At 44.2% G+C, this 144,179-nt stretch overlaps 3 protein-coding genes across 6 annotated transcripts; 2 read left to right on the top strand and 1 right to left on the bottom strand.

Moving 5' to 3' along the window:
• The first annotated feature begins 23,521 nt into the window (after positions 1 to 23,521).
• Positions 23,522 to 111,323, top strand: CAB39 (calcium binding protein 39). 3 transcript variants are annotated; one of them, XM_054722729.1, is made up of 10 exons: positions 23,522 to 23,867; positions 62,617 to 62,731; positions 65,196 to 65,354; positions 90,721 to 90,885; positions 93,013 to 93,131; positions 98,070 to 98,238; positions 105,287 to 105,346; positions 106,581 to 106,646; positions 108,073 to 108,216; positions 108,799 to 111,323. In XM_054722729.1, exons 3-10 carry the CDS (start codon positions 65,241 to 65,243, stop codon positions 108,985 to 108,987), a joined length of 1,026 nt encoding a protein of 341 aa, XP_054578704.1. In that variant the 5' UTR covers positions 23,522 to 23,867; positions 62,617 to 62,731; positions 65,196 to 65,240; the 3' UTR covers positions 108,988 to 111,323. The 3 variants fall into 3 exon arrangements, with proteins under 3 accessions (XP_054578704.1, XP_008158425.1, XP_054578705.1); XM_008160203.3 differs by lacking the exon at positions 62,617 to 62,731; XM_054722730.1 differs by lacking the exons at positions 62,617 to 62,731; positions 65,196 to 65,354.
• Positions 111,324 to 123,775: 12,452 nt separating this feature from the next.
• On the bottom strand, positions 123,776 to 124,837 carry LOC114229212 (transmembrane protein 230-like). The gene has a single exon (XM_054723455.1). It carries the CDS (start codon positions 124,809 to 124,811, stop codon positions 124,437 to 124,439), a length of 375 nt encoding a protein of 124 aa, XP_054579430.1. The 5' UTR covers positions 124,812 to 124,837; the 3' UTR covers positions 123,776 to 124,436.
• Positions 124,838 to 129,898: 5,061 nt separating this feature from the next.
• ITM2C (integral membrane protein 2C) lies at positions 129,899 to 143,196 on the top strand. 2 transcript variants are annotated; one of them, XM_008160204.3, is made up of 6 exons: positions 129,899 to 130,109; positions 137,440 to 137,580; positions 139,825 to 140,013; positions 140,825 to 140,935; positions 141,395 to 141,545; positions 142,010 to 143,196. In XM_008160204.3, the coding sequence occupies exons 1-6, from the start codon at positions 129,984 to 129,986 to the stop codon at positions 142,099 to 142,101; spliced, it is 810 nt and encodes a 269-aa protein (XP_008158426.1). In that variant the 5' UTR covers positions 129,899 to 129,983; the 3' UTR covers positions 142,102 to 143,196. The 2 variants fall into 2 exon arrangements, with proteins under 2 accessions (XP_008158426.1, XP_027993076.1); XM_028137275.2 differs by lacking the exon at positions 137,440 to 137,580.
• Positions 143,197 to 144,179: the final 983 nt, after the last annotated feature.

Genomic DNA, 144,179 nt, shown 5'->3' with positions numbered 1-144,179 from the left:
TTTAAATGTTGGCAACTAATTCAACAAATTTAAAATCCTGCAGAGCCCCAAGTGAATGTGACATAGCCAGCATATGGCCAGCTTGCCACTCGCTGAAGTTTTGGGAGATGGGCCATGCTAGACTCCACCAATTCCCAAGGCCAAGTCACACAAAGCATGGTGCTGCGCTGAAAAGGGGGTGAAGGCAGGTGTTTAAAAGAGCAACCCCAAATTAACATTTCAATAAATGATGCTGCCTGGCATTTGAGGTGCTTTGCCGGGCACAGGGGAGGTGATGAAGAATCTAAAGAATGGCTGTAGCTGCTGTTAGCTCAGAGCGAGGGATTCACAAGAGGGCTTGAGAGGCTTGCTCTCATCCCACCTCCTTCAGAAGCCATCCTGGCCCCTCCTGCCCATGCTCAGTAGCACTTCATTCTCCAGAAACTTCTATAACAGCTGGTGGAGTTTAGCATGGCCCGTCTCCAACACTTCAAAGGGTGGCAAGCTGGCCAGATAAGGAGCCTTCACGACCAGGGGTGGCATTTGCACATTTACAGCCATGTGAAAGCTGGAGTTGGTCACCCAGGAGAAAAGACCCTGGACTGAAGAGAGATGAGAGACAGAGGGCACCAGGCAGGCAATCTGATAAGAGGGACTGTGCTAGTTGGCCAGGGCCACCATAACAACACCACAGGCTGGTTCACTTTATTTTCTCACAGTCCTGGAGGCTACAAGTCCAAGGTCAAGTCAGCAGGGTAGGTTTCTTCTGAGGCCTCACCCCTTGGCTTACAGATGGTGTCTTCCCCTGTGTTCTCACATGCTTATCCTCTGCGTGTCTGTGTCCTAATCTCCTCTTCTTATGAGGACACCAGTCCTATTGGGTTAGGGCCCACCCTCATTTTTGCATAATTACCTTTTTATTTTTTACTTTTTATTGATTTTGGAGAGAGGAAGGGGTGGGGGGAGAGAGAGAGAGAGAGAGAAAGATTGAGAGAGAGAGAGAGAAACATCCATGTGAGAGAGAAACATCGATTGGTTGCCTCCCTCATGCTCTCTGACCACCACCTTTTGGTGTCCAGGATGAGGCCCAACCAACTGAGCCACACCAGCCGAGGGAACATAATTACCTTTCTTTTCTTTTTTTTCTTTTTTTTTTTTTTCATAACTAAAGACCTTATCTCCAAATACAGGCACTTTCATAGGTACTGGGGGTTAGGACTTGAACAAATGAATTGGGGAGGGATATGATTTAGCCCATAACAGGAGCCACATTGTGGGTGTCTCATGTGGGGTGGGGCACTTCATGGGAAAGCGATGAAAAGGTTGCCCAGCTCCCCAGTTCCCACTTATGCCACCACCACCAGACTGGGCCATCAACTTCCCACCCCCACTCACGCCATGCCACTCGCTTCTCCTTATCTGCCCAGATCAACTCTAGCACCTTCCAAGGCAAGATTAGCCTCTCAAACAACAGCACCCCCTCTCTGCTGGTGGTGACTAATAGAGGGAATTGCAGACAAGGTCAGAAAGGAGATTGGCACAGGGCACAATGGGTGAGGATGAGATGTCCTTGTTCCTTCCTCAGGGCCCCAGAAAGGTGCCTGTCCAGGCCTCTGCCCCCTGGTTGGGCTGGCCCCCTGCAGCCTCTGGTTTGCTGGCCCAGACAGCGCTCTGGTCTGCTCCTGGCCACACAGCAGAGCCTGCAGATCTGGAAGGGGAATGAGGAAATGAAAGAGGAAGCGTTGTTGAAAAGAGGGGAAAGGCAGGGACTCCCCCTTTCCCTCTTGCCAGACCCTGAAGCACTGGGGAGGCCCCCCGCATGGGAGACCACCTTCTTCCAGCTGGGAGCTGCACCCTTGCTTGGCCTGGCCCCGGGTGACCTGTCCTGCCTGCTGTGACCTGGGCAAAACACGCTGTCCCTGTGCACACTCGTGCTTTCTGAAACCTGAGGAGGCCAGGGGGATAAGGAGTCCCGCACAGCCCAGGCCCAGCTGGTGGGGCTAATTTTAGGTTTTTCCCAGCTTAACTGAGGCCCACTAATCTCTATCCACCCAGAAAATGCACACTGATCAGATGGTGCCTTCACTCATGGTATCCCCCACACCTATGCCCTAAGAAAGGCTGTCTAATTTCAACCCCTTTTACCTGCGCATTCCCACCCCCCTGAGGAAACTTGCCCTTTCCACTACTTCCTGCAGAGAGCTTTTCTCCCTCAGTGTCTGGGGCAACTGTAGTCTGAAGGCATAGTGGAGCCCTGTGTCCCCAGCACAGCGTCTAAAATTAGCACTCTGTCAGGGTGGGTGGAATGAATGAATGAATGAAGGAGCACTTAATTACATAGTGCCATCACATGTCACACGGAAGTTAGGTCTAAAGTTAGCACATAAGGTCGAAAGAGTGAAGTTTAAGTCACCCTTGAAACTCCATCAACAAGGCATAAATTTCTCATTAAGTCCAGTGCAACCATATTTCCTCCACAAGACCTGCTCCTCAACCTCCCCACCTCCTTAGCCCCCTCCCCCCACCCAGCCACCAACAACAATGACCAAGGAGAGGGACCCCGTCTTCTGCCCTGTTCCCCAGCTCTCTGCCCAAGACTTGGGACTAACAGGTGCTGGCTCAGGAATTCTCAAGTTTATGCAACATGTCCCTACAAGAACCCACATCTAGAAACTTTAAAGGTAAGAGGCTCTTTCTCCATCCCGGCTCAGCCTCCTCTGGGGGCGGCCTCTCTGTGGCCACAACAGTCAGGGCAGGGTCCTCAGGAAGTCCAGCAGGCTGAGGACAAAGCCAGCCAGAGGCAGGGAGGTGGCCCCAGGCCGCGAGCAGAAAGAGGAGGCCTGTGGTGAGCAGTGGAATGCCCAGTTTTGAAGAACTCTGAAGTGTGGCCAGGAAAACTCTCCGGCTCCCACCATGAAAAGGGAAGTGCCCCAGGCTAGAGCTGAAACCCACCAGCCAGGAGGGAGGGCTGTTCTTACCTCATTTTTTCTCTTGAGTGGCTCAATGAGTTTTCCTCACCTTTTCACTTGAGAATTTCCAAATATAGAGGAAAATGAAAAGAATAGGACAACAGTCATGAACCCTCCTTCTAGGACCTAACTCTACACTCTAGGTTCCACAGATTGTTAGCTTTCTGCCTTATTCTCTATCTCTCTGTATTTGAAACATTTGATAGTGAGTCCAGACATCATGACACATCAGCCCTAAAGGCTCCAGCTCTATCTCTTGGAATTATCTATTCTCCCACATAACCATAAAACCAGCTTTCATGGGTATTTTAATTAAAAAAAAAAAAAAGTTGTACCTAATACTTTTTTCTAAATAAAGAAGCTGTGCAAGACTAGAAAAATAAGGGAGGGTCAGGGGTTACAGAGGACAGCCATACCAAACCAAGCCTAGATTTGTTCTGAGAAACTTCTAAATTGGGTTCTCATCACAGGAAAACAAGAGAGCTTTTCAGCTCCGCTAAACACCTCCCCAGGAAGCCTCCAGGTATATATTTAACAGCAAGTCTCCAAGTTATATATTTATACTTCCCAAAATGATGTCTTGTGAAGCTGGAGCTGTCCTGTAAATGTATGTTTAGCACATAGTAGGTTTAGCACTTCATAAATCCAAGTGCAAACTGCCTTGGGGCAGTGGAAAGTGTTCAGAGCCCACCTTCTGGGCCTGCAATGGGGCTCAGCATGAATCGGTCCTAACTTGGCCTCGAAAGAATGGCCTTTACTTAATCAAAGGAGATCCCTCTGGGCTATTGGTCACCAGCTCCAGCTGCTCTGAGACCAGACCTCCTTAGCCATCCAAGTCCTCCCAGCTTTTCTTCTTATATAAATTCCTAATATATTTGTGGCAAGTATCCCAATTTGGCTCTTAATTTGTCCTCTATTTTCTCCCGGTGGGTTAATCTTATTCTTTAACCAGAGTCCCAAATCCTCCCCATCTTTACCTTACAGTTCAGAGCTCACAGCCAAAGTCTGTTTCAGACTCGGGGCAGGTAAAGATCAGAATCACCACAGAATCTCTGACTCCTAGGGTGCCAGGTACTGAGCTAAGCCCCTCCAAACACAATCTCACCTAATCTTCACAAAACCTTATGATGTGAGTACTAGTATAATCCCCAATTTATAGATAAGGAAATTGAGGCATGGAGAGATGCACAGAAGTGGCACAACTAGTAAGTAAAACAGTGCAGGATCTGAACCGGTCACTAAGGAACCAAGTCCCAGATTTTTTAGCACTAGATGCCAAAGACAGCAAGGGGGCTATATGGGTTCCCACCACGCTGGAGAGGGTGGTGGATGGAACTGCTGTATCAGCATTGCTATGGTTCTACTCTAGGTGCAAGCTTTGCCTCCCCCTACACAGGCCATCCCACAGAGCAAGGGACCCAATTGTCTCTCTTAGCCTTCTCTCTGGATGTCACACAACAGGTGCTCCATAAATACTCAGTGAGCACAGCAGGTATGCAGAAATGTAGCTTATTTCACCTTTATTATCCTCTTCCCCCTCCCCCCATGCAAATGTCCAGAAGGCAGAGTGCAGGGGAGTATCCGGACCCACCCATTTGTGTCCCCTTGACAACTGCAGGGAGTCTGCTTTCTGCTGTTCAGGCTGTGTCTGAGGTCCTGACATCGTCTCCCAGGGAACGGATTTTCCACAGCAGACAACCGGAGGTAGACACCCCACATTCTTCTGTATTATGTAGGACAGCTGTGTGGGATACAAGGGAGGCCAGAAATGGAACTGGGAGGATGGAACTGGAGATGAGCAAACAAAGGGCTGCCCCCAACAGATTCCTTCATTATCTGACTCATTCATTATCCAGAAATATGATGAAGGAAATAAAGAGGAGAGCTCAGTTCTTCCTCAGACAAACATAACTTCTTTTTTTAGAGCGAGAACTTTGAACATGAGAAATGAATGAGTAGGAAAGTGTGCAATGGATTTGAACAATATTAATGAGACCTTGAATCTCCACCTTAGTCTGTGCTCCATTGATCTGCCTGGGGAAAATTTAGGATTTTTTACAGAAGTTAAATTAAGAAGAAAAAGGAAAGTTAAAGGAAAAAAACAAAAAACCTTGAAAGTCAGACTATTGCTTTATAAAAAGATATTCTAAATTACTCTTTCTCTCCCTCCCAAGTTAACTTTTAACAAACTGTTTTCTCCCTGTCCTTTTATATATATATATATATATATATTTCAGAGAGAAAAGGAGAGGGAGAGATAGAAACATCAATGATGAGAGAGAATCATTGATCGGCTGCCTCCTGCATGCCCCACCCTTGGGATATAGCTTGCAACCCGGACATGTGCCCTGACCGGGAATTGAACCCTGATCTCCAGGTTCATAGGTCGATGCTCAACCACTGAGCCACACCGGCTAGGCTCTCCCCATTCTTTTGGAAGCCAGGGGAGAGCTGGCCCCTCCAGCCCAGGAAATAGCAGAGGCAGAGAGAGGAAAAGGGGTCAAAGCAGTCCAGAGTCATCCCAATTAGTGGAAGGTGGATAGGCTACAAACAAGAGCAGGCAGAGAGTAGAGGGACCCCTTCTCCTCCTCTCCACACCCTACCTCACCCCTCGTCCATACACAGGCCTCTGGGGGAAGCTATCTGTACCTGCCTGGGATGCAGTCACATCTGCACCAATCTGAGGGTGTATCTTGGTTAGGGGAGGCCCACTCCACATCTGGGCTCTGCCTGAGCCACCCTTTGGTTCCTGGAATCATGGGCTAGACCTTGAAGGTCTAGATTGGGAGCTTCTTAGAAAAAAAGGTGGGAGGGGTATAAGCAAAGCACTAAGGGTGGAACCAAGTGCAGGCTCCACGCCTACCTCAGAGGGGCCTTCTGCCCCAGTAGGAGCTGGGTGGGGCGAGCCAGGGGTGCATTGGTCTCTAGGGATGCAGGGGCCATGATGTTCAAGGTCACCACTCTGTCCCCTGACTCTACTGAGCTGGCCTGGAATAAGTGGGCACATTTGTATAGAGGTCAGGAAGCCTCCCAGAACAAAAGCAACCCACACCCTGGCCCTGAGCGTTTGAACTTCACCATAAAAGCATCTCTGATGAAATGAAAATGCCCCAAATGAGGATTGGTGGCAGGAAGGGCCTCAAGGGGAAACTTACCCATGAGAACAGGTAGTGGCAGGACTCAGGGTCCAGGTTCAACAGGAAAGCTTAGGATGTGGGGCTCAGCCTGCGGACTGGCCCAGGAGCTCCCAGAGTGGCTTTTAGAGACCACGGCTTAGCAAGGCATTCAGACCTTGGGAGGCCGAGGGTGGGGCTCCTCTGCTGCCTGGGCTGAAAGCGGAGCAGTGGCACCATCCCCAGTGAGAACAAGGAAACCTTCTTCTGTGCAGGGCCCTTTCCCGGTAGCAATGGCAGCCAAAGCCAGGAGTTGGATTGAAGTCTCCACCCATTCACTGACACTTGGAATCCTGTGCCATCTCTGGCACTTGTTACCAGGTCCTGGCCCCTCTGTCCCTCTGCTGACCAAGATCCTAAGCCTCTCACATGTCCCAAAGTGTCCCCAGCTCTGTGGTCCAGTGTGATTGACAGCAGAGGGGCTTGGCTGTTTGGTTCCTGGGAGAGGCCATCAGACACCACGGTCCCCCTCTTAGTCCTACACTGAATCCCAACACTGGGCACCTGGAACTTCAGCTCTACTTCATCTGATCAGTACCCAGCTGCCTGGGCCCCGCCCACAGCTACACCCAGCAGCCTTTCTGCAGGGAGGGCAGCCAGTCCAAGCATATTCCAGGCTGGTCCTTCCTTTTCAGTCTTTGCTTGTGGTGCCTTCTTTCCTCTTCCTACTTGGGTTCACCTGGTTGATGCTTAGAGATTCAGGTTAGGCACGCTCGCTGCAGAAAGCCATCTCCGAATTTCTAGTTTGGACTTCTCTGGCACCCTGCACAGACCTGACTCCTATATTTCATCCATTCTTTCCACAAATACTTATGTCTCTACTATGCATCTGTTCTAGGTCCAGGGATGCAGCAATGAACAAAAGAAACAAAAGAATCCCTGCCGTTATGGAATCTGCTTTCTAGAGCATGCGGAAGGGGGACAGAAAATAAATAAAATAAACTACATGGCATGTCAGACTCGAAGTTCTATGAGGATTAAACAAAGCAGCAAACGTGAGGAGACAGGGGGAGGTCATTTATGGGTGTGTCTCTTTCACTGCATGGTCCTGAAAGACAGGCATTTGGTTGTGTTTCTCTTTGGACCTCAGGTCTAACAGGGCACCTACTGAGTGGTCCTCTCCACCAGGCCTGCCACATGCACAGCCACTTGCCCCTTAAGACCCCAGAGATCCCTTGGGTGGCTGAACCCATGCCTCCCTGCTCCAGATCATCCGACCAGTCTCCAAGGAGTGAGGGCCCAAGAAAGTCAAGGCAGGGCTTCCACGGGATTCCAGACCACCCAAGCAACCTGCATAGCCCTTCTTGAAAGCAATTTGGGGATCGAGCCAATATTGTTTCTGCCAGCCCTTAAAGGGGACTTTGGGCAAAGAACTAATGAACGGGTTTTTTTATGAAGGTCTGAATCCCAATTCGGCATCAACAGCCAGATGTACTAGAAGACAACCCTGCCCAGATAGCCTCATAAGAACCATAATCCACTCAAAGAGGCTGGCTCTGGACCGGGGGAAAGAGGTCAGCTTTAGTGATGTTTTCTAGAAGTTTCTTTTCGTGATTTATTTTTTAATCAGTTATACTAGAAATTAGAATCATTTCCTTCCAGGCCACAGCTCAGATAGGCACCCTGTGTTCTAAGAAATTCCTCTCCTGCTCCTAACCCCCATTTTCCCACAGATAATCCCTCATCCAAGATGGCCCAATCACTTTCTTCCGGGATGTGGAAGTGAGTCCCAGAGTCCCAGAGGTGTTGCTGCTGCTTGGAAGCTGCCTCATGAGCACTGCAGCTGGGGGAGGACATAAAGCTGGAGTCAGTGCCACACGCAAGGCAGAGCTCCCTGGCTGCCAAGAGAGGGTAAAGCAAGTGTGCAAAGACAGAGGGATGGAGGCTATGAGAGACAGAGACAGAGATACGGAAAGGTGCGGTGGGGCAGGGAGGAGAGAGCAAGAAAAAGAGAGAGAGAACAGGAGAGACAGAGAGACAGGCTGGCTGGATCTGGCCGTTTGAGAGAATACTGAGATACATGTGGTAGTGGAGGCATGCCTGGGAGAGGGGCATGTGGCTCTGCCTGAGGACACCAGACAGGTGAAGAATGATGATGCAAAGAATGATGATGCCTAAGGTGAGCACCAAGGATGAGTAAGATGAAGCTGAGAAGCAAGGAGCGGAAGGGAGTTCCAGGCTGCACATATCACAGGTAGAGGTATGAGGCATCGTGGCATGCCCTGGGACATCCTGCGAGTTGGGGATGACTATACAGTGAGTAAGACTGAAGAAAGATCAGGAGCCAAGACCCAAGGGCACATATTTCATACTGAGGAACTTGGACTTGGTGGTTGGTCAGCCATGTGGCAATGTTCATGGAGCAGCGAAAGATGCATTCCATGGGTAAAAGAAAACATTTTATTGATTTTTTACAGAGAGGAAGGGAGAGGGATAGAGAGTTAGAAACATCGATGAGAGAGAAGCTTTGATCAGCTGCCTCCTGCACACCTCCTACTGGGGATGTGCCTGCAACCAACGTACATGCCCTTGGCCAGAATCAAACCTGGGACCCTTCAGTCCCCAGGCCGATGCTCTATCCACTGAGCCAAACCGGCTAGGGCTAAAAGAAAACATTTTAAACCTTAGATGCCATATCAGGGCTGAAGATATCTATCAGAGCATTGGCAGCATAGAAGTGATAGAAATTCTAAGGTGGATGAGAAGTGAGACAGTATGAGAGAGAACAGCACCGCACTGAGTATAGAACTCCAAAGAGCAAGCCTGGGATCTTCAGATCCCAGCCTCCATCAAGGAGTCTCTGAGGAATGGTTGATTAATAGAAAGAACCAAGAAGTGGGAAGTCTCAAGAATGAGAGTATCAGATCAATAAAGCAGTCCAGAAAGATAAGGACTGAAATGTATCCAGTTGGCTTGATAATCTGGAAGTCACTGGAGACTAAAGTAGTTACAGTGGAGCTGTAGGGACAGAATGCTGTGGGGTGGGGAGCAATGCAGTGGGGAGGGATAGAATGTCCTAGTGAAGATGGCTCTTTTATCAAGCTCAGGGCAAAGGAAAGGGAAGAGAACAGGGTCCAAGGAAGGTGCTTTGGAGGAGGGGGAAGCTTGAGTATGTTTCTGGGGGAAGGGGAGAGAGGTTGAAGACATCAGGGGGAGAAAGAAGTAGGTGGAGTAAGTCCTGGAGGCGTCAGAGGGAACACAATCCAGTGCACTTGGGAGGGGCTGACTTGAACCTGAGGAAGGATGCCTCCTCCTGGAGACCAGGGAAGGTGGGCAGGTCTGTGGAAAGCAGGATGATAGGAGCAGTAGCAGTGCTCAGCGCAGGATGAACACTGAGAAGAAATATTAATGAGAGCTTACCTGTGGATCCTGACCCTTTCCAAAGAGTCCAGAATAACTCGCCAATTCTAAATGAGTAGCTTTCTTCTACAGTCAACCCAGGAACAAGGAAAGATCTGAGTTTGGGTCAGAAAATTAGCAGTTTTATCAGGTATTTCGGGCACCAGGTGACAACAGGTCTAGGATCAAAATGTAAGATGGTGCTGAAATGGAGCAGAGGTAAGAGTCACTGGAATTGAGGAAAGCAAAGAAACCTGAGGCTAGGCTCCTGGGTAGGTGTCTCAGGTCAAAATGACATTCAGCTGCAAGCAACAGAAAATGACTACAGTGGTTTACATGAGCAAGGGGTATAGAGTGGACAGATGTTGCTAATAGTTCAATCGCTTTGAAGACAGGATGGCCACTGTCATCTATTTTTCCTCATGGTTCAAAGATAACTGCCCCTGCTCCAGCCATCACATCTACAGTCAAGGAAGGAAGTTGATACCAGCCATGTATGTCCTGGGGTATCAAGAAAGCAAATGCTTTTCCAGAAAACATTTCCTCACTCCCAGCAGATTCCCACTTAGGTCTCCTTGAGAGAACTAAGACATGTGGCCTTTCCTGAATGCAGGAGAAGTGAGGACAAGGCTGCCATGATAGAGTTAAACCCTGAGCCTGGACTCACGGCTGATTGGAACCAGATTCAGGGAAGAAGGGGGAACTGGATTGGTCAGGCAAAGATGAGATCTGCTGCAATAGGTCCTCTGAGCTGTGAAAGCAATCTTGCCCTGTCCCCAAGGATTAAGATTCAGGTTTTGTCTCCCAGCAATGCTGGGTAAGAGCTTCCTAGGACTCCTGCCCCCACCCCCTCCTCAGGGCCTTCTGGTCCACTGAGCAGAACAGACTAAGGCAACACAGAGGCAAACCATGGGCAAGACACTGCCCAAGAGGCTACTAACTGGCTGTGAGGGCCAAGGAGATGGGAGGGTAAAGTTGATCCCATTTCAAACCTAGGTGACCCGTTCCGCAGCCCATGGCAGTCCAGAGGACCTGGGCAGCAGTGGTGTCCCGGTGTGTGGCCAGGATGTCAGGCTTTGTCTCAGATCAGCCAGAGTGTGGGTGACTGAGCTCCTCCTGTCCCTCTGCCCTTTGTCCACTCCTTCAAACACACCCTCTAACCACAGGGCCTTCACATGAGCTGTCAGTCTAGAATGCTCCTCCCCATACTGTTCTCCAGGCTAACTCCCACTCTTACTTTGGACTCTGGCCTAAGCATCACTTTCCTAAGGATGAGGATGCCTCCCCTGGCCCTTTGCCTGGTCAGTTCTTTTCGTTTTCCCTCGCAGGAAATAATTCTGTATTAGTTAAGGTAATTGCAGCTGCTACCAGGTCAAACCTGAGACCTCTGTGAGCAAGCACAACAGTGGTTTATTTCCCTTAACTGTTAAGTTCAATGTGACTTGGGTAGCCCTCCTTCATCTCATAGCTACACCATCTCCACGGTGCCCAAGGTCATCAAGGCAGAGCTGAGAAGGTTGAAAGAGAGACGCCATCGTTTAAAGTCTTTCTCTGGAGGTGACCCACATCACATCCACTCAAGGTCCTTGGCCAAAATTAATCACATGACCCCAACCCAAACTCTAAGGAGGGAAGATGGGAAATGTAAGGAAGCACACAGAATATTTGGTGAGTGCTGCCCGTCTCTGCCACAGCTCTTCCTAAAACCTCTTATCACAATTGTCACTTTACATTTGTTTACAAGCTTCTTTTTTTTAAATATATTTCATTTATTTTTCTACAGAGAGGAAGGGAGAGGGATAGAGAGCTAGAAACATCAATCAGCTGCCTCCTGCAGACCCCCTACTGGGGATGTGCCCGCAACCAAGGTACATGCCCTTGACTGGAATTGAACCTGGGACCCTTTAGTCCGCAGGCCATTGCTCTATCCACTGAGCCTAACCGGTTAGGGCTGTTTACAAGCTTCTTTGATGACATGTGTCCTTTTCCTTAGGCTATGAGCCCCATTAGGGCAGAAACTGTGTGTGTGTGTGTGTGTGTGTGTGTGTGTGTGTGTGTGTGTGTTGGTTTATCAGTCACCTTCAGATTACCTGTGTGTAGTAGGTGTTCACTAAATACTGAATGACTGAACCGAGTAAGCGGGCAAGTGGGCTCAGCAATTGGATTCACTTCCGGAGACAGAGCATCAATTCAGAGGTGAAAGAGGTGAAATTGACTTAGCAATCGGAGGGGCAGCTCATTTGACAGAAAAGAGCAAGATCTGATAGGAGAAGGTGTTTGGGTGGAGGAGTGCCCTCCATTAATAAACCAGCTTTTATTAATTCACTTGCAAGCCCTGTGGCCCTCCCTCAGCTGCCTTGGGGCAAGAAGTAGGGAAGCCAGGAGCTGTGGGGGAGAAGGCGAAGGTCGCCTAGCTATCACCAACACCCACTCCTAACCCCCTGACCCTACCACCGCCAAAAATAACGTAGCAGCAGCAGCAGAATCTGCAGTCTCTATAATTAGGCCCCATGAAGAGGGGAAGTGATCTTAAAAAGGCAGTTGTTTTAGCTCTGTTAGCTGTCTGGTAAATGAAGGGAGCCTGTTTTCCAGGACAGAGGGCTTAGACACTGTTGCCTGAGAACAGGCAGGCAAAGGAAAAAGGCACTACTCAGGAACAAAGGCTTCGAACCTCTAGGAAGGTGGTGGACTCTGGACGCATCTAAAACCCAGCTCTGCCTCTCACCAGCTCTAAGGTTGTGGCCACAGCACCCCGCTTCTCTAAACTTCAGCTTCCTTGTCTGTGAAATTAATTCTTCATCATCAATTCTAAGATGCACTTTCTTTTCACATTTTAACATCTCTGAAATGAGGGTGCAATTTGCAATCAATGGCAGGTTACAGTATTGTTTACAGAGTGCTTTTTTCTTAACGTTGTAACATGTAGCTATGAGTACTACAACCCACGTGTCCTATATTTGATAAAATACAGTATTTCCCTTTTGTTTTAGTATCAGCTATTAACGTAGGTAATGTCTCTGGCATAGGACCTGGGCACAGTAGAGTCTCAAAATAATTGCTATTTTAAACTTATTACTTCATGATATAAAAAGAAAAACAGTCTTCAGACTCTTCGTGAATTGCTTGATTTCTATCCTCAGACTCTGTACAACTGTCATTATGGGCTTTAGGAAGTGCCCTTGTATGACCTGTTGGGTGAAATGAGCTAATTTTGCAGGTGGAACTGGAATAAAAGCTAAATGAGGGGGCGCAGAGGAGCGGGGGAGAGAGAGAACACCGAGAGAAGAGAAGTTAAAGCCGTAATATTAACTGATGACTTCATTGGAACTGTACAATCACAATTGAACTGTAGGAGATGCTGGCTCCAAGCCTGGGAAAGGCAGCGAGCCCGAATGCAAGATCAGGCCTCATGAATGACTCAGCAAGGAGCAAAGAACATCCAGGATGACAAATAATCCTTAGCCTCAGAGAACCAGAGACTGGAAGAGTCGAGAAGCCATGAACTTTGATTATTGTAAAATTGGAAGTTGAAAATATAAAACTTTTCTTTTTCATTGAAAAGATAGAGACCTTTGTTTGGTGCAAAGCTCCCCACTGATTTGTAAAGAAATGAAGGAACCCTGTTAGGTACATGGGAAAGAATGCCCAAATTTATCCCTGGTTTAGATCCAGCTCCTCCCCCTTGCTGTCCATCCTCACCCCCAACTCCACCCCCAGTCCACCCCACCCCCACCACAGTGATTTGCTCTATTTGAATTGTATTAATTTGAATTGTTGAAGTTGTCTTAGTGTGTGACTATCTGGATATTTGTACTTGAGTTTAACACTTGAAAGTTTAGTTCAGTTTTTGAAGTGCTTTTTATAAAAGGATTTCTTTTTTTCCTACCACCATTTATGCCCCCTAAGGATTTAATTTCTTAATGGAGTGGGATAATATTTAAAGGCAAATCAGGGTTTGATTTGTATTGATCTGGAGAAACAGGATGTCAAATGTTTATGGTTTTTCAGATCAAAATGATAAGAATCAGGTAAGGACATTAAAAAATAAGCTTACAAAGAAACTTGGGTAAGTATCAACTCAGGACATTTTTTATTTCAAGGAAAGGGAATTATTAATGAACTAGAGGCCCAGAGCATGAAAATTCATGCACTGGAGGGGGCAGCCCTCAGCCCGGCCTGTCCCCTCTCACAGTCTGGGAGTCCTCAGGGGCGGGAGGCAACCCAGCTATCAGGAGAAGGTGATGCCCCATCATACCTCTGCTGCTGCCACTGCTGTCAGCGTAAGCCTCGGCCGGCCCTGGTTACCTGAACCTTGGGTGGCCCTGGGCAGCTGGGAAGCCGCCATCTGAGGCTTGCCTGTGCCTCGGGCCAGACCTGGGCAGCTGGGGGGCTGAGAGGATTGGGGGACTCTGGAGGCAGGTGCACAGAGTGGCCGGACCCACCTGCAGGTGGACCCAAGCGTGCCGTGTGCCTGCCACCCTGACGGGGCTGAGGGGACTGGACGCCACCGTCTTGTGGCTGTGAGCACCACCATCTTTGAGGGCGTGGCAGTCAATTAGCATAGTCCCTCCTTATTGGCTGTGGGCATTGCCATCTTTGTGAGGGTGTGACAGTCAATTAGCATATTCCCTCTTTATTAGATAGGATTGTTTTGGGAATAGAATGGACAATTGTTATGTTACCTCTATGGCAGAAGAGAGCAAATGTGAAGGTGCTCAGTTTTTTGTATAATTCAGTGCACGATTAGGTAAGTGTGTCCAGTTCTGCTAAGTGAAGGTATAAAGTTGTATAGCAAATTTACATTAAAAAAATAAAGATCCTATAGAAATGCAGAACTGAGTTTTTTATCATAAGATAGCTTGGCAAATAGCAACATGTTTATAAATATTTTCCATGATGTAATTTGTCCTTTAATTTAATCAAGATGACTTCTTTAGAGATAATTTTTGTTAAAGCAGTCCGTGGTGAAAATTATATTTGAAAGCTGAGATAGAAATTGGGCTGGTTTTAAGGTAATTTTTATTTAAAAACTTTCCATAGTGTTAGGGTTAATTTGCTTGGTAATTTTAATCAGGGACATACAATAATTATTGGAGAATGGGATGGGATTTTGTTTTTAGAGGTATCTCATCTACCCATAACCTAGCCTGTGCTCTGGGGTGGTTTGTGGTATGATCATCATAAAATAGGTTTGGTCCACTGAACACCTCTGATCCACTCATATCTACAAACTATAAACACTTCTAATAAAAATGTTACATTGTTTGTATTTTATACATTTTGAAAGTGATTTTATATCTTTTAATTTGAAACTTTGTTTACAGCATAGTCAGTCCCTATCCCTGGGGTTGTTGGAAAAGTGGCTGGAAATTTATGTGAATGGTCTCAGAGGTGGCTAGTAGAGCGTGCTGTGAATGTGGAATCAACATGGCTGGATGCATTAGGGTTTGCAGAAGCTGCACTGAAATTGTGACTAAACACATGGATCCTTAGTCTAGAGGAAATCAAGTTTCAGCTTGATGGATTTGATCTGGGTCATCTCCAACACACTTTGGGTACCTCATGTACTGTTCCTCAGACACTGTGGCAATAGAAATAATATCTTCTGCATCGATCCTAAGATAGCCAGAGATATTGCAGCTCCTTCTTGGGGTCCCTGCTGGCAAGCGGCGGCCAGGTACCAAGTCCATCCCCTACATCCTAACTACACCAGTCCGGGCATATGCCAGGTCATGCTGTCATCTGGACCACACCTGGACTGGAGAGAGCCTGTCTTCTGTCCCATTCTAGGTGTGAACAATCCTTTCTGGAAGCAGTGGGTGGCAGCTTCCCTGGGCTCTCTTCCAACTGTAGCAGAATCTTGAGAAGGTTGGATTCCAGCCAAGGCCACTGCTTGAGTGTGTCTCTGGTGCCTCATCCCATTCCCCTGACTCCTAAATCCTTCTTCTTCCAGAAAGTAAGCAAGTGCTTATGCTGCCAGAGGTTCCTAGTCACCCTTCAGTCAGCTATGCCTGTATTGAAGCCTGTGGAGCATGAAGTTGCAGATTCCTGGTGAAATTGCCTAGAGGAAATCAAGTTTCAGCTTGATGGATTTGATCTGGGTCATCTTCAACTCACTTTGTGTACCTCATGTACTGTTCCTCAGACACTGTGGCAATGCTTTATAATGTCTTTTAATGTCTGGCCTTCCCTTTGCTCTCTTCCTATTTTAATATTAGCTAGCGAGTTATGACAGTAACAATACTAGAAGCATAACTGAATGGGTATATTCATCTTTTGAAGCTCAGGTCTTTCAACCATGACAATCTAGAAGAAACTTTACTACAGGGAGTCGTGAGCATGTTTTTGACCACACCCACCAGGACTGTTGTCTTTTTTTTAATATATATTTTTATTGATTTCAGAGAGGAAGGGAAAGGGTGAAATAGAAACATCAAAATGAGAGAGAATCATTGATTGGCTGCCTCCTGCCCTCCCCTCACTGGGGATCAACTTCACAACCTGGGCATGTGTCCTGACTGGGAACCGAACCGAGACTTACTGGTTCATAGGCCTGTGCTCAACCACTGAGCCATGCAGGCTGGCAGGACTGTTGTCTTTGTAATGAAGGAAAACTGGGAGCTCCAGCTAAAATAGGACTTCCCAGAATCAGATCTGGGGCCAGGTTGCCAGTTTACTCATGTCTTGAGCTGTTAAGATGGTGGTTGTCCACAGGGGTAAGTCACTGGACAGCTGAACAGAGCCTCAGGGCACAGATGCTTGTCAGGACAAGTCGGGGTGACTTGCTGGGTGCCATCCAGGGGAGGTCCTCACTGGAGCACAAATTTCACCAGGTTACTAAGGAGATGATTTTATTCAAGCTACTGCAATAAGGAGAACATCTATTAGTGAGGAACATCTCACAGAAAAGGAAGAGAGCCTGGGGTTTTATAGAGGAAGGTAAACAAGGGAGTCATCTTAGAGTCGAATGGTTGTCATGAGGAAGGATGGAGATGAGACTTACTTACAGAACTTCCTTGAATTCCTTGAAGCTAAGATGTCTATGCTCTTGGTGATGTTGTGCATAGTCTTGTTATATCTCATCAAAAGGATGCATAACCCATCTTGTTGGACTTCCTTAGTGGTCCAGTAGCAGCTTGTCCAGGGAGAATTCCAACCCTGTGCATGGTCTGCTGTGGTGTTGGTTTCTTCAAGGTCAATGCCAAATCACCAGCCTTCAGCTCACTGTGCTTCTTAAATTCGAAGGGAAAGGCAAAGCAACCTGGAGTCTGGTAAGTATCTGAGCAATCAAGTTTTAGTTCTTGGTGATGCTGAGTCAGGTGAGTGGGGGAAAAAATTGAAATATTAGATTGGAGGATTGTAGTTGTATATTGAAGAAAACTAGAAGAATTGAAAATTTGGTAAGGATTGACCATTGGACAAGGCAAGAAATATAATTCAAATTTTTCTTTTTTTTTTTTTTTTCTGAGAGAGGAAAGAAGAGGGAGATAGAGGTAGAAACATCAATTGGATGTGCCTCCTGCACACCCCCTACTGGGGATTGAGCCCGAAACCCAGGCATGTTCCCTGACCAGGAATGGAACCATAACCTCCTGGTTCATGGGTTGGTGCTCAACCACTGAGCAACATCGGCCAGACCCCATCGGTATCTAAACATGCCCAAGTCTCAGCTATCTTCTAGACCCTCTCTTCACCAGGCATTCCTTTCCACTTTCCTGTCTTGAAAATACAATCTCTGCACATTATTTCCAAATCTCTCATTCACACCTAAACCCACTGCCATCCCAATGTTTCTTTACCCATTACTCCATTGGTACAGCTCTTTCCAAGGTCACTAAAATGCTCCCGTTGCCACATCTAACTTATAACTTCAAACCTTGGTATTACTTGATCCTATTGCAGCACTAAACTACTCTTTCTCTTGAAATGTGCCTGTGGGACATAACCCTCTCCTGTTTTTCCCCCTATCTTCTGATTGCTCCTAGATGATGTTCATCTATCTAACTAACTAGCCATACTCTCCAAAAGCCTGGTTTCCATCCCATATTCTTCATTCTCTCTTACCATATATATGCATCAAATCACCAATACTGCCTTCTAAATACTTTCTTTCTACTTATTTCATTCTTGCCCATGCCCCTGCCATAGTCCTAGCTCAGGCCCCATTATCTCTTACCAGGATGGCATTGCCTCCTACTGACCCCACTACCACTTATCAGGCCTTCTTCTCATCCATGTGGCACACAGGATCAGAATGGCGTTTCTAAATCTAAAGTACACATCTGAGCTTGTCATTCCATGGCTTAAAGTTTCAATGTCCACTTCATCCAACCTCTTTTCATTGTCTTCAGGTTGAAACTCAGTCTTCTCAACGTGGATGAAATGGCTTTTCATTATTGGACTTTTGCTCATCTCTCCAACCGTACCTGTGCCAACTCCCCTCCTCAATCCTGCTATTAGTGACAGTATGGATGGACCTTGAGGGCATTCTGCTAAGTGAAATAAGATCTACAGAGAAAGACATATACTATATGTTCTCATTTATATATAGAATCTAAAAGAGCTGAGCTCATAGAAATAGAAGAATGGTGGTTGCCAAGGTCCGTGGGTAGAGAAAATGAGGAGATGTCTGATCAAAAGGTACAAATTCCCAGCTATAAGATAAATAAGGTCAGGGGATCTAATATTCAGCATGATGACTATATTTTATACTAGAGGCCTAGTGCATGAAATTTGTGCACTGGTAGTGGTGGGGAATCCCTCAGCCCGGCCTGCCCTCTCACAGTCTGGGACCCCTCAAGGGATGTCTGCCTGCCAACTTAGGCCCAATCCCCAACCTCGGATCCCTCACTCCTTACCACCCACCTGATCACTCCTTACCACTCAGCTTTTTACGGCTCACTTCTCCTTAGGGGCAGGCTCCTTAGCACTCAGCTTGCTGCTCCTTAGCACTGCTGAAGAGGCAAGAAATGCTCCTGCCACTGCTGCTGCACTCGCCAGCTGTGAGCCCAACTTCTGGCTGAACGGCTGCCCCCCTGTGGGAGTGCACTGACCACCAGTGCTCATCATAGTGACCAGTCATTTGGTTGTTCCGCCGTAATGGTCACTTAGGCTTTTATTATATAGACTAGAGGCCCAGAAATCATGCACAGGTAGGGTCCCTAGGCCTAGCCTGCAATCAGGGTCATCTTCTGCTTGCTTGCCAGTCCCCAGTCCTGCCCCATTACCACCACCCACCCCGGTTCCCCGTGGTTCTCTGTTTGCCATCTGGGTGAACGGAGCCTGTGAGCTGGTGGGGAGGACCAAGAGGTCTGCCTTCTGCCCGCTCGCCAGTCCCGCCCCACAGCCACCCACCCCAGTTCCCCATGGTTCCCCATTGGCCATCCAGCAATCGGAGCCTGCGGGCTGGGGGGAGGGTCCAAGAGGTGGTCAATGCACCTCATAGAGACTGGTTGATTGGTCATTCTGGTCATTACACCGTTATGGTTGCTGGCCTTTTATTATATAGGATAATTGAAAGTTATTGAGAGTAGATCTTAAATGATATCACCATACACATACACACAAAATCAAAATTATGTGAGGAGATGAAAGTATTAACTAACCTCACTGTGGTAACCATTTAGCAGTATAAACATGTATCTAGCCCTAGCAGGGTAGCTCAGTTGTCCTGATACACCAAGGTTGCAGGTTTGATCCATGGTCAGGGCACATACAAGAATCAACCAATGAATGCATTAATTAGTGGAAAAACAAATCTATGTTTCTCTCTCTCTCTATCTCTCTCCCCCTTCCTCTCTCTAAAACCAGTAAATAAATTTTTTAAAACATGTATCTAATCATCATATTGTACACCTTAAACTTATATATGTTATATGTTAATAATATCTCAATAAAGCTGGGGGGAGGGGTAATAGCAATAAAAAATTCTCCTCCTCTAAGCTCTACAGATTGGGGAAAATGTGCACTTCCCCAAATTCACTGTGCTTTCTGGCTTTTGGTGCTATTTGAATGGTTTTGCTTGAGCATTTCTCTTCATCTCCAACTGGCTAAATCTTATTCTTGCTTCATGTCTCACTCTTTCATATTGCCCGGACTACAAGCTCATTGAGTTTCTCAATGTCTCATTCCCACTGCTTGAGCTCAGTAATTATGTGCTCTCAGAAAGTATTTGTTGAGTAAACAAAGTTTCAATGAGCTTTAGAGCAGGTTTGGTGGGTATGAGGCTATGGGAAGGGTGGGTAGATGGGAGGAACAATTAAACAGAAGAGTTATAAAGTTCAAGCTTCAAAGGTACAGTGGTGGTGACCCGAGAGACCCTGGGTGGGGCTACCCGAGTGATTGTTGAAGGGGAGTGGAAGTGAAGGTCACTGGAGCAGAGAATAGGAGGGAACTATGATCCAACACATGAGATGAGTGGTACTTATGTTGCCAAGGAGAAGTTAGGTATGGAGTCGGGTAGAAGGGAAGCTGTGAGTCAGGCTCCAAAGTCTTTTCACAGGTGGTGTGATTAAGGAAGGGAGGTGCCTTCATCTCAAGACCCAGCTTCAGTGGAGGAGAGGAAGGAAAATGATAATGATGGAAGAGTTATACAAGACCAACCATGACTCCGGAGAATGGCGACCCTGCCTTCTGACCCGGAGATCTATGGACTCGGCACAGGAGAGTTGAGGGGCCTCTGTGAAGAGGGTTTCAAGGTAAAGGGGTGGAGGAATTTCCCAGAAAGAGGTTGTGCCTACAAATATATATATGTTAATCGAATGGGCTTTCCAGAGAGCCCAGTGGAAGGAAGAACTGTGTAAATTTAAGTGGTCAAATGACAGGGCTCCTTCTGCTTTGGCTTCAGAATTTGTTCCTGCTGCAGAAATTTCTGCTGTCTTGCTGGAAACCTGCTCTGACCCTTTCAGTAAAGGGATAAAAAACTTGCATATGGGGTTATCCACCCCTGTGTAGTCACTCGTTCTGTGAGAAATTGGGTCTTGACTTGTTTTTGTGGGAAGTCAGCACAATCAAGGCCTCCCTTTGGGATTACAATAAAAGAGGACTCCTATCTTAAAAAAAAAAAAAAATGGAAAGAAAAAAAGATGTAGGGATAAAGTCCTTATTGAACAAAGTCTCAAAATTATATAAAACTTCCAGTCTGCCTCTCAGGAGGGCCTGGCACCTCCCTGCCATGGTTACTGGAAAGAAGCAAAGAGCAGGTCGGGGACCAGCCTGCTCAGGACTTTTTGTCAGCTGACTTCTCTCTGGTCTACGCGACTTCGGCTTTTCTAACAGCTTCTAATATGCTTGAGATAATTGTCTGTGGTTGGGATGGACTTTACTTTTAACATGTTGATATTTTACTTATATTTCAAACTTTTAAATTAGGTTTTCCCTATATATTTACTAGCAATATAGTGTAGTTTTCTTTCTGTGTCAGTTGCTTTATTGAGGTTTTGTATCAAGATTATAACGAGAAGAATAATCGGCACCCTCCCACCCTCTTCCCAGACCAATGGAATCACTATCTGCATTTCAACAGGAGGCCCCAGTAATTAAGCTAATTATGTGGACATTATAGTTTGAGAAGCTGCCCCAGGCCTTGTCATTTACTGAAAACTGCTCCTTCCCTAACATCAGTGTAAGCAACCTGGCTCTCCAGCCAGCACTTCCTTCATTCCAGCTCACTCCCCGAACTGTGCTGGTTCCAACAATCCTTTCACCTACCCTCTCATGGGTCCTCCAACTCCTACAGGATGTCTCCCTCCTACTGCCTGCACCTCCACCCCCATTTCCTCTCTGCCTCCTATCTGGCTTGGATTCAACAGTCGGCCATTACTATTATTACTTTCTTGTATACACTCTCTCCTTCTTTTGCTTTTTCTCTCTCCGTGGAGTTCCCTAACAAAAATAACTCTGGTTGAATACAACGCCTTTCCAGTAACCTGTGGCTGGTGAAAAACACAGAATAACCCTGCTGACCGGTCCTGCTTCACTCCTCCTCTTCCCTCAAACTTCCAACAGCTCCTCCCCTCCAGGCTCTGAGCTGATGATGTTGTTTCCCATCCTAAAATAAAAAACACACAAACAAAAAGAAAGAAAACAAGCAAACAAAAATTCCTTTGACCCTGTATTCTTTTCCAGCTACCACCTCATTTCTCTGCTCCTCTTTAGAATAAAACTTCATGAAAAAGTTCTCTACACTCATGTTCTCTCTTTCTAGAGCCCCATTCTCTCTAGAGACCACGCCAGTCAGGCTTTTCCACCCACCTCTGCTGAAACAGCTCCTGCCAAGGCCACTAGTTACCTCTATGGTCTTGACGCCAATGGCCAATCACCAATACCAACCTTGATTGAACTATTAGCCAGAATCAGTGTCATTGATCCATCCTCCATCCCTTGATCTCCTGTGTCTTTTCCTGCCCCTCTGGCTCTTCTCCTCAGCAACTTTTGCTGGTTCCTTGTCATCTCCCTGAACTCTCAAGTATTGGGGGCTTCCTGCTCTTCCTTGGCTTTGCCCTTTATTAACACTCACTCCCTAAATTCTCCCATTGAGTCTTGAGATTTTACTTGCCCTGAGGACTCCCAAAATTCTATCTCCAGCCCAGACCTCTCCTCTAAACCCCAGCTTCTATACCCATCTTCCAGCGTGGGTGTCTAACAGGCAGTTCAAAGTTAATATGCCCCCAAATGTATTCCCGATTTCTTCTCTTCACATCTGCTTCTGTTTGTCTTCCCCATTTTACCAAATTGTAATTTCCAGATGCTTAATAAAATAATAACAAACAAACAAACCCTTAGAAATAAAATTCTGTCCACTCTACCTTTTAAATGCCTTTAGAACCCAACCACTCTTTACTCCTCCTGGATGGCGCCTGTCTTCTGTCGACTGGATTATTTCAAAAGTTTTCTAACAGGTTTCCCAGCTGAAGCCTCATGCCCTTCAGACTGGTCTTCACAGCACAACCAGAGTGGTCCTTTTGAAATGTCAGACCACATCCTTTCTTTGCTCAAAACCCTCCAAAGAGCTTTCCATCTCATTCAGAGTACAAACAACAGAGGTCTCATTTCAGCCTATATGGTTCCCGTTCTCTGCTCATCTCTGCTCTCTTCCCACCCTCAGGGATCTCACCTGGCTGGAGTCTATGGCATCCCACCTCAGGGCCTTGGTCTTTGCTGTTCCCTCTGCCTTTCCATGCACATAGGGCACAACATGCTCTTTATTCATGTAGCAGCTACCTGTACAGGAGAGCTATAAATAATAATACCCTGTACTCTCTCCCTCCCTTGGCCTGTGTTGCTTTTCTCCATAGCACTGAAAACCATCCAATGTCATGTATGTGCTGTTTATTGTTTGTCTCAGGAGCAGGGAATGTTTTGTTTACTGTCCCACCACCTGGAACAGTGCCTGTCACATAGTAGATGCTCAAAACCCCTGTCCAACTACAAAAAAAAAAAACAAAAAACCCAGAAAGAAACAAAAGTAAACATATACAACATTTCTATGTTCCAGACTCTGCTGTCTGCAATGCCTTTTCTCCTTCATCCTCATAAGCCTATGTTCCTGTATTCTTATACGTGTATGTGAAAAACCCAGACATAGGGACAGGAAATAGCCATGGAGACTAATGGTAGAGCTGGGCTTTAAATCCAGGCTGTTGAATCCTATTAATCTGGATCATTCTATCACTGTCCACACTCTCTCTCAGAGGACGCTAAAATGAGAATTACCTGTCCCTCACAAGGATGACAGTTTCAATCTACACAAAGTCGGCTCTTGGTCTTTAGCAGAAATAAAGCTTTGTTAAGAGTTGAGGAAGTAGTTGTGGAAAGTGAGCGTGAGATTCCTCCAAGAACCGTCCTTACACAGAAAAGGGGCTGAGCACCAATATTTAAGTGGCAGATAAAAGAAGTCCCTATTCTCAGCTTCTGCATTTCTCTACGTTCACTCCCTATTCACGCTGGCCAGGGACTCCGGCGCCGAGTCCGCCCGGTCGCCAGGGGGCGTCGGAGGCCGGAGGGGGCGTTGCGGCGCCGCCCGACGTCGCGCCCTCGGCGGCTGCGCAGTGCGCACGTCAAAGCCGGGCTCTGTCGGGGAACGGGGAGCGGCGCGGCCTGGGAGAGACCGAGTCTCCGGGAGCCGGGCGAAGGCAAAGGCGGCGCCGGCTCTGCAGCTGCAGCCGCAGGCCAGGCGATCGAGCACAGCAGTGAGGCGGCCGCCGCGGGAGCCCCAGGGCCGACATCTGCCCGCGCAGCCGCCGCCGCGGGAGCCCGTCGCTGGGAGCAGGAGCAGGCGGAAGACAACGGAGGGGCCGAGCGCCCGAGCCGTGTCGCGGGGACCGAGCGAGCAGCCCGAGGCGGCGGCGGCCGAGGACGGGGACGGCGACGACGCGGAGGCTGAGAGGGAGCCGCCCGGCCCAACCCCGTGAGTGACCCCGGGCCCTGCCCTGCTTGCGGCGCGGACGCCGGCTCGGCTTCCGCCTGCCCTGCCCGGCCCGTCACCGGCCCCGGGGCTGCCTCCATTTTCTCGGGCCGCTGCGGCCCGGCCTCTCGCGGAGCCTTCCCTCCTGCTCTCGCCGACGCCGCGCCCAGGGGCTTGCGGCGGGGTCTGGGCACCCGGGCTCTCCCGCCGCCCTTCCGCGGGTCTCTGGCCGGGCAGGCGGCGTGGGGACGTCCCGACCGGAGGGCAGGGAAGTGCGGACCGGGCCAGCTGTCACTCCCTTCAAACACGGGCCCCCGGTAAACTTTCTGTTATCCCGAGGCGGGTACTGTCGCCGTGCTGTTCCTTTCGGGAAAATGCCTAACTGACTTCTGGTTAGGAATTGTGCGGCCGGAGCGTTCCCGAGTTCGGTTGAACCCGCCCGAGCGCTGACTGCGTGCAGGCGCCCTGGTCGTCCGCTCTGGAGGGATTCAAAGGTGAACCCAGGCCCGCGGTCTCCTCCCGCGAGGAGCTTACGCCCTGGTGTGGGTGATAAGAGCAGTACACAGATAATCCGATACCAGGAAGGAGGCGATAGAAGTCTTGTGAAAGAACTGCAAGGTGCTAGAGAGGAATCCGGGGAAGACGGGACCCATCAGTCACTTCCGCCTAGCAGAAATCTGGAAGGCTTCCTGGGCGAGGCTGTGCCTACGGGAGTGTCTTCAAGGCTTAATGGGATTTGGGAATGAGGGTTGCAGAATAGACACTATGTAGAGAGGGATATAGCAAAGCTAGAGGGCAAAGGTAAAAAGGCATTGTGTAGAAATAGTGGATAATTCATTTTGTTGCCCAGGACCTTGGTAGGAAGTGGGGGGGGGGGGGGGGGGGGGGGGGTGCTAAAGAGGTATTTGGGGACCTGATCCTTGAATGCTGGAGAGGAGCTGTTTGAATGGCATGCTACAGGAAACTTAGAGCTCATTTCTCAGTGACTCATGAGCCCGGAAATGTAAGTTAGGGGGTATTAAAGGCGCTCTTGTGAAAGAAAGGGGAGAAGGAGGCCCAGTAAAGAGTTGGCATTCTGTGACTTGACTGTAATACAGTTTGAGATCGATTTTGACAGCTTCCCAGTTTAAAATAAACTCATCTCCACACAAGGTGTTTCTGTTGGTGCAGTTCACTAAAATGCATCAAAACTTCTTGCATTGTGTATTAGGTGACTGCACTTTGGAATTACTGATCTGAACATAACTTCTTTGAGATGACATTTGTGCAAAGCAATCTAAATTGATTATTTTAAAAATCAAATTGTTGCTAATATTCTGGGGTAGAAAGTTGGACATGGAACCTTTTTTATAGAAAGGTAAAATTTCTTTATTTTTGGTTCTGAAAATCTTTATAGGAGAGCCAGAAACAAAATTCTCTAGCTTTATTTTGTACATTTAAAAAACATTACTAGCAAGTAATTAGCTGTATTTGAAGTCTAGAATCTATAGAAACAGTTTAGAACCTGTGTTAGTTTTGTAAGTAGGTATTTGTTGTTTGCTTATATGACAAGTGAACGTCAACTTTTTTCAATTAAAAAAAAGTTGTTAAATGCAGGAAATACTGGAAAATTTTTAAAATTTATATAATCTTATCACTTAGATTTGGTTACTGTTAACATTTTTTGCATATTTGCTTTTAAGTCTTTTATGTTTATTTTTTCTTTACATAATGAAATAAGCTGTATATATGTAACACTTTTAAGCTTTTTTTTTGCCATTAAATATCTTCATGTAAAAATATTTTTACCCAAGTAAGAGAAGTCTTCTTAAATGTATTATTTTCTTTCGGACAAGGTTGCATTATTTATGTCACATAAAATGCAGTAGTCATGCATTTTATTTAATAACTGCTATTGTGGACAGAATTTTTTGTAAAGGTTTCTTGTTTGAAGTATATTTATTAACTTCTCTGTATAATTTAGATCCTATTGCTTGTTGAATAAATATTACTTAGGACACATCTTGTCTTCAGGTATGGAAAAAATCACACATCTCTGACAAATGAGAGGATGTACTTTTTTAAAAGGCATTATAAAAAGATTACTTTCATAGCTGGTATCTCTCCCACACAATGTAATGTGCCTCCCATTTCTACACCCCGCTCTCACAAATAGTCTTTATAGGGCCATCTATATAGGCTAACTACTTTTGATCGTGACATTACAGAGGTTCAGGCTAGATGTAGTTTTCCGTTGACATTTCTAAAGTAAATATAGAATTTGTCATGAAATAATTTGCTGCTGTAACAAAAGGGACTTCTTGTTTTATTTCAGGCACTTCACTTTAGTTCATTATCATTTCAGACTGCAGGTTCTTGTTTAAACCAGTTTTTACCGCCCCCCCCCCCCCATGTGCTTTTCATTCTAAAATGTATTAATGAGGTCTCTGTTTCTAATGACATAAAAAGTGAGCTGCTGAGCTAGATTGTATACATTTTCATAAAGTCAATATAAAAGAATAGCCGAGAAAGTCCAGCTTAAAAATGGGGTTTAGTTTTATAATTTGGTTTTATTTGAATCTTTATTTGTATATTGCAAATGTGTATGCCACAGGCATCCTTTATTACTTTTGAATATTTACTAAAGTTTTTCTTTTGATCATCTTTTGTAGGTTATATATTTCTGTTACTTTGCCCTACTTGCCCAAGAGCCTTTTTTCCAAGAGGAGTTGATCACTGATCATTCAGGTTCACCATTTGCCATTAAAATACAGATTCAAATCCAAATTGTCCCCCTACCTGACCTCCACAGCACACAAAAATAAAACTCAATATAGGGTAGAATTTCATTTCAGGTAGTGTGTTCTGGTTACATTTCTGGTGGTGTTTTTATTTTTAAAATCTATTTTTTCTCTTGTCAATGGCTCCTTTTAATTAGGAATTTGATTTTATGAATGTTGTCTTGTGTTATAAAAATAGGAGTGTCATAGATGGGTTAGTATGGATAATGGCAAAATGTTGGTAAAACTTTGGTATGTGATGAAATTGTGGGGAAAACGGTCAGATATCTGACCTTCTAGCATGGATTGCTTGTCACTTGTTTTGTTGTTCAGTTATTGAGGTGTAAAGATCCTGTGTTTGTGTGGATGCATATCAAGCCAAGTAGCCTAAAAATTGCATAATAATTTAGTTTTCAGTCTATATTTTGGTGTTTTATTGGAGAGACGATTGGTATTGGATCCATCTCAAATTTAAGAAGGAATTGAGCTGTATGAGAGTTCTTCCTTTGAGTGTCTCACCACTCTAATGCCTATCCAACTGGGCCCTAATCATTACCATATAGTATGGGGTAGGTAAAGTGAGGCAAATATCTCTACCACCAGCATTTGTAAAGTAGACCAGTCTGGGAGGAAATAAATGTTCTGTTTGTTTCTCAGACCTTCCAAGTTTGTGAAACGAGTTATTGAAGGACTGAGTGACATATAATGGTGATGAAATTAAGGTTAACAGCTTGTTACCATCAGCATTTTGTTTCAGAGTGTGCATATGTGTGCATCGTCCTCCAGTGTGTTATTTCTACCTCACTGAGTTTCCTGGCCCCACTGTGCTTTTATCTTTCTCTAGAGATAGAAGAAGTCTGATGAAGGCAGAATTGTGGTTTGTTAGTAACTGGTGTTAAGCTGGCAGAGGAAGGAGGAATGATATGCAGAGAATTGTAAGAGGTCATTCAGGTGTTAAGTGGCCCCAAAGGAGGGAGGTAAAGCCTCCCCTCCCATTTATGTTGGCAGTGTCTAGCACATACCAGTTTGCATAATCCTTAATACAGTAGATGGTGTCTAACTTGAGATTGTGTTTGCTTGTTTATATGTATACATGCATTTTCATATGCATAGTTACAAAGGTGAGAAAATCTAATTAACCAAAGTTTAGTGGCTGACTGGTTTTATGGTAATTATTCCTTGGGAGCATTATCCAGCAGATAACTTGTTGATGACCAAGAAAATACCATGCAAAACATCACAACACTGATTCTTTTGATAAAATGTTCATTGGAGAAGCAACATACACATTTTGTACTTGATCTTAATTAAGTGGCTACTTTATAACTTTGTCTGATGAATTGTAGCTTGCTCTTTTACAGGGTGCTATTAACACGTTGGTCACTGTTCTCTCCCTCCACAGATTATATATCAGCTGTATTTAGGCCCAAGGAAGAAACAGCATGAACAGATTTTTGTTTACATGTCTCTAGTTAAGGCTTACTCCGCAATTTACAGAATTCTGAGACTCAGTGGTTAAAAGCACAGATGCAGCCAGACCCCCTCGATCAGTGGTTCTCAACCTTTCTAATGCTGCGACCCTTTAAATCAGTTCCTCATGTTGTGGTGACCCCCAACCATAAAATTATTTTCATTGCTACTTCATAACTGTAATTTTGCTACTGACCCTGCTAGCTGTTCTCAACCTGTGGGTCGCAACCCACAGGTTGAGAACCACTGCTGTAGAGCCTAAGACCATTGGAAAACACAGATATTTACATTATGATTCATAACAGTAACAAAATTACAGTTATGAAGTAGCAACGAAAATAATTTTATGGTTGGAGGTCACCACAACATGAGGAACTGTATTAAAGGGTCGCTGCATTAGAAAGGTTGAGAACCACTGCCCTCGATGGTTGAACCCTCAACCTGCTTTGGGCTCTGTCATTTTAGGCACGTTCCTTCACTTCTCTCTAGCTCCGGTTCCTTGGATAGGAGTGGTATAGAGTCATAGACCATATCTGCAAAGATTATAAGAGGACTTAAATGAGTTACTACATCTAATGTGCTTATAACAGGGCCAGGCACATACCAAGTGGGGGACAAGTTCTGTGATGGTACTGATGCTACACTGTTCAGATGGAAGAAACGTGAGAACTTTAGAAACCCTCTAGTCAGAAAGTTTTTTTCTGTAGTTGAGAACACTGAGGCCCACTGTAACTTGAGCAGTGTGTGGCTTTGAGCTGTAACTGGTGCTTTCTGTGAAGTGGAGTCACTTGCTTAGGGTCATGCAGTTTATTAGCCACAGGACTGAACTAGATAGAGCCTGGTTCTCCTATATTCTTTATCCAGTTGGCTTGAAAAAAATTGCTTTATACTTAATTCAGTAATGTCTTTCAACCTTTTCACTAACATTTACGAAGATTATATTCACATCCTAAATGTTCTTTGTTTCATAAATCTTGTTTTAAGGTGTTGAATATACGTCTATAATTATGATTGTAGCTGGAAAGTGGTGTGGGGGGTGGTTGTATGAAGTTAAAAGTTGAAATAGTCAAGGGAGATGGACAAAAATAGATTGAGGGAGAAAATTACCATTTCAGTACCGTTAATTGTAGGGCAGACCTCTGAAGTAGGTAGTCTTGTCTCCCAGCATCATTACAGATGGGAAATGAAAGTGAGAAATTGTTCAGGGTCGCACAGACATTGCACAGGTGAGCTAGGATTTGAACCCAGATCTGCCTCACTCCAAAATGTGTTTTATTTTCCTCCATATGTTCCTTGTTTCTTGTTGGTAATTTTTTATTTAGTACTTTAGAGTGAAGGTTTGTAAATATAGCCTAATGAGGATTTTAATAGGTTTCTAGATAGTAACCACGTGTCATAATACAAAATAAGATGGTTTATTCTAAGTACTCTAGTTGTATAGAGTCATAATTTGATTTGTGGTTTATAGTTTTAGTTAGTCCAGTAGTGTTTATTTTCCATGTTAGTCTTGTAGAGGAGATGGGAGGCCTTGAGCTATATAGTGGGAAATGCAGAAGACTGGGAATTGGAAGAGCTGGCCTGGGTCCTGACTCAATGACTAATCATGTCACTCTGGGCAAGTCACTCCACCTTTCTGGGCATCATCAGCCATCCCATTATTCTACTAGGGGGACCAGATTGAAAGCCCTTCAGGTTTCTTGCTCTTATTTTCAGTGATCCTATGTGTAGGCTTTCTGACTGCCTTTTTTTTCCCCCTGTACTAAGTACTGCTCCTTTTTGTCTGTGGTCTTGAAATCAGTTTCTTTATGAGAACTTTTTGGCACGTAACCATACTTTAACATTTTTTTCTCCTGGTTGGTCAGGTGCCTGGTGTGATATACCATAGTAGGGTAGTTCTCTGCTTCAGGGAATGTAATATCAAAATGTGTATCCTTAAATGTTTTACTTTCATACTTATGAATAAATGGTTAACAGCTAAATGTTATATAGTTGTAAAGTACAAGCTTTTAGTAAGTTAATGATTAACAAAATCCTCAAGCCTCACATCAAGTTTTACTGTCAACTTTTAAGTACCATAAGCTATGAAGTTCTGTGAGTTCTTTGTTGTGAGGAAAGGAAAAACTTTAACCAAGGCAATGGAAATGGAAAAGAAAGGACCAAAAAGGTAGAATCGAATTTAGGATTTGAAGAACATGCATAAGATAGTATGTATGGCCATAATTGGTACTAAGCCTCTACCTACATAAAGGTGGTACGCTAGCCTTGATCATAGGATTGTTTCTAGCCCAGGGTTCTATCAGTGATAACAGATGACGGTGATGTTCACCACCCCTGAGCATTCATAACTCCTCAAATATATATTATAGGTTAATTTGTTCCACAAGCAATTTTTATTGCCCATTAAGCTGGATTCTGTCCTATATGCCCGTCCCAAAGGGCTCCTAGTCTAGGTAAACAACTGTTCCCTTCTTTGATGGCCTGTTATCGGCCAGTTCATTTACTTCTGGATTCTCCACCAAGGAGACAGAAACTCACTAACATGATCTTTGCAGATCTTTAGACTCTGTTTACTGTGTGGTTTTTTCTCTGTTCAGCCTTTGTTCCAGTGCGAGTTATAAGTTTTTCCTCTGTATGTAAGTTTCATCTCAATCGACTTCCTATGTATGTAAGTTTTGTACAGTAGATTGTAATTTATTTGAATTGCAGGTTTCTTTTTACCTTTCTTCAGATCTTTTCTCTAGTCTTATTCCTGTTTCATGTTTTCGAAGTATAATACATTGTTTCTGTACATATTTATTAAATGATACAACTCTGTAATGTTCTGATAAAACTGCTCAGCAGAGGTGAAATACTTAACCAAATTACAATTTTCTGTTAATTTTATTTATCTTTGCTGTGTTTATGCTTATTTGCTTAATAGCTGAAGCTTGTGAAGACCCTTTTCCCAATAAGTTTACATAAAGCAGTGTTTCCCACATTGTGTTTTGCAGAACACTAGTTTTATGAGAAATTAGGAGCTGTTGGTGGGAGAGGTTACAGAATGAAATATGTGTTTAGGAAAATACTGAGTTAAAAACAGTTAATCAGATTTGAAATTTGATGGTAGTTGTGTAATAGTGTTTCTATAGAGTTTGTCAGGGTATTTATTCATTCATTCATTATTTATTTATTTATTTTCACAGTGTAAGAAGTTTATTTAGCCTTTAAGAGAGAAAGTCACAGAGGCAGAAGAAGTGAGCCAGCTGGGCTGCATGAACTCACAAAACATGTTACAAAGGCAAAAGAAGGTCCCTGGGAGCTTAGGAGAAAGAAAGCAAAGGATACGTGCCTAAGGAAAGAAGTGGGGGAAAGGTGTGGGCATACTTGAGAGAAAGCGTGCCAGGGTTTTTAATAATGTGCATTGTGACTGTCTAGGAAGTAAATATTGTGTACAGTATTTCCCAATTTGCCAAGATTATTTGGTCACAAGAATATCCACTCCTCTAGAAAATACACTCAAAACATCTTGAAGGAAGGTTTTATTGCAAAACAATTTGGAAATCCCCTTATTTACATACTTATCCTATATAATAAAAGGGTAATATGCAAATTGACCCTAATGGCAGAACGACTGGTCGCTATGACACGTACTGAACACCAGGGGACAGACGTGCAATGCAGGAGCTGCCCCCTGGTGGTCAGTGCACTTCCACAGAGGGAGCACCGCTCAGTCAGAAGCTGGTTCATGGCTGGCCAGCGCACTGGCAGTGGCGGGAGCCTCTCCCACCACCATGGCAGTGTTAAGGATGTCTGACTAACAGCTTAGGCCCTTGCGGAGAGCGGGCCTAAGCCATTAGTCGGACATCCCCCAAGGGCTCCCGGGCTGCCAAAGGGATGTCTGACTGCCAGCTTAGGCCCAGTCCCCGGGGAAGCGGGCCTAATCTGTCATTCGGACATCCCCCGAGGAGTCCCAGACTGCAAGAGGGCACAGGCTGGGCTGAGGGACCACCCCGCCCCCCAGTGCATGAATTTTCGTGCACCAGGCCTCTAGTTAGTATATAATTCAAAAACTTTTTAAAAGATTTGTTGATTTGAGGGAGAAAGAGGTAAGGTGAGAGAGAAAGAGAAACATTGATTTGTTGTTCCACTTATTTTATGCATTCATTGTTTGCTTCTTGTATGTGCCCTGGCCAGGGATTAAACCTGCAACCTTTGCATATTGGAATGATGCTCTAACCATTGAGTATCCGGCCAGGGTTCAAGTAATTTACTTTGTGATTAGAATAATTACTTCCATCAGGTCTGGAATCCAACTAAGGTTGGAATAATATATTTTCAATTTAGAATGAACATCTTAAATGAGTGGCTTTTCAATCCTTTTTTTTTTTTTTTATAGATTTCAACCCACCCTGAGAAATTATATTTTGCTCATACATTATTAGCACACTGTCCAAACTGGAAAAGAGGTTTCATGAAACAATACCTAGACCTTACTAGAGTAAGTGAGAAAACTAAAGCTCAGCCTAAAGATAAGAGGAAAAACTCTAACCTTAGAATTTCCAGATTTTGTTTCTGCTTGTGTTTTCTTGGCCCGTTGTGAAAAGCCAGTTTTGCCTCAAGTAGAGCCTACACATAAAGTAGTTGTGAGGATTCAGTAAGATATACTTTGCACAATGTGTCTGATATGCTAAGTGCCCAATACATTTTAGCTTTTATGATAACTGAAGCTCTAGAGCTCTTTCTGCTGCACCATACACACACACTTTCAAAAGTATTTTAAGACTTTGAAAGTGTTGAAGCAGCCTTCAAGTGAACTTGGACTCTAATATGTAGCTAGATGTATCATTGGTTGTGATCTTAGTTGCTGAGCTTTATGCTGTATTATTGTATGTAATTTACTCTTTTTTCTAAATAGCACCTTAAATTTAGAAGAATATTCATAGCATGTATTTAAATACTAATATGTACATATCTATACCAGTTACTAAATTAGCATGCTTATAGTTTCAATTCACTAGAAGAACAAGGTAAAAATTGCTATTCCATGTTTTATCCCTGTTTCTGCAGTTTTTTAATTCCCTCATTGTCAGTATTTTATATTTCTATTGGGTGTTTAATTTTGTAGAAAAGGGACAGTTAGAGGAAATTAACAATGGTGGGAGCCAAATCCAGTTTGTAGACTATTCCCTGTTGTCTTGAACATAATTGGGGCCTCTTACACTTATGTCACCTACTGAGGTATTTTGTATTGTTTAGCCTTGGTTAAATGTTTTTCTGTTTGCTTCTTTTATTGCCCATTTGTCCTCATTATGTCCTGAAGTTGCTAAAATGAGAGGTTCTAGTCAGCATCACTGAGGCATGCCAATTCAGTATGAAGGTAGCATAAAGATTCTCTACTTTTGTAAACAAAAGGAATGAAGTAAAAAGGATAAATACAGGGATGGGCAAAAGTTGTATGTGAAACACAGAGTTTGTTCTTGTATTATTATTTATTAACTAGGGGCCCAGTGCACGAATTTGTGCACCTTGAAAGGAACTGTGGGCTGCGAGGCTGCAGTGGGTACAGGGGCGGGTCTCGCCCCATCCTCCGTGCCCCTGCCCGGCCCCTCCCACCGTGGCTCTGGTCCACTGTCTGCTGGCAGCCCCGCACCTGCCACCACTTCTCCCACGCACTGACGGCGCCGGCCCTGCTTGCACCCGCTGACGGCAGAGCAATTGGGACCAGCGCCAGCAGCGGGTGCAAGCAGTGGCTGTTGCCCCTGATCACCCTTCAGGAGCAGGGGAAGGTGGAGAAGCCCCCAGGGACGATCAGGGCTGGCAGCCGCTCACACCCGCTGACAGCGCCGAGCGATCGGGGCCAGCGCCGGGCACCGGCAGCAGGTGCGAGTGGCGGCTCTGGTGCTGGCAGTGGGTGCGAGCAGGGCCAGCGCTAGCAGCAAATGCAAGGGGTATCTCTGGTGCTGGCAGCAGGTGTGAGTGGTGGCTCTGGTACCAGCTGTAGGTGCAAGCAGGGCCAGCACCGGCAGCAAATGCAAGCGGCAGCTCTGGCACCGGCAGCAGGTGTGAGTGGGGCTGGCACTGGGCAGGACCATGGCGTGCGGGAGCAAAGAATTTTCAGTAACCACCAGAAGCTTGCCCCAATGACAGCGACCAGTGCCCCACCTTGGTCTGGTGCCCCCGCTCACCTGCTCCGCCATCCCACCGTGGCCGACACCCGCCATGTTCCGCTCACGCCCGCTGGTGGTCAGCGCACGTCATAGCAACTAGTTTTTCGGTTGTTCCGCTGTTCGGTCTTTCCACTGTTCGGTCTATTTGCATATTAGCCTTTTATTATATAGGACTAGAGGCCCGGTGCATGAATTCGTGCACGAGTGGGGGCCGGGCCTGCCAGCCCCACCCCCCAGTTGAACTCCCTGTCAAACTCCCATTGAGGGGATAATTTGCATATTTGGCTTTTATTATAAGACTATTGTATTATTATTGTTATTATTAACCTACTTTTGCTCACCTTGGGAGTTGCTAACATAGCACATATAGGTTACCTGCTGGTATAAAGTTTAAGACCTTCCTATATATTTACCTCATTTAATCCTATGGTAACCCTGTTTTCATCCCCATATTTTCAAGTGAGTAAACGAAAAAAAAGAAGCTAAATAATTGGTCTGAAGTCATACACACCTAGGAAGGGGCCTGAGATTTAAAACCTTGGTCCCAGAGTGTACACTTGTAACACACCATACTCTGTTGCCTCTCCCACATGGTACTAGAATATAGAATCATCCTGGGACATAGGAAATTTCTGTTATAGAAACAGACGAGGTCCAGTCTTCTGATCAGAATGTTGATCAGGATGTATGATATCTAGGACACAGAGAACTCTCAGAGAACTGAGTTACTGTCATTGGTCTTTGAGGAGATATGAAGAGAGGGAGCTGTGCAGGAAGATTAAAGAAGCTAATGTACTGTTTTTCAAAAAAGGGGAAGGGTGAGATCTATAAACCATAGAGACTAGACCTGATATTGATTACTGGACAAATCCCAGAAGGAAGTCCTTAAAAAAGTGTTAGTTTTTGGAAGCTACCATCCATTACTATTTTCTTTCCTTGTAGGTTTTTGTTAAATGTCTTGGATAAGGGTGTAGACAGGATATGGATATCTGCAAGGATTCATAGTTTCATATTTGAAATCTGAAAAATGTTAAATTGTATAATTTAAGTTGAAATATCTAGGATTTTAAAAGTCATTTTGATATTTTTGTAAGGTAATTTTACTTACATTCATTGTATTAGAATATAGCTATGCAAGAGACTTTTCCTAAGCTGTATATGGCAACATTAGTCACAGACACTGACCCACATTCCTATGCCTTGCCTTCTCAAGTAGGCAAGAAGGAACTAGAACTGGTAACATTTTCCTGTATGTGCACATGGCAAAGTAAGTACTTCCTAGTTTTATATCTTAAAAAATCATGCATCCCTGTTCTTTAAGATTGATTATAACCCATTTATTTACTCAAGAGCTAGTCTTGCTCTTGTTCCTGAAGACCGCATAGTGAGTTAATGGGAAGAAGGTTAGACAATAGGAGAGTGCATTCCTTCCTCACAGAAGCTAAAAACTTACAGAAGAGGGGTGAAGATGGAGAATGTTAGCTTTTTCTTTTTTATCTTATGAAAGCCCTTCTTCCCCTTTTTTAAAATTTGCATGAGTTTGAGTCAAACTGACAACATAGGCTGGGGAACAAGATCTCAAATGCTCCTCGAAAGTTTTGCCATTTTAAAAATTAAATGTAGTAAAAGGAAAACAGAGGAATGAGTGTGCTTAGTATAGGATATTATATACAAGTAACTTGGAAATTTTCCCAAATTAAATTATTGCCATAGGTGTTTGCAAAGGGCAAAACTATCTTTTACAGAGGCTTTTATTATTGGGAGGAGGAAGAAATAAGAAAAATGGAGGAGAAACAAGTCATAGGAGTACATCTAGGAGGGAGTGGCCAGAAAAGACACTAGGCCAAAAAGTTAAATAAGCTGCCCAAGGTTAAACTGATGGTAAGTCACAGAGCCTTGGCTGTGAACCTTTATTGTACGGCATCACTATACTGTATATTGAAGACTCATGCTACTTCATCCCAATATGTGCCAAGATAATGATGTTAATTCAGCAGTTCTCGATTCTGAACTCTATAAAAGTTGAAGAAGATAAAAGAATATCTGCCTTAAACCAACAGCAAACAACCTACTAATGGGAAAACTGACAGAATTCCCCTTGGAATCAGAAAATGAAATAAGAATGCCCAATAACACTTCGGGTATTACCCTGGGCAGTGCAAGAATATTAGGGGAAAAATAGTGGAAAATAGCAGTATTTGCAAAACCAATAAAATCAATTGGAAAACTAAATAAGAGTTCAGTAAAATAGCTGTATACCACATAAAGATATTTTAAATTTGGTAGCATTTTTCTTTTTTTTTTTTTTTTTTTTTTAATATTTTTATTGAGGTATTATATGTGTACATATCTTACTATTACCCCCCCCCACCCCACACCCACACATGCCCTCCCCCCCCAGAGTTTTGCGTCCATTGTTTATGCTTATATGCATGCATACAAGTCCTTCGTTTGATTTCATAACTCCCCCACCTTTCCCAAACTTTCCCCCTGTACTTTGAAAGTCTGTTTGATGCTTTACTGTCTCTGTATCTATCTTTTTGTTCACCACTTTATAATGTTCTTTACTATCCCTAAATGAGTGAGATCATGTGGTATTTTTCTTTCATTGACTGGCTTATTTCACTTAGCATAATGTTCTCCAATTCCATCCAGGTTGCTGCAAATGATGAGAGTTCCTTCTTTTTTATGGCAGCATAGTATTCCATTGTGTAGATGTACCACAGTTTTCCGATCCAGTCATCCGCTGATGGGCACCTAGGCTGTTTCCAAATCTTAGCTATTGTAAATTGTGCTGCTATGAACATAGTGGTGCATATATCCTTTCTGATTGGTGTTTCTAGTTTCTTCGGATATATTCCCAGGAGTGGGATTACTGGGTCAAATGGGAGTTCCATTTTCAGTTTTTTGAGGAAACTCCATACTGTTCTCCACAGTGGCTGCACCAGTCTGCATTCCCACCAGCAGTGCACGAGGGTTCCTTTTTCTCCGCATCCTCGCCAACACTTGTCGTTTGTTGATTTGTTGATGATAGCCATTCTGACAGGTGTGAGATGGTACCTCATTGTTGTTTTGATTTGCATCTCTCGGATAATAAGTGACTTTGAACATGTTTTCATGTGTCTCTTGGCCTTCCTTCTGTCTTCTTTTGAAAATATTCTGTTTAGGTCTGTTGCCCATTTTTTTATTGGATCATTTATCTTCCTCTTATTGAGTTGCATAAGCTGCCTGTAGATGTTGGAGATTAAACCTTTATCAGTGATAGCATTTGCAAATATGTTTTCCCATGCAGTGGGCTTTCTTGTTGTTTTGTTGATGGTTTCTTTTGCTGTAAAAAAGCTTTTTATTTTGATGTAGTCCCATTTGTTAATTTTCTCTTTAGCTTCCATTGCCCTAGGGGCAGTGTCAGTGAAGAAGTTCTTGTGGCATATGTCTGAGATTTTGTTGCCTGTGGATTCCTCTAGTATTTTTATGGTTTCCCGTCTTATGTTAAGTCCTGTATCCATTTTGAGTTTATTTTTGTGTATGGTGTAAGTTGGTGATCTAGTTTCATTTTTTTGCATGTATCTGTCCAGTTTTCCCAACACCATTTATTGAAGAGACTGTCTTGACTCCATTGTATGTTCATGCCTCCTTTGTCAAATATTAATTGAGCATAGTGGTTTGGGTCGATATCTGGGTTCTCTATTCTGTTCCATTGATCAATATGTCTGTTCTTGTGCCAGTACCAGGCTGTATTGAGAACAGTGGCTTTGTAATACAGCTTGAAATCTGGTATTGAGATCCCACCTACTTTATTCTTCTTTCTGAGGATTGCTGAGGCTAGTCGGGGTCTTTTTTTATTCCAGATGAATTTTTGGAGAGTTCTTTCTAGGTCTGTGAAATATGCTGTTGGTATTTTGATGGGGAGTGCATTGAATCTGTAGATTGCTTTGGGTAGTATGGACATTTTAATGATGTTGATTCTACCAATCCAGGAACATGGTATGTTCTTCCATCTGTTTACGTCTTCCTCTATCTCTTTTTTCAGTGTCCTGTAGTTTTCTGCATATAGGTCTTTTACCTCCTTAGTTAAGTTTATTCCTAGGTATCTTAATTTTTTTGGTGCGATGGTAAATGGGATTGCTTTTTTAGTCTCTCTTTCTGTAAGTTCATTATTGGTGTATAGAAAAGCCATAGATTTCTTGGCGTTAATTTTGTATCCCGCTACATTGCCGAATTCATTTATTAAGTCTATTAGTTTTTTGATGGAATCTTTTGGGTTTTTTATGTACAATATCATGTCATCTGCAAATAAGGACAGCTTCACTTCTTCTTTTCCAATTTGGATGCCTCTTATTTCTTCTTCTTGCCTAATTGCGATAGCTAATACTTCCAGTACTATGTCAAATAGAAGTGGTGAGAGTGGGCATCCCTGTCTTGTTCCTGTTCTTAGGGGAAATGGTTTTAGTTTTTGCCCATTGAGTATGATGTTTGCTGTGGGTTTATCATAAATAGCTTTTATTATGTTGAGGTATGAGCCTTCTATTCCCACCTTGTTGAGAGTTTTTATCAAGAAAGGGTGTTGGATTTTGTCAAATGCTTTTTCTGCATCTATTGATATGACTATGTGATTTTTATCTCTCAATTTGTTTATGTGATGTATCACGTTTATTGATTTGCGGATATTGTACCATCCTTGCATTCCTGGAATAAATCCTACTTGGTCATGGTGTATGATCTTTCTGATGTACTGCTGGAGCCGATTTGCTAGAATTTTGTTGAGGATTTTGGCATCAATGTTCATGAGGGATATTGGCCTGTAATTCTCTTTCATTGAGTTGTCTTTATCTGGTTTTGGTATTAGGGTGATGCTGGCTTCATAGAAGGAGCCTGGAAGTGTTCCTTCCTCTTGAATTTTTTGGAATAGTCTGAGGAGGATAGGTTTTAGTTCTTCCTTGAAAGTTTGATAAAACTCTCCTGTGAAGCCATCTGGCCCCGGGCTTTTGTTTGCCGGAAGCTTTTTGATGACTGCTTCAATTTCTTCCATAGTTACTGGCATGTTGAGCTGTTTAGAATCTTCCTGATTGAGTTTTGGAAGGTTGTATTTTTCTAGGAATATGTCGATTTCCTCTAGGTTGTCCAGTTTGTTGGAATAGAGTTGTTCGTAGTATTTTGTAACAATCCTTTGTATTTCGTCGGGGTCTGTTGTTATTTCACCTCTTTCATTTCTGATTTTGTTTATTTGGGTCCTCTCTCTTTGCTTCTTGGTGAGCCTGGCTAGAGGTCCATCAATCTTGTTTATCCTTTCAAAGAACCAGCTCTTGGTTTTGTTGATCTTTTGTATTGTTTCTTTGGTCTCTATGTCGTTTATCTCCGCTCTGATCTTTATTATTTCTTTCCTTCTGCTTACACTGGGCTTATCTTGTTGCTCTCTCTCTAACTCTTTGAGTTGTTGGGATAGGTAATTTATTACCATTGTTTCTTGTTTTTTGAAGTAGGCTTGTAGAGCTATGAACTTCCCTCTCAGGACTGCTTTCATTGTGTCCCATAGATTTTGGATTGTTGTGTTTTCATTGTCGTTTGTTGCCATGATGTTTTTTATTTCTTCCTTGATGTCTTTGGTAACCCAGTCATGGTTTAATAACATGCTGTTTAGTCTCCAAGTGTTTGATTTCTTTGGGTTGTTTTTATTGTAGTTGATTTCCAGTTTTATGCCCCTGTGATCTGAGAAGATACTTGATATGATTTCTATCTTCTTGAATTTGGAGAGACTTTGCCTATGTCCTAACATATGGTCTATCTTTGAAAATGACCCATGTGCACTTGAGAAGAATGTATATTCTGTGGCTTTGGGGTGAAATGTTCTGAAGATGTCGATGAATTCCATCTGTTCTAGTGAGTCATTTAGGATTGATGTTTCTTTGCTGATTTTTTGTTTAGAGGATTTGTCCAATGGTGATAGTGGGGTATTGAAGTCTCCTACTATGATTGTATTACTGTCCATCTCTCCTTTGATATCTTCCAGGAGTTTTTTAATGTATCTTGGTGCTCCTGTATTGGGTGCATATATGTTTACCAGAGTTATTTCTTCTTGTTGGATTTCTCCCTTTAGTATTATGAAGTGGCCTTCATTATCTCTTGTTATGTCCTTCACTTTGAGATCTAATTTGTCAGATATAAGTATTGCAACCCCAGCTTTTTTTTCATTTCCATTTGCCTGGAAAACCTTTTTCCATCCCTTTACTCTCAGTCTGTATGCATCCTTTTTTTTGAGGTGGGTTTCCTGTAGACAGCAGATATCTGGGTTTTGTTTTCTTATCCAGTCTGTTACCCTGTGTCTTTTGATTGGGGCATTCAATCCATTTACATTTAAAGTTATTATTGATAGGTACTTATTTGACGCCATTTTTATTCTATACCCCTGTGTACCTTCTTTGCTTCCTATTTCTTTCTTTTTTTTACAGCAGACCCTTTAGCATTTCTTTCATTGCTGGTTTGGTGGTGATAAACTCCCTTAGTCCTTTTTTGTCTCTGAAGCTCCTGATTTCACCTTCAATTTTGATTGATAGCCTTGCTGGGTACAGTATTCTTGGATTTAGACCCTTCCTTTGCATGACTTGGTATATTTCATTCCATTCCCTTCTGGCCTGATGAGTTTCTGTTGAGAAATCAGTTGCTAGTCTGATGGGGGTTCCTTTGTATGTAACTGTCTGTCTCTCTCTGGCCGCTTGTAAGATTCTTACTTTGTCGTTGGTGTTTGCCAACTTAACTATAATGTGCCTTGGCGTCGGTCTTTTGGGGTTCATTTTGCTTGGAACTCTGTGAGCTTCTTGGATTTGTGTGGGTTTTTTCTTCCCTATATCAGGGAAGTTTTCTGTTATTATTTCTTCAAACAGGTTTTCTATTCCTTGCTCAGTTTCCTTTCCTTCTGGCACCCCTATTATCCTGATGTTGTTTTGTTTTGTATTGTCCTGAAGTTCCCTTACGCTCTCCTCAATCTTTCTAATTTTTGTTTCTAGAAGCTGTTGTAATTGGGTATTTTTTTCCATCTTGTCTTCTAGCTCACTTATGCGGTCCTCTGCTTCATCTAGTCTACTCTTGATGCTTTCTATTGAGTTCTTTACAGCAGCGATGTCACTTTTCATTTCTTCTTGGTTCTTCTTCATTTCTTCTTGGTTCTTACTCATATTGTCGAATTTGTCTTCCATCCTTTTCAGCCACTTTATGACCATTTCTCTGAATTCTTTCTCTGATAGGTTGTTTGCCTCTAAATCGTTTACTTCCTTTTCTGGTGATGCCTGCTTCTCTTTCCTGTGGGGGCTGTTTCTTTGTCTCCCCATGGTCTCTCTTCTCCGGATGTCTGGTTATATAGATTTCTCTCTCTGGCGTTGATTTAAAGGTATAAAATACAACACAACCAGGCACAACAGACAAGGCACTGAACAGAATTGTATTCACGATATTAATAACCTCCAATAGAGGTAACCACCAGAGAAAGACAAATTAGGGAATAGGAGTGGAAGAGGGAGAGTAAAAAGAAAGAACAACAACGAAGAAAAAAACAACAACAAAGAGTGTGAATCTGAACTTGGGAAAAGAGCAGAAAGAAAGAAAAGAAATAACAGAAAAGAAAAAGAAAAGAAAAAAAAAGTAAGAGAGACAAGAATGATACTAAGAGAGAAAAGGGGAACAAACTATATATATGGGGAGTAAACTCCACTAGAACAACCACTATTCCCAGCAAATTCCAGCAACACGAGCCTGGAGATTAATACAAACTGCAACAGCAGCTAATATCAAGTGAGGCAAGGGAAAACAAAAGTAAAAAACAAACAAAAACAAAGCAAACAAAAGAACCAACCAAACCAACAAAAAGAATAATCTAAACAATCTCATAAAAAAGCATAAAAATTCAATCTAATCAACATTCAAGCAAACAACAACAAAAGGCCCGAGAGAAAAATAATTTTTTAAAGGTAGCGTAGAGAGAGGTTTGTATGGATTTGGAGCAGGGGGTTGGGAATTAGATATATAAGTAGGGTGAAGTTTTAGCAGGGAGTAAACTGAAAAAGTAGGGAAAATCTAAAGCCAGAAAGGGTTAAGATAAACTGGGAGCAAAAGGGGAAAGGTTAGGAGAGTGATGGCATAATGTTAGCTTTGAGATAGGGTAAAGCGATTGTAAGGGAAAGATGCAAATCGAATGTAGGACACTAATCCAAAAATAAAAGAAAGAGAAAATCAAATGACATTAAAAAAAAAAAAAAGTAAAATAATAGTAATAATAGTGCTGATTGAAAATAAAAATGTAATAATTAAAAAGGTGAAAATCAAGTGAGGAAAAAGAAAAAAATATTAGTTTCTTAAGTAAAAGATGCAAAAAATGAAAATAAAAAAATATGAGAATAAAAAATTTAAAAAATTGAAAAAAGAATTGAAAATTAAAAAATAGGAAGACTAAAATGTGCAGTAGCGGCTGTCATTCACTTCCTCTATTATTCTGTTTGGTACGCGTTTTTCCCAGTCTGGGCGGTATTTCAGTTCAGCTTCATTCCAGGGCTCCTCAGTGTTGGAAGCCAGTCCTGCTTTTTAAGCCAGCCCTATCTTAATTTCTCGTATTTATTTTTGATTACACCAGAGACAATTAGCGTTTCAGCCCCTGGGTGGCAGTGTTTCTGAATTGACTTCCGGGCCTCTCTAGCTCTTTTTTCTTTTTTTTTTTTCCCTCTATGGCACTCACTACTGGTTTATGGAGATGTGCGCCTCAGAGCTGCCTCTCTGATGGTCACACGCAGCTCTGGCCCCAGGTTCCGAAAAAACACCTTCCCCCTGCAGTCTTTCAGGGTTTCCACCTGGGTTTACCTCTGTATTGGGCTTAGCAATCAGAGTCGGAAAGAGCCCAGGTGTGCGGACCGTGGGTCTGTGCCCCAGACTAAGGAGCCTGCACTCCTTTGAAAATTCTTAGTCTGACCCTCCTCGTCAGATTAAAATGAGTTGCTTTCAAGAGGTCACTTCTGTTAGCAGCTCAGAAGACCCCCCTCCTCATTCACGGATCACGGCAGTTCCAACTGCCGCTGATTTTTCTAGGCACAGACCTCCCGGTTCCTGCCGGTCCTGCGGCTGCCGCGCTTCCCTCACCCAGCGCCTCCCTCACCCACCGCGGGGATTAGAAACCGCAGCTTATTTCAGACAAAATCTGACCTTTCCGTGGTGCAGTGAAGAGTTTCTTTGAATCCAAATGTTTGCACTGATAGGGGACCGGTGGTCTGGTGCTCCCAGCAGTTCAGTGTTTGCAGTTGTCGCAGAAAGTCAGGTTTCCACTAAAATCCTCCTTTCCTTGCAAGATGGCGAGGCGCCCGGCGAGCCCGCAGCTCCAGGAGGGGACCCAGCCCCTGTGGGTGCTGCGCGGTCAGAGGAACACTGCCCAGCACTCCCCCGCCTTCTCCTGGAGTTTAGCTGTCCCTTGGCTTGCCCACATACACTCCCTCTGCGAGCCTCTGCTGCTCCGACTCTCCGCCCCAGGAACAGACTCCAAACCCGACTCTATTCCGTCGCCATTTTTCCGGTAGCATTTTTCTTGCTAGAAATAACCCAATTATAAAAATGTTGGGAGAAAAATATTAAAGGGACAAAATGTGAAATGCCTCAGGTGGGAATATCTATATGAAATGTTTGAGATCTCTATGAAGAAAATTGTAAACATAATTGAGTAAAGAAAGACTTAAGAATAGAGGGTTACCATATTCTTGAATATGAAGCTAGGCAAGAAAATTTCCCAAGTTAAATTATTGTCCAGAAAGTATAGTTCGATTTTTTAAAAAGTCACTAGGGAGCTCACTAAATGGTATATATGCACCTACTACATGAGCGAAATCACACATCAGTGGGGAAAGAGAAAGGATTTGTTTTTTAATTGAGGTAACATCCTATATAATAAAAGGCTAATATGCAAATTGTCCCCTTGACCTGGAGTTCGACCAGGGGGTGGGGACCGGCCGGCCAACCACTCGCAGCCCCTCCCCCCGGTGGCCCTGCCCCTGATCAACCCCCCACCCCAATTGGGGCCCGCCGGCCAACCACCTGCAGCCCCTCTCCCCCCGGCCAGCCTTGCCCGGTTGCCCCCCCCCCCCCCGCCTTACCCTGATCAGGGGCGGGGCTGGCCCCTATCAGGCCTCCCCACCCCGATTGGGGATAGGGCCAGCCAGACCCCACTGTGCACGAATTCGTGCACCGTGCCTCTATTTAGTTTATAACATTATATAAGTTTAAGCGGATGTGCATTATAATTGAATATCTGTATATACTACATTGTGCACACCACCAAAAGTTAAGTTTCCATTTGTCATCATACAGTTGATCGCCTTTATCCATTTCACCCTCCCTTCACCCTCTGCTCCTCTGTTATCTGCCTGTAAGAGTTTGTTTTTTGTGTTTTGTTGTTTGTTTTTTCTAATTCCACATATGAGTGAAATCATGTGGTATTTGTCTTTTTCTGTCTGACTTCTTTCACTTAGCCCAGTGATGGGCAACCTTTTGAGCTTGGTGTGTCAAACTTCGCCAAAAAACTGAGCATAACTCGGGAAGTGTGTCACTTTGAGGAAAAAACATTATTTCGCAAATGTTTCATCCTCAGGAGCAGCAAATGTTTCATCCTCGGCATGCGGCTGCCTCAGCGGCCACGTGTCATCAGAAATGGCTATGCGTGTCAGTGCTGACACGCGTGTCATAGGTTCGCCATCACTGACTTAGCCTAATACCCTCAAGGTCTATGCATGCTGTTTCAAATGGCAGGATTTCATCTTTTCTGTTGCTGAGTAGATTCTATCTAATAAAGAGTGAATATGCTAATTGACCATCACTCTGTCACAAAGATGGCTGCACCCACAGCTGAGGCCAAGTTCCCATAAGGAGCCTTAACTAGCAATCAGCAGGGACCCGAGGCTACGCCCTCCCCTCCCCCCATGGGGCTTGACAGGGGAACTCAGGCCGCAGCCCCCACCCAGCAAGCCTTGACAGGGCAACTCAAGGTGCGCTTCCCGTCCTGGTGCTGGGCTAGGGGACCTCAGGCCGCACCCCCCCACACCAGGTGGGGCTTGACAGGGGACTTCAGGCCACGCCCCCCACCACGGCACCAGGCCGGGGGACCTCAGACCGCACCCCCCCCCCCAGCCCGGTGGGGCTTGACTGGGGACCTCAGGCCATGCCTCCCACCCAGCGGGGCTTGACAGGACCTCAAGGTGTACCCCCAGTGCTGGGTCGGGGGAACTCAGGCCATGACCCCACCCAGCGGGGCTTGATGGGGGACCTGAGGCTGTGCCCCCCTGCTGGTGGGGCTTGACGGGGGACCTGAGGCTACACCCCCCTCCTGGTAGGGCTTGACAGGGGACCTCAAGGCCACGCCCCCCATCCTGGCGCTGGGCCGGGGGACCTGAAAGTATGCCCCCTGCCCGGCAGGGCTTGACAAGGGTGGGTCTGGTTGGGTCTGGATCTAGCCCAGTGGGGAATGGGGCAGCCAGGTCTGGGTCTCACGCGATTTTGAGGTGCATGTGGGTGGGCGGGGACTTGACTCTGGGTCCCGTGGTGAGCCCCAGACTCTGACAGGAGGAAGGTTTTCATGTACATTTTACTAATTTTCTTTCATCTCTGACACTTCTATTATAGATAAAGGGCAAATAGCAATATTAAATTATTTCCTCTAATTAATCCCCTTTTAATATGCATGAATTTCATGCACCGCATCACTAGTCTATATATATAAAAGGCTAATATGCAAAGTGTCCCCACAGGAATTCGACCGAGAGTGCTATTGCTCGCTATGACATGTGCTGACCACCAGGGAGCGGCATGGAACGAAGGGAGGCCCGGCCAGCAACAGGGAAGGGGGATGCCAAAAGGTCCCAATTGACCCTGATCACCAGCTAGGCCTAGGGACCCTACCCATTCACGAATTTCATGCACTGGGTCTCTAGTATAACACATATTCTTTATTTACCTGTAAGTGGACATTTAGGTTATTTTCATGTCTTGGCTGTTGTGAATAATGCTGCAGTGAACATAGGTGTGCAGTTATCTTTTTGAATTAGTGATTTTGTATTCTTTGGATAAATACCCAGAAGTAGAATAGCTGGGTCATAATTTTTGAGAAATCTCTACTGTTTTGCCATAGTGGCTGCACTAATGTACTTTCCCATCAACAGTGTACGAGGGTACCCTTTTCTCCACATCCTCTCCAGTTCTTGATAGCCATTCTCATTGCGGTTTTGATGTGCATTTATTTCTCTAATAATTAGTGATGTTGGGCATCTTTTCATGTGCCTTTTTACCATCTGTATGCCTTCTTTGGAAGGAGGAAGGATTATTTAGCCAGACATGATAGACAATTGGTTATTCTTTGGGAAAATCAATTTTTATAATTAAGCTACCCTTTATGTAAAGAAATCAGTTGCAAGAATGAGTTTTAAAAAACATAAAGTAGAAATAAGAAATTTATATGAATATTTTTCAGACCTTTGGATAAGGAAGCAAGTGACTGAAAGGAAAAATACTAAAATATATCTATGAAAAATTTTACATGATGATAGACAAAGGGTTAATTTTTACCTCAGAATAGTAACAACTCACACAAACTGATAACTGTTGAGTGTGTGTGTTTTTTAAATTTTTTCTTAAATGCCACCCTGGGCATATTAGGCAAGTTAAAATTTTAACAGTATTCCTATCATTTTATAAATAATTGAGACACAGAAAGTAAATGTTTTACCCAAGGGTTTTGGCACACACCTGAACTAAACAGCAGAACTGGAATTCAAACATGGGTCTGAAGAGATGTTATGCTCTTAACCCCTAAGGCATCCTTGTTTTTCAAACAAATTGAAGGCTAAAACACTAGGCAATCAATTCTGATAGTGGCCAAATAAAAGAAATGCAGAGAAGGAGAGATTCTAAATGTAAACATCTTATTTTCACCTGAATTCACTCTTCCTCCTCTTATATGTAGCTTCTCAGGAACTATTGAAGAAAGAGAAGCTGGGAAGTTCTAATTTTTGAACAGTTGTTATTGGATGCCATGTAACTCAGAAAGGACTCTTTAGGGAGATGATATACCAGAATTTGACTAGCCAGAACAAAGAAGATAGCAAGATCAATTCCAATACTGTATACCTGAGTTAAAAAAACAAACCAGCCACTTAGGAGTAGCATAATTTTTCCAGGAATTGGAACCCTCTGGATCCTTTGTAATGCAGGCTCTGGTCCTTAGTACACTTGTCTCTTCATTTCTCTGTAGAGTGTAAAAGTTAAGGTATCTTACTTAGTACAAGACATGAAGAATAGCCCAGCTGATATGGCTCAGCGATTAAACATCCACCCAGGAACCGTCGGGCAAATGCCCAGGTTGTGGGCTCAATCCCCAGTGGGGGGCATGTAGGAGGCAGCCAATTGATGATGTTCCTCTTGATGTTTCCATCTCTCTATCCCTCTCCCTTCTCTCTTTAAATAAAATAATAATAATAATAATAATACAAGGCTGGAGTGCAATTAAGTCATTACTTTTCTGATGCTCTATACTTATATCACTGAACTTTTTATTAAAATTGATACCAGAGAAGTCCAATTAACCACTCTACTTTAACGATTAGCTGAGCTGGTGGGTAGCACTATAATATTTGCCTTTGAAAATTGAAGAACTTAACCAGGACTTCATTTTTTTGTTGTTAATCTTCACCTGAGGATATTTTTTCCATTGCTTTTTAAAGAGAGTGGAAGGAGCGTGGAGAGACAGAAACATCGATGTGAGAGAGACACACCGATGGGTTGCCTCCCTCACCCGTCCGGACCAGAGCCAGGGATCCAGCCTACAACCAAGATATGTGCCCTTGACTGGAATCAAACCCATAACCCTTCAGTCCGAGGGTTGATGCTCTCATCACTGAGCCAAACCAGGTAGGACTAGGACTTCATTTTAAATCTAGTTGTATAAATTGACTTGAAGGCTAGGTCAGTGTTTTCCTCAGAAAATAATACTGTTTAACCTGCAGACATATTTAATGGACAGTATATTATATAATAAAGTATAGTTTTTAAATTTCTGACATAGAAGCCCAAATAAAAAATAAATTAAAAACTGATAGAAGTGAGGTACATGGGCTGGATCGAAGATGGATGCTCACCTGCTCCGGACCTTATGGGAAGGTTTAAAAACCACTGTGCGATTCATGGCTAATTTCATTTTAGTTTGAGAAAATTTCAAAGCCTGGATCACCAATCTCCTACTTTTAAGGAACAAGCTCAATCTATGCACTCCACTATCCCTAACAACACCTATAGAAAACAGATTTTAATTAGCATTAACTTATTGTTTGAACTAAGATTTTGACAGGATGGTAATATCGTTATCAATAACCTCAACATTTGGGAAATCAAGTTAAAAACCAAGAAGGTAGATTTTTGAGGCCTGCACAGAAATGGTAATGTCTATTCGTGTTTTGTTTTTGATTTTGTGTGTGTGTTTTAATTTATCTTTATTGTTGAAAGTATTACAGCTGTCTGCTTTATTTTTTGTTGTTCTTTTCCCCTTTGACCCCCTCCTCCCTATACCCCCCCCCCCGCCCCCAAGCCTTTGCCACAGTATTGTCTGTGTCAATGGGCTATGCATATATGCATATAAATTCCCTGGTTAATCTCTCCCGTCCCCAACTCCACCTTCCCTCTGAAATTCATCAGTCTGTTCCTGGTTCTATGTCTCTGAATCTGTTTTATTCATCAACTTATTTTGTTCATTAGATTCCACATATGAGTGAGATCATGTGATACTTATCTTTCTAGGACTGGCTTATTTCACTTAGCATAATAATCTCCAGGTCCATCTGTGCTGTTGCAAATGGTAAGAGTTCCTTCTTTTTTACTGCCGCATAGTAATTTCACAGATCTAGAACAAACACTCCAAAAATTTATATGGAATCGAAAAAGACCCCACATAACTGCCACAATCTTCAGAAAGAACAAAGTTGGAAGAATCACAATACTAAATATGAAGTTATATTACAAAGCCACTGTAATCAAAACAGCCTGGTCCTGGCACAAGAACAGACATATAGATCAATGGAACAGAACAGAAACCCCAGAAATCAACCCAAACCATTACACTCAATTTTTAACAAGGAGGCAAGAGCATACAGTGGAGTAAAGACAGTCTCTTCAACAAATGGTGTTGTTGAAACTGAACGGGTACATGCAAAAAAAAAAACTAGACCACCAACCTACACCATACACAAGAATACACTAAAAATGGATAAGAGACCTAAATGTAAGTTGTGAAACCATAAAAATCTTAGACGAAACCAGAGGCAGAAAAATCTCAGATATCTCTCATAGCAATATGTTTACCGATACATCTCCTAGGGTAGTGGTCGGCAAACTCATTAGTCAACAGAGCCAAATATCAACAGTACAATGATTGAAATTTCTTTTGAGAGCCAAATTTTTTAAACTTAAACTTCTTCTAACTCCACTTCTTCAAAATAGACTCGCCCAGGCCGTGGTATTTTGTGGAAGAGCCACACTCAAGGGGCCAAAGAGCCGCATGTGGCTCATGAGCTGCCGTTTGCCAACCACAGTCCTAGGGCAAAGGAAACTAAGGAGACAATAAACAAATGTGACTACATCAAAATAAAAAGCTTCTGCACAGCAAAAGAAATCAACAAAGTGAAAAGAGAGCCCACTGCGTGGGAGAATATATTTGCCAATGATACATTCAATAAGCAGTTAATTTCCAAAATATATAAGAAACTCATACAACTTAACAAAAGGAAGAGGGATAATTCAATTTAAAAATGTGCAAATGACCTAAATAGACAATTCTCCGAAGTGGACATACAGAAGGCCAAGAAACATGAACAGATGCTCAAAGTAACTGATTATCCAAGAGATGCAAATTAAAACAACAGTGTGGTATATCATCTCACACCTATCAGAATAGCTATCTTCAACAAAAGTGTTGGGGAGGATGTGGAGAAAAGGCGACCCTAGTGCACTGCTAGAGGGGATGCAGACTGGTGCAGCCACTATGGAAAACAGTATGGAATTTCCTCAAAAATTTAAAAATGGAACTCCCATTTGACCCAGTGATCCTACTTCTAGGAATCTATAATAATCTATAATAATAAAAGTGTAATGTGCTAATTAGACTGGGAGTCCTTTCGGGAGGAAGCCGGGGCTGTAGCCCCGGGATCGAGGCAGACGCCTCAGCTGCAACAGAGGGATCCAGGCAGCCACAGCTGTGAAGGCCTAATCTTGCATGAATTTCGTGCATTGGGCCTCTAGTATATCCTAAGAAACCTGAAACACCAATCAGAATATATACACCCCTAGCTAAGATTTGGAAACAGCCCAAGTGCCCTCAGCAGATAAGTAGATAAAAAACCAGCAATAATGTCTATGTGTATGCTTTTTTGCAGATTTCAGAACACTTTTATAAATACTTGGTTTAGTCACCACATTCACTTGAGTTAGCATTCTGCTGAAATAGTAAAGGAAAAAAATCAAATGTCATGTTCAAAATTTTTGTACAAGGACATAGCTTTTTAATGTAAGTGAATGTATCTATTGTTGCTCTTCTGAATGTTTTGGGACCTATACCTAAAACTTAACTTTTTATGCTCCCTTGGATATAAGATGTGTTTGCTGTGCATTTTAGATACAGCTTTCAGATAAAAAAGCAAGTTTTCCCTAGTGACTATGTTGTGATATCAACACTCACCTGGAAAGTACCACTCCATAAAGTTGTGGAATGTTCTTTGAGCAATAAATGAAGGCATGTGGTTATTCTGTAAACAGAACTTGGGTTTATGGTGAGTTTTTCGCCACCTTCTGCCTTCCTTTTTGCTCAATACTTTATTACCCACCAGAGATTCATGAAATAAAAAAATAATTTTTGTTTCCTTATGATTGTTTAGATTGTTACATAAAGCTCTCTCATTAATTGTAATACATTTTCTTACTCTTATCCAAATTTACTTTTTGTACAAAACACAGTTAAAGAAGCATCTCCTCTGTTGAAGTTTGAGACCTTTAGCACAGAGTGTCCACTATATTCTCTGAATTTGCTACCCAGGTTATTTTATGGGTTCTTTTCATACAGTCAGGTGGCATGTATTAATCTTCTCTCTCTCTCTCTCTCTCTCTCTCTCTCTCTCTCTCTCTCTCTCTCTCTATCTCTCTATCTCTATCTCTATCTCTATCTCTATCTCTATCTCTATCTCTATCTCTATATCTGTCTATCTGGTTAATTCTCACCTGAGGATATTTTTCCCATTGCTTTTTCAGAGAGAGTGGAAGGGAGGAAGAGAAAGTTGGGGATGAGGAGAAAGAGAGAAACATCGATGTGAGAGAGACACATCAACTGATTGCCTCCCACACACACCCCAAAAGGGTGCAGGGAATGAACCCACAACCCAGGTACGTTCCCTTCACCGGGAATCAAACACACTACTGTTCGATATGCCGGCTGATGCTCTAACCACTGGCCGGACAGGGCAGTCTTATATAGATTTCAGTCTTCCTGTGTGTATGCCTCATCTCATAGCTGTATTCTAAGTCCTGGAACAACTCCTAGTGAATGTGTGCCATAAGATGAGGCATGACCACATCTTTTGGTCCGCAAGCTAAGTTTTGGCAATGGCATTGGGAACTTTTCTCCAAAAGTTCAAGCAAGAGCTTTTATATTTGTTCATGTCAGTCATTTGACACCTGAATTTCAGTTACTTCCTCTAAAATGAAATGTTTTATAGCCTTATTATTTCATCTTGAATTTTTCTCAACCCAGGTCAAGACTCCATATACTAGTTAGTGTGTTGACATGGAGGGGTGGAAAGGATATATTGACTGTTTAGAAGTCTCAGAGAAATCATCCCTGGGTAAAATGTTCCACATGATCTCTACAGGGCCATGTCATTGTTTATTCTGTGACTCTAAATATACTTCTGTTGGAAAAAGTCTATTTACAATAAATACCACCACAAGGTGGCCTTTGAGCATTTTAAAAAGAAAACAGACCTTCAAATCTCCAACTATGGTGCTTTAGCTAAGGCTGGTTTTGTGGCATGTCGGTGCTTTTGTGGGCGTTGGGCCAGAACAGAAATAGCAGCTGGGACCTTGAAGGAGAGTGATTTTCCAGGTTTACATCTGATCCTCTAGAAATAAGTTTTAAGGTTGTAAATTTTAAAAAGGAAATTGTTTTTTTCAGAATACTGTATCTTCATCAAAATGACTAAAAGGAAAAAATAAAAATCATTTCATCCTTTTCAGGTGTAACTTTTTAGAACCACAGCAATTTCTTTTTTAATCTGTCTTGCTTGACAAACAAAATATTTTTTAAAAGCTTTTTTTTTTTTGTATTTTAACTTTGTTTCAAATTTTTCATTTGTTTACGGTTCAAGTTTGAACTATGCCTTCTTTTTAAGGAGTTATCTTTTTTAAAGAGCAGAATTGGCTATTTGCTTTTCTTATTTACCAAAATGCTGGTGAGGCCATGATGTTTACCAATGATCGTATGGGCAATGTTTATACATCCTGTGGCAAAGTGAGTAGTAAATATAACAAAGAAAAATGGATTTATAATTTCATCCTTGAAGATTGACAGTTTCACATTTTAAAATGTGGACATTGATTAACTTTAATATTGTTAAAATACAGTGCTAATTTGTAAAGAAATAGTTGGAGTTCGTGTTTTGAAACTAATTTTAAAACTATGATAATGTCACTCTTTAATTCCTTAGAATATCTGTGAGTGAATCAGTGAAGATAAAACTAAGGATGGCAGATCCATATTGATAAAAGACCTGTAAAATACTCATGGAAACCAGTTAATTAGTTATGTATTACAGATGTTTCTAAATACTGCTTTGTAATATGTAACTATGATTTCAAGTCTTAAACTACATGCTAAAATCTTTTTTGCCTTGTAGTAATTTGAGAAGTTCAGCATTGTGTATATGATAGCTGTCATTAATAAAAGCTACTCAAATTAATTTTAAATCTGTTTTACAGACTACAGGTTCCATCCTATCAGTTGGTTGTGAAATCGGCGTAACCCTGGCCAGTGTGGCTCAGTTGATTGGGTGTTATCCCATGCACTGAAGGGTCTTGAGCTCGATTCCTGGTCAGGGCATATACCCAGTTTGTAGGTTTGATCCCCGGTTAGGATGTGGAAGGCAACCGATTGATGTTTGTCTCTCACATCAATGTTTCTTTCTCCCTCTCCCTCTCTCTCTAAAATCAGTAGAAACATATCCTTAGGTGAGGATTAAACAAACAACAACAAAAAAAACATCAGCCAAGTGGGCTATGACTAGCATTTTTAAAGGGAGGAAAGGGAGCAGGGTACTTGGATAGAATGGCATAGAGCAGGCGTCCTCAAACTACGGCCCGCGGGCCACATGCGGGTGTTTTTGCCGTTTTGTTTTTTTACTTCAAAATAAGATAGGTGCAGTGTGCATAGGAATTTGTTCATAGTTTTTTTTAAACTATAGTCCAGTCCTCCAACGGTCTGAGGGACAGTGAACTGGCCCCCTGTTTAAAAAGTTTGAGGACCCCTGGCATAGAGAATAGAGAATATCAGTGTAATTTTACATAGTAAGGATAAGTGCTGTTTGGTAGTACTTTGTGTATGTGGGGAGGGTACTTATTTTTTATATATAAACACATGTGTGTCATGAAGTCAGAAATCTGTAAGCCATCACTGCTAGCAGTAATGCAGTTAGGTGGCTTGGTGGCCCTGTGGTTGTTTAAATGACTGTACACACAATTGAGATTCGTGACAGGCTTTCACTGGAAAGCTTCTGTATTTGTGCTTTTAACAGGGAGTAAAGGAAAACCTATGTGACTTGCTGATCAGATTTGTGTTTAACAGGAATCTGGTAAGGAACGCTAATAGCACACTGGACAACAGAGTCAAGATCCAATAAAAAATTTTAATGTCATACTGTATACTGAATCGCAACCAAAAGCAATTTCTGTATATATAAAAGCCTAAGTGACTGTTACGATGGAACGACCAGTTGCTATGATGAGCACTGACCACCAGGGGGCAGATGCTCAATGCAGGAGCTGCCCCCTGGTAATCAGTGCACTTCCACAGGGGGAGCGCCACTCAGCCAGAAGCTGGGCTCACGGCTGGCAAGCGCAGCTGTGGCAGCAGGTGCAACAGGCCAGGATGAGTGCAAGCTGCATGGTGCCCGCTCCTCCCTGTCTACCTGCCACTTGACACACTGCTACATCCCCCGAGGAGTCCTGGATTGTGAAAGGGTGCAGGCCAGGCTGAGGGACTCCTCCCCTCCCCACCCCACCCCCCATGGTTCCCTGATGCAAGTAAACAATGGGTGAAGATGTGGTTCATTAATGGAGAAGATTTAGATCAGTTAAGTTGTTCAATAGAAAACAGCCACGTAGTGTGATTATCACAACTATTAATGGAGTTTAAGACTACATTTATGAACTATAGGGATAGGTAGTCTTGGATGGTCAGACACATATAGAGTATAGGGATCAATTTGAAACACCACACTCTTAAAAGAGGGATGGTGACAATCTGGAATGCCTGGAGGATAAATGAAGGGCTCCTGTGATTGAGTCAACTCCCCCAAGGTTCATTTTTTAAATCTATAACAAGACCCCAACTGGATAAATTTTATAGGAATTTTGTTGCCAACTATGCTAAGGGTACAGATTGAATATGAATATATGGCTCTTGCTCCTAGACAGCTCACAGGCTAGTGTGGTGCTGGTAATTTATATATTAACACGTTTGATTAGACTATTCAAAAGTTCCTTCTACATCACATCTCTCACTTTCTATTTACTCCTGTCGTGGATGCCTCCGTGCTTAGGGCATGATGATACAGGTCTACCAAAAAATATTCCTACCTGATGCTCACTAACATTGCTGCCCAGGATTGATGGTGTGTTCTGCCACCTTCTAGACCTAGTATTTACCTCTGGCTTGGCTTGGACTGAGATAAAGTCTCGGGATGGGAATTCTGTAACATTACCAGTGGAATTTATTCCTAAAAGACATATCTATAAATTCATTTTTAAAATATTCTCAAGTCATAGACGTATAATTATGAAAAAATGTATCAAATGTTTGACATCATATTTATTTAACATGTATTTAAGTATAGTTACCACATATAAAGAATATATTCTGCCTTCACCCAATAGCTTAATTATTTGGTAACTGGAGAAAGCTCATGAATTCATGATATAGTGATTTTTTTTTCCTTTTCAGGGTTTATTTCATTCACTCTTGCCCTAGACAAAAACAATTAGATTATGGCTTGTCTTCCACCAACTCCGTTTTTATATGAATAACCAAAGATTTCTTCTCAACACTTTGTTTTTAAACAAGAAGCTGTAAATTAAATAAAGCTTTAAATGCTCCTTGTTCCAAGTTAAACACTTCCATTTCTCAGAATTCAGATTTGGGCACTCTGGTCCCCACTCCCCCAGGAAGACCTGTTGCCTGTGATTTCTTGATTGACTTTGTCCCACAATTAAGCAGTGCTAGTGTGGAAGTTATCATACTTTGTCAAACTTGATGAGTTATTTCAAATGAAGCTTTGAGCCAGATCTCTGATGTGTAGTTGGAACTCAAAGATAGCAGCTGCTAATACTGTTTTATTAATTATAATCTTGTCACTTTTCTTTGAAGAAATAATCGGAGCATATCACATGCAAAAAATATATAATTCTCCTATTGAAAAATCCCCAGGAGGGACAAAAATAAGAGTTTGGAAAGCGTCTCTAAGTGACTCAGTGCAGGTTGGCTTACGGCAGTAATTAGAAGTACCCATTACAAGGGAGTTGCTGGAGGTGCTTGTTAATATTGCAGATTCCTTTTGAAACAGAATCCCAGGGATTGAACCAAAACTGTTTGTCTAGATCTTACATTCTTTTAAATACTTCTACTATCTAGGATGTAAAAGAGTGTCACTATGATTCCTGCATAGTATCCAGTGTTGAACATCATTGGCCTCAGAAAGTCTGGTCAAGATATACTAATTGCAAAACACATTCCAAAGTTCTAAATGCTCTTGAACACTTAGTTTTGTTTTTGACATAGTTGGTGAACTATGTATTTGGTAGCTTTGGTAATTAGCCAAAGATTGAGCTGCTTCTTAAAGCTATTCATGGTTTATTTAATGGAGCTAAGTTATTGCATCTATTTGCTTTTAATAAGAGCATATATCCTGCCCGGGCCAGGTGGCTCAGTTGGTTGGAGCGTCATCCTGTACACCAAAAAGGTGGCGGTTTCAATTCTGGTCAGGACACATATCTAGGTTGTGGGTTCAATCTCCTGTCGGGGTAAGTATGTCAGGGCAACGGTTCAGTGTTTCTCTCTCACATAGGTGTTTCTCTTCATTCAAAGCTGAAACAAAACTTTCAGATGTCAAAATTTAAAAAAAGTTAGGATAAGATCATCCATTTTATATGGATAGTCTAGTGCAGTGGTCGGCAAACTCATTAGTCAACAGAGCGGCAAACCGCTGCTCACGAGCTGCATGTGGCTTACAAGCCGCAGTTTGCTGACCACTGGTCTAGTGCATCTAACACAATATCTGGCATGTTGTAGATACTCAGCATTTATTTTAAAATTACACACTTTCTGTGATTGCTTAATTAAGTACCTTAATAGTTCTTTTATACAACAATCTTATTATTGTACTAGAGGCCCAGCACACGAAATTTGTGCACAGGTAGGGTCCTTAGGCCTGGCCTGCAATCAGGGTCGATCTTCCCTGGCTGCCGGCAGCCAGCCCCATTCCCCCTGCTGCCCACGTCCACCGCCACCCACCCCTGGTTCCCTGTTCCCATCAGGTGATAGGAGCCTGCCGGCTGCAGGGAGGGACCGAGAGGTTGGCCTACAGGCGATCGGGGCCTGTGGGCTGGGGGCAGCTCCTGTGTTGAGCGTCTGCTCCCTGGTGGTCAGTGTGTGTCATAGCCACCAGTCGTTCCACCATCTGGTCGATTTGCATATTATGCTTTTTTATATATAGACTAGAGGCCCGATGCATGAAATTCATGCAAGAGTAGGTTTTCCTTCCCACAGCTGCCAGCACTGGCTTCCCTCTGGCACCTGGGACCCGGGCTTCCCTCACAGCCATGGCTTTGTCCAGAAGGTCGTCCGGACTGATTAGCATATTACGCTTTTATTATTATAGATGTGGGGTTTTGTTTGTTTGCAGTTTTGCATTTGACCACCAAGTTTATGAGTTAGATTTAAAATATATTAGTGTCGAGGCCTATGAACTCAACACTCTACGAATGTGTTCTCATTCAGCAGTTTTTCATTATTGTTTCTAAAAACTTATGCCTACTCCACACACACCAGAAAGTTGTCCTCTTTAGAGCAGGTACTATTGATGTAATTCTTGAGTTTGTGGCATATAGTGAGGGCACAGTTAGTATTTGAATGAATGTCCTGACTACTTTTCAGTATTTGTCAATATATAGGTGAATAGAGTTAGAGTTAGGAGTATGTTGCACAGGCCAAAAGCAATCAGCTTGCCTAACAGCAGTGCCTAACAGTCCTAACTCTAATGGTGTTAGGCTTTGATTTTTCAGTGGGTTTTCTGAATGTTTAGCACTTTCATGGGGTGGAGCTGCTTGTACTTTTAGGAGTATTAACATAGCAGTGACTTGATCTTTTGTGCTTTCCAAAATGGAAGTGACCATTTCTAGTATCATCTGGTCTTCATCGGTTTTGGAGAAAGGAGTAGACTTCTAATACAAAAGACCACAAATATAGAGCATAAGTAATAAAAAGGAGAATACATACCCAACTGTTAGTATCAGTTGTCTCCAAAGGCTTTGCAGGTGATTTTCACTTTCTATCTTGTTTGGTCCTTTAGTGTTTGAATTTTGCATACTAACCAACATAACTATTTTTTAAAAGCTAGAAGTTTAATTCTCAGTTATGAGTGCAGATGAAGGAGTAGATAGCCTTTTATTATTCTGACCCCTAACCCAATCCCTTACCCTGCAAGGCTATAGTTAGCAGAAGGCTATGCTTATGTGAACAAAAAACAATGCTGCTTTTTAAATAAATATATATGTACACACACACACAATTATTTTAGTGGTTAGTGAATGTGACAGTCATTGACAAATAAATTTTTCAAACATCCCCTACAGATGATATTGGCCCCATTGACAGCAACCCCTGCCCAATGTGGAGAATAGTGAAGGTCTACACACTTGGTATATGTAGGGTTAGAGAGATTTAGACAATAGAATTGACTAAAATCGTGAACTGATTATATATGGAAGAGTTAACATGTGGAGAGTCTAGTATGATGACCAAATTTTGTGATTGGGTGAATAATGTATTTGTTCCCTTTGAAGAGGAACAGAAAACGAAGCAGAGTTTGGGAACGAGGTTTGAGTTCTCTGGAAGAATCTTCCAGAATAAGGAGTAGCAGTTGGTAATGTAGGCTGATTGGTTGGGGCATGAAATAGATTTCAGGTTGCTGAAACTATGGGTAGATGAGATTATTACTCAGAATATAGGGTAAAAAGACAGCCAAGGGTGTAACCTTGAAGGACGTAAAGATGAGTCATTGAATTAAGTGCAGAAAGAAAGAGCATTGGGAGAGACAGGAATACAATTAGAGGAGAGCAATGCATGAAAGCTAAGAGGTGTGCAGTGCTAAATAGACATGCAAATCCCTTCTATACAGACTTAATAAATTCCATAAATGTCTATCCTATCTAATAAAAGAGTAATATGCAAATTAACCATCACTCCACTACACCACAAGCCACTCCCACTAGCCAATCAGAGCTAGTATGCAAATTAACCCCAACCAAGATGGCTGCGGCTACAGAGAGCAGGAGGGAGACTTGAGTTTCCCTGGCAATGGAGGAAGCCAAGCTTTCCACACAGCCTGGCGGGCCCAGGCCTCCATTCAAGGGTACAAAGTTTCAATTATAGAAGGTAAATAAATTCCAACAGAAATGGCGGCAGCCACTGAGTGAAAGAGCAGGAGGCTAGGGTTGCCTCGGGCAATGGAGGAAGCCAAGCTTCCGCAGCCCTGGCCGGCCCAGGCCTCCGCTTAAGGCTACAAAGTTTCAATTATAGAAGATACATAAATTCTGACAGAAATGGCTGCCGCCACGGAGTGAGCAAGATGCATGGCTCTGCTCTAGACTACAAAGTTTCAATTGTAGAAGATAAATAAATTCCAGATACCAGGGCCTCCACTTGGGTCGCTGGGGGGCGTGGCTGGCCTGCAAACCACCACAGGCCCCTCGCTCAGGCCACCCCACGCCCCAAGGGAACCCCACCCTTATCCGGGACACCCTTCAGGGCAAACCCGCTGGCCCCCACCCATGTACCAGGCCTCTATCCTATCTAATAAAAGAGTAATATGCAGATTGACCATCACTCCAACACACAAGATGGCTGCCCCCATGTGGTCAAAGATCCTGCCCCCAGGTGGACACAAGATCGCCAGCAGGGGAGGGCAGTTGGGAGGGACCAGACCTGCAAGGGAGGGCAGTTGTGGGCGATCAGGCAAGCAGGGGAGGGCAGTTGGGAAGCACCAGGCCTGCAAGGGAGGGCAGTTGAGAGGGACCAGGCCTGCAAGGGAGAGCAGTTGGGGGCGATCAACCCTGCAGAGGAGGGAAGTTGGGGGCAAACAGGCTGGCAGGGGAGCAGTTAGACATCAGTCAGGCTGGCAGGCAGAAGCAAAGGCAGGCAGGTGAGCTGCTGGGAGCCAGCAGTCCTGGATTGTGAGAGATATCCAACTGCCCGTTTAGACCCACCGGGATCAGGTCTAAACGGGCAGTCGGACATCCCTCGAGGGGTCCCAGATTGGAGAGGGTGCAGGCTGGGCTGAGGGACACACGAATTTCGTGCACAGGGCCTCTAGTTTTAATATAAAAGTAGAATGTTAAATTATTCTCCACCCCTGCCCTCCCCACTCACCCCCCAAATTTTCAAGTTAAATTTGCCTTCTGAGGCTCCTTTTCTTTTTTGGGATTCACGTGTACATCACTGATTGCCATCAGGAGCATGCTTTCCTCCAATTGGAGAGAGGTGGTTTCCAAGTCCTCTTTAGAATCCTAACAGTGCCTAGCTTTCTCCCAGTTGCATTAATAATTTTGGCTCAGGCAAGGAGTCCTGTTGAGATTTATTATGAACTAATTTTTTTTAGCAGGACGGGGAAATTTTTTCAATTATAATATTTATTTTTGTCTATTTTCTAAATGAACTTCAGTTATGTTCAAAACACAGTTTAGGCAGTTTTAAAACACTATTCAGGAAAAAAAAATGAACATACAGAAAAGTTGAGTAGCAATAAAAGCCCATATTCTTACCATCAAGATTTAAAAATTAAGGTCTTACCATATTTGCAAATGTGGTGCTCAGACTTAGAAGTAATAGGCATATTCAGGGAACAGAAGGATCTCAGTATAGGTAGACTTCTGTAATAAAGGCCAGAGGGCTGTGCTGTGAGTTGAAGATGGGCAAAGCCTAGAGGGCCCTGGCAAGGAATTTGGATTTTATTATAAGGGCAATGAAAAGTTATTGAAGGGCATTAATCAATGGGTTCTTGCTATTTTCAGTTCCTAAAATTCCCCTAATACTTCTAATTAAATACTGCTGATGATAAAGGAAGCAAGGGGGAAATGAGAAAGGCAGGCAGATTGTTATGGTGAAAGGTGTCTTTTAGCCATCATAGCCCTTGTTTTTAACCATTGCTACCTTTAGCTTGACAATTCCCATACTCTTGGAATTCTCGGTTCAGAAATTCAGATACGTGCCTTTGTTTTTCACATCTTTCAAGCTTCCGGAGCACTTTGAATGGTACTGCTTCTGTATTGCTTGATGGTGGACAAGGCTCTTTTGAAGGCACTTCTCTACTTCTGGGAAAAAGCCGTGTGGGCTAAAGAGTCCATTAGTGGTGCCTTTGCTATTTGAGCATTGTTGGATAGTCATTTGGTCCTCTACCGAGGGATTAACTTCTGGTTCTTATGAGTAAAGATTGAAATGAGGAGACTGAACAAAGCAAGAGTTGAAGCACTGAAGCTCAACTCTTTTTAAAACTAAGTTTGTATTTGGTTCCAAGTCTTTTTGTTCCTCTTTATAATCACTAAAATCAATTAGTGATTAATGAATCTGTTTAATCATGTATTTTTTAAAAATGAAATTGAATTCAATAGAAAAAAGTCAGTTGTAGCTTTGTTGCATGCATCCACATGCACAAGTATGTAATTAAATACATTTCTTACTTGTAGATCATGATCAAAGTTGGAAAAACACTTCTGATTTACTGGCTCTATCCAGCTTTCACGATTAATGCTATTCATTGGTAGCCTTACTTTTTCACTTAGCTTTCCATTTAATTGTGTTATGGATAATACCTTTTATTAAGGATGGATTGTTTTAGATAATTCATTGATTTCTCAAAATCATACATGTGTAAAAAATAATAATACATGTGTATAATTGAAGGAAGGCAAATAGTTGCAAAAAGGGCTTGTAAGAAAAAAATACCATTCTTCCCCCCTTTTCCTTCTCCACTATCCAACTCTTTGGATTGATTGTTTTTGGTATCTTTTCCCGAAACTTTTATAAGCATACTTGTATGACACATCCATGATTTCATCATATTACTCATAACATCTGCCTCAAGCTGCTTATGTTTTCTTTATTACACTCATAAATTCAGTAACAATCAATACTCAGTATCTCTATGCATATTAAGCTAACATGTTTAATAAGAGCTTTATTTCGTAAAGCATGACTCTTCTTACCCTTTTAGCAATGTTCTACCCACTTGATCTTCACATAAGAGCCATTCATTAATTTTAAACTTTTCTATGTTGTCAATTAATTATTTTAAAAGTTGGATCACTGAGTAGCATACATTAGTATAACATATTTAAGCTTAATACTTAGCAAACTTAGACATAAGAAACAGATTCTAAGGCAGAAGTTTTAATAAGGGGTGTTATTTCCTTGTCTTTGCCCTGCAAAATCTTTGATGGTTGAGTTGAGTAAGAATTGGTGAATTTGAGGACCTAAATGAAAGAAAGCAAAGGATTTATTTATTACACTAATATTTTAAAATAATAACCATATAGTCCTGGCCAGGTAGCACGGTTGGTCGGAGCTTCTTTCCAATGCTCCAGGGTTGTGGGTTTAATCCCTAGTCAGGGCATATACAGGAGGCAACCAACAACAAATCAATGTTTCTTCCTCTCAAATCTATCAATCAATAAACAAAATAAGAACTATATCGTTCTTATTTATAAGTTTTATAATAAAATTATTTGTATAGTTTTTATTTTTTACTTAATTTTTTAACTATATTTTTAAAATAATATATCATAAAGGAATATATGAAGTGTGAGGGAATGAGGGAGAGGAGAAGAGCGAATGTGAGCATGCCATGAATAGCTTCACCACTGTGACTGGATCCTGCTGAGGAGTGACCACTTCTTGTTTCGGGTACTTTTTGCTCATTGTATTTCCTCAAAATACAGTCTTATTAGTTTATATGTTCTGCAAACTCTTGGCTGCCTGGTGTACTAATTACAAAGAGTAATATGTTGTGCCTCTCCTTATCTGTGCTCTCTTCGGCAGCTGTACTCTGTACTATGAACAGTATTTGGCATATAGTAGGACTTTTTAAAACCCCCTTTGCCCTAGAAAGTCACTCCTTCCACCATTGAGCCAGAGCTGAAAATATCTCTGTTGCATAGCACCATAACACTTCCTGCAAAATACTGTTTCATTCCCACCCTCCACCCAGCATTGGCTGTGGCATCACTGCCATTCGTTGTAGAGTACAACTAGAAAACATATTTTTGGAGAGTTGACTATGTGGACTCGCAATGTTTCTGGAGAATCAACCTGCATTGCCCCTCACCCCCCCTAAAAAAAAAAAAAAGTTAAGAAAAGCATGATGGAAAATAATTATCCAGGATTTGTGTTCCATGTAGGCAGGTAATAAAAGAAAAATATAACAGTCCTATGGGAGTAAGTCGCCTATAATTGACCCACACTTCTTGTCATAGAAAAGATACTCAGAAGTAAATTTATGCACCTTTGAATTTTGAGGACCTATGTTTGAGGATATTTCCTTTTGGTTAATGAAGTGTGGTTTTAATTATACAATGAAGGGTTTACAAGCTGACCAAAGGTGAGCTAGATAGGTGATATTTGGGTATAGAGAGTGCTCAGATCAAATACATCCATATGTCACAAAATAACATACCTGTCCATGATTTAATTGTAAGTTTAACATTACCATTTATTTGCATGCTTTTTCTCTCCTGAATGCTTATTTGTAAATAGATATGTAGGTCACTGTATCTCAAATGTTAGAGAAAAACATTCAAATACTTTCTTCAAATGAAGTCTTAGACAAAGTTCAAAAGAAGTATTATAATGCTATGCAATAGAGAAATTTTATGTTGATATGGGGGGGAACAAAGTAGGGTTGAGCTATCTGAGATTTGCCTTTCTCAAATTTTGACAAAGATGGGTAGGGGTCAGGGGCAGTTAAATATAGAAGTTTGAAACTCACAGTTTGCAAACCACGGGCCTAAGTGATCCGTAAGGTTCTTCTCAAAAGTGTTATCTTTTGGTATCTTATACCAGGTTTAATGCCTATGAGTTTAACTTATTTTATTTAGTGAAAGAAATCATAACTTTTTAAAATATTTATTGATTTCAGAGAGGAAAGGTGAGGGAGAGAGAGATAGGAACATCAGTAATGAAAGAGAATCATTGATCAGCTCCCTCCTGCACGTCCCCTACTTGGGATCGAGGGTGCAACCTGGGCATATGCCTTGATTGGGAATTGAACTATGACCTCTCGGTTCATAGGTTGACACTCAACCACTGAGTCACTTCTGACATGTTCCCAAGTTATTTACATTGTTTGTCTTGTTAACTTTGTTTTTTCAAGGTGAGTTCTTGGAATAGTTGATGTGTCCTTTTTTTTTTTTTAAATATGTATTTTTTAATTGATTTCAGAGAGAGGGAGAGAGATGGAAACATCAACGATGAGAGAATAATTGATTGGCTCCCTTCTGTATGCCCCCCACTGAGGATCGAGCCTGCTACCAGGGACATGTGCCCTGACCAGGAATCGAACCATGACCTTCTGGTTAATAGGTTGATAATTGAGCCACACCGGCCAGGCTGATGTCTCCTTTTGCACCATGTAATATTGTGGTTGATTTGGTGGGAATGTTGTTTTCTGCTGCCCACAGAAATTAAGAACTTTCAGAAGTTCATTATCTGCAAGGTGTTCCCCAGTGAGTTCCTTCATAGGAGATGGTTGTATCTAGGTAGAAAGAGTACATGTTGAAACTGGCACTTAAAGGATTTGAGGGTCTGATGGGAGATTTGTTCAAGGTTCTCTCCAACTCTTATGCTGTGACTAACTGAAGAGGAGGAAAAGGAGGTTGGTGGGCTGTGGAAGTGTGTGCCCACCAGATTACTTAGGAGGAACAGCATGAACACTGGAAGAGAGGCCCCTGGAGAGATCCAGATAGTCTGTTGCTAGTGCTGTTTGACTAAGCTCCTTACCTACACTTTGAGGCTCCTTGACTCAGTTTCTCAACTATAAAATGGAGATATCTATTAAGGATATTTTGGATCAAAACAGACCTGAGCTGGTTTTGCCACTTAGTACTCATCATTGGCTTGGCAGAACTAGGTGCCCTGTGAAAGATAGCCCCTACATTGTCAGCACCTGCATGTTCCTCCTCCAATGGATGGTTGGAAGAGCAGGTGATAAAAAAGGTCTTTGAAAAGTAGAAGTGTTCTACAATTCTAAGATATATCTGTATTATCATTTCTCGCATATACTGGTAGATTTCCCAGTTCCTACTGATTTAGAAAGTATGTCTTCAAATTGACATCACTTTCTTCTTACTTGTACCTTGTATTGTGTCCCCAGCTACAGCAGGCAGAGTGCAGCAAGGCGCCTGTCGCCGCCGCCGCCATGCCGTTCCCATTTGGCAAGTCTCACAAGTCTCCAGCAGATATCGTGAAGAACCTGAAGGAGAGCATGGCCGTGCTGGAGAAGCAAGACATTTCTGACAAAAAAGCAGAAAAGGTATGTACTTGGCATTATTTTATATTTTCAATCTTTTGATTAGGAGCAAGTGTAAGATAAATTATGAGGTGATTTAAAAAATTAATAAATCCCAATTTGGATTTTAAAATACGACATTTGCTGCTGTTTAAACACCAGGTTTTCTCCTGCACTGCTGTCTACCAAACATATTTCTAACCTTTTTCTTAGTTTTTTTCATTTGAGGTTTTCAAGTTTATTTAAATTTTGTTTTTTTCATTGTTGAAATGATTTATCTGATTCCTAAAATCAGTGATTCTACCAGTAGTCTTCCTAGGGAGTTAACCTCTTCTGGTTTTCTTTCTGTGTTCCCTGTTTCCATGATGAGTATCTCCCTCTACCCAGTCACCACAGCCCAAACCTTGTCTCCCCGTTCTCCTTCAAAACATCATCTTTCGCTAATAGTATGAACCCCTACTTCCTGAGGTGTTTATGAGTTGATTCTGACTTCCAATCCTACTTAGTGAAGATCCTCATGACCTTCCTTATTTCTAAAATATTTCCCTTGCCTTAAACCTTCAGTGTAGACTCCTTGCATGGCACATAAGACTCTGTGACCTGATCTCTCTTCTCTAGGTGAATTTCAACCCCTCCCTTATTCTTGTGTTCTAGCATCTCAACTCTGTCCATTGAAAGTAACTAAAGCACATAATCAGCTATACTGTTTTTCAAGCCTTTGTCTTATTCTTCCCCATCCCACCCCTCATCCATTTCCACCTCAGCTCTATTCATCTTTCAGAACCCCCCCTATATGTTTCTTTCTTTTGCAGTTTAGTGCATGGTGATAAAAACTACAATGATAGATAGTATAGTTTGGTGTCACTGCTTTGAGTCTGGCTAAGGGGTCAGCACCATCAGTGCAAATGACAATATAGTGGAAAAGGGCAAATTGTATGTTAGTTTGATGTGAAAACAGTTCTGACCCCACGAACTCCTTGAAAGGGGTCCACACTTTGAAATCTACTGTGATATTTAATGAAAAGAGTATGTGTGTATGTATGGTGGCGTTGGGTAGGGAGAGTGTCCTAATTTAGATGGGTTATATGGAGGAATTCTTATTGAGGAAGTGACATCAGAGATGAATCCTATAATGATAAAGCTTAGTCTCTGATGGAGTTCATATCATCTACTTGATTAAAATCAGTGGTTTTCAACCAGGGGCAATTTTGCCCTCCAAGAGGACATTTGACAATGCTTAGAAACGTTGGTTATAACCCAATGGGAAGCTGCTACTGGCATCTAGTTAGTACAGGCCAGAGATGCTGCTAAACATGAGACTCCCCTCTTCCACCCCCAAGAATTATATGGCCCAAAATGTCAGGAACTCCTGCTCTATACCTAATCACAAATAGACATTTCTGCTATTATAATAAGGCAAAGAAAAATAGTTGAATTTTTAAAAAATAAAATTTATTTCAAAAGAATGGGGCAACTCTGAAGAGCTATCCATGCAAAATCTACTTATTCTGAAATAGATTAAGAATAGGGAGAAAAACCCTGAAATTTCTGATTCACTTTCTTATCAAGATGCAAAAGGAAGTAGTAACTAAATCAAATGGTGATGAGAGGGAACTGAGACCTGAAAACAAGCCTAAATAATAAAAGCCTAATATGCAAATTGTCCCTCAACTGGGAGTTTGATGGGTAGTTCAACCACTCGCTATGATGTGTGCTGACCACTAGGGGGCGGTGCGGAACATGCTGGCAGTGGGTGGTAGTGGAGGTATTGCCAGTCCCGATGGGTCCCATCGAGAGTGGGACAACAGTAGGATGGTGGAGCAGGTGAGCGGGCAGCGCCAGGCCAAGGCAGGTGTGAGCGGGGGTCCAATCGCCTTACTGATTGCCCTGCAGATGGCAACCAGCAGCCAGTAGGCCCTGATTGGGGCCGGGCCCTAGGCTGCGATAGGGAACTGGGGGTGGGTGGCGGCAACCAACCTCCTGCGATGCCCAGACAGGGGGCTGTGACCTCTCGCTGGCTACCTGGGGGCGGGGGTGAAGGGGACAGAGGTGCAGTGAGAATGCGGGGTGTCCACTGAGCTCACTCCCACTCCCCCTGCTACCCTCCCCCAGGACGCTAGGGCTTGTGCACTCAGGTGCTGAGCAACCATGAGGAGCCCGCCCCTCACCTGTGTGGCCTCTTCCCAGTAAGCCAGGCAGCAGCCACTGGGACTGCAGGGGCTCCCCGTGGGTTTGCGCAGGAGCCGGTCTGCAAGGCTGGCCAGGAGAAAGCGCGCTGCCTGCCCAGCTTCAGTGCGGTGCCTCTGGGCTGCCCAGAGGCCCATGCTGCGCCCCAGCCTGCGGTGTCCACCCGTGCTCACCGCATCTCCACATGGGGACTCGGGCGCTGTGACTCAGGCAGAGGGGGAAGTATGGGGACCCAGGGGCCCAGGTGCTGCCCAGGGCCCAGGGGTCAGCTGGGACCTGCCCTTCCACATCAGACACTCGTGCTTCGATCACCGGCCAGACCTAGGGACCACACCTGTGCACAAATTTCGTGCACCGGGCCTCTAGTGGGAAAATAAAAAAATCTAATCACTACATTAAAAACCATGAAAAGCACTTTGACATCATACAAAAGACTGAAAAGTTGAAGGTCGTTCCATTAAAACAAGAGTGTTTGCTATGACTTGTTATTTAGCTTGTCTGGAAATTCTATCCAAAGCATAAAGAAATGGTTTAGAAATAAAAAACACAGTTATTACAAAGAGAGAGGAAAATTACTATACAAAACACAAGAATCAATGCAAAACTGAGAGTTCATTAGAGTAACTAAATAAATAGAAAATTCAGCCAAAACCGGTTTGGCTCAGTGGATAGAGCGTCAGCCTGCGGACTGAAGGTTCCCAGGTTCGATTCCGGTCAAGGGCATATGCCTTGGTTGCAGGTGCATCCCCAGTAGGGGGCGTGCAGGAGGCAGCTGATCCATGTTTCTCTCTCATCAATGTTGCTAACTCTATCTCTCTCCCTTCCTCTCTGTAAAAAATCAATAAAATATATTTAAAAAATAAATAGAAAATTCATAGCTTTCTTAAATATCAATCAGGATATCTAGAAATTATTTTTTAAGCATTTCATTTATGATAGCAACAAAAATGTATAATATGTCTGAGAATACTTTCATCAGGAAGTATGCAAGAACCTATATGAAAAAAATTGTAAAACCTTATTAAGAGGCACAATAGAATACTTGGTCTGTGTTATCAAATGGAATATAGTTAAGATGCCATTTCTTCTCAAATTAATCTTTAATCATTCAATTCACAGGATCTTTTTGTAACTTGACAAAAAATGATTCTGAAGTTATGGAAGAATAAATACAATAGCTCAAAGTTATGGCAGAATCTAAGAAATAGGAATTCTACTTTGTTTTAAAGTAAAACACATGCTTTATACATCCACTCTTCATCTCCTAATGGTTAATGAAACTCCATCCTTCTAGTTGTTCAGGCCACAGTCTTGAGTCATCTAGGACTCTTTTCACACTTCCCAAGTCCAATTATGAGCAAATTCATCCACTTTATCTGGGAAGAAAAATAAAAAAGCCAGAATCTAACCACTTCTCCCCATTTCCTAGTTATCAGCCTGGTCTGAACTGCCATTATCTCTGTTCTGGATTACTCCATTGACCTCTTCTAATTGGTTGGTCTTTTAAAACATGAATCAAATGATATTTTCTTCAGGGTAAAAGTCAAAGTCCTTACAAGGGCTCGAACTAAGTTCTACAGGGCAAATCCTGCCTAGGCCTGTCTTTGTAAAGGCTCATGAGCTAGAAATGGTTTTAACATTTTTAGAGGGTTGGTTTAAAAAGCAAAGAAGAATAATGCAAACTTATGTGGCCTGCAAAGTTTAAAATATTTACTGTCTGCCCTTTTACAGAAAAATAAATGCCGACCCTTGGCCTGTGGCCTCAATGATTCCTTCTCTTAGTACTACCCCTACATTGGCTTCCTTTTCTCACACACTCTAGTCACACTCTTGTCTTTAGGTTTTTGCATTTAACAATTCCCTTTGCCTAGAATGTTCTTCCCCAGCTTACTCCCTTATTGCTTTCAAGTGTTTGCTCAGTGTCACACTTGATTCAACAACCCCCTGTGTAAAATGCAGCCCTGCCCTCTGACATTCCTGCTCCCACTGATCTTACTCTGTTTACCTATGTAGCACTTAACATTTTTAATGTACTTAATGGTGTTTGTTTAATATATCTTCCCCCTCTTAGAATATAAGCCTTCCAAAGACAGGGCTCAATAACTATTTGTATTTATTCAAAATGGAATACAAAGCAGAATTAACATGAAACATTGTCACTTTAGGATTCTTCTGATTTCTTGATTTCTACTAGATAGGATAAAACAGTTATTGGAATATTGTAATGATTTATATGTTGAGTTTGTGGCTAGTAAGAGGATATCATAGCCAGGTATGTTCTGAATTTTATGATGCTGGCCAAGTATCACATTCCCTTTCAGTGCTACTATCCACAGAAGCAGTGAGATAAATTATCCTTCTCAAGAGGTCTATCCTATTGGTCCTAGTAGCTTTCAGTTTTGTGTTCATTAATTAACTCCCTCTATACTTCAGGATGCTCAGAGGACAGGACTTTTTTTTTTTTTGGTTGCATGATTAATTACACCCAGTGGATTTGATCACTGGATTACCCTGAGCTTCCAGTGATCTGTTGCAGGATACCATCCTGAAAAAGCTAGAGACAGATGGCTTCACTAGAGATTTCTACCAAACATGTAAGAAATCACACAATTTCTACACAAACTTACCCAGAAAATTTTTATGTTCTTACCTTATTTTATGAGGCCAGGATTATACTAATACCAAAACCAAAGACATTACAAGAAAACTATAAACTAGTATCTCTCATGAACATAGATGCAAAAAGTTAGCAAATTGAATCTAACAGTAGGATAATACATCATGACCAAGTGGAACTTATTTCCAGAATGTAGGGATAGTTTAACATTCAAAAATGAGTCAATGTAATTTATTGTGTTGACAGATTACATCAGTAGAAAGGGGGGAAATAAAAAACCACAGCCTTCATTTTTTATAAAAACTTGGCAAACTAGGAACAGAAGAGAACTTTCTCACCCTAATATAAAGTGCATCCACAGAAACACTACAAGTAGCATTGCACATAATGGTGAAAGGCTGAATTGCTTATCTCTAAGATCAAGGATAAGATAGGAATGTCCACTTTCACCACTTCTACTCACCTGTGTACTTGGTGGTTCTAGCCTGTGCAGTCAAACAAGAACAAGAAATAAAAGGCATGGAAAGGAATTAAAAAACAGTCTTTATTTGTGGATGACATCATTTACATAGAAAAGCTAAAGGAATCTATTAAAACTCAGAACTAATGGGTGCATTTACTAAGGTTACAGGTTACAGCATCAATATAATAAAGAGCAATCATATTTCTATATAATAACAATGAAAAACCCAAAAATGAAATAAGAAAAACACCTTTGGAATAGCATCAAAAATTATGAAACACTTAGGGATAATCTGACAAAAGAAGTGAAAGACTTGTACACTGAAAACTAAAATGTCACTAGAGATGAAAGACCTAAATAAGTGGGAGATAATACCTTGTTTATGGATTTGAAGACTCAATATTGTTAAAATGTCAATTCTTTCTACATTGATTTATAGATTTATTGAAATCCCAGCACACTTTATAGAAATTGACAAGTTGCTTCTAAAATTTGTATGGAAATGCAGAAGAACTAGAATAATCAAAACAACTTGGGGGGGGGGGCGGGTACCAAGTTGTAGGGCTCACACCATCTAATTGCAAGAAATCTAAAGGTACAGTAATCAAAAGTGTGTGGTATAGACTTAAAGACAGACATATAGATCAGTATAACACAATAGAGAATCCAGAAATAAGCCCACATATATATGGGAAGTTTTTTACAAAGGTGCAAATGCAATTCGATGGAGAAAGAATAGTTGTTTTAACAATTAGTGCTGAACCAATCTGATAGCCACATATGCAAAAAAATAAAAATAAAAAATGGGTCCCATACCTCATGCCATACATAAAAATTAACTCAAAATGTATCACACAACTAAATGTTAAACCTAAAATTATAAAGCTTCTGAAAGAAAACAGGAGAAAATCTTTATGGCCTTGGGTTAGGCAAAGGATATTGAGACATGACACCAAAGCATCTAATCTAATAATAGACAAATATGCAAATTGACCATACCTCCGACACACCCACAAGCCACGCCCATCATCCAATCAGAGCGAGTATGCAAATTAACCCAAACCAAGATGGCTACAGCCACAGAGAGCAAGGTTTCCTAGGTAACAGAGGAGGCCAAGCTTTCCGCCTGCCATTTCCAGGCCTAAGCCTCCACTCAAGCTACAAAGTTTCAATTATAGAAGGTAAACAAATTCAAACAAATGGCGGCAGAATGGAGCTTGAGAGAGCAGGCCAGGGTTGCCGCCAGCAACAGGGGAAGCAAAGCTTTCCACACACCCTGGCCGGGCTCACCTGCTTAAGGCAACATAGTTTCAATTATAACCCCAACACAATGGCCTCGGAGGGAGCCCCAGGCTTGGCTTGGCTCCACTCCAGGCTACAAAGTTTCAATTGTAGAAGGAAAATAAATTCCAGATACCAGGGCCTCCGCTTGGGTTACCAGGGGGCGTGGCCGGCCTGCAAACCACCACAGGCCCCTCACTCAGGCCACCCCACACCCCAAGGGAAACCCCACCTGATCTGGGACGCCCTTCAGGACAAACCAGCTGGCCTCCACCCCTGTACCAGGCCTCTATCCTATCTAATAAAAGAATAATATGCAGATTGATCATCACTGCAACACACAATATAGCTGCCCCCATGTGGTCAAAGATCCTGCCCCCATGTGGACACAAGATGGTCACCACAAGATGGCCAGCAGGAGAGGGCAGTTGGGAGGCACCCGGCCTGCAAGGGAGGGCAGTTGTGAGGGATCAGCCCTGCAAGGGAGAGCAGTTGAGAGGGACCAGGCCTGCAAGAAAGGGCAGTTGGAGGTGATCAACCCTCCAGGAGAGGGCAGTTAGGAGTGACCAGGCCGGCAGAGGAGGGAAGTTGGGGGCAAACAGGCTGGCAGGGGAGCTGTTAGGCATCAATCAGGCTGGCAGCGGAGTGGTTAGGGGGTGATCAGGCTGGCAGGCAGAAGCGGTTAGGGCCAATCAGGAAGGCAGGCAGGCAAGCAGTTGGGAGCCAGCAGTCCTGGATTGTGAGAGGGATCTCATATTGGAGAGGGTACAGGCTGGGCTGAGGGAGAACCCCCCTCCGTGCACGAATTTCGTGCACCGGGCCTCTAGTCTTATATAAAAAGCCTGTGGTCGTCATGCCATCACTTCTTAACGACTGATCAGCAGGAGGCTGCGGGGGCTGCGCGGGTGGGGCTGCGCGGGTGGGCCGGGACTTGACTCTGGAGGACTTGACGGAAGATGCGGGTGCGTTTCTGGGTCCCACCGAGCTGCGGGACTCTGGATCCTGGGTCTCGCGCGATTTCGCACGATAGGCCCTTAGTACTCTATAAAAGAAAAAATTAATGAATTGGAATTCATCGACACTAAAACCTTAAGCTCTTCAAAAGACGCTGTTAAAAGAATAAAAAAGATAAACCACAAAGAGAATATCTTTGCAAAGCATTTATCTGATGAAAGGTTGCGTCCAGAATATTTAAAGACCTTTCAAAACTTAAGAAAACAAATGATCCAGTAAAAAGTAGGCAAGAAATTTGAATACACGCTTCATCAAAGAAGATATACAGATTTCAGATAAGCACTTGAAAAGATATTAATCATCAGGGAATTTCAAAGAAAAGACATGAGTTATCACTACACACCAATAGGATAGTTAAAATTGAAAATACTTGTTATACCAGTATTGGTGATTATGCAGAACATCTGGAACTGCTGATGGAAACTTAAGATGATACAACCACTTTGGAAAAATAGTTTGGCGGTTTCTTAAAAATCTAAACTTACGTCCTGTCATTTTAAGAAATATATATCCATGCAAAGACTTATACATAAATATTCATAGCAACTTTAATTGTAATTTAAAGTCCCAAACAGGAAGGAGCCCAGGTGTGTAAATAAACCAATTGAGGTACACTGATAGTATGGAACACTACTCAGCAATGAAATAGAATAAACTATTGCTATTCACAATAGCATGAATGAATCTCAAATAATTAAATATTGAGTGAAAGAAGCCAAATTCTAAAGAGTATATAATGTATGATTCCATTTATACAAAAGTGTATGGAAACCATAGTGACAGAAAGTACATCAGTAGTTGCTTTGGGTTTGGTAGAGATGTGGAGGGTTAGAGTGGGATTGATGGAGTAAGTGGACTACAGAAGAATCTTGGTGGTGATGGATATGTAAATAAGTCCCAACTTATCAAAGTGTACTCTTTAAATATGTGTGATTTGTTGCATGTCAATTGTAACTCAGTAAAGAGTAAGCAGACCACCCATGTACCAACTGAGATCATGATAGCTTGGAAAGCACAGATGTTGGCCCTGTGAATAGGTCTTGTAATAAAGCCCCCAGAAAGGCTATTGAAAGCCTAGGTTGATACAGTAAAAATACACTACTTAAATTCAAAGTGAACAGCTTCTTTGTGTAGACAAGTCCATACTTGAGGGTGTAGAGAAACTGGAGTGGGTTGAGAGGGACGTGACCAGGCTGATACAGAAATTCAAAAGTCTACCATGAGAAATTGTTGAAAGAACTGGAGATGTGAACTACAGAAGAATAAAATTTGAGCCTTAGAGCTCTTAGTAAAATGTTTTTAGGGGACCATCTAATAGGAGGAAAGGGAAGGTGGCAGATGGTGGTAGGAGGTAGAATTAAGACCTGTGAGTGGAAGAAAAGCAGGGAGTCTAGTTTCATCTTGATATTAGTAAAAATAATAGGTGGGTGTTGACTTCCTTGGTAGATAGCAAGTTTCCTGTCTCTAGATATGTCTTGGTGTGGACTAGGTCACCACTCAGGTCTTGCAGAAAGAATTGAAACTTGCATGGTTGTTCTATCCTTACATTGATACACTATATTTTGCAAGGTGCCTTCATAAAGAATAGTCCTCCATCTTATTTTGAGGTAGAATGGTTTCCTGTTGTTATTCTCATAATCTACATGAAGGAAGCTTTTGTTTCCTAGGTAGCCCATCATATTAGAGTCAGAGATGGTATTCACTCCAGACTCTGCCAAACCTATAGTAAAGTAATGCCTATTTCTGCTTTATTCATTATATCTATGGGCATCTTCTCATTTCTGGGGTGTTATAGACAAATGATAAATACAACATCTGAGTGTTTATTCCTTTATTTGTAATATGTTGGTATACTAGTACTTATTTTATATGGTATACAGTTGCCATATTAAGAATTGTGTATAAGCCCTAACCAGTTTGGCTCAGTGAATAGAGCGTCGGCCTGCGGACTAAAGAACCCTTCGATTCTGATCAAGAGCACATGCCCAGGTTTTGGGCTCAATCCCCAGTAGAGGGTGTGCAGGAGGCAGCCAATCAATGATTCTCTCTATCATTGATGTTTCTATCTCTTCCTCTCCCTTCCTCTCTGAAATCAATAAAAATATATTTTTTTTAAAAAAGAATTGTGTATAATACAAATAGATTAGTCCCTTAGGAACTATGCCACACCTTTTTGAAATAATTTGAAAACTACTTTTCTCATACCTTTGGAAAAAAATGATTTCTTTTACCATTTTTATTTTTAGATATTTGGGGCATGAGGGTGAAATTGGGTGGGTGGGGTGGAATTTGTTCTTTCATTGCTGACAGCCACACAGGTCTGGTGTACGAAGTGGCTATTTATACACTCTTTGCCCACTGCATGCTATATAAAGAAGGTATGGCTGCCTCGCTCAGCACACACTTGGTTCCCTTCATCACTGTGAATGTGTGTGTTCACAGTGTTGAATAGCTGTATTCACTCATTTCAGGAGAGGAGTAAGTTTGCTGGCATACTTAGGAGGGGGAAGGGAGGAGTCTTTTCATAGGGTGGCCATTTAACAGTGACTCATGGTTACTAAACTTGTTTAGAGTAATCTTTAACACCAGAAGGTTATTAATAGGTTTTTCTTAGTCCATGATCTTTCAGCTTAGAAGAATACTCAGACTTTTTTCCCACAGAGAGTCGTGTGTGCCTGCATGTGTGTGTGGGACTTCTTTTTGAAAGTTAATACAGGAATTAATATGATGGGAGAATTGCTCTCATTATCTCAAATATTTGGCACCAACAATATTTCTCAGGTTACTTTTAGATTCCATCTCATATTCTTTATCTTAATTTACTTTGATTTAAGAACTTCCTTTTTTCACTGAGGTCATCTAATAGTTTTTCGAGGATGAACTGATATTAGGCATTACATATAAATTGGTATATATATTCAGAGGGCTCTTGTTTAAATTGATTCTTTTGCTAAACAGTAGGTATGAAGAAATAAAATAATAAATGATTTAAACCTTCCCCATCCCCAAAAAAATCTGGGTTCTTTGAGGCATTTCTCAGTAATAACTACTTACATGTAAATTATAATAAATTTGATTATATAAACTAATGGTGAACAGAAACATGGAATTTTTTCCTAAATAGGTTATTTAAAAATTGTTTCTAAAAACGACTTTATACACAGTGATTCCCATCTCAATTATGGGAATTTTATTATGCTGAGTTGCATGTGTACATTATATAGCAAGATAGTCTTTTGCAAAAAGTGACAGTGCAAGATCTTTTTTGTAAAAGATTCCAAACTTGATTGAATCCACAGAAATTTTGGTGCCCCCATATATTGGGACAGATAGATGGCACAAGGATCAAAATTTTTTCCCTGTTCTTAAGGAGTTTATAATCTAGGAGAGGAAATAAGTATGAGGTACCAGTAATTTTGTGGGAATCAAAAGGATGAAGCAGTCCGTACCTCTTCAGAGATAGCATTAAATTTAAAGTGACATTTGAACTGGGTTTTAAGTTGTTTGGCAGGCAAAGAATGAGAGGGAATGAAACAGCATAAAGTCTAGCATATTCAGAAGAACAGGGACAAGTTCATGGTGACTTTATAGAGGTGACAAGATATAAATGAATGGTGGAAAGTGAGGCTAAAATGTATGTTGTGGTAGACTGTAAAGAGCCTTGCATACAGCCTAAAGATATACTTAGAGATCTGAAGAAATCTTCTGTTTTACTTCCTTTTAAGACTTTATTTTTAAGTAATTATTCATTCATAGGAAGTTGCACAAAAGTACACAGGGAGATACTGTCTACCTTTTACCCTGTTTACCTCAATGGTAACATCTCACATAACTATACAATATTAAGACCAGGAAATTGACATTAGAACAGCCCACAGGCCTTATTTACATTTCACCAGTTTTATAAATATACTAGTGGCCCAGTGCATGGATTCGTTCACATTAAAAGGAAATTAATTAAAAGGTGGCTGGTGGAGTGAGACTGGGTGAGATGAGCCGGACATGCCCTGGAGCCAACCTCCCAAGGTCCCTGCCCGCCTGGCCACACCTGGGGCAGTGCTGTGGCTCGAAGGGCATCTGCGGAGTGAGTGGGAGTCCCTCTGGCAGGTGGGGTTCCTCACTCAGGCCTGTCAGGATTGGGCCGAAACCGGCTCTCCAACATCCCTGAGGGGTCCCAGAGTGCAAGAGGGCACTGCAAAATTGCTGTCGTACAGGGTGTGGAACGCAAACACAAGTGTGCACTAAACCATTTTCGGGGCCAACAGTGCCCCAGCAACAACATAACCCATGGCCGAAGGTGGAATCGCGTGGCCCCATGAAGAAGTGGGCTCCCTCCTCTCTGGTTCTGGGGTGCATCACCTGAGAACTCCTGCTGCCAAGTCACCTCAGTCTGCAGCTCCTGCGTTGAGCATCTGCCCCCTGGTGGTCAGTGTGCATCATACCTACCGGATGGTCGGATGGTCACTTAGCCTTTTTTATATATACTAGAGGCCCTGTGCATGAAATTCATGCACGGAGGGGTGTCCCCTCAGCCCAGCCTGCACCCTCTCCAATCCGGGACCACTTGGGGGATGTCCAACTGCCAGTTTAGGCCCTCTCACAATCTGGGACCACTGGCTCCTAACTGCTTGCCTGCCTGCCTGCATGATTACCCCTAACTGCCCCCCCTGCCGGCCTGGTTGCCCCCAACTGCCCCCCCCCCCCCAGCCTGATCGCCCCTAACTGCCTCTCCTGCTGGCCTGGTCACCCCTTACTGGCCCCCCCCCCGCCCCGCCCCTGCCAGCCTGGTTGCCCCACGCAGCCTGCTGCTCAGTCGTTTGGTCGCCCCTCACTAACCCCCCTGCCGACCTGGTCACCCCCAACTGTCCCCCTGCAGGCCTGGTCACCCCACACAGCCTGTTCGGTCGTCTGTTTGGTTGCGATGGTCGCTTAGGCTTTAATTATTATAGATTGATGTATGTGAGTGTGTGGGGGGGTGGCGTGGGGGGGCTCTACCCAGCTTTATCACATGATAGCTATGTGGTTTCTTTGTAACCACTACCGCATTTGAGATTCAAAACTGTTCCATCACCACAAGGCCCCCTCTTGCTATCCCTTTATAGCAACACTGGTTTCTTCCCCCACATCCCTAACCCTTGCTGGCAACCCCTAATCTGTTCTCCAAATTTGTAATTTTGTTACTTCAAGAATGTTTTTTAAATAGAATCATGTAGTAGGTAACCTTTTAAGATTGGCTTTTTTCACTCAGCTAAATTCCCATGAGACCCATGCAAGCAGTGTATCAATAATTCCTTTTGATTGCTGAATAGTATTCTATTCTCTGGATTTACCACAGTGTGGTTAGCCATTCACCTGATGGAGAGCTGGACTATTGCCAGTTTTGGACTATTACATAGATAAAGCTACTGTGAACATTTTTATACCAGTTTTGTGTGAACTTAAGTTTTCCTTCCTCTGGGATAAATGCCCAAGAATACTATCTTGGGTCACATGGTAAGCACTTGTTTAGTTTTATAAGAAACCACCAAACTCTTTTGTAGAGTGCTGTGCCATTTTACATTCCTATTAACAATGTTTCAAAGTAAGAGATGAGATGAGATTAGAAGTGTGTCTGGGAAGATGGATGTAATGGCAGAAGATGAACTTGCTAAGAGAACTCCAGTGACAAGGAAAGCTAAGGGTAAGAAGGAGAAGCAAGATATGAGAGTAGATTTCTGAGGGACAATTGAGAGGATTTGATGGTTGTCTACAATTAATTTCAGGTTCACATACCCTTTGGCCTATCCTCTCTACCCACCATATATTGTCTAGAGCAGTGATGGCGAACCTATGACACGCATGTCAGCACTGACACGCGTAGCCATTTCTGATGACACGCGGCCGCATGCCGAGGATGAAACATTTGCTGCTCCTGAGGATGAAACATCTGTGACTAGAGTCTTGGAGTTTTTTCCTCAAAGTGACACACTACCCGAGTTATGCTCAGTTTTTTGGCGAAGTTTGACACACCAAGCTCAAAAGGTTGCCCATCACTGGTCTAGAGTATGAGTCAATAAACTGTGGACCAAGTCAGCCTATTACCTGGTTTTGTAAAGAAAGTTTTATTGGAACACAGCCATTCCCATTCATTGACCTGCGGTCTATGGTTGCTTTCCTGCTGCAGTTGCAGAGTTGAGTAGTTGTGACAGGGACCATATGACCCACAAGTTTGCTACCTACTTATCTAGAGAAACATGATACTTCTCATGAGACAGATAACAGGAATTCTTATTTTGGTTAGAAATGGGGGCAGGCAGGGAAAGTAAGTATATGTTTTGCTTTTAAACTTGATGTTCCACATATATGCAAAGAATGCTCTAGGGAAATAGGTTCCAGGGACTCTTTCTCCCTTCATTCACTTTCTTAGTTTTACTTTATTATAATTTGTTTATTGGGATTCTACATAAGATTTTTACTTTGAAAAAAATTATGGCAGGCAGAAGTAGGGAATAGGATATCAGTGATCCAAAAAGCACTTAAAAACTACTGATTTAGACTACCTCTGGCATCTCTTTCAACACTTAAGATGCTATGATTCCGTACTGCGGCATCACTTCTAACTTAACATTTCAACTCAGAATTTATTTTCTCTGCCCCAGCATTGTTCTCTCTCTTCTTGATTGACTGGTTTAAAAATGTTGTCTCTATATCTCTGGCTCAAAACCTAAGAGTCATCAGATTCTTTCTCTCTTACTTCAGCATCTGTTTGCCAAAGCTCTGTTTGTTTGAAATCACTTGGGGGGGGGGGGGGGGGGGGGGAGCTGAAATGTTCAACTTTTTCCTCTTTCTTTTTTCATAAGCACTCATTAGTACAACATAGGTAATGTGGGAGTGGGATAGTGTGTGTGTGTGTGTGTGTGTGTGTGTGTGTGTGTGTGTGTGTGTGTGTGAGTGAGAGAGAGAGAGAGAGAGGGAGAGAGATACAGAGCAGAGAGAGAGAGAGAGAGACTAGCATCTCCCTGAGGGAAGTGGAGCAATTTTGAAATAGTTGCTACCAGGAGTTTACTGGTTTTAAATCAATCCAGTTTGAAGGAATGTTTCTGACTGGATTGAAGGCAGTCGGACAGCATGAATTTCAGTGAACCAAGTGTGCTCAGGTGTGTCACTTTTTCTACAGTGCTTAAAACCTGGGAGCCTAAATAGGAGAAGTTTTTAGTAAAGGATATCCAATGTTGATTAGTGATCAGGAGACCTGGAGCTGAGAACATGGCAGCACTGAAACATGCAGTCTTAGCAAGACAGGTAACACGGTATTAGGAGCCCAGTGGATTAGATGACATGATGATCTCAGCAGCTTGAAAAGGATACAGTGTTTGGAGGCACTATAAGTGTGAATAGCTGACTCGGTAGGTGTGAGGGGACAGACAGGAAGGTGACAGATAAGGAGGATGTGGTCAGAGAGGCAGAGACCATACTGACATGATGCAGGCAGGCCAGAGATGGGGGACTGGACAGGGTGACTAGTGTAAATGCTGGTGAAGGGAACCAGGTCAAAAGTAAACAATGTCAAGTTTATTTGTTCTGTGTGTGGCACCTTCAGCCCATAAATACTTTCTGCGTTGCCTTTTCTGGTGAAATAATTGACTTCTTAAGTTTTTCTGATTATCTCTTAGTAATATTTGGACAGTTTTTTAAAGCTTTTGCTTAATCAACTTGTAATTGTTCATGTAATGGGAACAAAAATTATTGAAATATGAGTTTAATCTCTTATTAGGACTGCTAATAATAAAGTTGATGAATTTTAGTTTTCCTTTTATATCAAGCTATTGATTATTTTATAAATGGTAACTAACTATGGAAATGACCAGTTTGGAAGTCTCTTGTCCCAATGCTATTATCTATTTCTGAATCATTTGAGTCAGGCTTTTTAATGTTAAGACCCATTCCAGTCTTTAGCTTTTTATTTTGCATCATTTGTGGCACTCTTTTTTAAGGTTGACCTACTTACATATTTATATATATAAAAGCCTAATATGCAAAGTGTCCCCTTAGGAGTTCGACCAACCGGGAGTTTGATCGCTCGATATGATGTGCGCTGACCACCAAGGCCTAGGGACCCTACCCATGCACGAATTTCGTGCACCAGGCCTCTAGCATTGACATAAACTTAGTTACTTGTTAGAAATATTAAAAATTATGGGGGTGTCTTATGGGGATAAAACAGAAGTAGAAATAAGATTAGTACAACATAGCATTTTGTTCTATTTGTCTCATTCTCTTTATCTTTTTGCTTTTTAAAACAAAAGGTGAATTGTAAAGCATTCAAATAAATCTGAAATAGAGCAAGTGAAAGATGAAAGTATTCTTCTTACCCTTCCCCATAGACAGACTATACTACCAAACTGGTTTTTCTGTAAGAACACAGGGAGGTTTCTTGCTTACCACTTAACTCTGTCAGGTAGACTCCCTTAACTTTCTCAGTGAGAGGTTTCAAGGTGTCTTGCCTTTAGGTCCTTGTATCGATCGGTACTACATCTGGGGGGGATTCATTGACTTACGGTGTCACACATTTCTTTACATCTGGATTTTATATGCCAGTGATCAAGTATGCTGATGTTCAACCCTTCTTTATGCATGTATGGAGCACTTGCAAGTACTGGGCTCCTAATAGAATACAGAAGGAAGCAGACATTAATTGAGAATCACAAGGTAAAGCAGCATTATATAAAACTGGAGAAACACCATGAAAAAGTACATGGTGGTAGGAGAATGTGTGATAAAATTTACCTAGAAAGACTTCTCTGAGGAAGTGATCATTGAGCTGAGCAATGAAGGCAGAATAGGAGTTGGCTAAGAGGTGGGGCAGGGTATGGGGCAGGGTAAAGAACATTCCAAGCACAGGGAACCATATGTGCAAGCATTCTGAAAGGAGACCATTGTGACCAGAGTAGTAGCGAATAAGTCAGTGATGGCGAACCTATGACACGCGTGTCAGCACTGACACGAGTAGCCATTTCTGATGACATGCGGCCGCTGAGGCGGCCGCATGCCGAGGATGAAACATTTGCTGCTCCTGAGGATGAAACATTTGTGACTAGAGTCTTGGAGTTAGCCAAGACTCTAGTCGCAAATGTTTCATCCTCCCCTATTAGACACACTGTGCTGGAGGTCTGTAGGCCAAAGCAACAGAAGTCCGGCACAGAGCGTCTAGTTCTGGGACTTCCGGTTAAGCCGGGATCTTTGCCCTCACTTCCGCCGGCAGAGCAGGGAGCAGCGGAACGCAGCGGGGGACGCATCTCTGGGGGCCCTGCCATTACCAGTAACCAAATAACAGTTAACCACAACAACCATTATCTACTGTTCTGTGGTGTCATGGATTTCTAATCCATCATTACTAAGATAAGTGAGGGGGAGGCTGGGAGAGGCGAGGGTTTTTGGCGTGTTATGGGTGCCGTTTCCCGCCATTAGAAATAGCGGCAGCCATTTTAATTCACATAAGGAACACCATCTTGCTCCATAGTGCAGACTCCATTTCACCACTATTACTGTTGTGCATCCTTATTAACCCCTATTTCTGCTTATTAACCCTGCCCTTTCCTAAAAGACAGTTATATGCACCATTTTGTGGTTAGTTAGGCTAGTTAACCCCTAATTGCCTGCAGGCCTAAGAAGCTATCTATAATTCTATCTTCTGTCACTGCCCTCCTGATGGAGAACCCAAAAAATAAAAAACTAAGGTTAAGTAAAGGAAGTGGTAGTAGCAGTAGCCGACCCTTTCAAGAGACGTATGGCTTTATAGGAAAAAATGGCAGATCATTTTGCGTTCTATGAACTGAAACGGTAGTAAGCAGAACGTGGAATATAAATAGACATTTTGAAACTAATCATTCCCAGCTCTTGGGAAAAAATGAGGATGAAAGGAAGGAATACATTTCCAGGCAGCTACGCCTTTATAAGAGCCAATCTAATTCCATCCTTAAATTTATGAAAGGCTCTACAAATTTAACATCTGCAAGTTTGAGCATTGCTCACTCTATAGCTCAGCATGGAAAAGCACTCAGGGAGAGAGAATTTATTAAAGAAACTCTCCTAAGATGTGCACCAGTTCTATTTCACGATATGCAGAATAAAGATGCAATTATTAAGAGAATATCTGAGTTACCACTCAGTAGAAATATCATAAAAGACCGAATAATGAGACTGAACACAAACATACAACATCAATTAAAGAGAGACATAAGGAAGTGTAAATATTTTTTGATCTCTCTTGATGAAACTACTGATGTCACATCACATGCTTAGTTGGCCATTATTGGTCGATATTCTGATGGTCTCACAATGAGAGAAGAGTTGATAAAGTTAGTATGAGTGTCAACAAGTAAATCAGGAAGCGAAATATGTAAGGTTGTTATACAAACATTTCGTGACCTAAGCATTGATATCTCTAAAGTTGTGTCAGTGACGACAGATGGGGCACCAAATATGGTGGGGGGGAAAGTCGGATTTGTCAAATTGTTTACAGATGTTATTGGACATCCGATTGTGCCTTTTCATTGTATTATCCACCAGGAGGCTTTATGTGCCAAGGCAGGATTCACCGACTTAAACGACTTAATGTCAGTTGTTACAAAAATAGTTAATTTAATAGGTGCTCGCCCCCTTCACAAGGGAGAATTTTCGGCACTTTTACTGGAGGTTGATTCCACCTACAGTGGACTGCTGATGTACAATAATGTAAGATGGCTGAGCCAAGGCAAAGTTCTTGAGTGCTTTGTGGAGTGCTTTGAAGAAATTAAGGTATTTCTTGACGATAAGGATCTGGGAAACTTTCCTCAGCTTAATGATGAAAAGTGGGTCAACACCCTGATGTTTTTTACAGATCTCTCTGTTCATATTAATGAACTGAACTTAAAGTTATAAGGTTTTGGCAAAAGTATTGACGTTATGTTTGGATACATAAAAGCTTTTGAAAGTAAAGTTAAAGTTTTCAAGCGAGATGTAGAAACTAAAACTTATAAGTATTTTCCTCGAGTAACAAAGTATTTTGAGAAGGCCAGTGCAGCTGTACAAAATGAAATGGAACTCTTGCATATGAAGTACCAGCATGTTTTAGACTCGTTACTTGACCGGTTTAGTGATAGATTTAGTCAATTTAGAAGTCTAGAACAGACCATAAAAATAATTAAGTATCCTGATGTAGTAGTCTACAGTAGTTTGGAATTAAATGGTTTCCAATGGATGCCAATTGATGATTTGGAGATGCAACTTGCAGAATTCCAAGACAGTATCTGGGCTCAGGTGTTTGTCGACTTGAGGTCAAAGCTTGAGAATCTGGAAAGGTGTCGCTTGGAGAATCAAGAGGAGTGCCACTACGAACAGGAAATTTGGAGTGCCTGGAACCGACTACCAGACACTTTTAGCACCCTGAAAAATATAGCAATGGCTTTACTCACAATTTTTCCCTCTACATACTTTTGTGAGGCCTTATTCTCAGCGTTAAATAATATCAAAACCAACAAAAGAAACAGATTGACAGATGAAGTTAGTAGCGCTTGCTTGGGCCTGAAGTGTACAAAATACCAACCTTCAATTGAAGATTTAGCCAGTGAAATTCAGCAACAAAAAAAGTCACTAATAGGCAGGTTAGTTAAAGAATTCCCCCTCCCCCTCACTTATCTTAGTTCACGGCACCCCACACAAGCTAAATAATATCAAGACCAACAAAAGAAACCAACTGACGGATGAACAAAGAAGTCACTAAGCAGGTAAGTTAAATATTTAGTTTTTGGTTTATTAAATACAATTATATATAACAATTATACATTTATGTTATTTAAACTATAAATATCGCGAAATAATGTTTTTTTCCTCAAAGTGACACACTACCCAAGTTACGCTCAGTTTTTTGGCGAAGTTTGACACACCAAGCTCAAAAGGTTGCCCATCACTGGAATAGGTAGTGGGGGAGTAATTGTAGTGCAGGTGTAAAGTCAGAGAGGTAGGATCAGACCATGAGTGCTTTTATTGGCCATGTTAAGAAGGAATTTTCTTCATCCAAAGTAGTCAGTAATTAAAGCATTATAAGCAGAGGGAATGACAATCATATTTGTGTTATAAAAAGATCATTGTAAGTGTGATATGGAGAGTGGTTTCTAAGGGATTCAAGGAAATAGTCAATAGGCTACTTAGTAGGCCAAGTAGGTAGTAGTTATGGGGACTCTAACTTGGATAGTGATGGTGGGAGCGGGGAGATAAATAGATGGATTAGGGGGACTTGGTGATTAATAAGATATTAGGGAAGAAGGAAGAGTTGAGGATGATTCCTAACTTTTAACATGTATACTCACATCAACAGTGGTATCACACCCTAAAATAGGGAACAAGGGAAGAATACCAGGCATTGGATCAAGATTATGAGTTGTTTTAGATGTGTTAGTTTTGAGGGGCCTTGAGACATCCAAGTGGAGACATTTTAAGTAGGCTGCTGGATGTACTAGTAAAACCACTGGATTAGAGATAGGAATCTGTGAGGCGTCTGCATTGAGGTGTTAATTAAAGCTGTGGGTGTGGGTGAGATCACTTAGGGAGAGATGATAGAATTAGAAGAGGGCCTTGTACCCTGCCCTGAGGAATTCCAATATTTAAATGGTCTAGTCAAGGAGGCTGATCCAAAAAAGGAGACAGGAAGGAAAAAATTAGGGTGGTGGTGAGTCACTGAGGACAAGGGAGGGGTGGTTTTAAAAGAAGGGTGTAATCAACAACTGCAAATGCTGCCAAGAGCTCACATGTAATGAAGACTGGAAATTGCATTTAATGGCAGGCAGGTCATTGGTAACTAGGTGTAGAAATCACATGGGTTTGGACTGAAGAGTGAATAGGAAGATGTGGACTATAGCAAACAGGTAGATGTTATGGGGGCAGTGACTAGGAGGGGATTATGAAGTCAAAGGAGAGTTTGATTTTGTTAATGGGAGTCTTGATCACATTTTAAATCAAGTGAGAGGGGAGTTGACTATATTAGAAGATGAGATAACAGACAGGATGAGTTCTGAGAAGGCAGGAGATGGATGGAGTCCAGAAGCAGGGAGGATTAACATGGGTAGGTGAGTGTACTAGTTAGCAGATGAGGGAATTCCATTGGTGTTTCCTCCCCACTCGCAATGTATGTGACAGGAAAGGTAAGAAGAGGGATTTAAAAGTGAATCCAGGTGGGCTTTCATTTCAGAATTAGCGTAAGTAGCTTTCTATTTCCTTGTTTCTCTCCTCCCTGTTTTTTTAAACAGCTTTGTTGAGACATAACTCATATATAATTCACCCATTTAAAGTGTATAATTCAGTGGTTTTTAGTTTATTCACACATAATGTGCAACCATAACCACAATCAGTTTTAGAACAGTTCATCATCTCCAAAAGAAACCCCATACTCTGGCTATCACTCACCTCTCCCCCTTATTCATCTTTTGCTCTCAGAAGAGAGCCTAGAATATGATCTAAATTAGATTTAAAATCATATGATTTCAGAGAATAGTAAAAAGTGAGGCATATGAAGGATTGCTATGAGCCTCAAAACTATGATCTAGCCAGAGAAGCAGTGGGGGGTGAGGCCTACTACTTAGGGTCACTGGGGTGAGGCCTACTACTTAGGGTCACTGGTATAAAATCAACAGAAAATAGACTCAGAAAACCTACTAAATGTCAGATTCTTCCCTCTCAAAGAGAATATCTTAAGAATGAAGATTAGTAAAATTAAGTTGAAAAAGCACATATAACTAGATTTAAGAGAACATTTACTATTAATAAATGATTTCATCTACTGGCCCAGAAAAGGTACAATCTGGGATACTTAAAATTTTTTTTTAATGTTTTTATTGATTTCAGAGAGAAGAAGGGAGAGGGAGAGAGAGAGAAACATCAATGATGAGAGAGAATCATCCATTGGCTGCCTCCTGCACACTCTTTACTGGGGATGGAGCCCACAACCTGGGCATGTTCCCAGACCCAGAATCAAGGGGTTGATGCTCAACCACTGAGCCACACTAGTCGGACTGAAAATTTGTATATTGGATGACAAACTGTCAGAAATCTTAGTCATTAGAAAATACGGTAGTAGCAGCAGACTGGAAATGTTAAGAATCTGCTTAACATTGAGACCGATTAAGGTTTCATGGTGGAATTATTAAGAGGAGGATTTATAAGCACTTAGAATAGAAAATAGTGGTTAGTAGAAATCAGCATAAAAGGTTTTACCAAATTAACTTTATTTCATTTTCTTATGTTCAGGAAGTATGGAAGGAATAGTTATTCCTATTTTATCAAGGTATTTAACAAAATGCCACTTGAATATGATTTGGAAATAGGGGTATCTAAGTGGTTGAGTGGCCATGCCCAAAGATTATTAGTAAGTAGATTGTTACTGAAAAGAACATAATGATTCAATGGTATAATGATTCCTTTATGGTTATTTCCTTTTCAGCATTTTGGCTAATGATTGAGGCCATGGGAAGCATAGCTATCAGATTTTCAGACTGTACAAACAGGAGAGTGATAGGTAGTATATTGGATGTCCTTCCAAATCCAGAAATACCTCCACAATGTTGAATGCTGGACTGTTAATGAAATAAAATTAAATAGTGAAAAGAGTTAAAGCCTTCATTGTACTGTCATTCACAGATCTGATTTTGAATGAATTATCTATATAATAAAAGCGTAATATGCTAATTAGACTGGTTGTCCTTCCTTCCAGACAAAGCTGCAGCAGGTGGGGGCTGAAACAGAGGTGGCAGAGCCTCCCCCCCCCCCCCCACCAGCAGCAATGGGCAGGGGCCAGGGCGGGGGGCCAAGGCCCTTGCACGAATTTCATGCAACAGACCTCTAGTATGATATAATTGCAAAAATTCTTAAAGGTAGCCTTGGGCCACATTAACATTTGTGACATTTGTAGGAAAGTGGTAGTCAGATGTCTTCTGCATTATTCCATTTTAGATAGGGTTGGAACATTAGCACTATCTTTTTTAGGAGGGTAGTTAAAGAAACTGAGAGGTTTCCTGGAAGAAGACTATTTAGGGAAAACGAGCAAGCTGCCTTCAAAGAGGAGCCTTTCTGTGGAAGAGAAGTTAGGATACTGCCTGCTCTGCAGTGCAGCCCCAGGACTAGCAGACACTGGAAATATTTAAGGTGAAGCAATGTGATCATTTGGTAAGGAGGATAGAAGATTGTAGAAGGGAATACCTTGGAACTAGATAATTCTTTAGATACCATTAAATGCTTGTGTCCTGTGAATCTGTGCTAACTAATCTCCTTGAAGTAGATTTCTGTTCACAAATACTTTGGCTTTTATAGCTTTTTATAGCCTTTATATTTTTCACCTATCTTTAGTACTCTACTTGAGTCTCCTTTGTTATTACCTATAACTCTTTCTTTTGTTTTGTTTTTTTGTGTGTGTGTATGTGTATGTTTTAGTGGTTCCTTTAGGACTTAAAGTATATAGCTTTAACTTATTGCAGTCATTTTCAAAAGTAATAGGGAACTATCTCCAGTGGTCTTTATTCCTTTGTGTATGTGCAGGTTTTCATCTTGAATCATTTTCCTTCTGCCTATAGGACTTCTTTAAACATTTCCTATTAGTGCAGGTGACAAAATTTTCCAGCTTGTCTACGTCTCAAAAACTCTATTTAGTTTTGTTTTGGGAACAATATTTTCACTAGGTATAGAATTATAAGAGGGTAATTTTGTTTTGTCTTTTCCCAGGACTTTAATGATGTTCCTCCACTATCTTTAGTCTTGCTTCATTTCTATCAAGAAATCTGTTGTCATTGTTTGATTTTTTGTTTTCTAGTGTTCTTTTCCCCTCTGGTTGCTTTTAAATTTTCACTAAATTAAGGTAATTTGATTATTCCATACCTTGGTGTAGTTTTCTTTCTGTTTCTTGTGTTTAGGATTTTTTAAAAAATTTATTAGTTCTGTGGGATTATATTTTTTCATCAGATTCGATAATTTTCAGCCATTATATCTTCATTTATTTTGTCTATCCTCCCCCTCCTTTGGGAACTGCAGTTACACATGTATTAGACTGCTTATAGCCATCCTATAACTCACTGCTGTGCTATCTCTTCCCCTCCCACCCCACCCTCCCGCCCCTCTGTATTTCATTTTGGACAGTTCTTATTGCTCTATCTTTATGTTTACTAGAGATTTCTTCTGCAGTGTCTAATCTGCTGTTAATTTTATCCAGTGATCCAGTGTAATTTTTATTTCAGACATCGTAGTTTTATTTCTAAGTGTTTGATTTGGGTCTTTTTAAAAAAATGTTTTCCATACCTTTACTTAACCTGTTTATTTTTTCCCAAACATATTGACTATAGTTATAGTAACTTTTTAAAAAATATATTTTTATTCATTTCAAAGAGGAAGGGAGAGGGAGAGAGAGATAGAAACATCAATGATGAGAATCATTGATCAGCTGCCTCCTGCATGCCCCCTACTGAGGATCAAGTCTCCAACCTGGGCATGTGCCCTGACCGGGAATAGAACCATGACCTCCTGGTTCATAAGTTGACTGAGCTATGCCGACCGGGCTAGTTATAGTAACTTTTAATATTCATGTTTATTAATTCTGCCACCCATGTCACGAGCAGAGCTGTTTCTGTTTATTGCTTTTTTTCTCCTCATTATTGGTGATGGTTTCCAGTTTGCTCCTTTTCAGGCTTGCTGTTAAGCTTTGTATGGGACCAGAATAGAGTTTAGTCTAGGACTAATTTTGTGTAATGACTGAGATTAAAACCTTTTGAATGCTCTGCTTTATGTCCTTTGAACAGGAGGTTTTCCTCAGATTGATTAGGAATGAGAACTGTTTCCAGCCTGTGTGAGCTCCATGGTACTACTCCCTGGCCTTGGGTACTTCTCTCGCATGTGTATGACTATCAGTATTCAGCTGAAGAAGCAAGCGAGTCTTTGCAGATGTCTAACTCTCCTCCATATAGATCTCTCCTCTCTGGTACTCTGCCTTGCTGCGAATGCTAGTCTCCTTGGCCTCTGCAGATGCGCAGCTCTATCATCTCAACTCAGCTCAATTCATGGAGGCCCCCTCTTCTGCCTGGCTTCCTCTTCCTGTGATGTATCCTGGAAATTCCCTCCTGATAGTCAACTTGGGCAATTGTGAGGTTCACTTCATTTGTTTCCCTTCTCTCAGGGGTCACTGTCCTATATTGCCTGAAGTTCAGTGTTTAGAACTCATTGTTTTCATAATTATCTCCAATGTTTTAGTCTTTTTCATGGGAATGGTATAATCTAGCCCCTGTTTCTCCATCTTGGCCAGAAGTGACGTTTTATTTATCGCTAATATTTTACTGTTGCATTCAAAGCCTCTTTCAGCTTCATTTTCTGCTGCCGCTCCCTTGCTCCATCCACACCTTTTCTCTAACAGACCCTGTGCTTCTCCCTCCCCCTAATGCCTGGTTCATGCCAGTTCTTGCCCCACAGTCTCCTTTTCCCCAGTTCTTGCTTCTCGGTGTCTCCAGTCTCTGGGTCAGCCCATGTGCCTCTTCCTTGTTGTTTCCCTCCCATTTGATGCAGAATTGAGTATTTTCTTCCTGTTGCATTTCTATCATTATATTGTTTTCAGTGTTCAGATGTACATGTGAATCTGCTGGTTTTCCCTGCTGAGCATGTGTGTTGGCCCACACATATGTACACACATGCACAGTGTTAAGCTCCTGAGGGCACCTTGGGCTTGTCCACTTTTGGTGCTTGTACATAGGCCCATGGGTATATAGCGAAGGTATTTAACAGATGTAGGTGTGCTATATATGTTTGTTAAAATGAATTGTTTTTCTCCTCTCCCTCAAAATCAGGCCACAGAAGAAGTTTCCAAAAATCTGGTTGCCATGAAAGAAATTCTCTATGGCACAAATGAAAAAGAGCCGCAGACGGAAGCAGTGGCACAGCTCGCTCAAGAACTGTATAATAGTGGGCTCCTGAGCACCCTGGTGGCAGACCTGCAGCTCATTGACTTCGAGGTAAGAAACCAGTCTCTTGCTTTTCACCAACAGCACCCCATTCATAGTCCTTTTCCATGAGCCTCCCTCCTTTGAAACATCTGAAGATTCCTGCCAGGCTCCTGGCCCAGGGGTTGCTGACCTATAAGCATGCCCACACTGCCTCCTATTAGAGCCAGGGCAGGAACTCAAGGGTGTCCCAGGCTTCTCTCCCCTTATTTTACCACATCATACAGGGAGGTTCTTAGGTATTCATTATGCCCTTTTATTTAGGTTGTCTGTAATTAACAGCTGCTGTTTTACATAATTCATTGGCCCTTGGTTCTCAAGGAATAAACAATCTAAAGATGACCTAGAATGTTAGAATTTTAGAGGTAGATGAGATCTCCGAGAACATCATTATGGTGGTTATTTTTTTGGTTTTTGTTTTTACCTGTTGAGAATTCATTACAGCAGAGATCATATGTGTTTTGCTTGGCACAGCTTTTAAATGTTTAAATGATGATGTCATTTAAATAACAGGAGGTATTATACACAATTTTGAATTTCTGGCTTCTCTTGAAACTTCGGACTCTGGTAACATTGGGCCTGTAGTCCTCCATGGCCCCTCAGCTGGAGCAGAGGAGCAACTACCCGTGACACAGGAGATCCACACTTGGATGTGTGGCAGACAGCGCAGCCTACTTTTTTCCCCTGCTTTACCCATTTGCCTCTCCTGCCCAGTTCTAGTATACTTTTGAGATTGCTACCCAAACTTACACAGCTGATCATGCCATGTTATTTATCAGGGAACAGTGGGAATAATGGTCCTTGGTACCAGTCTGAGAAGTATATATACATATATAATATATGTATGTATACACACACACATACATAGTACTGAGGGGCTCTGGCATGGTCATGATTCTTGATTCTTTATTATGGGTGTGCTTTGTGAAAGCCCCAGTGTTTATCATCCTGAGTGTTTGGATTTCTGTTCAGGTGCTTGCAAAACCAGGGGAGAAAATAGCAGGCAATATAGCCAGATCCAGTTTTGGAGAGGGATATGAGGGTGGGTTCATAGGTTACTCCAATATGACATTGATAATAAAAGAGAATAAAGTTTTATTTCTATCCTGTAGAACAAGTAGAACTGATATTTCCATTTATGTATCTGATTTCATGTATTTTTAATCATGTATCAAATTTCAACAACAGTTTTTATTTCCTCTGCAATGTTGGAAATGCACTGGAACATCCAGTTTCTTCTCTGTCCACCCATCTCAGTCCCCAGACTGGACACCGAATTTAATATTCATTTGGGACTTTAGAGACACAAATTTTAAAGAAGGTGTGCCCCTGAGACTGGTTCTTAGCAGTTGCTATTACAGCTCCTGACCTAGGTGGGCCGCAGGGTGATCTCTGGTGCTGGAAAGCTCTCGCTCACTCCATCTCTCCTGCAGGCTTGTCAGGCTCTTAACAAGTGGCCATTCTGAAACATCTCTTGCCATCCAGTGCTGCACTTGTTACTTTCTTATGCAGCTTTTCAGTTTTACTGTAGAGCAGTAATGTCCGTCTGTTTTGTTTAGTCAAGTACAGTGGTGTAATTCTGACTTCTGAACATTATGTGATACTTAGCACCTTCACTATTAATCTATATATTCTTTCCTAAGTAGGTCTAGTTTAATAGGGGCATGTGTCTACTTACCATTAAAGCTCAGATTCTTATGGAATTCTTTCATTTTATTATATTAGCAGCATACACTTTCTCCTTTCTTCACTGTAAAACGAAAATATATGTAGCGTTTACAACACAAGCATCCTATTTAGGCCGCGTGTTCCATTTGGGTGGGAATGAGGTCCCTGAACATTGTAAACATAGAGCAAGGTTTTGTTTTTCATATCTGAGCATGATTCTGAGAGGAATGATTGAAATTATATGTAGTGAGATTTCACTTTGTCAACACATTGCTCAGGTTAAAAATGGTATACTATTAAAACTTAGAATTTAAAATTATAAAGAAAATTTAATGTCTGTGAATGTTTTAAGGTCATATATTTGGTCATAATTATAAACATTCAATGCCTTGATTTGAGTGTATCTGGGAGGGTGGATGGGCTTTTTAATGTTTAGTCAGGTAAATGTTTTAATGATTGTATTCCTAATAGGGCAAAAAAGATGTGGCTCAAATTTTCAACAATATTCTCAGAAGACAAATTGGTACAAGAACTCCTACTGTTGAATACATCTGCACCCAACAGAATATTTTGTTCATGTTATTGAAAGGGTATGTACAATGTAATAAAATTTATATTCTCAGTTGAGAAATAAAAAGAAAAGATGGTCTTGGGCAAAAACAGGATGGTGAATGTGGGAAAGCATTTTCTCTATGGTTCGCTCAGCTCGATTTTCTATAGCTCTTGAACATATTTCCCTCCTTAAAATTCAGCCTGTGAGCTAAATTGAACTTGAAAAAATGCCCATAGAAGTTTAAAGGTAGGTGAATCATGAGGCTTTAAATTTTCAAATCATACATGACTGAAGAATAAAAGTCCTCTGTGGTCTTAGTCCTATTCTCTAAGATTTAAAAGGTTAAGTGTATGAAATGTCAGTTAAATCATGTATTTAAAGACATCTTTGGGTACACCTGCACCCTGTAAGGCAGTAAAAGCTCCCTAGTAACTGGAGCTGTATAGCTTAACTCAATCAGTCAACAAAGAACATGGTTGTGAAGTAGTACCCTTTGCTTTTTACGTGTGTCCTCTCACTAACCCATTTAATTTGGTAAAGCACAGTGTATCTCCCTGGAATTATTCCTGGACTAAGCAGGCATTTGTGTTTGGGTAATTTGCCAGTTAAAAAAAATTAAAAATCCCCAAAAGCCTAAAAGTTTAAACTTCAAAACAAAACCGATCCTGTCCTCCTTCATCACTGAGCCTCCCCTATTGGTAAGGTAACCTCCTGTCAGTTCACACCAGGTTTGTTGGCCAGCTTTGGGTATCGTGTGTGTCTGCCCCAGCATTGGTGATGTCCTGTTAAATTGGCAGGCAGGCGTTTTACTGGCATGGCTGTTGGTGTGAATCAGCTTGCTCTCCTACCCCTAGCTGTACCACTTGTCTCACTTGATTCCTATCTCTGGGGTTTAACACTTCCCTCAAGTTCAGACTTGCTTAGACAAAGCATGAGTCAGTGCGTGCCTTGGACGCCAGCATTCTGTTTCTTTTTTTTCTATTTCTAACTATCGGTGTTGCTTCTTCACATGTTGCCATACACAACTTTCGGTATCTAATTTTTTTTGTGTGTCAATCCAGAGTTTTGTGTATAAACATGTAGGGAATAGTCTGAAATTTTGGTGTTCTTTTTTTTTTTTTATAATATATTTTTATTGATTTCAGAGAGAAAAGGAGAGAGAGAAACAGTGATGAGAGAGAGAGAATCATTGATGAGAGAGAGAGAGAATCATTGATTGGCTGCCTCCTGCACGCCCCTATTGGGGATCAAGCCCACAACCCCAGGTATGTGCCCTTAATTGGAATTCAATCCAGGACCCTTCAGTCCGCAGGCTGACGCTCTATCCAACCGGCTAGGGCAAATTTTAATGTTCTTCAGGCAGCTTCCAGGAGTCTTTATGTATTTTTAAAGCTAATAATTTCCTTTTATATAAGTAGCCATCATTATTAAAATTTATAAATTAGTTATCTATGCTTACATTTTCCCTTTAGATTAGCCAAGGGTATGAACAGAACATTGTCAAACATCATGTAAGTAAGAATATTAAGATAACAATTTAAAAAAAAAGTTTAAAGCTCTCATCCATCCGAGCTAGCCAGAGCAGAAACCTCAGCTGGAAAGAAGAGGAAGAGACACGTGCAGAATATTGCTGGTGTTGGGACCCTTTCTAGCCTGTACTGTGGAACATGTACATCAGACTGGAGGGGATAATACAACAAACCTTTCCTCCATTTCCCAGCTTCAGCAGTTCTTAAACTGTGTCCTTGTTTCGTGTATTCCTCCCTTTTTTCCTCCTCAAACACAATGTCACTTCAGTTTGCATCCCTAGTAAGATGATACATCTAAGGACTTTTTTTTACATGGTCACAATACCATTTATAAACCTAACATTACCTAATGCTCAGTGTTCATGTTTTCTTGATTTTCACGCCACAAAAAATGGCATTTTTCCGTTAGTTTGTCCAAGTCGGGTTCTAAGCAAAGCCCACAAACTGAATTTGGTTGATATGATTCTTATTTAACTCTCTTTTCATCTGTAATAGCTCCTGACCCCCTTTTTAAAATATACCATTTATTTCTTGAAGTAACTGGGTCATTTTATTGTGTGAAAAAAAAATCACAACTTTTATGTCCAAACTGCCCCTTCTTGGACCATTGAGAGCCAACTCGAAGGTCCTTCAAGTTGGCTCCTTTTAGCAAGACCGCATCAGTCTTTGATGTTTCTGTGCTTTCAGCACATGATGTCCCTGGCTTATTTTGTGTGAGTTCTGTCTTCGGTCCTGGAAATAGCCATTTCTTTAAGGAGCCCTGTGAACTTGCTTTTAAGATTGTTGTCCTGTTTGTCAGTTAGTTTAGACTACTTCCATAGGATGTGATTATCTGCTCTGGCTCTGCATACTTCCAGCTATTCCGGTTGCCATTGTTAATTTGCATTTGAAAATACTTTTGTTGCTAGTGTTAGACTGCATCTGGAGGCAGCTTCTTCTCTGGCGATTTAAATGTTAATGTGCCCTCCACTCTAGTGCTAACAGGTTGTAGAGCATAACTGTTTGCCTTGTAATCATTGGTTTATACTTTAATCGTGTAAGATAAGCTTGACAAACTGCCATCAAAACCTGCCCAACTTGTTGTACCAAACTGTCTTACCCCCTGAATTCTAGTCTCCTTACTAAAGATCAGCAAAGATAAATTGTATGATTAGCCATTTTCCGAACAGACATTTTAATCACAATCAGCCATCTAGCTGACTTACCGTAAATGATACAAAGCCATATAGTTTGATATGAACCTATGTACAACAAAAGGATAATACAACATACAATTGTTATGCTACTAGATAACAATTAGTACTATAGGATTTCAGGGTATAAAATGGGGGGGGGGGGTTAGTCAATAAGGCAAGGGTTGGTAAAAGATGAAACAAGAGTGAATTTCCAGGTGGTTTAAATTGGCAGGAAAAAAGAGAGTAGGTACAGGGGCACAATTGAACATAGTGGTGGGCAGCAATAAGAAGAGTGGGCTGCTTTATGGCAAAGTGGGAGATGACACTGTGCCAGAGGAATAGATCTGATGCAAAGCCGAGGTAGGCATTAAGCCTCTAAGGTTGTCTTTATTTGATCAGCAAGAAATCATTTTAAACTCCTAAGCTGGAAGTGCTATTGATATACTTGTGTGTTGGGTGTATTTGGTAAGACAGAGCTTGAACATGGGTGCTGGTTAGGGTCAATTGCATTTCTCTAGGTCTGCATTAATGCCACAGTGGGAAAAAGATAACAGGAACTGAAACTAAAATATTACAAAGAAGCAGTTAAAAAGCACTGGAGATGGGAAGATTGGGAGCAGAGAAAGAGGGTAAGGTTGGGCCCTGGCCAGTGTCGCTCAACTATTTGGAGCATCGTCCTGTGTACCAAAGGATCACAGGTTTGATTCCCAGTCAGGGCACATACCCAGGTTGCAGGTTCGATTCCCGGTTGGGGCATCTCTGGGAGGCTACTGATCGATGTTTCTCTCTCACATCAATTAGAAAAAAAAGAGGGCATATGTAATACTTTCAACAATAAAGACTTATTTTCTAAAAATTAAAAAAAAAGGCATAGTTGGAACTGTGTTTTTCAATATAGTACCTACTAACCACATGTAATTATTTAATTTCAAATTAAGTTAAATGACATTTTAAAATTTAATCCCTTAGTCATTTAAGCCAAAGTGCAAGTGCTCAATGGCCACATGTGCCTAGTAGGCTACCATAATGGACAGCACAGATAAAAACCATTACCATTATCACAGACAGTTCTCTCAAAACTGTTTCAGACTGGGGTATCAAAAATACAGCAGTGATGCCAACTTGGAAGCAGGGGTGGCGGCCTCTTTTGTGGAGGGAGATGAGATTTTATTTTAGACATGCGGAGTTTATAGTAGACCTTTAATTGAAGTTGTCCAGAGACAACAGAAATGTATAGTTCAGGTGTAGACCTGAATAGAAGACCTGTAGGAGTCATGGTGGAAGCAAGGAGATTGTGTGGGTGTTTGCTAGCAGACTGGAGGCCAGGAAAAAAAATAGAACAGTCAGAGGAGTAGAAAGGAGAACTGGAAGAGGTTTTTTCTTTGAAAGAGAGATGTGAAGGTCAGCACTGCCGGGGCACTTAAGTGGTATACTCTGTGTTAGGAGAAAAGGCGGATTTGTCCAGGAGAGGTCTTTGCTGGTAGGATGTTGGGAAATGGAATTTGACTGCAGGAGACTGGAGGAGATTGTGTGGGAAAGACATTAAACCATGCAAGCAACTTGGAAGGAAGTAAAGAAAAGACACAGCTGGTCCGAGGGGGTTGGTGCATGTCAGAAGGGAAAGGCCTGCTGGGTGAAAGGGAAATGAGGTTTTCTTTCTGGTCATAGGGAAGGGAGACTCTAGAAACACCAAGATGGATGTAGAGGAAGGCTGCATGTGGACCCCCTCTGCCCACTGTGAGAGTCCTGACTGTGACATCCTCAGGACCAGGCTTTCAAATCTGTAGGGCTTAGATGTTGCCAGTAGTCTTGAAAGTACTATTTTAAGTATTAACTTGAAACAATGAAATACAAGTGCTGTACATGTGTTAGAGCCTTTTATATACTATGAATTTAGGGAACTATTTCATATTGTTTTTTTATTCAGCTTTTGGTTTTTCTGAAGTGTTGAGAGCACCCCACATGTAAAGCTAACCCTTATGTGAGACCCTAAATGCTTCTCTTCAAAATGTTTACCTTAAATAATGAACTTTTATTTCCACGATCACTCTCATAGCTGTTATTTTTCTTTGGGTTGAAGCTGTCTTCACCAACTAATGTGTGTGTGCCCACTAGAGAAAATTCACTGAGCACATGTTGTACATGAGAGATGCTGTGTGTAACCTGCTGTGGTCACTCAGGGCACTTCCTGAAGTGTCCTTTTCTAAAATTGTGAACTATTCAGTTGGAGTTTTAAAAGAGCAATCAAGTTTGTTTGTTTTCTTTTTGCAGGTATGAATCTCCTGAAATAGCTCTAAATTGTGGAATAATGTTAAGAGAGTGCATCAGACATGAACCACTTGCAAAAATCATTTTGTGGTCAGAACAGTTTTATGATTTCTTCAGATATGTCGAAATGTCAACATTTGACATAGCTTCCGATGCATTTGCCACATTCAAGGTAACATATATAAAAACTATAGACTTCTAACTATACTTGCAACTCCGATGAACAGGTGTGCTGTTTTTCCTAAACCTTCTCTACCGCCCTTGTCTATATACTGCTGCCCCCTAGTGGGAATAAAGAAGACCGCATATATACAAGGGTGTGGCAAAAGCAGGTTTACAGTGTATGTGAAAGTTTATTCTTATGTTATTTATTAATTACTGTATTATTCTTCCATACAAACAGCTGTAAACCTGCTTTTGCCCCACCCCTGTATATGTATGTATACAAATAAAGTCACAGTTTTAAAGGGTGGAAAGTTGTAATTTTTAGGCAGGGTACAGTTTTCTATTAAATTACCCATCAAGTACAGTAATAGATATAACAACCAGGTTTTTCTCCTGTGTTGAGCAGTTTCTTTGGTTAAGCACCAGATGAAGTAGTTGGCTTCTGTTCAGGCCCAAGGGAACCAGGGACTTAACTCTCCCATCTCATGCTCATGCCAGAGCTTGTTTATTAACTATAAGAATCACCTGCACTGTTCAAATTATTTTGTAGCCTCTCCTCTGTGTACCTTATATCCCTGTTGTATATTTGTTTAAATTAAATGCACATACATAGGATACCACTGTGCAACATGCACATTTTTGTTTTGAATTGCAAGGTTCTGTGCTGTTTAAGGTATATAAACAAGGCAGTAATCTTTATAATCTTTCTGTTAACATTCCCTTATGTAAAATGTGTGACATCTTAAGTCAATATTTAGAACTGGTATTTTAATATAATCAGAATTTAGTATACTAACCTGCTGATTGCTATGCTCAGAAACTGTGAATACTGTTACAGTGACAAGTGGCTGCTTCTCTTGTAAATGTTCAGTTTTATGATTATAAAGAGTGTCTGAGGTGAGCACAGTCCTTGGTTTCTGGGTAAAATATGTCCCTCAATTTCATCAAATAGGATGAAAGCCTAGCACCCTGGCCACTAGGGTTTCACATTGAATGAGAATAAAATAATAGGGTGAAAGGTCTAGGAATTTCTTTTCCTGAAGCCATTAGGAAGGGTATCAGAAGCCTTAGGTAAGACCTCAGGTATTTCTATGTCAGTGTACAAAGCAAAATGAAATTCATTTCAGATGATAGCATAGAATGGTAAATGTTATGCTTAGTTCCACCGCCCTTGGTGTGATAGGACTCTTAGGATGGAGGGAATGCCCCACTCAAAAGCAGCAGACCTTTATGAAGGGAGGTGTAGTAGCATCATGTGTCAATACAAGGAGACACTCCTGTTTGAAATAAAAGCTGTGAGCCCAAGAGTGCAACTTCTGGGAGCAGGAGGATAAGCAGAGAGGAGGAGAGGGCGGCAGTGGTGTGGGAGAATGCAGCCAGATTGCCGGACCAAGGAGGACATGAATGGCACGCTACTGGCACAGATGGCAAAATTGACCAAGAGTTGAGAGAAATGTGCTAATTATATGCCAGAAATGTGATTCCCAGTGTCTGACAAAATTTTGATTGGCCTTGCTAATTATTTTATCTCCGTTAAGGCTACTTCTTTGAATTAAATTCATACCGAGGTGATGGAATCACTGTGGTAAAGCAACCTGTCAGGTCAGGTCAGATCATGGTAGCCACAGAGGGAAAGACTGGGCAGAGTCAGGTGGTAGTCCTTACCGGAAGAAGGGAAACTTTAAAAAATAACAGAGGTGTCTAAGGATGAGCTCCAGAGGAGAAAGCATGGAGAAGCTGGCTTGGATTCTGTATCTCAGCTGCTGGCTCATTGCAAGGACAGTGGAAAGCTCATTAAAGAGAGCTCTCCAAGAAATGAAAAAGACAAGAGGCCAAAATCAAGACAAGAGAAAGAGAAATAGACCTAGCAAACAGACCTAAGCTACCTCCCCACCCCTGCCTAAAAGAAACTCCACCTGAGTCAGGCAGGGGCCAGTCTCAGCCTCACTCCACAGGCGCTGGTGGAGGGAAGGGGCCTGCCTCTCTCCCAGTTTACTCGTGTCCTCTTTGCAGAGAATACTTTCATAAGGAGAAGGAGAACAGTTCCATGGTTCATGCTCTCCTTTGAGAATGTGACCAGAGCAACTTCCCGAAAATGCAGTCTGCACACAAAAACTTTCCAGTAAATGCAGCTCATTCATAACTCTGTATTCAAAGCCCCTGGAAGTGGGCCGAGTCTTAAAAGGAAATTAAAACTACCTGCTCTAAATATGTCCAAGATTTGTAGCTCAAATGAACAGGTACTGAGATAGTTAAATCAGTGGCCAAATATTTGTTAGTGATTATTTTTAAGGAATTAGGAGATTGGGAGGGGCATCAGAAGGCCAACAAATATATTTCCAATTTTCCAGAGTAAAAGAAGGTAGATTCCCCAGAGAGGCTGGTGGAGCTTGGAGCTTGATGGTATACCTGTGTAAGGTTCTAGAAAGTATTTCTAAAGAGATGATATCTGAGCATTTTGGAAAGGAAACCGAGTGCCCACAGCCAGCATGGATTCACTAAGAGTAAGTTCAGTCATACTAATCTCATTGATGCCAGTAGATCAGGGGCCTAAAGACATGGCTGCCTGGGTTCAATTCCCAGCTCTGCTGCTGATTGCACCTGTGTCTTCATCTGCTAAAACATGGGTAATAATACTAGTGTGTCAGGTTATTGTGGCCTGACACAGTATGTGTGCTGTAAATAGTAGCTAGTAGGATTCCTTTATGACGAGGATATACTGGATGTCAAATAATTATACAGACCTATTTTCATGGAAACAATAAAAAGATTAGGAGCTAGATGGAGGGAGTTTCAGTATGGTGATTTGCAACTAATTAAATGCCATATCCATAAGATGCTGGAAAATGGATCACCATCACCCAGGAGAGAGACTCTAATGGATCTCTGCTCGGCCAAGTCGAACATTATTAATGACTTGGATAGAGGGTGACAAGGCATACTTACCAAATGTGTCAGTGACAGCCATTAAGGGCAAGATAAATAACAGTGAGCCTAAATAAGGCTTCATAAATCCAGAGAGGCCAGAATATTACAGGATAAAGTTAATTATAGATAACCAAAGTCATCTACTTGAGGACCCAACCATATAAATATGGGATGGGGGAATAGGCATGATAATAATAGTTAAAGCCACCTATAATAGTTACTAAAATATAGGTAAGTTCTTATCATATTCAAACAATCCTATGAAGGAAGTATTGTTATCATCTCCTTTACAGATAAGGACACTGAAGCATAGAAATGCTGAGTAAAGTCAGACAATACATGGGCAAGCCAGAATTTGAACCCAGGCAGTCTAACTACAGAGCCCACTATGAGTAAACAAAATTCTGAATTTGTCCATTAAAATTGGCAGTTTGATGATGCTGCTCCAGAGCTACATGTGAGCACAAAGTGTGTCACTGAAGGAGTTGTTGATGGTCTCACCCCACTATAAGCTTACCAGGTAACAGCACATAAATGTGTTCCATTCCAGGCGCTACACTTTAAGAGGCACATAGACAAATAGATGACTTTCAGAAGACATTAGATGGTGAGGGGGACTCAGAACCTGTCATTCGAGGAGTGGTTAAAGGAACTGGACCTATTTAGCCTGAAGAAGAGAAGACTCGGTAGGGATTTGCCATGAGAGCACTGCTGTATTTGAAGTGGGGTTCTCTGGAAAATGGATTAAACCTGTTTCTGGAAGTAGCTGGGGCATAGGCTTTGACTCTCAGCACAGGAAAAACATTCTAACTCTGGAGCTCCAGAGGTGAACCAGACAGTTCGAAGAATTGAGTTTCGTGTCCTTGGGCATACATATTCAAGCATGAGACAGGGAATTGAGCCAAGTGACTTGCTCTGAAAATCAGCCCCTGGCTTAGCAGCATTTCTTTCTGGATTCCAGGGCTGTCTTTGTCACATGATATTTGGGGCTCAAACTTACATACTTTTTAGGAATCTTTAAATTCAACCTACTCTAAAAGCTGGCTGCTTAAACTGCTGGACTTAGGAGATGATTCCTGACCTTTCTCCCAAGTTATACCAAGGCCTTAGATGTAACTGGAATTTAGCTAGGTGGGAAATGAGAAGTCCTTTTCTTTACCCCCCTGCTGGCCAACCTAGCAACTCTGCATGTCTGGGGACCACATGCACCTAAAACTTTGCAGATTACTGAGCAGATACTGACCTCATAACCATTTCTCTTCATCTTCTACTCTATTGGTTTCTTTCCCCATACCCTGGTTTGGGCTATCCATAGCTCTTGGCTGTAGTCCTAAGGTAAGGTTCTTCTTTGTCTCTCAGTAGACAGAGGCACAGCCCAAGTCCCCATCTCCTCGTTTCCCAGCTTATTAAAGGGCGTGGCTCTCACCACTTCTCCTTTCCCACTAATGTTTTATTGTCCCCTCCAGGCCCTGCCCTGTCATGGCCTTTCTTAACAAGGGCTTTCATTCTTTGGGGCCCTGGTCCCAGCTCCTACTTCAGTAGTCTCAGCGCACCCCTTTTCTCTCTCTTACCAAGGCCATTGAGATTTGATTCCTAAATTGGCAATGGTTTCCTGAGTTTCATGTTCTCTTTAAACCAGATGATAACAAGGAGACTCCCCTAAATGGGGAGATGTGGGCAGTCCCTCTTTTCATGTGTGGCTCCACTGTGAGCCTCATGCTCCTACTTGAGATACAGCCTCAGAGCAAATAGTCCCCTTACTCGGACCTGCAGTCAAATCAAGGCCTTTGCTTTTTAGAGCAATACTTTCTACCTGCCTGTTCCTAAGAACCCAGCCCCAAGTGAGAGCCACAGTTTCTCAGACCCCCTCCTCTGGTCTTCTCCGTGGTCAGATTATGACCGAGCAGTAAGCATTGGGCTTCTTTTGCTGTACTTCCTCATACTGGCCTCCAGAATGACATCCAGTCTCACACAGATCCTGACTCATTAATCCCTTAATTAGCTTATTCATATGTTTGTTCAGTTCATTCCACAAGCCTCTCAGCGCCTGCCCTGTATTGGGTGCTGTTCTATAGGTGTGGGGTTCAGCAGTGAGCCATACAGATAGATCCCCTAACCCTTGAGGCTCTTACACAGGGGAGACCACCATAAACAGACCACAGTAGCATGTTAGAAGGAGGGAAGTGATCCTAACAAGCATGGCCGGTATATGCCCTTAACGTTCTCATATTCCTCTCTCCCTTACATCTGGCCCCATGATATACTGAGATAATATCAGTTCTTTTACCCCTGCCATCTCTCCTTCCCTATCTGGGTACCTCATAGCATTTCTTACCAAACTCTTGAGATACTCAAATAAGCTCCAGCGTTTCTGTTTTGCCTGATTATTCCCTAAGGGGGATTTAGAATAAATTGGGTAGGTCTTCCTGAACATACAGTACACAACCTATCCAGCAGTTTAAACACCTGTAAATCTTTGGGGTGGAATTAGAAGCCTTCTTAACAAGCATACTTTGAACCTTGGTTAGTGTGACATTTTCCCGAACGGGTTCACTGATGTTGGTTCATTCATTTATTAAATAGTAAGCTGACTGTGTGCTGGTGTTGGTTCATTCATTTACTAAATATTAAGCTCTTACTATGTGCTGGGCACTGCATAGGTGCTGGGGAATTTAAAGATTTAAAATAGACATGAGCCTTGTGTTTACAGAATGTGCAGTCTGGCACGAGCCTTGTGTTAACAGAATGTGCAATCTGGCACGAAACATTCACCAGGTCATCTCACAGGTGACCAGCCATACCTGTGACCATGCTTGCATGCTGGTGGCCAGTCTGGAAGAGCTCCCTGTGGAAGTGACAAGTGGAGCTCCGAAGGTAGTAGGTACCTAGAGAGGGGCAAGCCTGTGTGCCATGGAGGCCTTTCAGGGAAGGGTGCTGACAAAGCAGGCGACAGAGAGTTCCCTTCAGTATCTCCTGCTGCCACATGGAGCCCCATGAAGCAACCAGAACTGTAGTGCTTTCCATGTCAGCTTGACCGTGGAACATTTCTCAGAGCTTTCCCATTTCCATGGCACTTGGATGTACTTAGGAAACTCTAGTTCAATGTAACCTTGGTAACTCAAACATAAATAGCAAAGAATACAAGTTAAGGAAAGTTGGTTGTGAGAAGGAGATTATTGGCACCAACCTCTCCAGTAGGGGGCTCTAAAGGAATGTAATTCATTGATTGACCCAAATATTGACTGGCCATTCCTGCTGTCACTTGTTCCCCTACCCCTACCCTCTTACCTTCCCCCCCGCCTCTCCACACACACACACACACACACACACACACACACACACACACACACACACACACAACCTTGTGAGACCATGGCCAATCATTGCTAACTTCCAGGTCCTGGGAGGCAGGGACCACATCTTTCTTCTTTGTAACCCTAGCACCTAGAACGTTACCTGGCACATTGTAGATATTTTCTGAATGAATGATCCTTGACTTGTTTCCAGGGAAATTTGTGGGGTGAGACCTAAGCTCTGTTTTATAGTAATGCACGGTTAGACTCGAGGTCTTACTGATTTTTGTTCCTACATTCCTGCAGTGTTATTCTGCGTACTTAGGAACTGATGTTTATAAAATGACAGGGCTTTTCAAAAACATTTTACCTCTGCAAAAGGTTACATTAGATATGAAACTGAATGCAATTGAATTAAGGAGGAAGGAAATGGAACCTCCAATACTTCTAATTAAAGAAATTTCCTTTTTCTCCACCAGGAGCAGTTTCAATTTGACATTTTATTACAGTTGTTTACTTTTATTTCACTTCAATTCTTTATTCTCTTTCTTTGAACATATATTTCCATTGTCTTATATGTTTGTTTTTAAATTTTTCCTGCTAAGAGCTATAGATGTGTGACTAATCATAATCATTAAAATCACAATTTCAGATTATTGATTTTATTTACTCATACAAAATCAATGTCCTCAATACAATTCATGCTCAATTTAAGTATAGTAATTTTAACAACAGTTTTTATTAGGTAAAATGGCGTGGAATGTTGTAGGATTCTCTTTTCTAAAAGAACCTGAATGCGAGAACAACTTTTAACAATATATTTCCTTTTTCTAGGATTTGCTTACAAGACATAAGTTGCTCAGTGCAGAATTTTTGGAACAACATTATGATAGAGTAAGTATATGAAATACTATTTTATAATAACAAATTTTAAGTTTTATTACCAGAAATGAAAGGTTAAATTAGATTTTGTACCAGACTGTTTATTTTGTAATAAAGTTTTAAGGTAGTGCCATAGCCATTTCTCTGCTGAAACCAGGTATAGTGCGTTACCTGCTCAGAAGCAGACTTTATCTGTTTGATTGACCCGCTGCCATTTGTATCTTTTCTTGATTTAGAAGAGGAAAGTAAAGCACTTTGGTGCTGAATAATAATACACAGTTGAAATAAAAGAAAAATATTATTTGACTTCTTAACTCTCCTTTCCATTTGTGCTGCTAAATAGAAAAGGAGGCAGCACCTGATAGGGTGAGACAAGCTCTTGCCTAGAGGCAGGACCCGGTTCTGCCCCTGCTCTGCAGCTGACAGCTTGTCACCACCAAGGCCATTACCACTCGGGGGCTCAGAAGTCCATCCTCATTTCTAAAATTAGGACATTGGATAGCCCAGCAGTGAGGTCAATGGATGTCAGACTTCCTGGTAATAGAGTCCCCTGAGATTTGTACATGATTCTAGTGGACACGTGTCAGTTCCTAAATCTGTAGCATTTTGCATTTTCCAGGCCTCTACTCATGTGTGTCCTTCCCTTTTTATCCCCTAAGAATTCTTTCCTCCCCCCATTTCTAAGTGAAATTCCTCCCATTATTCAAGTTTTAGCCCAAGCCTACATTCTGTAGGACCTCTTCCAATATATCACAGTATGAGTTTCTCTCTCTTCTGTTATTAATTATTTTCTCTCCTTGTTGCGTTGAAAGAACAGGTAACTTTTCTTTGTGTTTATGCTTTGGACTAGTTGAGTTCTCCTCTGTAACGAATATGAATTTGCTAATATAACACCAAGAAATGATAGCTGACTCAACAGTGAGGAAATGGTTGGGGGAAGGGAGTTGTTTCGTGAATATGGAGTTTGGTTGACAGAAGAGGACCAGATTTAAGCTATATATGGGCCTGTCTAGAGCTGGGAGGGGATCAGTCCCAGGAGCCCTCTTCACAGAGGTAATCAGCAGGTATCACCCTGAGCATCTCTGAGTGCCTCAGAGGAAGGGCGTGGAACAGACTGGCGGAGGCGAGCTTGGACAGTGATTGACCTTCGAGGTGTTAGAAGCTTCCACTCAAATTTTCTGACATTATCTACCCGTCTTCAAAAAACAAATAAATAAATAACTCTGATATGTGTTTTTTGTCTTAGTTCTTCAGTGAGTATGAGAAGTTACTTCATTCAGAAAATTATGTGACAAAAAGACAGTCACTCAAGGTATGATGGTTATTTATTTTATGTAGTTCACTTCTCTTCACCCTGTGTTTGAATTTTGGATTTGGAGAAAGGGGGTTATGCTAGTATGTGGGTCTTAGACCTTTAGAGGAAAATGTTTGTCCATGATCAGAATTTTTGTGGAAAGGGGCGGGGTTCAGCAGAGGTCCACACAGGGCTCCTGCCCACCTCTCTGTAAGTTAGAGACCCCAAATGCAATACACAGAATTTTAAAGAAGACTTTCTTTCTTAGCAGTGCAGTGTTTTAGATTTTGAAACATTTTTAAAACTTAGAATCATGTCAGTTAGGTGAAGGCACTGCAGGTGTTAATCTCCCAAGGGTTCGACCTTAATGGCAGGGACTTGCTGTGTGAGGGGAGGAGGACGGAGTGAGCAGTGAGACTGCGGACCATAGACGGGTTTGGCTGCTCCATATCAAAATGGGATATGAACAGTTCCATTGGAAGTTAACAGCATGCTCGAGGTTACATAGCTCACAAGGAGCAGGGAAGCAGGACTCGAAGCCAGGCTGGTGGTGCCGGAACTAGCCCCTCCCCCACTCTGCTTCTGCCTCTGTTCACAAGGGCCACAGCTTGGCCCTCCCCCACTGCAGGCCACACCACCACACACTCGATCTGCACTAGATGTGGGCACTGATGGCGTGAAGAGGTGGCTGCCAAAGAAAATCTAGAATAAGCAACAACAATTGAAAAATTAAGGACTGATAAGGTATAACCAACCTCTGTGAATTCAGTAAGCCCAAAGACACAAGTTTCTTTTCTGCTTAATTGATGGTATTAGTGATGAGGAGTCACTAAGGAAGAAATGGAGTATCTTCAGGATACCTGGCTAAAGAAGGAACAGAAAAGTTTTCATTTTTATCAGCCTTTATGAATCAGATGTGATAACTTTGGCATGTGTAGAAGTTAGTGTATGGAAAACTTTGGACATGATCCTTTGTCCTATGAAATCCAAATGAATAAAATTTAAAAATAAAAAGATTAATTTTTAGTTAAGCTAAGGTTTGTGGTTAGTTAACAGGAATTATCAAGAACTTCTCTTCTAAACATTTTCTTCGATAGTTTCGTTTTAGTGAGATAACGCAAATGCTATTTAAAGAGTAGACAGGCTCTGACAGTCTTAAATTGGGGGCCAAATGTGCCTGAATATTCTCTTCAGAGAGCAGTGTCAGACTCACCATAGGTTTAAATGCCCAAGGGAAAGGTGGGTGTTGGAGTGGCGGACAGTAGGTACTCCATAGCTTTTAGGTCATAGTTCAGTTCACTTCATCAGTCTTGGGGGGGGGCGGGGAGGAGAATAATGATACTGTACTTAATAATGTTGATTATTAAATGAATTATTTTTCAGACTTTGATTTTCCTTAGAATCTTAATGATAATGTAGAGTGATTCTTTAAATGTCTTCTCAGCTTCTCGGTGAACTATTATTAGACCGACACAACTTCACAATTATGACAAAATACATCAGTAAACCCGAGAACCTCAAATTAATGATGAATCTTCTACGAGACAAAAGTCGTAACATCCAGTTTGAGGCCTTTCACGTTTTTAAGGTAGAGTACTAAAACCACAAACAATATTTTCTCCTGAAGTTGTCAATCTCATTTCGTTTACAAATTTCTAAAATAGTATTAGTCTCACTTTGGTAATCTAAGTTATACAATTCAGTTAATTTCCATGTTTTGTGTGGTACAGCATTTAAACAGAAAAATAGACCCAGAAACAGGGTAAACATTTCAATTTGGGAACAGAATAAGTTTATTTACAGAGGAGTGCCATTTGTCTTTTTAATAGAAAATTATTAATCACAAAGTTAAGGGGTAACCCATATTTTAATGCTTTCTGTGGAGGTTTTTATCCTCAAAATTCATTTTGACCTTTTGTGCAAATGTTATCCTAAAATCAGCATCTGTATTTTAATACTAACTACTGAGTTTCAGAGCATGAGGGAAAGTACCAGTCCTCTTTGTACTAAAGCATGTAAATCTTTTTTTAATTTTCAAATTGTGAAATAAGATATCCTGAAGCACAAACCTCTGACCAAGTTATCCCGACTTCACGTGTCCAGGGAGGGAAGTTCTGGATGTGTCCTGCCTCCTCCTTTCCTGTAGCTGATGCAGATTTCTCTCCGGCAGGTGTTTGTTGCCAACCCTAACAAGACACAGCCCATCCTAGACATCCTCCTCAAGAACCAGACCAAACTCATAGAGTTCCTCAGCAAGTTTCAGAACGACAGGACCGAGGACGAGCAGTTTAATGACGAGAAGACCTATTTAGTTAAACAGATCAGGGACTTGAAGAGACCAGCTCAGCAAGAAGCCTAACTCCCCATAAACATCCAAAATATCAAATCCAAACCCAGCACCTGCTGTTAGCTCGTCAGCATCAGGCACTCTCACCGATTCATGAGGAACATTATGCTAGTCTGCTGTTAAGTGAACGGTTTTTCATTTTATCTTGTTTTGTTTTTTTAGTCCATCTTGGAGAACGTAGCTGCTGCTTTCTTGCACACTAGAGCACACGTGGACTTTCTCTTGATCTTTGTGTCATTTCAGAATTCAGAGACCCTGTTTGCTGTAGGAGTTCTGAACAGGCTAGGTTCGTGAGGGCAAATGTAGGGGTGATAGTGTGACGGAGGGGCGGAAGACGTGATGGGGTCAGATTAAACCTGCAGGTTTGCACTTATGTTAAAGAGCTGGGCGTGGATTCTTGGTGAGATTGTCTGCCTTCACTACAGGAAGATCGTGCAGCGCTGTATTTGGAATCAGGGGAACTGTACCCACGATGTGAGCTTTTGGGGTGGTTAAAGTTGACGTGCGAATAAATTGATACTGAAACTTAGCAACTTCTTAAAAGTGTGACGCTTCATAAGGAAAATGTATATACGCTTTTCACGGCTTTCTAGAATTTTTTGACATTTGATTTTCTTGAGACTTGTAAACCTGGATATGTTGGAAGGTATTTGTTAATTTTCCTTTTGGAAGGTATTTTCAAACAGTAGAGCTAGCAACAACACCTCACATTTCATTTCAACAATGCTTACAGGTTTCTTTTGTATATAATTCTTAGAATGCTCATTTCTTTTAAATGATTTAATTTGTACAGCAGAGGAATGTTATTGTATTAGTATGTAACTATTACCTAATATTGAATCTTTGCAAAAAAAAAATGAATGCTCATATGTAATTGAAATACTTCAGATCACATGAAAATGCTGATTTAACATTTAAGTATCACAGCATTAAAAGACAAAAGTAAACCAATCCTTTGTATTCAGTTATCTAGTGGGGTGCCATCAATAGGGTATAATACAGACTTGGAACTCAGTCAGCCCTCTTTCCTGCATAGTACTGGCCTTATTCATTTAAAATGAGTTTCCTTGATCTATGGATGATACTGTTTATGATCAGTTAACGCTGATTCTCTGTGTGGGAAACCTCGGTAGAGCACCTTTTCTTCTTTAGAGTGAGTAATCCAGTACAGCAGTTGTGGAACTGAATCATTAAACTTCAGCTTCTCTTAGGAAAAGAAGAGTTCCTCGTCACAGGTGTCCTGTGGGGAAATTTATTTTTTTTAATGTCCTATTCCTTAATGCTGCAAATTATCAGTATTTATAAAGTAACTGATTTTGCACCACTTTTTTGTTACTGTGACCACGGCAGAGCAGCGTCTCCTAGGATATATCTATGTAAAGTTATTAGAATGGTATCTGTTCATCTTAGTGATACAAAGATCACAACTAACAACTTACAATCAGAGTTTGCCAGTTTGAATTCAGCATGGCTGTGGCTGACTAAGAAATTTACATGATTATTCTTTGCTAGCCTCTCTTACTAATTGAATTATTTATCGGCCAGTAAAAAGAAACTCCCAAGTGATGCTTCAGCAGGTTGCAAGACCTCCTTCTAGGAACACCAGTTAGGAAAATAGCTCCAGAAAATATAGATGTATTTTATTCTGTTTAATTAAATGGCAGTCGGCATTGGTTTTCCTGAGGCTGTCTTTACCAAAATCTGTGTAAAATCATTCATGTTTTTCCATTGAAGTAGGGGAAGTGATCCAAGCTTCTTGATTTGAAAATATCAAGACATTTGGGAAGGCAGACCTGGCCGTGAAGCCTCCTGGTTCTGTGGCCAGTGCTGGGTGTCAGGCTTCAGGGGGAGCAGTAACTACACCGGGTGGAAGGAAGGTTTCCTGCCAAGCTGGTTCTTAGAACTGGAAACGACAAGCAGCTTCCACTCCGTGATGTCGTCGTAGCACGAGAGCATGGAGGACAGTGTGTCAGAAAACACCGCGTGGTACATCGCATTGGAATCTGGACATAGTTAAGATTTGGGTTTTTTTGTTTTTGTTTTTGTTTGATTTTAAACAAAAATGTGAAAACATTCAAAGTTGAAAAGTTGCATTTGAAGTTATGATCCTTTAATATATTCATATTACCAAAACTATTATACTGGAAGTGTTTCTCTTTGTGTTATAAAGGTTTAATTTTACATAAGTCAGTTATTCCATGTGATTTTTAGCCCTTAGAAAGAGGTGGAGATGGATACACCTGTTAACAATGCCATGAGAGCATTTCCTTTCTCCTGAGGAAAAGTAATTTCTTATCAGACTATGGCTGGCCCTGTAATTTAAATTAAAATAAAATTTTGGAGAAACAGCATTGTGCATGTCATACTGATCGTTGCATTCGAGTCACTATGAACAACCCCATCAGGAGACGTGAGGACAGCTTTGCCACAAACCGGAACCAGAAACCACATACACGCGGCTCTGTCTTTTTTCCCCCAGGGTTTTCTTTTTGCTGTCAAATGTGATTTTCACTTACCGTATAGGGCTCACAGCTGCCTCACCCTTCCTTCCACAGTTAAATGTCATTAGGCCTTTTATTAGCATCGCTTTGACACCATGGTTTTGGGGGGTCCTTTCTCTTCATTTCTGTGACCCTTTATTCTGAATGCTCTAAGGTAAAACTAAAGCCCTGGGCAAGAGTGTTTATAAGTAGCTAGAGTGAAGCTACAATGAAGGTGAGAGACGCAGAAGTGCGGTGTTCAATGGCGCCTGGGCGAAGCTGTGTCCTCGGGCTGCCTGGACCGTGGAGCCACCACCCGCCCTCAGTTGTTTCCACGTTTGTCATGAGTGGGACCCCGTTGTCCGGTGATGGCAAGGGATATGCTCTTGCCTAGCACACAAGATGTCTGGATGACATCCTACTTGTTATCTCTTCTAGGTAGTTCTTCAAAGATGTCAGGGTCCCCTGAGGTCAGAACTTGTGACTCTGCCCTTTCTCTCTCTGAAGTGTCTTCAAGCCTTAGCACAGGTTCTGCTTCCTGCCAGTCACCAGTCGGGTGTCTCTCTCTCCCCTCATTCCCCCCGTGTCACAAACACAGAAACAGCTTGGGTAGCTCTGTAATGTGTGGCTATTACTCTGCCTTCCTTGTTTATGGGGATCCAACGAGACAGTGACCGACAGCTCTCTGAGGCGGCAGTGCCACACAGCTTGTGCGTTCTGGGGCTAGAGCCCCTCCAAGGTGGTGAGTAACCCCACCTGGGACTTCACCAGAAGTGCCTCTCAGAGGACAGTGGCCTGGGACACGCTGCCCCTTCAGCTCCTCCTGGATTTGTAGAGGGTGTTCTGGCCATGTCTGTGTCCTTACCACGTCTTCCAGAGCATGATTGCCCCTCTCTGGCCATCTGGTTTCCAGAAGGTGGAAGGGCAAGGTAAGACCCCCCTACACACACACTCTACAATCTGAAAGTGATCTTGGTTGGCTCCCAAAACCAGCCCTGGGGGAAGACCTCCCTCCGGAGTAGACTGAACACACCTCACCTCAGCTCCACCAAGAAAGGACCATCAGCTTCCGCCTGACAACACTTCACTTGGGTCAACCCACACTCCACCACCAAGGCATAATTTATAGGGACAAAGCCTACAACCTTGCAAGGACTTCTACTCCCACAGTTCATGCTGACCAGAGATGGTGGTGATGGCTGCACAAGGCGAGTCACTCCACAGCTGGCCTGACAATGACCTGGCTCATGTTTGGTCCCTGTGTGGTCCTCAGGCAAGGGCAGGTGTCTGGCCCGTCGGGGATCTCGGTCTTCCTGGGGACCACCAGGTGTCTGTGCAGGAGAGTGTCCTCTGCAGTTAGTGAAATTCTTTGATTAGTAGAACTTCAGGGAGACAGTGGAGGTTTGGGGGAAAGCTTTATATTTTTCAATATTCTCTACAAAAGGAGCTTTTGCTCATCAGGACTCCCATTCTTGGTAATACATCTTTATCACCTAAACACTTGGTGTGCCGTGGGAATAACAAGGTCCTGCGCTAGTTTTCAGTAGCCGGGTCTTCCACTTGGTGGAGATGCAGCTGGAGCGGTGGACAGTGCCACAGCCCAGCCCAGGGGAAGCTTCCAGACAAGGCTGCTCCCCAGTTGGCTCCCGCCCCTCTGCGTCCCCCCTAAATTCTCCCCTAAACTCCCCCCCAACACACACACACACCGTGGCTGCCTGGCACACTCCTCCACACACCAAAGATCTTTGAAAATCTCACTTGTGTGGAGGTGATGAGGACCCCACTCAATCCATATAGCACCTTCTTGTGCTCAGCTGACTGCATGGTCCTGCACTCTCCCCAGCCGTTGGGCTGTCCATCCTGCCTGGGACTGGCATCCACTGGGGATGAGTGGGGTTGGGTGCTGAGCCCCATCACATGAGCACACTAAGAGGACCTAGCAGTGCCCCGCCCCACCCCCTTGGCACCCTCTTCTGCCTCTGAAAGCTACTTATTGCAGCCCAGGGCACCAGAAGCAGCCCCCACCCCGGTGTCCTGGACCCCGGCTGGGCTGCTCACCAGCAGACAGCTCCAAGGACACCACATGAATGGTTTAATGGCATTTTATCTGACTCCTTCCCCTCGCTCACATCTCACACTGTACCAGGGCTTCCTGGGATCAAGTCCCAAATAAATGACTGGTGTTCAAACCTTTGTCCCAGGCTCTACTTCCGGGGAAACCCAGACTAGACGTGCTCATTGGGTTTCTTCTAACCCAGAGGCATGAGCAGCCATCCCCGTGGTCAGCCGCATGGAGGAGGCCATGGGATGCAGAGCACTGCTGCCCCCCACCCCCCTCGGGAAGCACATGCGCATCAAAGCCTGACTGACAACAGGTACCGTGTGGCCCAGCACAGCAAGGCCTCTCGTGACCACAGCTTCTGCTGCCTGAGGCCAGGCCCAGGCCGCCGTCCCCCCGTCCCCAATGCCCAGCCAGCTGAAGCCTTCAGACTCTTTCAGAAGCAGCTGGACAGGCCACACCTCTGCACAGAAATTACTCTTCCCGGTCATCAAAACTGGAAAATGCCCAATTCCTTCATGATTTATCTCCTTCCAAAAAAGACTTTCTTGAAACATGTAGTAGACTTAGATGGAGAAGGTTAGCAAATACAAAATTACTGCACAGTTTGGAATTGGGGCAGAGTTAGGAAAAGTCCAGATCTAGGTAAGAATTGGGATGAGGGATCCGGAGAAGGGGCTGGTTCATGTGCCGCCTAAACTCAGAGACTACTTCCAGCCTGGCGAAGGGCCCTCCTCCAGCTTGTCCAGCATGCAACGCTTTACTTCAAAATGTCCACTGGGTGGCAGTAGAGCTCCTTGTTTCTAGCAGCCACTGAGCCTGGGGTCAGGGTATTCATAGAGTAAAACGAAGGTGACAAACACGCAAGGACCTGAGCCCCTGTGTGTGTTGTGTGCCAGGGCTTCCTGGGTGTCGTTTTGAGCAAAAGGAGTGGATAGTTAAGAAAGGTTTTTTAAAAAAGAGACAGAGAGACAGATGTGTGATAAAGATTATAAGATGTGACCGGTAGCCCTGGCTGGTGTGGCTCAATGGATAGAGCGTCGGCCTGCGGACTGAAGGGTCCCAGGTTCGATTCCGGTCAAGGGCATGTACCTTGGTTGCGGGCACATCCCCAGTGGGGGGTGTGCAGGAGGCAGCTGATCGGTGATTCTCTCTCATCGATGTTTCCAACTCTCTGTCCCTCTCCCTTCCTCTCTGTAAAAAAAAAAAAAATCAATAAAATATATTTTAAAAAAAAAGATGTGACCGGTAGAATGTAGGTGGTAGGATGTGGTGGGATTTTTATTTTATTTTTTAGAAGAGTTTTAGATTTTCAGAAAAACTGAAAAGATAGTACCAAGTTTCCATAAACCAGGCCTGTTTCTCCTATTATTGACGTCTTACCTTACCTTACCTGTCCTCAATCCCCAGTAAGGGGGGGTGCAGGAGGCAGCTGATCAATGAGTCTCTCATCATTGATGTTTCCACCTCTCCCTCTCCCTTCCTCTCTGAAATCAATACAAATATATTTTTTTTACATTTGTCATAATCAATGGACCCATGAAGTCTATACTTTATTCAGACTTCCTTAGTTTTCCCTAATGTTCTTTTCTGTCCCAGGACCCCACACGACATTTACTCATCATGTCCCCATGGGCTCCTCTGGCTGTGAGTTTCTCAGGCTTGCCTTGCTTTTGATGTGTTTGAGCTCTACTGGTCAGGCAGATTGCAGAATCCCCCGTGGCTGGGATTTGTCTGGTGTTTGTCTCATGATCAGAATGAGACTGGGTTTGGGGAAGAGGACCACACAAATCAAATGCCATTGTCACTGTATCACATTGAAGGTGCACAGCACCACGGCCCTGGCTGAGGAAGGTGTCACTGTGTGCATCGTACACTCCAGGATGGCGGGTGGACTCCACCTCCTTGACAGCATCAATTATTTGGAATTTTTTGCATAGGAGGTTGGTCTCTTTTCTCCCATTATACCATTTTCCCCTGTAAAATTCTTCCAGTTTTCTGTATGCTTAAAATTTTTTATAATGAAACTAGAGGCCCGATGCATGAAATTCGTGTGGGGGCTCAGTCCGGCCTGCGCCCTCTCACAATCTGGGACCCCTCACTCCTAACTGCCTCTCTGCTTGCTCCTAACTGCCCGTCTGTTCACTCCTTACCACTTGGCTTGCCACTCCTTACCATCTGCCTGCTCGCTCCTTACCACTTGGCTCACCGCTCCTTAGCACGGCCGCGGAGGCGGGAGAGGCTCCCACCACCACCGCTACACGGCTTCTGGCTGAGTGGCGCCCCTGCTGTGGGAGCGCACTGACCACCAGGGGGCAGCTCCTGCATTGAGCATCTGCCCCCTGGTGGTCAGTGCACATCATAGCGACCAGTCATTCTGGTCGATCCGCCATAAGGGTCGCTGGGCTTTTATATATATAGATGGTAGAAACAAAATAAGTAATTTTTTTAAAAAGAATAGCTTGGGGAAGGGGAAGGAATTACACCCAGCACATGTCACTGAATACAAGGCGAAAGGTCTTCAGGGTATGAGGGGACTTCCCAGGACCACTGCACATGGATGTCCAGAAGCCCAGAACTCCAAGGTCCAAAAAGGAACTCACACAGGCCCACCCGCCAGGCCCCCCAAGCTCAGGGCTCTAGTTTCTTTTCTTTTTTAAAAAAAAATATATATATTTGTATTGATTTCAGAGAGGAAGGGAGAGGGAGAGGTGGAAACATCAATGATGAGAGACTCATTGATCAGCTGCCTCCTGCACACCCCCTTACTGGGGATTGAACCCACAATCCAGGCACGTGCCCTTGACTGGAATAGAACCTGGGACCCTTCAGTCTGCAGGCTGATGCTCTATCCACTGAGCCAAACCAGCTAGGTTGGGGCTCTAGTTTCTTACATCAACAATCACCCTCAATTCCTTACCTTCTTGCTCACCTCCTCCTCTCAAGCAATCGTCAGCAAATTTTGTTTGTTATGCCTCAAAACCAAATATGCTTCACATCATTATGTAATCAGAGAAATGCAAATAAAAACAACAGTGATACCCTACACACCTATTAGAATGACCAGGATTTGTAGGGCAGTGAAAATACTCTACATGATACTGTAATGATAGATACATGTCACTATGCATTTGTCCAGACTCATAGAATATACACCAAGAGTGAACCCTAAGATGAACTATGAACTTTGGGTGACTATCCACTGTAACAAAGTACCACTCTGCGGGGGGATGTTAATGGTGGAGGAGGCTGTGCATCTATGGGGGTAAGGGGTTTATGGGAAATATCTGTACCTCTTAATTTTGCTGTGAATCTAAAACTGCTCTAAAAAAGTTAATCTTTTTTTAAAGACCAGAGACCATTAACAAAGAGCTGGAAACCACCAACTTTTTCCTTGGGCTTAAAATAGAGGCTTTTAGAAAAGAATGCTTCAAAAAGAAATATAAACATTCAGAACAAGCTGTGCTAATGGCTAGCATTAAAGAAGAATCCAGTCTTTAGAGGATGCATCAAAACGCATCTAATATCCAGTACCTGCAGCTGGAACAGCCTTCAAAATACATCAGAAGGATTAAAAATAAAAATAAAAACACTTTAGACAGGGCTAAAAGATGCTTTGGATGAAAACAATGATCTTCACGAATGTGTGAGCTGCTTTCACAAGAAGCAAAGAAGGGAAAGGGAGAGTGATGAATGTATCAAACAAAATGAAATGTTAGAAAACTGAAAAAAAAAAAAATCAGATCAAGCCTCTACATGGCTACTTGCTAAAGAGGACTCATTAGGTGGCCTTCTTGGGAGAACACTAACATGGATGATGGGAACTTGGGATTGGATGTAACAAGTGCACCAGAAACAGAGATCCTAAAATATTAATCTGAAGGACTTTTGAAGAAACTGATTGATGTCACTCAAAGGGTTATTTTAACTCTGGCCCACGTGGCTCAGTTGGGTGAGCTGGTTCCATGCATCAGAAGATCGTCAGTTTGGCCCGGCTGGCATGACTCAGTGGTTGAGCTTCAACCTATGAACCAGGAGGTCCCGGTTCAATTCCCAGACAGGGCACATGCCCGGGTTGTGGGCTCGCTCCCCAGTGTGAGGTACGCAAAAGACAGCCAGTCAATGTTTCTCTCTCTCTCTCTCCCTCTCCCTTGCTCTCTCTCTAAAATCAATAAAAACATCCTTTTTAAAAATAAAGGGTTATTTTAAAACACTTAAAAAGAAATCAAATATACATTAAATTAGTGAAGAACATGAAGTAATCAATACACTCCTAGTTAAAGTCTTAAAGCTGAGAAAGCTTGACTGAAGTGAGGAAAACACCAAGGGAGAGGCAGTAGCACCGGCATAATTTCAAGTCCTCCCTGGATAACAGCAAGAAAAATAAATGAGTGTTCACCAAGTATTCAATCTAGAGACGACGTGCCCTTTAACGTTGGAGGAGAGTCATTCCAAAGCAGATGGCGAGATCAGCCGTGCTGGACACCCGCAGAGTACAAGCCGAAATTCCATCAGAAAAATTCAAAAGAACCACGGCTCTCACGGAAACCAGCTTATTTCTCATGCAAGAAAAAGCTCGTGATAATGGGCTGAAAGAAACCTTGATAATTTGAGAAAAGAATATGCATACATCAGACAAAAATTACTGAGGAAGAATGTTAATATTTTGAAAATTAACCTTACACCCCGGATGTTCCAAATGGACATCTGTAGAGGCCAAGAGGCCATGGTGGATTAGAGCCCACCCTAATGACTTCATTTTAACTTAATCGCCCCTTTAAAGACCCTATCTCCACCGACAGTCATATTCTGAGATACTGGGGGGTTAGAGCTTCAACATATGAATGGGGGTGGGGCATGATTTAGGCCCTAATACTATGTGTTTTTATTTATTTTTTTAAAAATATATTTATTTTTTATTGATTTTTTTACAGAGAGGAAGGGAGAGAGATAGAGAGTTAGAAACATCGATGAGAGAGAAACACCGATCAGCTGCCTCCTGCACACCCCCCACTGGGGATGTGCCCGCAACCAAGGCACATGCCCCCGACCAGAATCGAACCTGGGACCCCTCAGTCCGCAGGCCGACGCTCCATCCACCGAGCCAAACCGGCTTTGGCCTATACTATGTGTTTTTAATTCCTAGACTTGCTCTTCTGTACTAACAATAATTACAGCAGAAACAAAGTCCTTAAGCCTGGCTGGTGTGGCTCAGTGGTTGAGCGTCAAGAGAGCTTAAGATCTAAAGAGAAATGCCTCCCCCACACAAGCCAAAGCTGCCAACATCCATATCCCTAAACAAATACAGTTTGCTGGGCCTGCAGCCCTGCTTCTCCCTGTGGACAAACAGGAACTTCACCCTCACCATGTGGGTGAGACATAACTTCACTGAGAAATATGAATATGAAAGAATGGATAGGCCATAAGGACACATATAGTCCACTTTTTTTTTTTAATTTCTACTTCTATAAAAAATATAGAAGCAGAATTTGACAAGAGGGTGTTGATCTGTAGTGCACCCATCTTCACACGCTGAGTCCTCCTCACTCATCTCTCCACTTCAGTGCACCTCCACAGAGAAGTCTGCCCTGGTCCCTAGCCGGTGCTGGCCACCCCACCCCTCTCTATTCCTGAGCTATTCAAAGAACTTAACACGCTTGGAAATAATCTCACTTATTTACTTGATTGGTTTTTGTCTCCTTTCACTAGAACATAAGACGCAAGAAGCTCTCTCTGTCTGGGTTCACCCCTGAATCCCCACAGCCTGACGAGTAACATACCCTCCAACCGGTGTGGAGTGGATGAGTTAAGTAGCTGCTAAATTTTAAAGAGTCAATTAGGCTTTAGAGTAACTTTTTTATATCCATCTTTCAAATTGTATTTTTTTTTATCTGAAATGTTCAAAATCTTTTGCCTTCCTTCAAGGGAGGTGGTGACTCCAACAGCTAGCAGGGAAGGAGAGTCTGGGGAGGTGATGTTAAAATGAAATTGAATTATTAGCTGAACCGCAGCCCTGGAGGTGGCCGCCAGGGGGCGCCTCCGAATCTCCCAAAGCAGCCAGAGGCAGGCAGACCCTGAGCGTGGCCACCACGGGGCTCCCACAAGCAGGAGGGGCCTCCCGCTGCCCACTGCCATCTCCAGTTCTCCGTCCCCAAACATACCTCTCACTCTCTCCAGGGTCCGGCCACAGGAAGAGGGGCTCGGCCTGCGGTGTCCCCAGAAAGAAATACAGAATTTCTAGGAATCGATTTTATGACCCATGTGAAGAAAAGCACAAAACTTTACTGGGGGCCATAAAGCTGAAAGTAAATGGAAAAGCCAAATCGTATTCCTGGACAGGAATGCCGACTCTCCCCCAAATTAAAGTAAATCCAATAAAAATCCCAATAGGTTTTTGCAGACAAATGGGAAAATCATTCTAAAATTTGTCTTGAGTAGGCAATGCATTACAATTGTCAAGACCTTTAAAAGTAATGACGAACAATTTCTATGTTCTGTGTATATAACAATGCTAGGAGAAAATACTGGTGAAAATATAAGTTTAAAGGGGAGAGAGTCTTTCTAAGTGTGCAGGCAAGGAAGAAATCATAATGGAAAATTTGAGGGATTTATATGTCAAAACAGTCCATGAATGCAACAAAAAGGCAGGTGTCAAAATGGAAAAATACCAAAAGCTAATATTCTTTTTTTAAAAAATATATTTTTACTAGAGGCCCAGTGCACGAAATTTGTGCGTGGGGGGGTGTCCCTCAGCCCAGGCCTGCACTCTCTCCAATCTGGGACCCCTTGGGGGATGTCCCCTGTGGGATCGAGCCTAAACCAGCAGTCGGACATCCCTCTCACAATCTGGGACTGCTGGCTTCTATCTGCTCGCCTGCCTGCAAGCCTGATTGACGCCTAACTGCTCCCCTGCTGACCTATCGCCCTAACTGCCCTCCCCTGCCGGCCATCTTGTGGTGGCCATCTTGTGATGATGTCGCATTTGCCGCCACCTAGGCTTTTATTATATAGGATTGATTTCAGAGTGGAAGGGAGAGAGAGATAGAAACATCAATGATGAGAGACAATCATTGACTGGCTGCTTTTGTACCCCCCTTACTGGGGATCGAGCCCGCAAACCGGGCACATGCCCTTGACTGGAATTCAACCTGGGACCCTTCAGTCCGCATGCCAACACTCTATCCACTGAGCCAAACCAGCTAGGGCAAAGCTAATATTCTTAATGTACAAAGGGTCTTCTCTGTTTTTGTGAAGATAAACACGCGAACAGAAAAACTGGGAAAGCATACAGGCAGTGCTTGATAGGATAGGATCTAGATGTCCTTGGCCAGGGCTCATTGTGAGTGAACGTATTGTGGGGCTTATTGGGGGCGGGGGAGGGGGTGTGTGTTACCCTATTCTGAAGGAACTGGGAAGTCAGCAGGTTTTAGGCAGAGGTAGGTCATGGTCTGATTGACGTTTTATTTTTAATTTTTATTTTTTGACTTTTAAAATATATTTTATTGATGTTTTTACAGAGAGGAAGGGAGAGGAATAGAGAGTTAGAAACATCGATCAGCTGCCTCCTGCACACACACACACCCACACACACACACACACACCCACTGGAGATGTGCCCGCAACCAAGGTACATGTCCTTGACCGGAATCGAACCTGGGACCCTTCAGTCCGCAGGCCAACGCTCTATCCACTGAGCCAAACCAGTTAGGACAGGGGGAGGACTTTTAGACTTGAGAGACATAATTGTTGCAAATAAGAAAATCCTTATAAGGCTAGGGCACATGGTTTGGCCAACACTATAAAGGCCAGAGTAGAGGGGAGGGAAAGCCACTTTTAGGTAAAATAAACATCTGGTGATTGACACTCATCCCTACCACCACAGTGCATCCTCCCCTCCCACTTCTTTACTTGTCCAGCCCCTAAAGTCATCTGGCTTTCATACTTGGTAAGTCAATTCAGGCTTTTCCTAAATTTGACTTGCAAATATTCAACCTATTACCTAAGAATCTTACCCAACTCAGGGTTTTCCCCAAGGGCTAAAATGAAATAGAATACATAATGTAAGTGCTTGACACAACACTGGGCAAAGGGTTCAAGAAACATTCACTATTATTATGGAGGTCTAGATGTTTTTTCTTTAAAAATATACTTTTATTGATATCAGAGAGGAAGGGAGAGAGATATAGAAACATCAGTGCTGAGAGAGACCCATCGATCGGCTACCTCCTGCACACCCCAACCCATGCCATGTGCCCTGACCGGGAAATCGAACCGCGACCCTTTGATTCACAGTCGACGCTCAACCACTGAGCCACGCCATCCGGGCTAGATGTTTTCTATAAAGCACCAGAATATACAACTGCTGTCAATGCATATTTACAGGGATTCTGAGTTTGGCTTAATAAACAGTATCCCTGTAACAATCCCAAATGGAATGAAATTATGAGCCCGAATGTTCAAATAGAACGAGGACCATCCCTCAGGAAACATCCAAGAAGGAATTCATGCTCTAGGATTCTGACTTTTATGGTCTCTGTTCTTAGGACCCTATGACTACATGTATAGCATGATAAACTGTACTTATACTTTACATTTTAAAAATGTGGCTGAAGCCCTAGTCGGTTTGGTTCAGTGGACAGAGCATTGGCCTGTGGACTAAAGGGTCCCAGGTTTGATTCTGGTCATGGGCACGTACCTCAGTTGCAGGCTCGATCCCCAGCCCTGGTCAGGGTGACTGAGGGAGGCAACCAATCCATGTGTCTCTCTCGCATTGATGTCCCCACCTCCACCCCCCACTTCCACTCTCTCTAAAAATCTATGGAAAAATATCCTCAGGTGAAATAAGTAAAATAAATAAAAATATAGCTGATCTCTGTGGATATGGAAAGATATACAAAATAGAATAGGTAGAGCCTGGTTGGCGTGGCTCAGTGGTTGAGTGCCAACCTGTGAACCAGAAGGTCACAGTTCAATTCCAAGTCAGGGCACATACCCTGGTTGTGGGTCAATCCCCGGGTGTGGGATGTGCAGGAGGCAGCCGACCAACGACTCTCCCTCATCACTGATGCCTCTCTCTCTCTCTCCGTCTTCCTTCCTCTCTGAAATCAACAAAAAAATAGGTAGAAAAAAAGAAATTATAAAACTATACAATGGGAGACCATATTTTGTTTGTTTGTTTGTTTTTTAAAGGATATACACATACATACTTAGAATGTTTCTGAAAGGGTATACAAGAAACTTAATTAGATAACCTTGGGGAATGGGGTGGGGGCGCAAATGTTTACTCACCCCAACCAAATGCATACTTTCCACTTTATGTCCTCCTGTTCCATCCCCCCTATCCTTACGAATAGCATCATTACCCTTATAAAAAAGACCTTCTGGTCTGAGCTTTGCTTTGCAAATACTGCCCAGGACAGCTTTATATATTTCCTCACATCTTCATTGCCAAGGCCCAAGAACTTTAATCAGACTACTGGACTCCCCAACCTACCCTCCCATTAACAAATGTATCTAATCTTGGAGGCTGCTTCAGGTCACCCTCTTTGTCCCTCATTTCCTGAGTTCTAGTGTTTTTCCCATGTGCATTCTGTGGGTGATCTCATCCAGCCCCATGGTTCCTGGATATATTGTCCCAACACTGACTCCCAAATTTCTACCTCCAGCCTAGACTCCCTTCCTGTACTGCAAACCTGTGCATTGCAAATGCCTTCTCAACAGCTCCTTTTGAATGTCAAGCAGACACCTAAACTTAACACACCCAAAGTTGAACTCATCCTCCCCAGTTAAACTTGCTCTACCCAGAGTCCTCCAAATCCCAGCTAATAGCACTTCCAGGCCTCTAGTTGCCAATCCACAACCTCAGAGTAAAAGAATTACTGGAAAGCAGGCTGACCTACAATGCCAGTTATCTAAAAATAAAAGTAGTCCTGGGTATTGGGATCTAAGATACCATTTAATCATTAAAATGTTTTCTGAAATATGTTTAAAGTTAACTCATTTAGGTGTAGGACTTAGATTTTGACATTTTGTTTTGAACATAAGTCACCTTTTGCAAGCTAGGAAACAAAATCAAACTAAGGCAGTCTAGTCCCCTAGGAATCCAGGCCAAATCTTGCAATCTTCAGAAGAAGGACATCATAATACAAGGTGCTAACAATGGGGTTATAAACTCTAACTAACAACCACTTATCTACATTTTTCCTTAGAAAACTGCCAAAAGTCTAGTCCTTAAAGGCATGACATACAGAACCTGTTAATCTATAAAGGACAGAATTGCCCAAATTATATGGTGCCCAACCTAATTGTGAGCCAGATCAGTGCTGGCCAAGGAATGGTGAGCAGAGGAAGTGTTTACATTTTGAAAACTTGCTCTGAGGTTTAAAATTCCTGATTGCTCTGAATAAGAAAGCAAGTGAAAAATATTTCAGATGCACCCACACTAATATTTGATTTTGCCAAGGTCTTCCACTAGAACAGGGGGTAAGATACTCACGTATTTTCAAAATAAATTACTTAGTAATAAGAAATTCGACATACTGCAGTCTTCCATTTACCACAAGAACAAACTGATAATAAAGACTATTTAAAAGAAATGCTCAACTCTAAAAAGGGTGGTGGCAGCAACACTTCCCACTGCAGAGTAGCCTCCCACTTTCTCCAATTAACATTGCTATTCTTCCATGATACAGGTTCATGTGGAAAAACTTGTCAGCTTTTTGTCAGGGCCAGGACATGAAATATAAAGCATGCCCTAATTAGCTAATTGTAAGCTCTTGGGATGGACCCATAAAACATGGCCATTGTTTTGTTAAGCATCTGCAACCTGCAGAATTCCTTAGCCCTAAGCTATAGTTTCTGCTCAGTATCTTAAAGCTGAGCTCAGTCCCATCTGACTCTGCCCCTCAGGGCTAAGGTAGGTGCTAGTCATCCAAGTCTGGAATGTCATTGTAGGAGTAACCCCGGTAGCCTTTGGATGCATCGTAAGCGATGCGCAGGTGGTAAAACCCTGGCAGGAACACCAGGATGCCAATGATCAGAACAGGAACGGCCTGATCTGCCCCCCCCCCCCCTTTGCTGATATAGCCCGCCAGCAGGAGGGAGCCTATGATGATGAGAAAGGTGTCAATCAAAAACAGTACTGTAGCAAGCGCAATGGCCTTATATGGAACCTTAGGAGGGCTTCTCTTAAACTGAAGGTCAATGTAGCCATCATCTGGAGATGTGCTGGAGAGTCTTGAGTTTTTCACTTTACTACTGGGGATTCCAGTAGCCAGGTTGGTACGAGATGGCATCATAACACAGTGACACAGCTACAGTCGGAGCGCCGTGCCAAGTCGACCGCGCGTCGACTGCCCGCTCGCAGTTGGAAACGGAGATGCTCATGACACGCCTCACCGAACTGCCACCTGCCCCCTGGTTGACGTTTTAAATGCGCCCTCTGGAGGCTGCAGGGAGAGCAGACTTTGCGGGGGGGTTGGAGAGACCCTGGGAAGGTCCAGGTGAGAGGCCAGCTAAGATGGTCCAGGAGAGAGGGTGGCGTGGACCAAAGTGGAAAAAGCGGTCCAATCTGGATAGATTTTGGAGACAGAGCTCAGGGAACTTGCCGATGGATTCGGTGTGGGGATTAGGACAACGAGAGGTGACAGGGATGTTCATGAATTCCTTATTGCAGAGTTCTGCGACTCAACAGTGCAGGTGGGCTCTGCGTTTCCTCTGCTCCTGGTCTAGCGAGGTCAAAACAAGGTGCCCGCCAGCTTGGGCTCTTTGCCTGGAGGCTCTGGGGGACGGCAGAGATGGGGGAAGAGGGTACTTCCAGGCTCATTCACGTTGTGGGCAGATTTCAGTTCTGTGCGGTATAGGACTGAGGTTTCCGTTTTCTTGGGGTTTCTGTTTCTCTCAGTGTGTAGCAGTGGGGGATTGTAACCCACCCCACCATTCTTTTGACATTGTTTCTGTAAATGCTGAATCTAATATGTAGCTTGTAGGTAAACAGCATGTTTGTATAAGAATCCTAGGAACTAACTTCAGAAGATACAGACTCTGACCTTCAGTCATCCCAGTTCTGGGGGATTTGCTGACCTTCAGCCGTAGAACTAGGGTGACGGAGACCAGGATGATGCATACCAGGCGATCATTTGACCAGTTTCGAGGTCCTTCCGAAATGGACTGTGCTGGTCTGCACATAGAGAACTTTTCAACCTCCTTCCCTTGGTCTCTTCATTCTGCTTTCCCTCTCCCTCCTTACAAAAACCTCTGCCTGCACTGAGATGTTAGGGTGGTCTTTGTGACAAGAGTCCCCCGTATTCTCAGAGGTGTGACACTGGAACAATCCTCTTCCCTTTTTCACCAGCACCTGTCTCACAAGTTTGGCTTGTACCCTTGGTTTCAGTAACTAGCGTTTTAAAGGCACTATGGTTCCTTGTCACATTGCCCCTCCCCCATCTACATACCAGCAACACCATTTCCAGTCCTTCTCATGATTCAGATCTCCGTGAATTTTCCGCCACATCTCTCTCACTCGAGCCAGAGAAAGTGCTCTGCCTTTAAGGACTCACGTGATCACTCAGGTAAAACCAGAATAATTTCCCTATTTTAAGGTTCATAATCTTAATTACTTCTATGAAGTTCCTTTCACAGTGTAAGGTAACAAATTCACAGGTTCCAAAGGTTAGGCCATGGATATCTTGGTGGGGGGGGGGGGGGAGGGGGCATTCTGCCTGCCTACCACATGAGAAAATGCTGAAATTAAAGAGGAAAAAAAAAAAGCAAGATATTAACCAGAGTTTCTCATTTTAGACTGGATAATTGTTGTGGGGACTGTCCTGTACACAGCAGCTCTGGTTTCTAACTACTAGAGGACAGCAGCACCTACCTCCCCCACAACCCAAGTTGTGACAAACATTGCCAGATATTCCCCAAAGGTCAAAATCACCCCTAGCTGAGAACTCTCTCTCTCTCTCTCTCTCTCTCTCACTGTTGTCCCAGTTTAGTGAAACACATACATACCACACACACACACACACACACACACACACATATTCACATAGAGAGTAAAAAATATTGGAGGAAAAATAACAAAGTACTACAGTGTTTGTTGTGGGTTTTGTTGTTTTATTTTCTTTATGTTTTTAAGTTTGAGTAGCTATTCCTTTTAAGCATTATTTTGCAAAGCAATTTCTCCCCCAACAGATTTTCAAACCTGAAAGCTATGTCTTTATTCTCAGAAGTTCTACTTGGTAGCACTTCGCTGTCCTTCTAATATACCATTGAGTTTCTGTATCTCATTTCATAACTAAAAGTATGTTTCTCTCTTTTGTCAGGTTTTTGTGTCAGAATATATAATCTATGCCTAAAATTAACTGAAGCACCAACAAAACTCGCTGTTCCTTTCGTTTGAAAGAACCATCCAGATAAGTGGTCTGGCTGCTCAGAGCCTTTTTTTGAGAGAATTGCTTGAGAACTTTTTTCAGTATTTTCCTTGATTATAGGACATTATTATTTTCTTCTACTTCTTGAGTCCGTTTTGGCCATTTTACTTTTCCGTAAAAATCATCCACTTTGGAACATTCATATTTATTTGATATGAGTATATATAGTATATTATAACATGTAATATCCACTTCATCTGTGGTTTTATCTTCTTTCTCATATTAATATTTTCTACCTTATTTATTCATTAGATTTTCCAGAGATTTGTCTCTTTCTACTGATTTTTCAGAGGAACTATCTCTTCAATATACTTATCAGGTACAAAAAATTAAAAATGGAGCTACCATAGGATCCAGCAATTCCACTACTGGGTATACTACATCCAAAGGAAATGAAGTCAGTATCTTGAAAAGACATGTGCACTCCCGTGGCCATTGTAGCATTAGCCACAATAGCCAAGACATGGAACAACCGAAGTGTCCACTCATGGATGAATGGATTTAAAAAATGTGGTGTGCATGGATACCATGGGATGTTACTCAGCCATAAAAAAGAATAAAATCTTGCCATTTGTGACAACATGGATGAACCTGGAGGATATCATACTAAGTGAAATAAACCAGACAGGGAAAGGCAGACACTGTATTACCTCATTTACATGTGGGATCTAAAGCAGTTGAACTCATAGAAGCAGAGAGTAGAATGGTGGTTACCACAGGCTGGTGGATGGAGGAAATGACATGTTGGTCAAAGGGTACAAACTGTAAGTTACAAGATGAACTAAGTTCTGGGGAGATGACACAACGCTGAGGGTAGTGGCTATACCTTTGTCTGAGGTCACTGCATTCCCAGCAAGTCCTACCATGACCATCCAAAGTTAGCTATAACTGTAAGTCTCAAATAACCAGCCTTTACATTGTCATAAACCAGCTATCCTTTGAGGACAACACCGAACTACTCAATTTGGAGAAAGAAGTAAACACATGTAAAAGTTCACATTTGGGGTTTTAGTTTTAAAGTGAACTATTGTGGAGGGTTGATTCCAGGAAACCTTCCCACTGGGACAATCCCCCTCCTCAACTTGGTTGATGGGGCGGGGGTGGGGGTGGGGGGGGGGGCGGAGTCACAGGAGAGGGCACGGCCAAGCAGCCCAAAGGCATCCCAAGTAAGATGAGGATTAACCCTAGCCAGTTTTGTTCAGTGCTTAGAGCGTCGGCCTGTGGACTGAAGGGTTTGGGGTTCAATTCTGGGTTGCAACTCCATCCCTGGCCTCAGTTGGGGCATGTGTGGGAGGCAACCAATCAATGTGTCTCTCCCCCATCAATGTTTCTCTCTGTGGGTCCCCCCTCCCTTCCTCTCTCTCTAAAAATCAGTGGGGGAAAATATCCTCTGGTGAGGATTAGCAACAACAACAACAACAGAAAAAAGGATGATTAAGAACCAGGTGGAGGTATGAGGACAGGGGCCAGATCCAACTAGGATGAGTGTGGAGAGGGATGAGGAAATGGAGACTGGATTTTCTAGAAGTTTGGCTAAGGAGGAAATGAAAGAAATGGGGTACCAAGGGGAGGGGACAAGGGGCTAAAGGAGGTGTTTTGCTCTGTTTTCTTTCAAGGTTAATGCAAGCATGTTTCAGAACTGATAGGACTGAAGGGAGAGCTGAGGCTGGAGTAGAGGGCCATCCCTGATGGGTTGGGGATGGCGCATGACTGAGGCCTTAAGATATCTGAGATGATGCGGGGCTTGGAATCTTCACCAAGAAGGTGGGATGAAACTAGGAGAAGAGCAAAGACAGACTCCTCCTCCAACCTGAAGGGCCAAAAGGGACCACAGTAGCCGCAGGGGCAGCTGCTGGTGGGGGGCCTGGCCAGCAGCACAATGGCGTTCTCACAGGAGGGCTTCCAGATTCTCCGTGAAGAGGTGAGCTCAGCTGCTGAGGAGAGAGGAGAGGGCGGTCTGGAGAGGACAGGGAGAGGCAGTGAGAGGGTGAATGAGGTTGTTTGCCTTTCTTTTGTTTTGTTTTGTTTTTTTGTTTTTTAATATATTTTATTGATTTTTTACAGAGAGGAAGAGAGAAGGATAGAGAGTTAGAAACATCGATCAGCAAGGTACATGCCCTTGACCGGAATCGAACCTGGGACCCTTGAGTCCACAGGCCGACGCTCTATCCACTGAGCCAAACCGGTTTCGGCAGGTTGTTTGCCTTTCTAACAAGTTCCCTGGTGCTGCTGGTGCTGCTGGTCAAGGTCCTCACTTTGAAAATGACTTTGAGAACAAAGCCACACTCAGGGGAACCATTTGCACGGGCTGCCTTGGGACTGCTCAGCAGCACTGAGGTCCCAGAAGAGGTGACACAGTGGTTCCAAAGGCCATGATGGGCCCTGGCTGAGTGGCTCAGTTGGTTGGAGCAGCCACCATACACCAAAAGGTTTCTGGTTGGATTCCTGGTCAGGGCACAGACCCAGGTTGCAGGTTTGATTCCCAGTCAGGGCACAAGCAGAAGGCAATGGATGGATGTTTCTCTTTCACATTGATGCCTCTCTCTAAATATCAATAAAAAAAAAAAAACATACCTTGGGGGGCGGGGGGGCGAGTAGTGAGCCTGGGAACTTGACTGGAAACTGCATTTATCTAGCAAACACTTTTAACAGACTGTGTGTTGGGGGAGGCTGGTCTTGGAAAGGGAGCTCGAAGGGATAAGGCTTTGAAGAGGGCTGAATCCATGCCTGATTGGGTGGGTGGGGGGTGGGATGGATGGATGGATGGATGGATGGATGGATGGATGGATGGCGTGAACCTCAGTCCTCCCCTAATCGGAGCAGCACGCCCGGCAGGGGTCACTGCGCACTGAGGGGCAGGAAGGGGGCGCAGGCGCAGCGGGCGCCGAAGCCCCCCCTGTCGGGGGCGGACTGGAGGTGGGGTTAGAGAAAGGCACGCGAGCAGGATCCAAACTTCCGGTGCCTGCGGAGTGCGGGCAACGGCTGCACCGAGAGAGGCTGCGCTGTCAGAGGCTGCAGGGCGGACGGGCCGGCGCAGCCATGGTGAAGATCAGCTTCCAGCCCGCCGTGGCCGGCATCAAAGGCGACAAGGCCGACAAGGCTTCGGCCTCGGCCTCGGCCTCAGCCTCCGCTCCGGCCGCGGAGATCCTGCTGACGCCGGCGCGGGTGAGAGGGGGCTCGGGTGAGAGGGGCCGGGGCTCCGGGGAGGGACCCAGGCGCGCCTGGCCGCCCCGGGGGTGCCCGGGGGTCATCCACCCTCAGGTGGGGAGGGGCTGGGGTCCTGTCCTAAGGTGGCAGCGCACGTCTAAGTCCGAAGTTTGGGCGGGGGGTCCGGGTCGCTAGTCCCCAGGTGGGGAAGCGCGTAAGGGCTCTTCCAAAAGTATAGGGGCCCTGGGAGCCGAGCCCCGAAATAGAGGGAGGGGGCTGGGCCGACGAAGTTCAAGGGACTGGCGTTTGCGTCTGGTTCCAATCAAGGGGGAGGGGCCGAGAGCCGAGTCCCCAGGTGGGGGATGGGAGGGAGGTTGAACATTATTTCTCCGAAGTAGGGCGGTGGGTCGTGATTGGTGGGAAATGAGGCGGGGGAGGGGCGGGGGGCGGGTTCTGGTGCCGTCGAAGGGAGAGGGGAAGAGGGGCCATTGATTTCGTCCCAAGAGGGGAGGGGGTGGTCGGCCAGCGGTGGGGGACGTGCTGCTTACTCTGCACCTGATGGAGAAAGTAGTGCAAGATGAAATGGAAATAAACCAGAACCCGCCCGGCTGCACGTCCTGGGTTCGAAGTTCGGGGTTCCGAGGCTGATCCTGATCCCACCGACCCCCCGTCCCCTCTTCCTTCCTTCCCCTCCCGGCTCTCCTTCGGGCTGTCCCCTCCCCGCTGCCCGGGCGTCCTACCGCTTCCCAGCTGCGCTTTGTGGGGGCGGGCCTCGTGCACCCCGCCCCCGGCGCGTCCTCCCCTGCCTTCCCCTGCCTCGGGCTGGGGAGAGAAGGCATTTCCGCGGTGGAAAACGGAGCGGCGTGAAGTCTGAGTGGGGAGGCCCCGAGGGGACAGGACGCGTGGCTCGGGCCTGGAGGCGGAGGGAAGGGAGAGCTGGTCCAGCCAGGCAAAGGCGTCTCCGCAGCCTCGCCCACGACGATGTTGGGCCGCATCTAGGGCCCCCAGTCCCTATGGAGACAGGACTTGGAAGAAAAGTTACTGTCCACTCCGTCCCTCTGATGGAGGCTGGGTCCTGAGGACTCTCCTCCGCGCCAAGGCCCTCCCCAAGTGTATGGCTGAGACACACCTCGCCCTGGGTCCGGGGATCTGACGGGGCTGCAGGGAATACCTGTGCCTTGGAAGACGGGACTCTGGAGAGGGGTCTAAGCCATGGGTGTCGCAGCCTGAGCAGGCACCCTGAGTGTGGAATGCTGGGAGCCCGCAGCATCACCGACCACCTGGGCTGGGGCGGGGAGTTGCTATGCCCCCCACCACAACAGCTCCGTCTTAATTTGACGCCTGGATGGGGAGGGGCACTCCATACTTGAAGACTGATCTGCAGCTTTAAAAGTTTCCAATGAGCGCTTTTCGAGCCTCTTTCCTCCCTTCCTCTCTGCCCTGGGGGGTGCTGGGATGAGGGGCCCAAAGCAGCATTCTTGCCCCTTCTTCCAGCTGCCTGGCCCCCAGCCAAGGTCTGGAAAACAAGACCCTGCCTCTAAGAGCTATAGGATTTGGGCAGGAGCGGGGACCAGCCAGATTAAGGGAGGATGTAATTCCAACTCCATCAGAAGGGCCACAGATTTGCAGGAGTGGCACATTCTCGGAAGCACCTTGCTGATAGTGCAGGCCTCGTGGCAGATGCTAGCTAGCATCACCTTGGCAGTAACTGACATCTAGCCTCTGGCTCTTCCCCCTCGCCCAGCGTGAAATGGAAATATCCACGTTTTCCTGGTGCTGTCGGTAATGGCCTTGAGCCTGCTGAGCAAGCCTCCTCCCCCGACCTTGTTGGGCAGGGTCCCCTCACTCACTTAATCATGGAGAGGGGGCAAGGGGTCCTGGGAGGAGGATTAAAATCCGACTCCTTTAGGACAGGTGTGCCTATTAGTGAAATGTTATAGCTGCTCCGGGCCCTGAGGTGCTGCCCAGGGGGCTTGGATGTTTCACCTTTGCTCTGCTGGAATTGGGGCCTTGGGAGAAGAGTTCACCTCGGCCAGCCTCTGGTGGCCTCTCCGGGCCAGTGGGCACATTTCCCACATCCAGTGCCCAGGCAGTGAGTACAGCCGGCGCCAGCATTCACAGATGTCGCCCAGGACAGAGTATCAGCCATTTATCAGGGCTCTGAAGGAGAGGTGAGTGGGACAGGCAGGCTGTTTGGGAGGCCCCGGGAGCTGCTTCATCAAGACAGGTCATTTGAGTTTTGTGCCACTCGGGTGGGGACGCAGAGGAAAGCCTATTAGAAGGTATCTTCCGGCTGGGGCTGACTCGGACCCCTTCTTGGTTACTGAACTGGACTCAACAATAAGACTCAGAGCCGAGGCAGGACCACAGGATGCACAGATGAGCTTGTAAATGCCTTGCATCGGGCGAGCCACCCTTTGGCGCTGTGATAAAATGCCACCTGTGTGCAGGCCTAGGGGCCAGGGTGTGGCAGCACCACCCTCAGAGCAGGCTCCCCCTGCTTCTGGGCAAAACCTGGAACACAAGGAGGATTTTGTCCCCAGACCTGCTGCCGGAAGGCAGAGGCTCGGTGGGCCTGGAAGGGATGGGGTGGGGGCCCAGCTGGGCCTCCAGCTGCCCACTCTCCCCACATGGTGCTTGCCTCTGAGATAATGAGAAGCCTGCACTGATGGGGGGCTGGTGGGGAAGCACCCCCTCTTAGCACCTTCTGGCCATATCATTCTTAATGGGCGAGAGGGAGCAATAGGGGCCCAAGAGGAGGATTGCAATCTGTCCTAAAGGGTTACACCTTTAGGACATGTGCATGTTAGTGAACATGGCCAGCTCTACACCCCTCAGCACCCTCCCCTCTCCCACAGTTCTCTGTGCCTATGTATTCTCTCTCTCTCTCTCTCTCTCTCTCTCTCTCTCTCTCTCTCTCTCTCTCACTCACACACTCACACACAAACACACAAACACACACACACACACACACACACACACACACACACACAGAGCCAGGAGATGTGGACATGTCCTCACTCGACCCAATTTGGGGGCTGTGAGAAGAAAGGAACAAGTTCAATACAGTCATCTTCTCAGCGCTGCAATTTTCTCTGGCTTTTGCCTTTGATTAATGGCCCCTGTGTCCTCCCTCCCAGCCTGCATACCTGAGAATCAGATTTCACCTTCTGTGCCCTGGCCTCAGGCCCTTGGCAGCGGGGAGCTGGGTCCCCCGGAGTGGTTGGGGGGAGGTCCCTGCCAGCCCAGAGGGTGGATCTGGCCAGGCTTGGAGTCCTCCCGTCCCATAGGCCCCAAGGGCTGGGTTGAAAGGACCCTCGTGAAAATGCAGGCCAGCTCTGGGTCCTGCCCCATGGCAGTGTGGGGACACGGGGCTGTCCTATTCCTGGCCTGCCCTGGGCCTTCCCAGAGCACCAGACTTTTCTACTCTCTGTTCTGTTTCCCTCAGCCTGCCCTTGCATGTTCCAAGGCTGTCAGCAGAGTGCCAGGGAGGATGAGTTTCTCTTAGTGACAGAAAAAAAAAATGTTGTGATAAAATCACAGAAGCGCAGCCTCTCCGAGCTCGCTCCCCAGGAGAGCTCCAGCAGCCCGCCTTCTCGTCCTCCCAAGCCTTTTCTCTGGATCTCGTCTTGACCGTGGGGAATGGAGCAGAATCCATCCCGAGCGCCAAGCAGAGTGAAGGGCTGTGCAGGAGTGTCCTCGGGGGTCTCACTGTTCTCCTCACCCACCGCACTGGGGTGCTGCTGGGTCCCACGATAGGAATGGGGTTCCAGTGATGGCAAAGTCATCACCTCTGTCAGCATCTGAGCACAGCTCTGCATTTGCCCATTCTCATCTCACCCTATCAGTGTTCTCTCTCTCTCTCCCTCTCTCTCTCCCTCTCTCTCTCTCTCTCTCTCTCTCTCACTCACACACACACGCACACGCGCGCACACACACACACACACACACACGCACACACACACACACGTGCCCTTGTCTCTGTGAGCTGCAGCCTGGGAAAGAAAGGTGCTGAGGAGGGGTGTGATGCTGGGGAGGGGAGGGGAGACCCCTCGCACCAGCCGGCAGTCCTGGCCTTCTGGTTCCCTGTAGCCTCCTCCTCCAGCCTGCAACTGTAGCTTAATCCGCTTGCAGTTATTTCGGACATTGCCACCAGGGGAAGGTAGATGGGCGCGCTCTCCAGGAGCCGGGGGGTCTGCTGAGTTAATGCTCCAGTTGGCTGGGTTCCCCTGACTGTTTTGGCCTTGCCTTTGCTAAGTCGTTTAATGAGCGCCATTGTGGGGCTGAGGGAAGCAGGCAGGCAGAGGCTCAGGCCCCTCTTGGGTCCCCACAGGTCTGGCTCACGTGCCTCACAAGAGTACACAGCCAGGCACTTTGCTCAGAAAGCCCAGTTGCTATGGAAACAGTATGCAATATTTTCTACTTTCTAAATGGAAGCTCCCAAATGCCTGGATGTAGTAACTGCTTCTCGTGGGGGCTGCATTTTCCTGGGTCTCTTGCATGGCAGATGAAGCTGGCCATCTCGCTGAGTGAGCTGGGGGGCCAGGGAAGCAGTGGCAGCGTTGGGGCAGGATTCAGGGGCCCACCCTCCTGTATGGGGCCCTTTTGTCTGGAAGCAGGGACATCCGTGGTTTCCCATCTGCCTCATGACGGCCTCTGGTCCTGCTTTTTCTTCCAGCCACTGCTCGGCCACGATGCTTCTGGGGTTTGGCCCCCGAAGGCTGGAGGGTCGGGAGGGTCGGGAGAGGAGTAGGGGATGAGCCCCAGTATGCACTCAGTGGGTGGCAACAGAGGCAGGAGAAGGAGCCATTTGTCCACTGCACATCTAGGAAAAGTGGGGGATCCCCAACCTTCACAGTGACCGACCCCCACGGAGATGTGAGGACACAGGGCAGTGTCAGGTGTCCTGGCTGCAGGCTGTGTCCTCGGCCACATTAGCCACCCTCACATTCAGCTGGGGGCGTGAGCCTCACCTCCTCCCTCCTCTGTCCTCTCTGACCTCCTCTCCTCTCCGCCCTCTCCAGCTGCCTTGCCCGCCCCTTAGAAACACCTGACCCGGCCGACCGGAGCAGAAAGGCAGCTGTAACCCTGGTAGGCCTCACCTTGACCAGGCACTTCCTCTGTGGAGCAGGCCCTGGGGCTCTGGCTTGTCGCCCATTGACTGTTCTGCTGTTTTGTTGTTGTTTTTAAAGCAGTTCTCACAAGCCTGCTCCTCTGGTTTTCTTGAAGAAGGAGCATACGCCTGACCCCCTTGCCGCCTGACCCCCTTGCCGCCTGACCCCCTTGCCGCCTCAACAGCTGTCTCAGTGGTGGCCCTAACCAGGGAAAGTTGAGCTGATAAAGATCTGCTATTTATAACCAGCATTTATCCTGAACCGAGGGCTTTCAGGTCTTTGTCTCCTTTACTCCCGACAAAACCCCCTCAGGACAAAACCCTGTGGGGAGGCGGGCGGCCTGGTCACTTTCACAGGGAGGGGAACTGCTCCGAGGGGCACTGCAGTGCGCCTGCTGGATCCCAGCCCCTGCTGGGGCCTCAGCGCTGGGTCCCACCGAAGACACATGTGGGTGCAGAGGGGCAGGAGGCACAGCTGGCAGGGTCCCGGCCTGCCTTCTGAGTCAGCAACGTTCCTGAGGACCACGCACAAGACGGGGGATCCCCGGGTGGCTTGTTCCTCTGAGATGCTGGCAGAGCCTGGCTCTTGGGTCGCCCTGTCCATTGCTGCTCCTGGGAGCCCATTGGAAAGTCAAAGCCATTGCTTTGAGCAGGATGGGCAGGGGCACCTCTCCATTCTGTGTCTCACCCCATGGCGGCAGAGGCTGGGGCCGCTGGCCTGGTGAGGGATGTGCCCAGAGAGGGGGAGGGTCCTCCAGGCCTTCTTTGCCCTCCCCAAGCAGGAAAGCAACAGCTCCTCTGATGGGACTTTCCTCTGCTCCCCGAGGCCCGAGCCACCCCCCCCTCCCCAACATGTGCCAAACCAGGAGCCACAGGGGAGAGGACTTGAGGGGCACAGCAGACTGGACCTCCTGTGCTGAGAGATATGGGCCTGTCCTAAGTAACTAGGACCTGAACTGTGACCCCACCCTCCTGCCACCCACTCCAGGATGAAGGGAGAGAGGAAACATGGCTCAAAGAGGGCTAAGCAGGCAGTGGCAAGGCCCAGTGAGGAGCTGGGCTCTGAGCTGGAGCTCCTCCCCTCCCCCCACACTGCCCCAGCTCCTTGAGGGTGGGGGTGGGGCGGGAGTCTTTGGCACTGGTCTCTAACCTCACCTGGCTGTATCTGGACACCACGGAGGAGGGTTTGGATGGAGGGCACTGGAGGCAGAGTCAAGCCTGGCACCTTTACAGCAGCTCACAGGGTGAAGGAAGGCCTGGGTTAGAGAGGACAGTGTAAAGAGGGATGAGCAAGGTCACACGGGTCCAGTGCTGCAGGTGAAGCGTGCTACGGGGATTACACACATCCGCCATCCACCCGCCCGACACACGTGGTATGGCCTGGAGCTGGGTCTGGTTGGCTTGCTGCTGCTTGGCAGCCCTGCAGCTACTGTCCTGAGCCCAAGCCTGGCTCTCAGAGCAGGTTTTACCGGGAGCCTCCTGCCCCAGCTCCCTGGTGGCAGCTGCTGCTGCCACAACCACGTTTCCCTCCTGGCAGAAGCATCCTGGCTTCTGGAAGCCTCCTGACAGCCTGCCTGGCACTGCCAGCCGGGCCTGTGTGAGGCCATCACTGCCTGGAAGGCTGAGCTCTGCTCAGCGTGGACAAGCCCAGTGCTGCCTGGCCGGACGGAGACCAGCCCGACCCTGTGGGCCTCCTGGAGCCCCTGTCCCCATCAGTCAGTGACTGCTCCCTGCCACGGCCCCCCTCCCACGGCCCCCATTCCAGTCCACCCTGTGGACTCCAGCCTTCAGGTGGATCTTGTCACTCCCCACCTCAAAAGCCTCCCTGGCTCCCCACTGCCCAGAGCACCCCAATTCCCATAGGTGACGAGGCCTGGCACAATGACTAAGGCCATGTCTGTGCTTCCCCCTTCTGTGTTTGAAAGAATACCCTGTGGTCACAGCTGGTCCCATGAAGGGGACTCATGCAGGGGAATTCCAGATGCGCCTGCTGAGCCCCAGTGCGTCATTTTGTGGCCTCGTGGTGGGTCTCAGTCTCTGTGTACACGACCGGAGGAGCTGGGGGAGCCCTCGGCTTCCTTTTCTTCCAGATAATTTCCCGTGCACCACCCTTCCTCTCCCCTGACCCCAAGGCTCCGCCCAGGCCAGCAGGGCGAGGTCTCACTTCGGAAAAGGGGTGGGAGGATTCCAGGGTGCAGGACCCCCAGCTAACTGACCCTGCACTGCTGTCTGCAGGAGGAGCGGCCCCCCTACCACCGCCACAAGAAGGGGGGCTCCGTAGGCAGCGTGTGCTACCTGTCGATGGGCATGGTGGTGCTGCTCATGGGCCTCGTGTTCGCCTCCGTCTACATCTACAGATACTTCTTTCTCGCTCAGGTGAGGCTGGGTGGGAGGGGGGCGGGCTCTCAGAGAAAGGGGAGCATTCAGAAAGGGGAGTGTGGGAGTTTGCAGCGGATGTGGGAGCTAGCAGGAGAGGGCAGCATGAGGAGTTGAGAGCCAGGTCCTTGGGGTTTGTGAAGAGGGGGAGCAGGAAGCCCTGGGCATGCCCCCCCCAGATGGGAGGAGTGCCCAAGCTAGCCCAGAAGGCCTGCCCCCTCATCCTCCCTGGAGCGTCCTTGGGCTCAGTCAGCTCACCCTTAGCCCCTCATCCTGGGGAGCCTCGCTCTGGTCCAGGAGCCAGGACTGGGGCCCGTCCTCTAACGCCTACAGACCCTGGACGAGTGTCCTTACCCATTTCATCAGACACACCTGAGGTCAACAGGAAACTCTCCCAGGAGTGCAGTCAGCCATGGGGAAGCCGGGATTAGAACCTGGGCCTGTGTGGCCCGAGGCCCCTTCCCACAGATTCACCTTGGGCCGTTGTCATCAGAAACGCAGATCGAGCACAAATCAGAACTCTGATCCCTCAAACCCTGTGCCCAAGGGTCACGCTTTAAGGAATTCCATCCCAGTTTATCTTTGGACGTAGGTGAGTGGAGAGACCCACTCACCACCACACCTGCAGCTGGCCCACCCCCAGCGATCTGCTCCTGCAGCCAGTCTGGGCTTCAGCTAGGCCTGAACTGTTCATGGTCACAGTGACCTTGTGATCAACCCAGACCTGGGGAGGGAGGCAGTGCCCCTCGAACTCAGAGCTGAAGGTAGTTAAGTTAAGGTAGCTCAAAAGAGGAACCTTAAGTACAACAGATGAGGAATCTCAGAGGGATGAAAAGGCTGCGAATTGCCAGTCATTTATGACCCCAGTGACCTCTCCCACCCTTAAGCATTGGCCTTTACCTTGGTCCTCACTCAGGTTTCCCACAAGGGAAATCACTGAAGAGTTTCTGTTCCTTGGGACTTTCCCCTTAGAACCCGCTGACTTCCCCTTTTGTCCTCCCTCCCCGCAAGGCCTGCTCCCCACCTTTCCCTGGTTTTCACTTTCCTGAGCGGACCCTGGGGCCTTTTCCTGCTGTGGCCACAGCCCACTCTGGCTTCTGGTCCCCTCTATTCCCAGCCCCCACTCACACTCCAGGGTTCCTCACCCACCACAATTGCCAGGGACTGGGGCACCTCAGACTAGCCTCTGGTCTGTGCCCTGGGACCCTGTGATTCATGCGTGCTCACTCATCCTGGAGCTTGCTTGCACAGAGACAGGGGGAAAGTCCTGCCCAGTTCAGGCCAGTGTCCGGGCACCGATGGAGGAGCCCCTGGAGAATTACCAGTGGGCCCACCCGGTCGGTCCCTGGCCTCAATCATGTCACACTGCCCCCCTTCCCTTATTTTTTAAAAAATATATTTTTATTGATTTCAGTGAGGACGGAGAGGGAGAGAGATCAATGATGAGAGAGAATCATTGATCGGCTGCCTCCCGCACACCCCACACTGGGGATCAAGCCCACAACCAGGCATGTGCCCTAGCTGGGAATCAAACCGTGACCTCCTGGTTCATAGGTCGACGCTCACTCACTGAGCCACGCTGGCCTGGCTCCCTTCCCTTATGATGGAGTGACAGGCCGGCCACTCAGAGAACAGCGTTGGCCAAGGTTTCTCATGAGGCATGGGGCCCAGGGAAGGTGGGGGCTGGTGTGAGGTTGGACATGGAACTGCAATCACGAGGGCTGCCTCTCAGCTCCTCCCCGCCCCCACTTTGCCCCCAGGTCTTCAGGGCCCCACAGCAGGAGGAGGAAAGATGGGTGAATGCTCTCTGGTGGCGGTGGAGGGCGCTGCCTGCCCCCGGAGCCCAGCTTGTTCAGTTCAAGCTCCTGTGTTTGCCCCTGAGGACCCTCCTGCTCACCCCAGGCTCTTTCTCAGGTGTCTGTCCCTCTGGGTCCTCCCCGTGCTGGTCCACCCCATTTCCCAAGCACAGACTCATGGACCTGAGGTCAGAAGAAGCCTGAGGGAGCACCTCATTTTACAAATGGGGAAACTGAGGCCCGGAGAGGTCATCCACCTAGGAAATGGTTGGCCCAGCTCACCCTCCCTGACTCCCCACGTTTCTCAGTTTCTCCATCTGTGAAATGGGTCTCACAGTCCCACTCTTCCTGTGTCCTCCGGCCTTCAGAGAGTGAAGTGGTTGGGCAGGTGGCAGTGGCCGTGCCCAGGGCACTGCGTGACCAGTCTGTCTCTCCCCACCTTGCTCAGCTGGCCCGAGACAACTTCTTCCACTGCGGCGTCTTCTACGAGGACTCCCTGTCCTCCCAGGCCCGCACCCGGATGGAGCTGGAGGAGGATGTGAAGATTTACCTCGAAGATAACTACGAGCGCATCAACGTGCCGGTGCCCCAGTTTGGTGGCGGCGACCCTGCCGACATCATCCACGACTTCCAGCGGGTGAGGCCAGCCAGGGGCTGAGGCCGGGGCCGGCCGGGGTGGGAAGAGGGGCACCCAGGGGCCGCAGCCCCCTTCCACCAAGAGTCATGAGGAAGAAGAGGCGTGAAAGGAGAATGCTGACGGCCCTTTACATCCTTTGACCATAGACAGAGTAATATCAACCGTGTGTAGGGCATGTCTGACTACGGCTTAGCTTTGTTGAGGTTTTAAAGACATTGCTTTCATTATACCAGGTGCTAAAGTAAGTTTATGGTTGTGAATATACAAAACATGAAGTTTTTGTATTATTAGTTAGTAATTGTATTATTTTCATACGAACAACTGAATCTACTTCTGCCCTGCATGGGGAACGCAATTATCACTGAATGAACGAGCCACGGATTCTCCCCCCGCCACCTGGCAGCTGCAGACGCTGGCTTCGTGGGTCAGGATGTCCCTTTTTATCGCATATTCCTGTGCCACGTTTATCGAGGTGCAGCACAAGGAGGGCCTGGGGTTGGGAGTTTCTCCCTGAGGGTCCGCAGAAGTGGGCCTCCCAGCTTTGATAGCATGCAGTCGGGACATCACTGTGTTCCCACACCTCAGCTCTGTCACCCGTGAGAAGAGCCCTGTGACACAGGCGTTTCACACTTGGTGTCTTGCATCTAGTAAATGAAACACAGGCTGGGAGTGGAGCAAGAAAAAAGGGGTGTATCCCCACGGCGGGGGTGGGGTTTCTGCCTTTGCTAGCCAGAGGCCTCTCCTAGCCCCCTCCCCCCCATGGGCCAGGCCCTCACCTGCAGGGACTGACATGGCCCCTCCTTCTCCCCAGGGTCTGACCGCTTACCATGACATCTCCCTGGACAAGTGCTATGTCATCGAGCTCAACACCACCATCGTGCTGCCCCCTCGCAACTTCTGGGAGCTCCTCATGAACGTGAAGGTGAGCGGTGGTGTTGGCGGTATCTTGTCCCTCCCTGTGGAGCCAGGCCTGGGGTAAGGGAGGTTCCACGTCCTCACTCTATGCCCCAGCCCATACCCCACTATACACCTCACTGCATACCCCATTCCATGCCCCACTCCATGCCCCAGTCACAGTGCAGGGAGATGCGGAGGCTCTGCCCTTAGGGTGGGAGGCCAGATCCCCACACACGCAGAATTCAGGGCAGCTCAGGGCAGCGCAGGTGGCAGTACTTAGCACAGCAGCAAGTGCCTGGGGGCATTAGAAGGCCGAGCTGTGGAGCCTCTGAATGAGGGAGGGGGCATGTGTGCATTTCAATGTTGGGGGACACAGCTCGAGTGAGCAGAAGGGTGGCGACAGGGGAGTGGGCAGTGAGCTAGTGGAGACCACAGGAGGGGGAGCCCTGTGTACTGACCAGAGCTGTGGCCACTCCCTTTGCAGAGAGGCACCTACCTGCCGCAGACGTACATCATCCAGGAGGAGATGGTGGTCACAGAACACGTCAACGACAAGGAGACCCTGGGCTCCTTCATCTACCACCTGTGCAACGGGAAGGACACCTACCGGCTGCGGCGCCGGGCAACTCGGAGGCGTGAGTGGCCCCTGCCCTGGGCTCCACTCCAGGCCCGTCCCAGAGTGCTGGCCCCAGAGCTGGAGACCAGTGGTCAGACAGCTCAGATGGCAGCAGCAGTAAATGTTAATTGAGCACTTAGTACATACCACGCATTTTACGCTCTTTATGTCCTTAAAGAGTGTAAGTTATCATCATCATCATCATCATCATCATCATCATTATTGCTGCCCCTTTTAAAGGTGAGGAAACTGAGGCTCCGAGAAGTTAGTTAATCCCTCTAAACTTTAGAGTCTAAAGTCACACAGCAGGAGGGAGGCAATGCTGAGCATTTTACTGCGCTGCCTGGGGTGAACCTGGGTTTGTTTTCCTGGGCCTCCTCCCCCTCCCCTCTGGCCCCCTCAGGCTCTGAGGCTGGTGGCTTCGTAGCCCAGCCAGTTCTGGGCCAGGACACGGCCTCACTGGGAATTCTCTGTTCCCCGCAGGAATCAACAAGCGTGGGGCCAAGAACTGCAACGCCATCCGCCACTTCGAGAACACCTTCGTGGTGGAGACGCTCATCTGCGGGGCGGTGTGAAGGCCTCCCCGCCCTCCCTGTCCCCCCCCCCCCGCCTCTCCTCTTTTCTCTTCCTGCCACTCTCTGGCCTTCCTTCTTCCCCTCTCTTAGCTTGTACTTTGGACGCCATTCCATAGACGTAACGTGCCTCCCCATTCCCGTCCAGCCCTGCCCACCGCCCTGTACCAGAGCCGGGACCGCTCCAGGCCCTCACCTCCGCTGACGTCCTGGGCCTGGGGGACAGAGAGGGCGCCCTGAGATGGTTTCTGTGACCACCATCTTAAAGTTGGGTCCTCTGGGGAAGACTGGGTGGAGGGGCTGGGCCCGTGGGGGTCCTGGGCTAAGGGATAGGGTGCGGGGAGGGGTGTGGAGTGGGGTTCAGAAATGTCTGCACAGTTGGGAAAGTCCCAAAGGCTTTTTCCTTGGATGGCACACTCCCTCCCGTGTCCCAGTTCCCGGGTCTGGGCTGAGGATGGCGGACTGTGCCAGGGATGGACCCACCAGAGCACAAGGGAAGGTGGTTGTCCTGGGGGCCTCCCAGGACTCCTGTCAGTGCCTTCAGCCCACCAGAGGGAGCCTGGAGCTTGGGGGTGGGGATGAGTTTGTCAAGCACAATCGTTCTCTGAGTGGAACCAAAGAGGGAGGAGCCAGGCCCCCCAGGAGTATGGTAGGGTCCCACAGCCGCAGCCGCGCTGGAACAGGGCAGAGGAGGGTCGCTTCTCCCCCCTCGCTGAGGGGCTGAGCGCAGCACTGATGCACCAAGTGGGTGGGGGCCCCTGGCTCCCTCCACGCTTCGAGCTGTTGTAGGAGATAAGGTGGAGGGGAGGGAGAGCACCTGGTACCTGCACACCCTGCCTCCTCTTTGTTCTGAAATCCGTGCCCCTCTGCTTTGGGGGGAATGCACCATTCTTCCTTTTCCTCCTCACTTTTGCATGTTTTACTGATCATTCCATATGCTAACCGCTCTGAGCCCTGAGCCTTGAAGAGGAGGCTTCAACGCCTCCAGTCAGGCTTAGGTGCTCCCTGGAGATGAAACTCTTAAATGCTTTGTATATTTTCTCACTTAGATTTCTTTTCAGAAGTGTCTGTAGAACAATAAAAATCTTTGACTTCTGACTTTGACTGAAAGTGGCAGGTGGGGGTGGGCAGGGCAGGGGTGCTACAGCCTGGGGGCAGAGTGGCAGGGGGTGGGGTGGGGGGCAGTAGGCAGGGGCAGCCAGCAGGCTTTGGCGTCTGATCCCTGCAGAGGTGGGCCTGTTCCCTGGTCCAGCCAAGGACCGTAGATGTCCCCTCATAAGCCGGGTAGATTCACGTTTTACAGGTGAGGGGGCTCTGAGGGCTTGCACAACCTGCCCAAGGTTACGCTGCTTCTAAGTGCCCCTAAACCACCCCGGAAGATGACATCATTATTGCTTGTCCTTAAGCACAAGGACGCTGACGTGTTCTCCACGATTTCTGGGCATTAAGTAACCACGTTGGTGGGGCTGCGCTGAGTTTGGCATGAGTCAGGTCCACATTCTGCAGAGAAGGAAGAGGGAAGCTGCCCAGAACCTTGACCGAATGAGCCCAGCGGTGGGATGAGGGTAGGTACCTTCCCTGTAGGTCCCAGTCACAGGCTCAGTTGATCCTGGGAGGGGCATAAAAGGCTCAGGTTAGTACAGACACACCTTGTTCTAATCTTGCAAAGACATCAATCTAAATGCAATCAATTAAAATGCCAACAGTTTATTTTTTTAACTTGACTTTCAGTTCTTTTTAGGAAAGTATGCATGGAGAATAGCCTCCAGATATTAAGCATTATAAACTTCTACAATTAAAGAGTTCGCTGTAGCAAAGGGAATGGATGTGGTGGAGGCCTGGAAGTTGACTTACATTCAAGATAATTTAGGGGGGACGTGAGTTCTTTTTAGTGGAACAACATGGTAACTGTTTTGACAAAAATTAACCAGGATCCTACTTCCTTGCAACAAAATTCTAGATGGAGCAAAGGTTTTGAGTATGAACTGAAACCATGAAAGTATTTGAAATGATTTAAAAGATAATCTGGGAGGAGGAAAGACCTTTCTAAGTGGGACATCTACCAATAACTTGGACTATGA

The sequence above is a fragment of the Eptesicus fuscus genome, chromosome 11 (genome assembly GCF_027574615.1).
Source record: "Eptesicus fuscus isolate TK198812 chromosome 11, DD_ASM_mEF_20220401, whole genome shotgun sequence".
Taxonomy (NCBI): domain Eukaryota; kingdom Metazoa; phylum Chordata; class Mammalia; order Chiroptera; family Vespertilionidae; genus Eptesicus; species Eptesicus fuscus.
Note: the sequence above shows the minus strand (reverse complement) of the source record. Positions and strands in the feature narration are given on the sequence as shown.

Coding starts and splice junctions, on each gene's coding strand:
- LOC114229212 (XM_054723455.1), bottom strand. CDS start 124,811: ATGATGCCATCTCGTACCAACCTGGCTACTGGAATCCCCAGTAGTAAA.
- CAB39 (XM_008160203.3), top strand. CDS start 65,241: ATGCCGTTCCCATTTGGCAAGTCTCACAAGTCTCCAGCAGATATCGTG. Junction 65,355..90,720: donor CTGACAAAAAAGCAGAAAAG/GTATGTACTTGG, acceptor CCTCAAAATCAG/GCCACAGAAGAAGTTTCCAA. Junction 93,132..98,069: donor TTGTTCATGTTATTGAAAGG/GTATGTACAATG, acceptor TTCTTTTTGCAG/GTATGAATCTCCTGAAATAG.
- ITM2C (XM_008160204.3), top strand. CDS start 129,984: ATGGTGAAGATCAGCTTCCAGCCCGCCGTGGCCGGCATCAAAGGCGAC. Junction 137,581..139,824: donor GATACTTCTTTCTCGCTCAG/GTGAGGCTGGGT, acceptor CACCTTGCTCAG/CTGGCCCGAGACAACTTCTT. Junction 140,936..141,394: donor AGCTCCTCATGAACGTGAAG/GTGAGCGGTGGT, acceptor CTCCCTTTGCAG/AGAGGCACCTACCTGCCGCA.